The 144,179-nt window shown below is 36.1% G+C and overlaps 3 protein-coding genes and 1 long non-coding RNA gene across 4 annotated transcripts in view; 2 read left to right on the top strand and 2 right to left on the bottom strand.

Moving 5' to 3' along the window:
• The first annotated feature begins 1,791 nt into the window (after positions 1-1,791).
• LOC127833477 (uncharacterized) lies at positions 1,792-5,158 on the top strand. Its single transcript, XM_052358743.1, has 3 exons — positions 1,792-2,682; positions 3,367-3,521; positions 3,741-5,158. Exons 1-3 carry the CDS (start codon positions 1,983-1,985, stop codon positions 4,608-4,610), a joined length of 1,725 nt encoding a protein of 574 aa, XP_052214703.1. The 5' UTR covers positions 1,792-1,982; the 3' UTR covers positions 4,611-5,158.
• Positions 5,159-8,478: 3,320 nt separating this feature from the next.
• LOC127835885 (uncharacterized) lies at positions 8,479-11,871 on the top strand. The gene has a single exon (XM_052362309.1). It carries the CDS (start codon positions 8,479-8,481, stop codon positions 11,869-11,871), a length of 3,393 nt encoding a protein of 1,130 aa, XP_052218269.1.
• A 17,815-nt stretch (positions 11,872-29,686) lies between these two features.
• LOC127835884 (fibrillin-2-like) lies at positions 29,687-133,284 on the bottom strand. The gene is made up of 93 exons (XM_052362308.1): positions 133,186-133,284; positions 122,025-122,304; positions 120,628-120,740; positions 119,870-119,940; positions 119,348-119,419; positions 118,650-118,849; positions 117,624-117,736; positions 117,176-117,243; positions 116,476-116,711; positions 115,576-115,691; positions 114,001-114,307; positions 113,603-113,715; positions 112,696-112,763; positions 111,756-111,914; positions 110,273-110,394; positions 109,244-109,356; positions 106,815-107,139; positions 105,818-105,931; positions 104,642-104,755; positions 103,960-104,109; positions 102,938-103,054; positions 102,548-102,661; positions 102,065-102,184; positions 101,191-101,304; positions 100,302-100,418; positions 99,629-99,742; positions 99,068-99,181; positions 97,709-97,837; positions 97,284-97,397; positions 96,684-96,800; positions 95,973-96,083; positions 95,353-95,469; positions 94,506-94,622; positions 93,925-94,044; positions 93,293-93,415; positions 91,908-92,021; positions 89,848-89,964; positions 87,805-87,924; positions 86,196-86,312; positions 85,551-85,664; positions 84,216-84,332; positions 83,941-84,069; positions 83,003-83,116; positions 82,144-82,260; positions 81,073-81,189; positions 79,456-79,572; positions 77,683-77,802; positions 77,032-77,148; positions 75,677-75,790; positions 75,071-75,190; positions 74,574-74,696; positions 73,967-74,083; positions 73,224-73,337; positions 70,306-70,425; positions 68,636-68,749; positions 68,167-68,280; positions 67,105-67,221; positions 66,344-66,457; positions 64,988-65,215; positions 64,286-64,402; positions 63,653-63,766; positions 62,982-63,212; positions 61,116-61,229; positions 60,062-60,175; positions 59,509-59,622; positions 59,107-59,226; positions 58,382-58,507; positions 57,134-57,247; positions 56,491-56,607; positions 55,343-55,570; positions 54,402-54,515; positions 53,831-53,950; positions 52,230-52,343; positions 51,043-51,156; positions 49,816-49,932; positions 47,862-47,979; positions 46,542-46,687; positions 45,454-45,480; positions 44,298-44,413; positions 43,562-43,632; positions 42,707-42,986; positions 42,295-42,365; positions 41,237-41,525; positions 40,241-40,311; positions 39,536-39,732; positions 38,221-38,339; positions 37,474-37,556; positions 36,027-36,138; positions 35,579-35,714; positions 34,826-34,941; positions 34,104-34,168; positions 33,653-33,879; positions 29,687-31,081 (listed from the first exon to the last, which is right to left on the bottom strand). Exons 1-93 carry the CDS (start codon positions 133,282-133,284, stop codon positions 30,927-30,929), a joined length of 12,123 nt encoding a protein of 4,040 aa, XP_052218268.1. The 3' UTR covers positions 29,687-30,926.
• Positions 133,285-138,661: 5,377 nt separating this feature from the next.
• Positions 138,662-144,179, bottom strand: part of LOC127833479 (uncharacterized) — a 13,378-nt gene continuing 7,860 nt past the window's right edge. The window contains exon 2 of the long non-coding RNA XR_008027435.1: positions 138,662-139,365. This is a non-coding gene — a long non-coding RNA (uncharacterized LOC127833479). The remainder of the gene's footprint in view (positions 139,366-144,179) is intronic.

Raw genomic sequence — 144,179 nt, 5'->3', positions numbered from 1 at the left:
AAGTGACGTCCCACGGGGTCACTTTTCATCAAAGACGGTGTTTATATACACAGGGGTGGTGTCAATTAGTTACATAGCTGGGTCATTACAATGGCACGTGTAATGTATATGATTGATGTTGAATCACTAGTCACAATTTTGATGGGTTGGTACTCAAGACAATATCCCTTTTGCCAAAAAACAAAGCAAATTAAATTTAATTGCGTCAAAATGCAATAATATGCGGCTATTGAAATATCTCGTCATATTTAGAAATGCTTAACAATGAACAAATTTGACCATAGACATTGTTTTTTTTCTCATCGTTTTAGGAATGGGGCCGGGTCCCTTTGGATTGGGAAAATTCGAGGCGTCTTGACTAAAATTAGGAAAATTAGTGTTGTTGTTGTTTAGCTGAAAAAAATGCTTCAAACATGAGGATACAAGTCAAGGTGCCCGTACCACGTGACTTTTTCGGCTACGTGTGGGACAATCGGATGTCAACAAACCATTGCTTCAGGTAACGTTTTTGATAATGTCTTCATTAATTCAAAACCATTTTCAAAAAAACAAAGACGAGAGCCCGGTCATTGTCAAAATACACAACTGTGTAAAGTTTGCGCAAAATAAATTTAGTATTTTTTCCAAAAAGTGCAACCGCAAATGGTACGCCATAAATGTGTATTCATACTATTGCCTTCGAGGTACTTATCCGATGTTTGACGGAAAGGGCCTAGAATGTGCGATTGTGGGTCAAGTTCCCCAGGGGTACTACGTCCCCGTACCACCAATTTATTTTCCGAATCAAAACTTTTTCGTACGCAATTTGTTTTCGTACCCAATTTCTGTTTTGTTGCCAATTTTTTTTCGTACCCAATTTTTTTTCGAACCCATTTTGTTCTCGTACCCCAATTTGTTACGTACTCTTAATTTTTTTTCGTAACCAAATTATTATTTTTTTGGCATAATTTGTTCGTTGCCAAATTTTCGTACCAACACTTTTTTCGTACCCTTATACACAATTGTGATTATGTAGATCAACTTAAATTGATGCTTTTATATCCATTCTCTTCAAAAGCATCGTCACACCAGTACTATCAGTACTTTGATTATACTAAATTGTTAAACCGTTTGAACTTTATTATGTGCGATGACTGGATACACTAGAGACTCATTTAAACGTGATAGTAATTTGTGGATTGCATATTAAAGAGACATTTTCACACATTTTGGCATGTATTGAAGTTTGTAATTTAATGCTTTATATTAATAAACGTAAATATTGGATCTAAAAAGCTCATAAACAAGAATTAAATTAAAGAAAGAAAAAAGTAGGTCTCAACTGGGCTCGAACCACTGAAACCTGGAGTACAAGTCTAACGCTTAGACCACTCGGCTATCCGTTCTCATACCCTGGTTGATGTATTTTATACCGTATATAAGAAATCCTTGTAGTATAACAAAATATAACGACAACAGAACTCTCCAAATTATTCATTCGTTTCGCGATGCAAAGCATTATAATTTTCAGGTGTTTAAATTGTCAAATATGCCTATAATGGATATTTTAGAGCAAGATAAATGTTCAGAATAACTGTTCCTCACAAATATCAAATCTACAACGAAAATTTGCAAATCTGAAAAATAATGTAAATTTACCAAAACGTGAAAATGTCCTTTTAAGGCCTGTCACAATCACTTTCATTTATAGAGATTACGAAGTTTCTATCCAATACCAAACAGGGTGTCCTACTTCAAGCTATCAGTTGTCCGATCAAGAAATTCGCCTCTACAGTCCACCAATGTTATGACATTATAAAAACGCTGGCTGATATCAAACTGATTATTAACTACGTAAAACATCTACGAATGCGTTTATTATTAGTTCACAACATAAGTCAGTACTATGAAAATTCAGTCGCTTAAAATTAACGAATTATTCGATTGGCTTTGAATAATTTATATTCATATATAAAAATAATAGTTAAGTCTTATTGCTAAAGATGACGGGTATCAGAGGAAAACTTTACATATTTGAAATGGACGTATTTCCGCGATACAAATACACAGTAGATCGCGTGGAAAGATTGATTCAAAGAGGACATTTGTTGAAGTCAGACGTGTTTTTTAAACAAAGCTTTGGAAATGTCAGACTTGTACTTCATTGTGACGGCCAAGAAAGTGAGTGTACACATTTTCTCAAAACTGTGAAAAATCAATTTGAAGGTCTAAGCAGTAGAGCCAAACACGAAAATGTATCTAAATTGGAACCTACTGTTAGTGTTTGTCATACGCAATGTTACAGAAAACATCCTAGAGAACACGCCGAAAGGATGTTTTCAGAGCTGGTTTTATTAACAGATGGTACTTCAACGACAATTAATAACTTTAAAGCAGAACACACAGATTTAAAAATCATAATTTCATCATCTGAAGACATAAAAAGAAGCATTAATCTTTTGTTGGAGCGATATGTTTGCTCGATAATTGGACAGATGGTAGACACTGCGATGAATGACAAGAATGCAATAGATAAAGTTCGCCGGACAAAACCCATGCCAGAACAATCTCACAGTCAGCTAGTGGTACGGAAGACTGCTACTGTGAGGAGAGTCGAGAATATTTTTGGCGATCACGAGCGAAATACACTACTATCGATCAAACGAAATTCATCTGAGTTAGACAGTGGATTTGCAGGATCAGGTATGATGTTAACTGTTGAATCATTATCAACACGTAATGGCGAAGTTACAAAAATAGATGGCCCTGTAAGCACTGAGTTATAACTGCAAACAAAAATTGTTTTGTAATCAAACGTTTAATAGTAATTACTAACTGATACGTTTCAAATCCCAATAGTTTAACTTTTCTTGTTATTAAACTTGAGCATCTAAGTTGTATTTCTATAATTTAATCAGTTATTTTAATATACATGTTCATAGATTAACAACGTTAACGTTTTCAAGACATTGTCATAGATTAAACACATGTTTTGTCATATTCAAAAGCTACACCGTTTAAATACCGCAAAGGATGAAGTAAAATATCCAAATTTTATCGTTAAGCGTATTCATCATTCAGCGTTTTTTCGGCTTTCCACCGCAAAATTCGTGAATTAGTTACTCGTCGTTAAAAGCACATTTTTGTAAATATTCCAGCGTGATGAGGATACTCGCGTGTGTCTGGTTTGATTCTCGATGAAGGCATTTTCCCACATATTTACATTACTCTTATTTTATATTATTCCACATTTGAATTTTGTCTGTATCCTACATGACTCCCTTTTTCGAAAATATGGAAACCTGTTAATGACGCCTTTAATTGAACACTGAACAGTGATCAGATATACGCAATATCGTTTACACATATTTATGTATACATTTACAGGAAAAAGGTTTAAAACCTCTTCAACGGCTGAAGAAGACAGACACAATATGGATATATTAATGTTAGATATTAAGGCGTTGTTTGAGAGAAGCGATGTTCCAAAGTCAGAATGGCCACGCTTTCAGTACACAAAGACACCGGAATTGAATCCTAAGGTATAATTTTACGTTTTGTATTTAGATCTAACTTAGATATGTCATAAACACCCCAGATAATTGTCTTTTTGAGTTTATTTATTTATTGTTGATAAATATTTCATTTTAGCAGTACTATATACGTTTTACGGTTACCAATAAACTTGCTAACACATGTATTGATTTGTGTTATACCCGTAACACTCGGCCAGTTGATATAACACTTGTAATGCATTGCAGATTGTTAAAACTCTCTACAAACTAGACCCCAGTGTTGTCGGATGTGGATATCAGCATGATGTTCTTGAAATAATATTAAACAGAGAAATAAACAAAACACTTGATGGTAAAATAATACAGACATTGACAAAGAACAACATTGTGAAATATCATCTCAACTATGGCCCATGTCCTTATACGCCGTTAGCGGGAATACAGGTTGGCACTCCCATTGGAAGGTGTGGACTTACTGCTACTTTAGGAGGATTTGCAGAGCATGGGATAGCCAAGTATGCATTAACGGCTCGTCACTTTATAGACCAGCAAGATGGCAGGATATACTATATTAATGAAAATGGATATTCTGAATGTATTGCCGTAAAAACGCCCCCAGCTAGACGTGAGAGGGACGGGCTTGATATTGCTGCATTAACAATATTGCCCCAAGTCGAAATTAATGACATGCATTTCAAAGACTCCAGAGGTATACCAGCAGAGTCCGTGCTGTTCCGCTTCCAAGAAACACAAGAACAAGAAGTGCGACGTTTATTGCAAGGAGAGCTAGTTTTCGCATGGACGGCAAACTCACCTGTATCCCCGAGCGTTGGAAGGGTTGTCGTGCCCCGATTCGAAAGACCATTTGGAAAATATAAATATGTTGTCATTGTAAATGACCACGCTGGAATGTTAAGACAGGAAGCATTCGGTAAACCCGGAGATAGTGGGGCTATCGTATGCATCGACGACAAAGACGGGAATGGCGTCCACGTTATCTCAATGTTCATGGGGAAATATGATGGTCAAGATACCACTCGCTTCTTGACTCTGCCACTGCAACAAGGTTTACAACAGATAAACAGGGAACTGGGAATCCATATGAAACTTTGTTAAAACGAACAGTAAAAGATGTATGAAATGCAATATACTCTTTTTTGTTCCATCTTACAAACTGTTACAACTGTATGCCATGCCAAGATTGACAAATGCATTTTCTTATTTATATTTTCAGGTTTTGGTTATGTATTTTTTTGTAATAGACGACTGATTTATCAAATTGAATTTTTTTCGAGTTAATGTTTGACCTCTAGAGATGTCATACTATAAATATAGCGTTTCCATTTATAAAAAAATCTTTAAAAATGCCACCGAACATAATAGTCTGTTCTTACCGATTATTTTGCTGTGTAACACATAATAAAAATACAATAAAATCATGCGCGATTGGAAATCGTATAATAGTTCCCATACTTTCCTTTCTTATTGTATGAGTGATGATTGGCGTTCTTTATTCATTTACTAATATGCTATTGTTGTATATATTTTTTTCTTGTATTAAACGTATGATCTCATTACGAAGTACAGTATGTGTACCGTCTACTGTTAACTGTGTTTATTATATAATACTACCTTCATATGATTAAACTATATGACAAATGTGACGAAGCGTTTGGAAAACTGAGCCAACGTGGCACATCAATAACAGTATCATTATTGTCACTGATGGCTGCGTGACGTTGTTCGACAGTATCGATAGATCGGTGGCCAATACTACTAGTATAATACGCGTCGACATGCCAATGATAAAGGCGCCTTTTAAACAGCACATCATTTGAAATTGAATTTTAGTTCTATAAATGTTTTATTTTGAAATCCGTAATGCATATTTTTAACCATTAAAGTTTTTGCTTAAACTGACAATAATTCATAGCATCAATATTTTTTTACTTTTAATTGATCTTTTATATCGCATATCGACAATATATTGACAATTTAATGGAATTTACTCTTTAAAATATTCAATTACATCGCCTTTTTAATTGGAGTACTATATCTTCCATTTTTTAAGATTTTAAGTAATTCATATTTATGATAGTGACGTAAATATTTCCATATGCGCATACATCGATGCGAGACATCGACAAGGCCTTTTGAATACGGATGTGATGAAAAATGACACTCGTATTACGAATATTCATTTATAAGTATGACATCCTGAATACTTCTTCTATTTCTATACGATGAATAAATAAAAGTTAATGATGCAAAATGTATAGCTCTTTATATACGTGTCATAATATTCAGCTGAAAGAACTAATTAAATAATTTAAGTTGTGTAAAATTCACAGTCAGACGTATAAATACTGTTCACTTGCACACAATTAGGTGATATATAGTACATATCAATGCTGAAAAAAAATTAATTAATGTTAAAGGGTGTTTCGCAAATCATTCTGTGAAACTGATATTTTTGTACGGTGAAATAGCGCGATGTTCGGTTTCCATTTAACCACAGTGAGCCATATTATAGGTATTGTATATGTTATAAAATGCTTATCAACCACAGTGACAACGGGGGAATGCTTTAACGTGTAAACATGTAAAAAGTACTCATTACATTATTGTACAAGTATGCATACTTTGACAGTTGAAATGAAACAATTAACACTCTGTAAGCTGAGGTATAAGAAAACAATGTGGGTAGACAACGAGTTAAATTATTGCGACGTCAACCTTTGTGGTGTGCCTATTGGCAATTTAAAATTATGGCGGACAAATAGTTTATAATATAGTATAATATAATTTCAACCCGATCGTTTTCTTGTCATTTCAATAAAACATTGTATACCCCATTTATACTCGCAATCGTAAATATATATTAATATAAAGTATTTTAGATCAAACAAGTACCTTCATATTTGTGCTTGACCGTAGCATTGTTGCGGCAAAGCTTGAACCAATGTTGGGCTTAATGTCGTGTTGTTGGTATCGTTTGTTCTATATAGGCAACTGGTAACTTGCCATTATTAAAGAGCAGACGCAACATGACGATTTATATTTGTAGTTACAGTATTTCCTGCCAAAAAGCTCACATATTCACACGTCGTTTATTTACAATCGTATGTCTGAGATCAATCGAACAGTGTTAATTTAAGACATATATTCTATATGATGTATTACACCACATCCGTTTTTATCTTTGAACGTCTGCATAACATAAAAACAAAACTATTAGATGCCGTAGGATTTCAAAGCTATGTAAATTATTCCTCCATAAAAGAATATTGTTAAAACATGTTTTATCAAGTTGTGTAATCGCGCTTTTAAACAATATCAGCAATAGTGGTAATACAAATTGCAACCTCTCTGTGATACCTGATTTGATCATGTTTTATAACAAGTTTAAATGAGCCGACCTGAATGTATGTGACATAGTGTTGCTAAGCACGCCAATTTCAACGAACTTGTATTTTCCCTTAATGGAAGTTTTTTCTGCAAATACCTGCATGTATCATCGTAAAATAGCATAAATTCGCTTTCGAAATGTAATATGAGTGGGCAACATGTCACATTCTTACGCGTTGTCACGTCACTCAATTTATAAATTATATGTAAACGCTTTTTGCATTGAGATATTTGTTCAAGAATGTCTTTCGAACACTTTATCTATAAGAGGATTGTGTTGGTGAGCGTCATTGAACGTGAATATTATCTATCAGGTAGCAATAGTTATCATAAACCCTCTTTCGTCAATACAAGGAAAAAAATACTTGAATCCTTAACGAATTTACATTTCAGATCATGTACTTAAAAATGAAAATAACGTGTCACAAAACACTTAAAAGTCGTTGAAAATAAACTAAACAGTGATTAATGCTTAGAATGACTGATACGTTATGGCGCATGTAGAACTTGTTCAATCATTGTTGAATGGACTGAGATATTATAGTGCTTTTCTCCGTTCATCTTCGATTTCAGTGATTTCAATGAAATTATGATAAGATAAACGATATCCATGGGTCTAATAAATTGACAAAAAGTATTTTAAATAGACATGTGTGATGCCATTTAGTAACATAATGCGCCATTACCAAGGAACTAATGATGTTTATGATTTTGTTGACGCGCTGGTCAGTTTTGTTAGCTTTTATTCATATATATGAGGTAAACATTCACATGAAACAACTTCATATCCTTATGTCAACTGCATGTAGTAAAATATTCCTATAGATACAAAGTTTTCATTCAGTAACTTCAAATAAGATAAACATATTGTGCTGAAATGTTATGTGAAGGTAGGTGGCAGGCTTTTCTAGTGAAGGTTTGCTTTTATGCCATTTGGGTCATTGTCATTGTAACTAAACATTTATGAATGGTTTCGGCTCAGAAATTTTGAGTTTCGATAGAGGTAGCATCATGTATTTTATGTGTGTATGTAATCTAGCATTCAGAACTTGCTTCACACTTAAATAAAGTTTGACTGAATTGATTGGAAAACATGTGAAAATTTGGTTTATTGGCATGTTCTCGTTTGTTGCATTTGTTGTTTTCATTTATAAATTGTATACATATACTTCATAACTATATCATATATTGAACTTCAAATTTGTCTTTGATGTCATTGTATCAGGGGCTGATTTCTTCATTATACTATTGGTTACCAGTGACTTTCAGGAATAGGCTGAATGACAACCGAGAAAGACCGGTGACGCTGGATAGACAGCTGACATCTAGGAATAGACTAGTGTTCGGTGTGCAGCGGGTTGGCAGCTCGCTGTACTGTCTCTGTGAAGAGACAACCATCAGAATTGCTACATATGACAGACAGAAACAATACCCCCAGGGCCTTCCGAGAGGGGGGGAGGATGAAGGGCCCAATAGGACGGATTCAGCGGAAACGACACGGCGAGAATTAAGGACTTTGACTAGGGATCAAACGGTCGTATGTCAGTGTGGGAAAGTTTGTAAAAACTATCGAGGGATGAAGATCCATCAAGGGAAGAGCGGTTGTCGGTTGGAGGGAAAGCCGAAGCATCGTGCAGGTGTTCCTGGTGAAACGAGGGAGATAGCCAGTCTGGTTGCCAACCACAGTACTGGTGGTCTCTCAGCTCCGGTTTTTGCTGTAACTGATGACAATTCTGAAGCTGAGGTGACTCAATCACTTGATGAGCTTTTTGGAGAGCAGGGGACCATACCAAGTATGACCCCTACAGAGCAGGGAGATGGAAGTGCAGAAGAATCACCATTGCATCCAAGCCCAGAAGAACTTGCCTTCCCAGATTCTTGGTGCACACCACCCGCTGCAGGAAGGAAAAAGGACAAGACCGTCCTTAGCAGGGAGAGAACACAACCGACTTCTGAAGAAAGAAGATCCAAGATCGCCTGGCCAGCTATGAACAACAGTGGATGGTCATCGTTTGATGAGGATTTGGACCAAGTACTTCAGACAGCATTGACAGGATCAGTCGATAGGAAGCTTAAAGCATTACCTTCGATCACCTACGCCTTAGGGAAGGAGAGATTTGGACTGGAGCAGAAAGCAAACCTCTCGAGACCGCCGCAGGTTCCAAACAGAAGACTCTGTGAAATAAAAAAGCTCCGAGCAGAACTGCGATCCCTAAGGAAACGCTACAAACAGTCAAGCGAGGTTGAGAAGAAGGGAATAGTTAAACTAAGAGAAGAGGTTAGATCAAGGCTGAGGACACTAACAAACGCAGAGAGGCTCAGGCGGAAAAGGAGGGATAGAGCAAAGAAGAGAAAAGTCTTCGTTAGTGACCCCTACAGGTTCACAAAGAACTTGCTAAGTGGAGAGAAGTCTGGGAAACTTGAAAGCAGTCAAGAGGATGTAGAAACCTTTATGAGGGAGGCGCACTCCGACCCACTAAGAGAGAAACCCCTTGGAGAGTGCAGTAGAATCCTACCGGTCAATGACCCAGACTGTCCATTGAACATGAAAGAACCCACTTGGAAGGAGATCAACGAAGTGGTCAAGAAAGCTCGCTCTTGCTCTGCACCAGGCCCAAGTGGCATACCATACAAGGTTTACAAGAAATGTCCAAAACTTCTCCGAAGACTGTGGTCACTCCTGCGAACTGTTTGGCGAAAAGGTACTGTTCCGTCATGTTGGCAAAGTGCAGAAGGATGTCTGGCACCGAAGGAGAAGAACTCCAAGACCATCAACCAGTTTCGCACCATCTCGTTGTTGAGTGTGGAAGGGAAGATTTTCTTTTCAATCCTAGCTAAGCGATTGACGACATACATGTTGGAGAATGAGTATGTGGATATCTCTGTGCAGAAAGGTGGGATCCCAGGATTCTCAGGGTGTGTTGAGCACACCAGCGCACTCACTCAGCTACTTCATGAAGCTAGAATCGACCACAAAAACCTCACAGTGGTATGGCTAGACCTTGCCAACGCATACGGCTCAATTCCACACAAGCTTATTGAGACAGCTCTTCGACACTACCACATTCCAGACAGTGCAAGAAATCTCATTATGAACTACTTCAACGGTATCAACTTGAGATTCTCTAGCAACACGTTCACTACAAATTGGTTACAACTGGAGAAGGGGATTGTTACGGGATGTACTATCTCGGTGATACTGTTCGTGATGGGCATGAATATGATCATCAAGGCAGCGGAGAGAGAGTCAAGAGGGCCCAAAACAAACACAGGAATTCGTCTACCATCCAACAGGGGATTTATGGATGACATGACTGTCACCACTGAAACCCACATACAGGCTAGATGGATTCTGGCGGCCCTTGATGAAACAGCAACGTGGGCAAGAATGAGGTTCAAGCCGGGGAAGTCGAGAAGCTTAGTGGTTAGGAAGGGAAAGGTGACAAGCCAGTTCAAACTGTGTATCCAGGGAGAAGAGATTCCCTCCCTAGAGGACAAATCGATTAAATGCCTAGGGAAATGGTTTGATTCCTCACTGAGAGACACGCATTGCCAGGACATGTTCAAACAGCAGGTAGCTGAGGGTTTGCAGAGAATAGACAAGTCGGAACTCCCAGGGAAGTTCAAAGCATGGGTCTTTCAACACGGTCTCCTGCCAAGAGTGATGTGGCCACTCATGGTCAATGATGTCCCTATCAGCACCGTCGAGAAGCTAGAGCAGAAGATCAGCAAGCACCTGAGAAAGTGGTTAGGCCTACCGCCATCCTTCACCAACATTGGACTGTATGGCCGATCAACAAAGCTCCAGATGCCAATCAGCTCTCTAGTAGAGGAGTTTAAAGTAGCAAAAGCACGTCTTATGCTAACCCTCAGAGACTCTGAAGATGGGAAAGTCAGCAATGCAGGAATTCAGGTTAGGACAGGGAGAAAGTGGTCAGTGAGCAAAGCTGTAGACTCTGCAGAGAGCAGTCTAAAGCACAAGGATGTTGTGGGATCTATCAACGTGGGAAGAGAAGGACTTGGCACCAGACAGACTCAAAGGTGGGAAAAAGCAGGGAAAAGAGAAAGGAGAGACCTGGTGCAGAGAGAAATCAGAAACGCAGAAGAGCAAGCTAGGTCAGCCAGGTCGGTCCAGCTTGGACCGCAAGGGGATTGGACGAAGTGGAGTACACCAGAGAGGAAGCTCACGTGGCAAGAACTGTGGACATATGAACCACTTCAGCTAAGTTTCCTCCTGCGGGCAGTATACGACATGCTTCCAACCCCCGCAAATCTTCATCGATGGAAGCTGACAGAAGACCCCACTTGTTCTTTGTGTGGGAGTATAGGAACGTTGCGGCACATTCTGTCATCGTGTCCAACAGCCCTTGCACAAGGGCGCTACAGGTGGCGCCATGACCAAGTTCTAAGAATGTTGGCCGACGCCCTAGAAAGAGAGCGGAAGAGGGATAGACCCCGGAAGAAATTAGGACCCCAATTCATCAGCTTCGTCAAGGAGGGTACAACAAAGCCCACCGCCACAATCAGTTCCAGATCATGTATTCTGCAAGATGCAAACGACTGGGAGATGCGCGCAGACCTAAGGAAGAAACTAGTTTTTCCCGAGGAAGTAGCCCATACAACTCTCAGACCCGACATAGTGTTATGGTCAAAGGCGGCAAAGCGGGTGATCCTTGTAGAGCTAACTGTGCCATGGGAGGAGAGGATCGAGGAGGCCTATGAGCTGAAGAAAGCCAAATACCAGGATCTGGCAGATGTATGCAGAGAAAGAGGCTGGAAGACATGGATCTTTCCAGTGGAAGTTGGATGCAGAGGATTTCCATCACAGTCGGTGTGGAAGATGTTTGGAGCACTGGGCGCAGAAGGAAGAGTCAGGAAGACTACAATCCACGCCCTGGGCAAGGCAGCTGAACAGGCATCAAGTTGGCTCTGGTTAAGACGCAGCGAACCAAATTGGCAGCCATCGTAGACGAGGTAGTGATTGGCCATCACTACCTGCCCCGCCACCTTGAGGTTGTACCGAGCATAATGGGGCGAAACAACCTATTACAGGTGGAGCTTGGCTGATGACGTCTACGTTCAGCAGTTTAAACTGTATTATCACATTAAAGCGAAAGAAAGGTTTAATGAGACAGGTATTGTTATAATCCAGATAAGTCGAACAGGGAAATAACGCCATTTATTATACCACTTGTGCACAAATATATTGGCGACGCTGACGTGATATTTTTTATTGTTATCGGATACCCCATCTACTTTGGGAAAATAAGCGTTCTGTTTACATATTTTGGATTAAAACGTTACATGCCCTCAGTCCTGAAAGAATAAGACAACAGGACGTGACGTAAAGGACTCAGCGTCGACACACAATGAGAAGAACATGCCTACCGCGTGATTAAGTATAATTTGGTGCACGCTGTGACTTACCTGTGTCGTCTATAAATCTCGGTGCTATGGAAACACAGGAAACACATGTTAAAACTTCTCCAAGGTAAAAAAGAGGGACTGTTAGTGTTTTCCGTGACGAAAGTGATTTGTAAAACATGTGTTATAACATGATCACAATCAGTAAATTGTCTTATAGATATGACTACAACATATCTTCGCTGTTGTTCTCAAACCTCGTACCTAAAAAATGCCAACTTTTCAGGAGAGAGAAAAAACCGTCACATTTTTATAACGATGTTTTAGAAAGTGAAATTCTGTATATAAAAAAACACACAAACAAATAAAGCTGCAAAATACGGTATAAGCCGTAGACGCGTAAGTCATAATGTTAAGTCATACTGATATTCAGAAATGGTAGCTACAATATTTCGTCACCACAGTTTTGTCATTTCTATGAGATACGACAATTAATCCTGATAGGAAAACCTCATGCTGCAAATATAAAAACGTTTTTTGTCAAATTTGTCCAAACGAATTGGTTTACCTATATGTGATATGACGTGGCAATAATCGCTAAGACTTTTCGCCCGACAAAAAAAAAACAAACAAATAAGCTACAACATTTCGTCATGTGGCTTTTTCAAGGGTTCTGATTGGCGTAGAGGTCCGAGATATAGCCCAAAACACGCGAGATACTTCATATATTTCGAAAAGACGGGGGAAAATGGAAATTTTGGAACTACGAGGTTTGAGAACGACATAATTATAAGAACCGGTATATATAAAATATACCTTTTGATTAAGCTATCTAAGATTCTTAAATGGCTGAGGGACAAAATTAAATATCGAACGTTTACGTTCTTTTATTAGATGTTATGCGCAAATCCTGCCATTTAGAATAAGAAAAATAAACCGTTCAACTCTATCTCAGTATTACATAATACCGATTATCTATGCATCGCTGTTCAAAGCGTCTTCTAACACGAGTTAAATTATTACTAGTCTTCAAGGTTTTCGCTTCGTTGCAAACGAAGGCCTCTACCATAAATAGAAATTCAGTATTAAAACTGGTTTCCCAACCATTAAAGCTTCATGTGTATGATGTTTCGCAGTAAAACATCATATTGAGGTTGTCATAAGTCAAGGACACAATTTCATTATGAAATTCACACGGGCAATTACTGTAAAATTTTGAAAAAATAAAGAGTTACGGCTTTTGTTTACTGCACTTCCCATAATTGATATATGTCTTTTTAATGTCAGGTGTATACCTCTTTATAGTTTGCAAGCTATTCCCCTAATGAGATGTTGCAACATTAAAAGTGTCAAATGATACCTCTTATATTTTTGAAGATATTCTACCACAAAAGTCAAGTACAAAAATAAGCAAACTACAATAACTTCAAAAGAGAGGAGCAACATCCACTGATGAGATCTACCGCTTGCGAAGATTCAAGTTAATAATTTAAGACAAAAAAAAAAACAATTACTCTTAAATATGAGAGATAGAGTATATTGTCTGTAGCAATAAACACCTCGTCAAAATATCTAAGTAAAACAAAAACAAAGGGTGCTTTCTCTATACAAACGGGAGCAAGAGTTGTGGTTCTTGTTCAATACACAACTTTCAGTGAGATCTTCCTACCTATAAATTGTCAAGTTGATACCACTAATAGTTTTCCGAGATATGCTACAAACCAAATTTAAGTTCTAAAATTAACACTTGGCTTTAACCCCAAAATAGGGGAGAAAGAGTCACGGTATACTTCCACAGTAAACCCCAATAAGATCCACCTATGCATCAAGTTTCAAGTAAATATGTCTTATAGTTTCGTGATATGCTGCAGAGCAATTTTGAGTACACAAATTAGCATAAGGGCAATAACTCTAAATATATATTAGCAAAAGCTATGTTTAATCTGAACTACACATCCCTTTAATAATATATACCAACCAATGAAGTCTCACGATGATATACATCATAGTTTTGAGATATGATCTAGACAAAAGTTTAGCACAAACATTAACAAAATGCAAAAATTCTAAAATATAGAGGAGAAAGAAGTGTGGTCATTGCGCACAGCACTGCCCCTTTAATGGAATCTACCTTACCATGAAGTCTCAAGTTGATACCTGTTATCATTTGTATGTATGCCACTAACACGAAATACGACGTCCGGAAGACGACGGACAACGGCCCGTATTAACCAACCAGTTCTAAAACTTAAGTCTAAGAATAAAGAGTGTTCTCAAATTTGGAATATTCTAGAATTACCTTAATTTAATTTTGAGTCAAACTTGGCATTGATCCATTCTATCTACATCAGTTTTCTTGTTGAACATTTTGTTACTGACATACTTATCTGTTGAAGCCTGTTCATATTCTAACGTAGAACGTTTTTTTATTAGTTCTAAGTCGATTCGTTATTTTTACGTCGTACAATGGATCGGTAAATACGAATACGAAACCAGTATATTCCCTTACAAGTTCGCTGTGCATGGGATTGTACTATAACGTACCTCTTTCATGTGTGCTCGGCTAACACATTATATAATGTTTAATTGAACAAACTTATACTTTGAATGTTTTATAAATAACTAATAGGTATGTGTTTCAAATAAAATAGGCTTTTTTATTAATATACACTTCGTAACATCAAATATTGGTAAATCAAACATAAAAATCATCAATTAATTTAAATATTTATAGGTCAATAAGTAACCAAAACATATGTACATAGACCATATTTATATTTTGACAAACATCATTGGATGTTAATGCATAGAAAAAAGATAAAACGTCAAAAATATATTCATCTTTGTTTTTATAAAAACTAGTACACAGTACTTTTCAAAGCATTAAGGCAGTTCTGTATTGTATTCACTGCAATGTCTTTTTGTAATGTCTTTCTTCAGTAAACATTTTATTTGCTTTCACTTTGTCGTCTCTAATACACCCAGGTCATTCGATCATTTCCATGACTACGGGTTGACGCACACGCTCTTACTCGCATCGAACACCTTTGGCGAGCTGCACTTGGACGCGATACCGGATCCCTGGTAGCAGATGAAGTAGCTCGCTTTATACCAATGGGTTGAATTTATCGTAACTTTTGTGATACATTTGTTTGATGCATCTTGTTAAACACGTTTTATGCTTTATATTTCACACGTTTCACGTTTCAAGAGCGTCTATGTTTTATAATGTGAAATAGGTCTAAAGTAAGCATGGTCTAAGTAATAATTATTTGTTTATAGCCGCTTATACATGAAGCAAAATTCATACCCGAAAGCTTGCGGATAAACCAAACTAACAATCAGCAAGATGTTACGAGCGGATCAATCCGTTTTTCAATTTTTCGACATCAGAACAGAAATATTAAACGGAAATTAAAGCTATTTACCAAACACTTGTTTTTCATACTGGTTATGGATATTGCTCGAGTAATATCATGTGCAAACATACACTGACTGTGGTATACATCATTTTGGAGTGTTTCAAGCGTCAAGTGTGATATCAGCTTAAAACGATCGGTCCATTAATTAAATTTAACAAACATGTAATACTAAATAAAGCGTTAAAGTACGGTTTTAATCTAATTTGTGTATGATCAAAATAATAGTCCTGCTGTTAAAAATAATAAATGTAAAATAAGAGGAATCTTACACTGTAAAAATCATCCATCTCTGACGCCGGGTTTATTCACAGTTATCGTTCAAACTAGTATGACAATATATTTAGTAAAATATTTTATAAGTAAATTTAATCTGATGCATATTCCAATAAACGAAAACTAATAGTCTCTTTATAATATGTTTACTCTAGTTGTTGTTACTCAACAATAACTCAATATTATCTATTTAAACTTGTATACGAATCACTAAAATAAACAAATAAATGAATAAATAAATGCCGTAACTTTCATTATCTTATATGTAAGCTTCTCTTAATGCCGGAAAATTAAAGCGGTAGTAATATCTTTTGATAAAAGCCAACGGTTCTTACCATATGGTATTGTCTTGATAAATGAAAGTAAAAGACAGGTTTTATGATTGTTTTAAACATTTGACCATTAACAAAGAACAATAACTCTGGAATACTTAAGACAGAGTTATGATATCAGCCTACGTAGACAGTATATCAGCCTATGTAAATTTCCCTTCAAAAATAATATAATAATGGTCGAATGTAGCAAAAATAACACAAACTAGTTTGCACTGAAAAAGAAGTATGCATCATGATCTTCACAATTTCTCTCAATATCTGCATCTCATATATGAAGTTTCATTTATATAAATTGTATAATGAACGAGTAATTTTTTGCACAATGAAACTTCATAAAAAGGCAAATCCGCGAAGACAAGCATTGTACGAACACGTAAGTGCTTTTGTTGTTAAAGCAGTGCAAATCTGGAATAAGTCTATTAACAATGGATGTAAAAATACGGACTTTGTATTGAGTCAGTGCAAATTACCCTCTGAATAGGACGGATTCATTAACCAATTAACGTTTCAATACGTTGTGCCAAAATGTATGAGAATTTAAGTTCAGCAAATGAGTTCATTTTTGTATCTCCTATTTGCTTCATTTCAATAGCACATTGACTCAAAAGCTCGTGTTTAAGCTACTTTTATATCGTTACAGAGACTTGTAAAATCTTTATTAAGCCTTGACTGAGAATAAATTATTGAAGCTGTCATATACACAATGTTATTTAAATTATTGTCTAAAGTAAATCGAAATATGCGACACGATAGGCTTTACTCCATTCATATAACATAGTCCATCTGACGAATTGATATTTCGCCAAATTAGTGTGTTTACACATCAATAGGTTATGCAATAGACAACTTCGAGAATAGTCAGCATGTGGACAGTTTGCTGAGTTTTCCCAATTTACATCCAATGAAACATTCCTGACTATCTTACATTAAGATCGTGCGGTTTCAGAAAATATGTTCTTAACATTGGCATTGTAAATGCTATGAAACCTATTATGGTTCCTTTTATCAATGTATCAATGTTGTATGTTTAGCAATCCAAATCTTAAAATCATATTACAATGATGTCAAAGTGCATTACGTTAACGTAAACATCAATGGGGTATTAAGTAAGAAAAAGTGATGGTTGGCGTAGACATCTTATTAACAATTATCAACTTCCTGACGAAACTTCCTATCTTGTACATAATATATTGTTCAATATTAATCTCAATATATAAACTTGCAGTTTTATTTTACTGTCATGCATATACATCAGTGAAAAACAAAATGTTTGGTGCATATATCATTAAAGTGGTAAACAAATATATACCTGGTTTCATAAATGTTTTTGAGCCGAACACGTTTATATATTTTAGATAACAATGACTTTGACCCAAAAAGTCCGATGCAAACCTTCACTAGATCTGCCTGTCCCCTACCTACACATATTATTTCAGCATAATATCTTCAACTTATCTGAAGTTATTGAATGCAAACTTTTTATCCGTAGAAATATTTTACTATATGCAAAAGACCAAGAGATGTGAAGTTGTTGCACGTAAATGTTAACCTGACATTTATATGTATGAAAGGGGCTTAATTATGCTAAATACAATTTCATAATTATAGGCCTTTGTCAGTGAACTCACATGATGATCCCAACGACATGTTTAAAGTTTCAATTTAGTATCTGTATGAGTATTGAGTAACAAAGGTATTTTCATAAAACCATGTCACCTGAAATTCACATTGCATGCTAACCTTAAAGTACTTTTAAAAGTACAAAAAGGTACACAGTCCTGCTAAAAAGCTGGTCACAGTTATATCACTTGATCGATGCATGTTCAGAAAGATCCAAACATGAAACTTTTAAATCAAAATATGTGGTAAATACAGAGATGTGGAGTAATTGCACACAACCATTCAGCAGAATGTTATTGTTAGCATAAAGAGGCATAGTTTTTCTTAATTGCAGGCCAGCATTTGGTTCGGTTCTTCATGGTTCGATTTTATGACGCATATATTTCAGTTTGACAGAAGCAAATTGTTCTTCCCATCGAGAAGGGTTTCTTCTCTTCGTCAGTTTGACACAACAAAACCCTTAAAAGCGCGTCAAAAATCCTACACATCATTAGTTCCATGGTGATGGTGCAATTATGCTACTAAATGACATCACATATGTCTATTTATAACACTTTCTGTATATTTATTGGACCCCATGGACATCGTTTATCTTTTCACAATTTCACTTTAATCGAAGTTTAAAAGAGAAAAGCACAATAACACCTCTTTTCACATATTTGCCTTAAGTAGACTATTTTCAAACAAATGGTTTAACTGCTTTGCTCGTTTGAGCGGATAAAAGTATATGACAAAGTTTGGTGTAAATAACAAACCTCAAAGAATACATGGACCAGTTATAATATTTGAAATACATATACACTGTATGCAACTCAAACAACTGTCGAAAATGAAATTGTCCACCCCAATAAATTCCTATACGTGAAATGGTCCCGATGAAAAAAACACGTATTATGGTATTTAAATATGTTTCCAAAGTTTATCAAAATGGTGGTTCGTATTAGTTGGATGGTTATACTCTATCTAACTGGCATTAAATGTTAACGATCACAGCTACATAAGCGTTAATTACTAGCTTGTTTTTCAAATAATTGTTAAATGCTTTCATTACTTGTTTATACCATAAACCTGAAGGCAGAAAAGGTCCCATTTATTGAAATGGAAGCAAATTAAGAGGACGATTATCACATTCAGTAAAAAATGTATACTTGACTTTTACATCTAATTATATGCAATCCAAGAAGCTGTCGAAATTTTATTCACTTTTTTGTTAGCCGGATTTTTTTCGAAAAAATCTCGGCTTATAGATTGATGTTGTCGGGCGGGCGGGGGGGCGGGCGGGCGGGCGGGGTGGCGGCGTGCTCGAAAATGTTAAAGTTCTTATTTCATGGTATAACTTTGGTATGCTTGGACCTAGAGTCTTCAAACTTGACATGAAGGTTGGCCAGGATTAACAGATGACCACTGGTCATTTCAAGGTCATTCATTTGAAGGTCAAGGTCACTGTGACCTTCAATATAAAAAATGTTAAAGTTGTTATAACTTTGGTATGCTTGGACCTAGAGTCTTGAAACTTGACATGAAGGTTGGCCATAACTAGTTAGTAACCACTGGTCATTTCAAGGTCATTCATTTGAAGGTCAAGGTCACTGTGACCTTGAATGTGAAAATGTTAAAGTTCTTATTTCATGGTATAACTTTGGTATGCTTGGACCTAGAGTCTTCAAACTTGACATGAAGGTTGGCCAGGATTAACAGATGACCACTGGTCATTTCAAGGTCATTCATTTGAAGGTGAAGGTCACTGTGACCTTCAATATAAAAATGTTAAAGTTGTTATAACTTTGGTATGCTTGGACCTAGAGTCTTGAAACTTGACATGAAGGTTGGCCAGAACTAGTAAGTAACCACTGGACATTTCAAGGTCATTCATTTGAAGGTCAAGGTCACTGTGACCTTGAATGTAAAAATGTCAAAGTTGTTATAACTTTGGTATGCTTGGACCTAGAGTCTTGAAACTTGACATGAAGGTTGGCCAGAACTAGTAAGTAACCACTGGACATTTCAAGGTCATTCATTTGAAGGTCAAGGTCACTGTGACCTTGAATGTAAAAATGTTAAAGTTCTTATTTCATGTTATAACTTTGGTATGCTTGTACCTAGAGTCTTCAAACTTGAAATAAAGATTGGCCAGTACTAGAAGATGACCACTGGTCATTTCAATGTCATTCATTTGAAGGTCAAGGTCACTGTGACCTTAAATGTTAAAATGTTAAAATTGTTATAACTTTGGTATGCTTGGACATAGAGTCTTCAAACTTGACATGAAGGTTTGCAAGCACACTTAGATGACCACTGGTCATTTCAAGGTCATTCATTCTAAGGTCAAGGTCACTGTGACCTTGAATGTAAAAATGTTAAAGTTCTTATAACTTTGGTAGGTAAAAATGTTAAAGTTCTTATTCCATGTTATAACTTTGGTATGCTTGAACAATATTTCAGTAATTTAAGTATTGCATTGACAAAAACACGAAAGGTACTTTCCTGTCATTTAAATCAAAAATCCGGCTTCAATGCGGTCATCTCCGACCGCGGAACTCTTGTTTATATTAAGTTAATTGCCATTTCTTAACAATCAGACAATCAGACGTATACAATGTTTTTAGCACTATTGAAGAAATTAAAATGTATGTACGAAATGCCTTTAAAATTGTAAGAAGGCATGCTCAAAACAACAAGAATACCAAGATAATTTGCTCACTGACTTATCAGTCCCCATACCGTAATAACGTGTTTTAATTAGTATTGCAAATATTTTAACAATATAACAATTATGTAACAAATAAAACGTGGAGTTAAGTAACTATTTAGCGAGCCTTGTGATGTACTTACTTAACAAAAAGTTTTTTGTTTTTTCAAATTGTCCGCTTCAAAATGTATAAAAACGTATATGTTAGCTAAACAATAAGTACATGTTTCAAGATAAAAGTAATACTCATGATTATGTCTCCGATATTTTGTCATAATGTTTTGTTTTATTTAGAAAAGTCTTCGCCTAAAGCCAATCATTTTTAGCTGTATTGACAACATACTGCTTTTATGATATCTTGATCATATCTGGTACCTTGATCTAAGGCCATACATGTTTAGCTCTATTGAGCACATACTGCTTTTGTGATATTTTGATCATGCCCGGTGCCTTTATCTAATACCAATTATGTATAGCTCTATTGGGCACATACTGCTTTTAAGATATTTTGATCATGCCCGGTGCCTTTATCTAATACCATTCATGTATAGCTCTATTGGGCACATACTGCTTTTATGATATTTTGATCATGCCCGGTGCCTTTATCTAATACCATTCATGTTAAGCTCTATTGGGCACATACTGCTTTTATGATATTTTGATCATGTCTGGTGCCTTTATCTAATACCATTCATGTTAAGCTCTATTGGGCACATACTGCTTTTATGATATTTTGATCATGTCTGGTACCTTTATCTAATACCATTCATGTTTAGCTCTATTGGGCACATACTGCTTTTATTATATTTTGATCATGTCTGGTGCCTTTATCTAATACCATTCATGTTTAGCTCTATTGGGCACATACTGCTTTTATGATATTTTGATCATGTCTGGTACCTTTATCTAATACCATTCATGTTAAGCTCTATTGGGCACATACTGCTTTTATGATATTTTGATCATATCTGGTACCTTTATCTAAGGCCATTCATGTTTAGCTCTATTGAGAACATATTGCTTTTATGATATTTTGATCATGTCTGGTACCTTTATCTAATACCATTAATGTTTAGCTCTATTGGGCACATACTGCTTTTATGATATTTTGATCATATCTGGTACCTTTATCTAATACCATTCATGTTTAGCTCTATTGGGCACATACTGCTTTTATTATATTTTGATCATGTCTGATACCTTTATCTAATACCATTCATGTTTAGCTCTATTGGGCACATACTGCTTTTATGATATTTTGATCATGTCTGGTGCCTTTATCTAATACCATTCATGTTTAGCTCTATTGGGCACATACTGCTTTTATTATACCTTGATCATGTCTGGTACCTTTATCTAAGGTCATTCATGTTAAGCTCTATTGAGTACAAAGTGATTTTATGATACCTTGATAATGTCTGGTGCGTCAGTCTGTGCATGCCTGTGCTATAAACTTTTTATTCCAACAACTTCTCCTCTTGAAACGCTGTGCTTGCCATACAAATTGCAAATAATGATACCCCGTGGTACACATATGCAGCTCACAGAAGCCAAAATTAGATTCTTTGTAAGGATTTGATATCAAGTGTGTAACCTTTTATAGTATTCCTTTTCTTAGTTTCTTTCTAATCATGTCTTTGTGGTCAAAACAAACCACGCCACTGAAGTCGCAAGACGTATATAGACTAATATTGTAAGTTTTAAAATATTATTCTTTTAAACTGCAAGGGTTGGAAGTTTAATATTTTGTGTGCGAAATCGTAAAGTGATGCTCTTCTAAGTTATAATTAACCAAGGTCACTGATACACTTTATGGTATAACTGTTTCTGTAGGTGTGTTTGGTAATGGTTTATTTAATGATTTTTTTTAAATAAACAATAATGTTTTACAATGCGTATGTTCTACCTTTAACTTCAATATAAAACTTAATTTCGCCGCGCTAAAATGGCCTCTGCAATATTTAGTTTTCCACCTTATAATTTTAGACCGATGTCATTTGACTAATAGTTTTTAAATTCTATTAAAATCTATGGTAAAACATTTTAAAATATAAAGAATGAACGCTTTCGGTCAACCACTACATTATCTCTGCAAAAATAGCGTACAGCTAAAGTGTAGAGAACTTTAACACTAACTGTTTCAAAACGACAAACATGTCCATTACTAATAATCATTAGCCAGGGGACTTTGGGGTTTAACGTTGAATATCATGCTAAATATCACGTTGTATGTTTCATGAAACTATTTTCCTAGTAAATATTGTAGTACTGAAAGACTTTCATTAATATTTTCACAATAATCTTGTTGTTGTTTTTTCTGTACAAACTATGCTCAAACTATGCTCTTGTGTTCCCTTTTTATTACTTTCATTTAACAGATGTTTGTGATGGTTTCTTTATCAACTCAATTCTTTATGTATTGTTTTAGTTTCATCATTTACATTGTGCATGTTCACAAAATATCTGCAGGAACAAGTAATGATGTGATTTACGTTCAAAAAAAGAGTAAACCTGTTATATAAATACCCTACTTAAAGGTCTGGGATAATTCATCAAATTTAAGACCATTCAAGAGTTATATTTCAGAAGGCAATTTACAGGTCATTGTTTTGGTTGAAGTTTTAAGCCTCCATAATAAAGTTTGATGATTAACTGTTAAAACTATTTAGGTTAATGGGTGGATAGGTAACAATGTCAAAAAAATGGTTAATTCATATTCCATAATTCAAAAATGGGTCAGGAAATTTTGATGGTATTTAGCTTCATGAGGATTATATGCCCTAAAATATCGCCGCAATGATGGATGATTATACAATACAAAATGTTCAATTTTGAGGGCGGACAAGTTTATTTTGAGCCATTTTTACTTTAGGTCTTAAGTCAGAATTGCATCACGCAATCTGGCAGTTACTCAAACATGACTAAGATGTATTGCTTACAATTATTGCCATCAATTAAAATGATGATCCAATAGAGTTACTTAGAATACAAGGCTTTACCAACATTTTATGAGACATGGCCCACAATTTAGAAGTGCTTCAGGTGATCTAGCTGATAAACAACCTTGCAAGGAAAGTATGCCCACAAATAATATCATGATGACCCAATTTAAACATTTTAAAATATAGAGGCCAAAACACTTCTCAATTTCAGGGTCATAATTTAGAACCGTTTTAAGAAATCGGACTGTTAATCAAACTTAGCTAAAATGTCATGCAAACGAACATTGTCATCAAGTTCGACAAGAACAAGCTAAATTTTGCCTTTATTATTAAAGCCCATAATTCGGAAGTTCCTCGTGCGATCTGGATTGTTATCGTAATGTCCATAATTAGCATATTATGCTAAGAAATACAAATAACAAACGGTGTTAAAGGCCCTATGTCACAGACCTGAGACATGTTAAAAGTTAACCTGTATGTGCAGATTGGGAGATGTCTGTGTAATAACGGAGGTTTTAAAGGAGACTTTTCTCAGTTTGACACAGAGTTGATATGATCTGAGACAGTATCAGAACAAATCAAAGGTTTAAGTTAAACATATTGAAACATAATGACTTAAAGGGGCCTTTTCACAGATTTTGGCATTTTTTAACTTATTCATTAAATGCTTTATATTGACAAATGTAAACATTGGATCGTAAAAGCTCCAGTAAAAAATCAAGAATAAAATTAAAAAAAGGAAAAGAACATTGCCCGGAGCAGGTTTCGAACCAGTAACCCCTGGAGTCCTGCCCGAGTCCTGAAGTAAAAACGCTTTAGCCTACTGAGCTATTCCGCCAAGTACACATACTTCACGTATTTTATACCTTATATAAGCAATCTTCGTAGTTATACAAAATTTAACGACAAAAACAGAACTCTCCAAATTATTCAATCGTTTCGCGTTGCAACGCTTTATAATTTTTAGGTTTTATAATCGTCAAAAGATGCATATAATGGCTATATTAAAGCATGGTAAATGTTCAGTATTACTGTTTCCTCACAAATATCATAACTAACACGAAAATTTGCGAATCTGAAACATCTTTTTTCAATTTTGTCAATTTACCAAAGCGTGAAAAGATCCCTTTAAAGTTTTAAAGTAAAAATTATGGCGGGCTGTCGCGATTCTGAAACTTAAAGGTACAAACTGTTATGTGAAGACTTCGTGATGTTTGTAAAACCACATTTTATTATAATGGATTTATCTCCTGCTTGCGCAGCTGAAGTTTCCCTTTATACGGAATCCTGATAGTGCCATCTATAATCTCGCCCTTCTTTCATCAAGGGCGACACTAGACACACGAAGCGATACACTATATTTTTCGCGAAAGTCGCCTCGACGCACGATATTTTTCGCGACAGTCGCGGAGAAGCACGATATTTTGCGTGACAGTCGCGGCGACACACGATATATTTAATACGATATATCGCCCTTGTGTAGGTAGACCAAAAGGCGATATATCGTGTTAAATACATCGCGAAAAATATCGTGTGTCGAGGCGACTGTTGCGAAAAATATAGTGCGTCGCAGCGACTGTCGCGAAAAATATCGTGTATCGCTTTGTGTGTCGTGTCTCGCGTTCAAAGGACGACACATATGTGTTAATGTAGCAGTTTCATGTGAGATTGTTTAAGTTATAAACTATATAAGTAAATATTAATCTCATCACCCTGGGGCGCGACCAGTTTTCAACCCAGGATCATAATTTGATAAAACTAATAGAAGACCAGAAGAGGCAGTGGAACCAAATATTAAACTCCAAAGACTTGTCTTCGGTCTTATACCAGGTTGTACATTTATATTCGATAACTTCCAGACGACAAATGAAATCACTTATTATTGGCATGTTTTAAATTTCATCAAGAGATAGCACAACTCAGTGCGCTGTTTTATAATTCAGAGAAATGTGTCTTAGTAAACTGTTTCATGGGAATGCACTATAAAGAAATTCGGCGGTAAATCTATGATGTTTAATGTTCATGCAAAAGTTAACTAGGTGCGATCATAATTTAGACAGGCTTGAAAACGGCATTCACCCTTTCAAATTCACGATGTTTGACTTATGGCAATCGCTCTCCCTTATATCAGTACAAATTATGTGATTTGGTGGATTTGTAAAGTCAATTTAAGTAAATTATTATATTTAAATATGTTTCTGTATAACAAACTTTCGCAGATGCCATTTTTGTTGTGCAATTATAGAAATATATTATAACACATAACGCAGAATACCGTGTGCACCAAAGCACACGCACTATTTTAGAAAAAGGCTGCTATCATATTATATTTGCAACAAAATAGAAATCAAAATGTCAATCGCACAGACATACCCAGTTACTTTTCTGTAGTATGTATTGTCCATTACACGTTACTTTGTGCATTACCGGTAGATGTTTTGTTCATTTTCAAGTGTATTTAAACGGATTGTAAAAATAGTCCAACCCGTAACCCATATTCTTATTTCCATGTTTGTATCCGCCACGAATTGAATAACATTTATTATAATAAAAGCATTGCGTCTGTTCCTGTTTTTAAAATCGACAACCATATTATGTTATTCAAGACGTTTTACTCTGATTTACTTGTGTTATATGATATAACCAAGTCTCTGAAGCATTGCTGTTTGCATATCAACTATGCTGGATAATCTTGGATTTATTGATCGGGTATAGTACATTGTAAGTATGTGCAGGTTTAGTTGACAGGACCAAATTGAGGGTTTATATGTTTACTTGCACAGGTGGTTAGCGTGTGCCTATGATAAGAATTAATGAAAACATCTTTTTAAATGATGAATAATCACATTATAACTAAAAATCTACTTTTCTAAAAAAACATTTTCACTATCAAATATATATATATAACAAGGTATCCAACTCAAAATCTACCTAAAACAGGGTGCATCGCTTTTAAAAACCATAACTTCATCAATTGCGCAGCGATGTTCATTATCTCGGACTTATTCAACGCAGAAATGAATTTCCTTTCTGGAAATGTATCTGTCGTGCAATTCTTTTACAAATGCTGTGTCAATTTTTAAGAAATAACCCGATACACAACTCGCATGACCCACTTGACACCGATCGGACAGGCTCGAAGACTGAAATTTTCACGAAGTATAGGGCATTTTCTGGGATGTTAACTTGGTCGAGCCAATTGTATATCGCGTTATTTCATAAAATTTGACCCAGCATGTGTAGACATATAACAAGATATATACATTTCCATTTGAATAAAGCCGGGTTCATGAAAATCGCTGCAAAATTGATGAAGTAATGGCTGTTCAAAACGATGCACCCGTTTTCTGATTAGTTTGAGTTGGATACATATATATATATATATATATATATATATATATATATATATATATATATATATATATATATATATATATATATATATATTTGATAGTGAATTTTTTTTTAGAAAAGCTGAATTTTCGTTATAATATGATTATTTATCATTCAAAAAGATGTTTTAACTTTTTATTATCATAGCCACACGCTAACCACCTTTGTTTACTTGTAGCACTTTGATATGTTTACCACATGTTATGTCATTCGAAACCGTTGTTTATGCTGTCAATGAAGTACAAAGTAAAGGTTAAATTATTTATGTGCTCATGTCAAAAAAGCAATACAGTGAACTCACAGAATCGTGAAATATTGGATAAATAAACAGGCAGTTTACAGTACATATATATACTTATTTACAATTACAAATAAAATTACAGCAGCAATAATTAAATTCAGACGAACCGTAAATTGCACACAAAAAAAATGTGAAACAAACGTCGCATATATATAGATATTGTCATGGAGCAACGGTACAACCACATTGAAAAATCGAACACTCAATAAAAAGGAAGGATTCAATACAAATGTATATAAAGGCTTGGATTTCGAGTTGAATAATAAATAGATGGCTCTATATCTTCATGTCTTCGGCTAATCTGAAAGTAACAAAAAAATACTAATTCTAAATAAGCAAACATAATTTAAAGTTTAATTATATAAATTCCATAAAACAATTCAACGTATTAATAAATAAGATGTCGATCTACTTATTGCAACACAGCCGTTTTTTAAAAGCAAGTCATGATATATTAACACGGAAAAGTATTTATTTTATATTATATAAATCAACTGAAGAATTGTATTCATGTAATATACAATATTAAGTAAAGAATGCACATCAAAAGGGTTCAAAAGGAAAAGAAGAACGTGTCTGCCAGACCAAGAGAAATGTTGATTTTAGATCTATTTCACGACCTGAAGAGTTGAAGTAGAAAATAACAACGAATTACATACTTGTGTAATAGCCCTTTTTCAAAGTAAGAGTCGTTCATAAGTGTCTTGAATATGTTAAAGTGTTCATTTCTACCCAGACAGGTTGTGAGAAAACATGTTCTAGTACTTCATTGTGATAGATTTAGTGAACATAACGGTAAAACAGTCAGCATGAATAAGAGATTTTAGAAGTATGGCATTATTGCTTTCACCTACATACCAATGTTCAAGAAAGTACTAGATGAAATATATTTAAGAGATAAGTTTTCTGCTTAGATATTCTGTATTAAAACTCAACATGCAGTCAGTCCTGAAAGAATTATACAGCATGACGTGACGTGACTAAATCATGTCGTCACACAATGAGAAAAAATGCGTATCACGTGATTAAGGTGCACGCTTTGACTTACCTGTAAATCGCGGTGCTATGGAAACACAGGAAAGTCATGTTAAAACTTCTCCAAGGTAAAAAAGAGGGACTGTTAGTGTTTGCCGTGAAGAAAGTGATAAGTAAAACATGTGTGATAACATCACTCAGTTAAATGTCTGCTAGATATGACTACAACATATATGAATCGTAATTAGTACCGGTATATACGAATTATACTTTTTGACTAAGCTACCTTAAATGTTAAATGTCTGACGGCAAGTCATTGAATATCAAACATACACGTTTTATTATTAGATGTTATATAACAAACTTGCCATTAAAGAATTAGAAAAATAAAACTTTAAAATCTATCTCAGTTTGCACAATAAAGAATATCTATACATCGCTAAAGCGTCTTCTTTCATGAGTTGAATAAATAATATAACTCAATGTATTTGCCTCGTTGCAAACGAATGCTCGACCCTACCATAACGATAAATGGCACTTTGGTATCGTACATCCACCACACGCCATCGCCACCCCATTCCCGTGCTTCGCTTTGTCAAAGGGGATAGCAAATTCAGTTTAACGAACTGTTTCCCAACAATGAAAGTTTCATGTCTATGGTCGTTCGCATTAAAACATCATATTAGACACAATTTCATGATGAAATTCTCATGGGCAATTAATGTGAAGTTTTGAACAAAAAGTTACGGCTATTGTGTACTGCACTGCCAATAATTGTTAAATGTCTATTTCATGTCAGGTTATGGCTCCTTGTAATTTTGAAAATAGGCAACCATCAAAGGACAATACTCTTAAACTATGGCAGCAATAGATGTGTTCTGTGAAATGCACGCCCCATCAAAGAGATCTGCCTGGCAATAAGGTCTCAATTTCATAGCTCCTTGAGTTTTCAAGATTTGATTTGCACAAACTTTTTATTTTAACTCCAATAACAAGGAGACAAGTTTTTAATTTATTGTGCTATGTCCCTAATAAGATCGTGAAACATATCAAGTTTCCAATGGATACCTCTTTTATTATTGTAGATATTCTAAGGTCAAAAGTAAAGTTAAAAAATAAGCAAACTGCAATAACTCTAAACAGAAAAGAGCAACAGAAATAGCACGTCTCTTGAATTAGAGCTACCGCTTGCAAAGATTCAGGTTAATAATGTAAGACAAACAACTAACAATTAATCTTAATGCATTACTCTTAAAAAGATGATATAGAGTATCTTGTCTGAAGCAATAAACACCTCGTCACAATATATAAGTAAAACATAAACAAAGCGTGCTCACTCTTTACAAACGGGAGCAAGAGTTGTGGTTCTTGTGCAATACACACCTTTCAGTGATATCTACCTACCTTTAAATTTTCTAATTGATACCACTAATAGTTTTTCCAAGATATGCTATAATCAAAATTTAAGTTCTAAAATGAACCCTTGGCTTAAACCCAAGAATATGGGAGAAAAAATCACGGTATACTTTTACAGCAATCCCCAATAAGATATATCTATGCATCAAGTTTCAAGTTAATATGTCTAATAGTTTCGTGATATGCTGCAGAGCAATTGTAGTACACAAATTAGCATAAGGGCAATAACTTTAAATATAGATCAGCAATATTTATGTTTAATCTGAACTACACATCCCTAACATAATATCTACCTACCAGTGAAGTCTCAAGATGATATACATAATAGTTTTGAGATATTCTCTGGAAAAAGGATAAGTACACAAATTAACAAAAGGCAAACATTTTTTTTTAAATAGCGGAGAAAGAATTGCGGTCATTGCGCACAGCACTGCCCCCTTATGGAACCTGCATACCCATAACGTGTCTAGTTGATACCTATTATCATTTTTTATGTATGCCACTAACAAGAAATGCGACGTCCGGACGACGACGGACAACATGACTGTATTAACCGAACAGTTCTAAAACTGAAGTCTAAGAATAACGAGTTTTCTCAAATTTGGAATTTTCTAGAATAACCTTAATTTTGAGTCAAATTTGGCATTGATCATTTCTATCTACATCATTAAGAACATTTTGTTACTGACATAATCATCAGTTGAAGCCTGTTCATATTCAAACGTAGGACGTATTTTTATTAGCTCTAATTATACTAGTTATTCTTTATCCTAACAATGGGTCGGTAAATACGGACCCTGACATCAGTATATTCTCTTACAAGTTCGTTGTGCATGGGATTTTAATATAGCGTACCTCTTTCATGCGTACTCGGCTATCAAATTATATGATGTTCAATTGAACAAACTTATTCTTTGAATGTTTCATAAATAATTACTAGGTATTGCTGTCAATTTTATTAAATTACACTTCATAACATCAAATATTGGTAAATCAAACATAAAAATCATCAATTAATTTATATATTTATAGGTCAATAAGTAAACGAAACATATGTACACAGACAATATTAAGATTTTGACATAAATCCTTGAATGTGAAATCATTGAAAAAACATAAAACGTCAAAAATATATTCGTCTTTTTTTATAAAAACTAGTACACAGTACTTTTCAAAGCATTAAGGCAGTTCTGTATTGTATTCACTGCAATGTAATGTCTTTCTTCAGTAATCATTTTATTTGCTTTCACTTTGTCGTCTCTAATACACCCAGGTCATTCGATCATTTCCATGACTACGGGTTGACGCACACGCTCTTACTCGCATCGAACACCTTTGGCGAGCTGCACTTGGAACCGATACCGGATCCCTGGTAGCAGATGAAGTAGCTCGCTTTGTCATTGGGGTCAGGAAGGGTAACGCCGGACTTGTCCGGAGCGCATGGGTTGGCTTAAAGATACAATCATTTCAACGTCGGTTACTTCAATTTCATCCAACGCCTCATTTATACCAATGTGTTACATTCCAACGGTTAACGCTTATGTTTCAACCTTCTCCTGGTCTGTCATACATGCAGTAAGCCACCGTTCGGCAGAGGTTTTAGAAACGTTTATGGACTGTTTTCTACGTTGTCTGGACACCTTCCCCATGCGCTGTGTGATTTGCATTGTTGTACATGTTGCAACCAAACATTCAGCCGCAAATCTAACCAATTTACAAGTCCAAACGCATTTGAAAGCCACCAGGAGCAAAAGTACCATACACATTTTTATTAACATGCTTTCCATTTCCCTCCTCGATGATCATTTAAAACGGTGACAGTCTCTCAAATATAACCAAGACATGAAAAATGTTAAGCGATGAGGTGACCCTACATATTTTACAGTAAAAACCTGCTATGCAATTAGCAAAATGTGAATGCATTAATATAATCCAGTGTCATTTGTATATTTAGACACATCGACTTCTCGACTTATCAAATACGCGATTGTTTTCACACGTGAACGTGTACGACTTCCCGAGAGAGCAAACGATGAACTTTTTCTCGTCTGTTGGGTCGGGATAATACACATTGCTCTTGTTTGGTTGGCATGGGTCGGCTGCAAAAAACATTATACGTTTTTGGAGCGCTTACGTCATAATGCGCGCATGCGTACTTGAAGTTTTTACGTTACAACTCGCGCATGCGTACCAAAAGCTCTTCTCCCCATGCACAGCCATTCAGCGAGCCGCATGACAATACAGTCTAATATAATTCGCAATAACGCGTGCGTAAAACGTGACACAAATAATAACGCAAGCATACGTTTGTATTTTTCTGTTCTTTGTTGTTATGGTACATTGGATAAACGAATCAATTAAGTAGGTAACTTTGGTTAAATGTGTTATAATTGATAAGTATACAGTCATATGCGAATTTTACGGATTTACACAAGCAAGCCTACTGATTTCATCATATTATTTGAGTACAATGGTATAATTTTCACGGTTTAAAGTCCCATTAGTTATTACTTGTATGATACGAAACCATTGCGTTATTAGAATTGTTATTTTTTAATTTCTCTTACATTTCGATTTAAATCTTGTAATGCTTTGTTTGAACTCGTTTCTTTTTGTAGCACAACCCCTTTGAGATTTTATGCAACACCACACAAACACATGCATGCTTCATAGGGCCGACGTGTTTAGATTGCGTTTGTTTTACATTAAACTTCAATTGAGAATGTATGTGTAAACTATCATATGTTATTAATTGTTGTTGTTTTAAAATCGCTGTTCAGCAAAGGTTAGACTCTTTTTTTCAATATTTGTTTATCCTGCAAAATGCATTTCTTTAAATGTGTTTGTTTTCCTTACTGTAACATTGTATTATTACTTCTTAAACAAAAAAATGTATTCCCTGGAAAGTTAGTAGCGTTTGACTGATTAAAAATTAATATTTTGTTATAACATTTTAATGAATACCTGGATGCATGCTTTTGAAACGGCTTAGTAATACTTGGAAGATGGGTTTAAACGCACTACTCTACACTTCTCATGCAGTTAGTAACAAATAATTCATGCAACACACATTATATACGGAAATACCAGGAAACAAAACATTAGGTAAAACACTTTTGGGCTTCAAAGGAGTTTCCTTTCCACTTATATTGTTAAGAAATATGTGTAATCTTTTAACCGACGTGACCTAGTTATGTTCAGGAAAAATGCTAAGCCTCAATAAACACATTTAACCTTTAACTTGGGTTCATCGGAAGCCTCATGGTCTTATCGAGTTTCTATGAACATTAAAATTCACTATTTTTGATTCCTTAGTCACTATAATAGTAATTAAACGAAAATACACTATAAATAATTCTTATCATCTTGGTATTTCCATATTTCGCATTAAATTAATGTAAAACATCAGTATATTATTAATTATTAAGTAGAACAGTGGATGGGTGGACAAAGAATGGTTAATTTTAATTTGTTTATTTATTTTTGCTCTTTATACCTTTTAAATGGTGACCAAATATTACGGGAACGTAAAAACAATCAATAAACTCACCGATGTATATGTTCGTTTTTTTTCAATGACGGTCATTGACAAAATTAGTTACCAAAGAGCCTGTAGACCGTAATTACTAGTAAAAGAAACGTTACGTTGATTCTTTTTGGCAGTTAAACAGTATTAAAATAAAAACAATCAATAACGTATTTTATCACATGCTATATTTCTTTTTAATCTGCTTAAATCACAAAGAATAATTATAATGTGTGTATTGGGATCGTTTCCATTTTCCTAGACTGACCAATCGCAAGGCTAAATGACGTGGTCAACGTAAAAACGTAATGGCAATTAACAATATTTACCATTATTCAGTAGGTTTGCGTAATATTATCATATCGCATGTGATAAAAAAACATCGTTGATTAATAGAGGTTCGGGTCCACAACAGCTTTAAAGAAATAAGTAGTGCAGTTTATTGATTCAGTTCCAAAACGTTTAGTAAGATTAAGACTCAGAATGTAACATACCTAATGGCGACGTGGTTGATCCGCTGACCACCGCATCTGCCTGTAGCGAGTCTTCGGCCACGAATAGTGGCCCAACCACGAGGGCTATCCTATTGTTGATCGCCTCGCGGTGAGCGTTCTCAATAATAATGTCGATAATCTTGTTTCGCAGCGCGGGGTCGTTGGCTTTGTCACCGCGGAAGGTAAGGATGAAGTCCACGTGCTGGGTTCCACGTCCAGGTTCCGTGCTGAATACGAACGTGGTGTTTTATTTCAATTAAGACGATATTTTAGTCCAGTATTATAAACATTCTCAATGTTCAGCTCAACTCAGACATCGAGATTTGAGTTTTCACTCAGCTCACAAACAATCTTAAATTTTAGCTTTTAAAATACGCACATATTCTTACCCAAACTCATAAACACCCCATCGTCATTATTATTATTAAATAATAATTAGCATTATACTTACTAAAATCGTTTGACTCCACAATTAAGGTACTCAAGCTCTGCACGATTTTTGTATTGACCGTCAAGCTAAAAATAATAATATATAAGGATAAAATTTGAGTATACAGCGATGTTTATATTAACAGTTCTACAATGACATATACAATATAAATTCAAACAGTAATAACAATTGATAATCTATTTCGGAAAAAAATGAAGATTGATTCAACTATTCGTGCATGGTCAGTTAAATGAATTATTAAACTTTATGCATATTTCATTTTCGTCATATATATTGTACAATTGATCCCGACATTTTTGTTTCAATACTCAATTCTGAATAAACGTTTATCAGCTCGGAAATTTCATCACCATTCAAATATATATTGGTATATTTGGTCAAGTTTTAGGCATTGTTCAAAAAGCATACTTTGAAGGCAAAGCAAACGACATACACATGTTTCCTTTATGCACCTCACATTTGGAAAACGGAGTTCAGCGCATGTGTGTAAAGTAATGTCCATATTGGCCTTTGCAGTCCGCACAGGCTTATCATTGACGACACCTTCCGCGTAAATGGATTTTGGCTTAGAATAACAAGACTTCAATAATGCAAAAATACCATTAAATTGACGTCCCTGATTAGCCTGAACAAGCTAATCTTGACGACACTTTACGCACATGCATTAAACTGCATGTTCCCAGAGTGTGACTCATATTAATGGGTTTATGGGGTATACTTACGTAGGTACAGAACCTCGACGCTAACGACTGGAATTGGGCGGATGAGGTATCTGCTAACGCGGACGTCATTGTGAAGTTCATAAGGCGGAACGTGAATGGCTCCTCGTGATTTTTGACTGAAAATGATAAATATACAAATTAATTGCAAAGAATTTTAAAACAATACATGCACAGTGACATGGTAAACAGCTTACACTGCCATATATTGGTTTTGCTATGACTTAAAATATACACTAAATCATGCTATATTTATGGAAAAGTTGACATGGATAGCTATTTAATCGTCGTAAATATATATGTATAATATAGTTAATCCTTTATTATTCATAGCTAGTTGATTGTTGTTATTAGCGAGAACGCTATAAAACCATCAGGTTTCGACGTCGTGGAAATCACAGGTGGTTAGCGTGTGGCTATGATATCAATTGGTAAAAACATTATTTTGAATATAAAAACATATCAAATCAAACCAAAACATCAACGTTTCTGAAAAAATCACTAAAAAATATATGTACAATATATATTAAATATTGAAAAAAAAATATCAGAGAAGTTGATTTTTCGTTGAATTTGATTATTTTTCATTCAAAACGATGTTTTTCCTTTTTAATACCATAGCCACGCGCTAACCACCAGTGGTGGAAATCATGTCAATCAAGTAATCAGAGATTTTAATTAATATTCTGTTACTCATTATTACGACGTCGACATATAAAACCTTCATGTAAGCGCTATGTAGATAACGCTACATACTATCAGGTGTCGGCGTCGTGGCAATCAGGTTGATCAGGTAGTCTGAGATGTTGATCTTGATCTCGTCCCACTTCTGCTCGTTGATGAGCCACTGTTGGCCGATGAGGAACCACTTGCTGGAGCCAATGTCGTACACCTGCAGAGTAGAGTTGTTTCGTTAAAATTTGGGAACCGATGGAGAAAAAAAATTCCCAAATCGGTCTAGGTTTTAAGATTTCAAAAACAATTGAATAAATCTCCGTATGTAGTTAATCTCCCACCCATCTCTATATGTTCAACCTTGGTAAATATGATATTCAAGCACTGTGATTCTCAATTTTAAAATATTAAAGCATACAAAATACAAAAACACAACACTAATTTTCGAATTTTAGCCATAACAACGCAATTATTCCAATTCAAAAGGACGCAGTCCTATTCAACAAAAAGTTGTGAAAAAAATACAGACCTCGATGTTGGCGGTGATCATGTCGTCTATTTCTTGCTTAATCAGCGGCTCGGTGCCGTTAAACACAAGCGAGTATGTGAACGACACGGGTGCCTCTGGGTCGAAGTTACGCCTAAAAGGAGACAGCAGATGCGGGCATAAGATTCCCAAACGCTAGCCTATCATCTTATTACCACATTATATGAGAATTTATAGTGAGTATACCAGTAATGTCACATTAATAAGCCTCGTTTGAGAGAAAACTGGGCCTCATGCATGTGCGTTAAGTGTCCCTTCCAGATTAACCTGTGAAGTCCGTACAAGCTAATCATGGACGACAATTTCAACTTTCATTTAATTTTTCGTGAGATCTCTTTTTAATAAAAAAAAACAGTGAAGGAGGAACGTGTCGGCACTGATCAACGTGTGCGGACTGCATGAATTCCAATATTCTCAGAAAGGGGCTTACAATGCTAAACCCATTTATGCCTAGTGGACTCTGCAATCCTTCTTAATTGGATCAATTTATTTCCAAAATTAGGGATGTCTAGTATATTTATTTCTATATTTAGAATATTTCTTAAAGAAATTTCTTTAAGCAAACAGTGAACACCCTGATGAGACGCCACATCATGCCGCGTTTCATCTGGGTCTACGCTGTTTGCATAGTCCTTTTTCTAGACGCTAGGCATAAATGGGCTTAATAAATACTGAAAGGCCTAGTTAAAGGAACTAATGATCTCAACATGATTCAGTCCACATTAGCATACAGAACTCTTAATCTTGTGCCTTTCATCTTCCATCATTTTTTTCACAGCTGACAATAAATGTCTGCACTATTTTAATCACAGCTGCATATTGATCTCTGATAAAGTCACTTGCACAGTGACTAGAGTTAGGTGCCTGTTCACTTTAGTACAATATCATCAAATCGAGATTCAACATTCAACGAGGCCTTAAACAAACATTATGATATCAACTCTTTTTTTAAATCCATTTCTATATACATTTCAGGAATATGTGAACTTTATTCCGGATAATGGCCCCGTTTAAATTTTGGCTACTCATCATAATAACGGTACAAGGACGGCTGTAATCATAATTACGGTTTTCATATGGCTTTCGTTTTCTAGCGGGCTAGATATATTGTGCCACCCTCAAGGAAACGGGTTTTAATGCATATGTGTTAAGTGTTGTCCCGCATGAGCCTGTGAAGTCCGCGCAGGCTAGTCAGGGACGACAGTTTCAACCTAGACTGGATTTTCGTTGACAAGAGACTTGTTCTCAAAAAAAAGTTCCATAAAGTAGGAAAGCGTCCTTCTTGATTATCCTGCGTGGACTTATCTGTGGCGACACTTTAAGTATTTGCATTAAGTCCCGTTTTCCTAGAACTAGGCTTATTTAATGAAATACATGAGAAACCAGTCAAATACTGCTTGTTTGTTTTCCATAAAACAGCGACACTTACTGGAAATTGTCAATGAAGCAGCGGTAATAGCGTTCCTTGTTGGGATTGCCAGCGATAGGGGCAGCTTTGAACACTCTGTCCATCTGGAAAATAGATTAGAAACACGTTTAATTTAAGCCTATTCATTTTAGCTTGATTGCATTAGAATCAAACTTTTTATTAAAAAAAGGTGTTGAGTCCGTTTCCTGGGTAGAACCAGTACTCGGTGTCTTCTGGAGGAAATCTTATGAAACCTCTCACAGTTGGGATCGGATCCGTGAACTTCCGGTTGCTAGGCGGACACCATATCCACTACGTCACGGCGACTCTTCATGATTTATTATTCGAGGGATAGTATTGACGTAAGGTTTTCTTTCCTGTATTAAAGGTACGTTATTTGTTCTTTAAATATTTATATTTTTAAGCAGATTATAAACATTTTTTTAAGTCTATTGATAGAATATCAGACATAAAAATGAAAAGATAGCCAACATGCAGTGAACAACTAACATAATATGGGTGTACATAATAAACTTGAGCCGCGCTCAGGTAAATGGGGGCTTAAGTCATGTGCAAAAAGTGTCGTCCAAGATAAGCCTTTGCAGTCGGCACAGACTAACCAAGGAAACACTTTCCGCTAAGAGTTTATTTTTGTTGCGACGAGACTTCCTTTAAACAAATAATTCTATAAAAGCGGGAAGTGTCGTTTACGCATATCAATTAAGCCCATTTTCCACAGAGCCAGACTCTATCATTTTGAATGTATACCTCGTTACAGAAAGCAGCTTCAATTTCCTTGAATTTCGGTGAGTTACTGTCCCACAGTCTCTCCTCATCACGCCAAGGATAGCCGTACATCTTCTGAGTGCTGTTGTACAACCAGGCGTCTAAAAAGGGGACCACCAAACCATAGTTAGTATTGGAATAACTGGCACAGAAAATGTGCATGTCGCAAACATTACGTGATGTATCAAATGTTGTTGTTGTGTGAAATATTTGCAACTGGAACTGAAAAATGGCATGTCCAAAACATTACGTGGTGTGATGTTGTTGCTGTTGTGTTAAATATGTGCATAATTAAGATTCAACAAGCAAATTCATTGAACTGATATCCCACGCCAATATGCTTCTGGACACAAAAAGTATTATATTTGACAAACAAGCATCTTTTAAGAACCAAAGGGCCATAACTCCGTTATTAACAGATGGTGTACAATGCCATTTGGCGTGCATCATCCTCTTATCCATATACATACTCAAACCAAGTTTCAATGAAATCCGCCCAAGTACTCCAAATATATAGCCTTGGACACACAAAAAAAGCATTTCTTTAATATACAAAGGGCCATAACTCTGTTATTAACAGATGGTGTACACTGCCATTTGGCGTGCATCATCCTCTTATCCATATACATACTCATACCAAGTTTCAAAGAAATCCGCCGAAGCACTTCAAAGATATGGCTCTGGACGGACAGAAAGACGGACGGAAAGACGGAAGGCAGACGGACAACGCCAAAACAATATCCCTCCGCCTATGGCGGGGGATAGTAACACACTTTATATACAAGGTTGACCTGTAAAACGGAAAAACATGAATGTTTCGTCGAGCAGATGGCCGTGATATTACAGTTACGGATACAAATTTACAAACAACAAGATGTTTTCACAACGTTATCATTCAATGCAAGTTATTTTAAAACAGATTCATACATGATAAAGTTACAGATTGTCCAGTAAATGTGAGTCTCGTACATTAAGCTAGGGTCACAGGTGTTGGCGCGGTATGCGCTCTTAACACTTTAGCCAATTTTTTGGCAAAGTATATTTTTATAAGGACAGAAGGACGAACACTTGCTTAACGTCGCTCATCTTTTGTTTGTAAAAACAATTATGATGTCACAAAAGGAACAAAGGGCATATACGTGTATACAAAAATACTATAAAAAGATTAAATTAAATAACATTTACTGCATGGATCATTGATATTTATATTACATGAATGTAAAATTTAGAATCTGCACTCATTACAAGTACAATACAAACAAACATGTTAAAAAAAAGTTAGGCAAATAACATTTACCGAACGGAATATTATAGTGGTACAGCAGCAGATCGGCATAATAGACCAGCAGATCTCCAATAAGATGACCAACGACTTGGTTATAACGGTATCTAGGCGTGTCTTCGAAAATCACCGTGGCCGCCAATTGCTGCATGGCCGGTATGGAAACCCGACCGCTGAACTCCAGCAGGATCTCGATGCTGACTGGGCTCTTACTGTACATAGGAAGGCAGTAATAACCCATTTATGCCTAGCGTCTAGAAAAAATAGCATTGGCAAACAGCGTAGACCCAGATGAGACGCCGCATGATGCGGCGTCTCATGAGGGTCTGCGCTGTTTGCTTAAATGAATTTCTGTAACAAATATTATAAATATAGAAATAAATATACTAGACATTCCTAATTTTGGAAATAAATTGATCCATTTTAGAAGAATTGGAGAGTCAACTGCTAGGCATAAATGGTTTAATATTAGAACTTGAAATGTTGATATATTGACATAAAGGAATTTTACAAGAAGGAATGTAAAATACCATATGGATCTCTGTTGCTATACATAATAAGGCAAACTCAATTGGAACTGGAAATGCCTATATATGAATTGTAGGACTTTAGAACAAGGAAATTTGTCATTTATTTTGGGTCCTACAGGATGCGATTTCCATAAAATAATATAGTTTTAAACACATACAGTGACGTTATTTCACATCAGAATCGACTTACCCAAACTGTACAACCTTGCATTTATCGTATTGAGTGAATAAATCGGGTCTTGCGCGCAACAATCGGTTGATCTGCAAAGAAAATACTTAATATACATACACACAATTACACATGTACAATCATCATACAGGTTTATGAAAATTCGTCGTCAAACAGGCGACATCGGGTAATCGTGTTTCAAGATGAAATAGTACAGTACAAGAAATGCAGCAGCAAAATGTCTAAATCATGATGGCATTGCCAATGTTATTAATGTGATGTGTTTAAATTTATGAACATTTGTGACAGCAAGCAAAAAGATCCAAGTCAGAATAGACACGTGATGACAAGAAAGCTTCAGGTCATATTATTTTGATAGTTTGTTACTTTTTGAAAAGTCAGGACAGCAAAGGGGAGCGCAACAAACAGCGGGGACGATGTCAGTTATTATAATATGAGTCGCGTTCTGAGAAAACTGGGCATAATGCATGTGTGTAAAGTGTCGTCCCAGATTAGCCTGTGCAATCCCCAGAGGCTAACCAGGGACGACACTTTCTGCCTTAATTGGTTTTTTGCTAAGAAGAGACTTCATTTAAACGAAAAAAATGTCAAAAAGCGGAAAGTGTCGTCCCTGATTAGCCTGTGAGGACTGCATAGGCTAATCAGGGACGACACTTTACGCACATGCATTATGCCCAGTTTTCCCAGAACACGTCTCATATGTTTATGAGCCTCACTCTGGGAAATCAGGATAACGTGCAATTGCGTAAAGTGTCGTCATCAAATTAGCATGTAAAAATCCACATGGCTAATCAATGAGGACACTTTTCACTTTCAAGATTTTCGGTATAAAGAAAATCACTTCTAGAGGAAAGTCCAGTCTAGCCTGAAAGTGTTGTCCCTGATTAGCCTGTGTGGGCTGCACTTGCAAATCTGGGACAACACTTTACGTGCATGCAATTAGCCACGTTTTCCCAGAGCGTGGCTCAATTCTATGTAATACATCCGAGAGCTTACGTCAGAGCAGAACCGCTCAGCATGCAGTCTGAATTTTGGTGAGTTGGAAGACGCCAGATCCTCCGTCCATGTCAGATTGAGGACTCGGAACTTCAGCGGAACTTCTGTAAAGTCCGTGAAGTTCTGGTAGTAGATGAGCAGGTCTCCGAGTCGGTAACCAAGCCAACGGTCATAGCGTTCCTTGGGCAGCTCCTTAAGCAAAATGTTGTTGTATTCCTCGAGAAGTTGTGCTGGGTTCTTCTCGCCCTCGAATGTAATCTCGTAGTTCACGTGAGGTTCAGTGCCGTTGCTAAGAGAGGACAGATAGATATGAGCCTAGCTTTGATAAAATGGGGTTTAATACTTGTGGGTTCCCAGATTAGCCAGTGCAGTCGGCTTAATGCATGTGCGTAAAGTGTCGTACCAGATAAGCCTGTGCAGTCCGCATAGGCTTATCAGGGAAGACACTTTCTGCTTTTATTTATTTTTGTTTCAAAGAAGTCTCTTCTACACTAAAGTGAAGTTAATGCGGAAAGTGTCGTCCATGATAAGCCTGTGTGAGCTGCACAGGCTAAGCTTAGATGACACTTAACAAACATGCATTTAGCCCAGTTTTCCCAAAACGAGGTTATTAAAGTCATTTGTTTATGCAATCTATAAAGTCTAGACACATTCAGTAAGGACTTCTCAATATAGCATCAACAGGAGGCCGAGGAAATTCAAACAATTAACTAAATCAAGAATGTACATCTTTTCAATAGGTAAAATATTGATGCTCTTACGTTAAAATGTTATTGCAAACTGAGATAATACTTTTCATAATTGCTAATAATGAAACATTTAATAAAATAATTCATTAATATTAATTCAAACTAAACTATGAGCTTTAGTAAAAAATGAATTGTTACTTCAAAATAAAACACAAACAAATTGATGGGTATTTACATCGCGTGCTCACGACGATCACGGAGCGTATATTGACTCTTCTAGAGTCCGTGCGACATCATTCTTTTATTGAACTTCTATCTTCATAGATAATATAGCCAATAATGTATTGTATATTTGTAAAGACAACTTACGTAAAGAATTTCAGTTTACAGTCAACGTAGTTCTGGAATTTATCTGGGTGGTTCTTTATAATTCTATCGACCTGAAATTCAGACACACATAATTACAATACCGTTATTGACAAACAAGCAAAACAATCTACAATATTTGTTCTATTATTTTTTTAAATAAATCACTTACTTAAACGATTGAATCAAATTCATAAATCATTAAATCATTAAAACTTCTTCTTCACAGTTCAGAGCATGAAAAATGGCACAACTTTAGAATGACTTAGTTTACATGTTCATTTATTTGTATATGATAAAGGTTATTAAATAAAAAAATTAACTTGCAGGTTTTGCTATAGTAGAGGAATATAAATTATATATATAACATAATACAGATGCAAACACAAATTGTATAATACAAAACAAATCATACATCAGCGCACAGAAGTTCTTCAGCCGTCTGATACTCCAAGCTTCTATTATTTTGGAACGCAGGCAATGACGTGAAGTTGAGCAGCTGTTTATCCAGCGTTATTTTCGTGGACTTGTAGTCATCCAGATAGAAGAGTATGTCCCCTATCACAATGCCCAGGTAGTCGCCATAGATCTGGCGTGGGAATGACTCCATTATCAGGGCCTTGGCGTTCTCCTCCGTACCGGCTGGAACTTTGCCCTTGAATTTCAGCTCCCACTCCATGCGCGTCGGGTTGTCCCTGAAGTTGCCGCGAAAATAAATATTGAGGTTGACTAGGTAATGTGCGGCATTTTACACAGAATAATGTCTTTTGAAGGATGTATGCGGGGTGTTTAGCCTTTGTAAGTTGTAGTTTCAATGTCCTCATGAATCTGTGTATTTAATAAGTTCATAAGCATGCTAAATAAATCTGTAGCTTTTTATATGGCAGACGTGACCAGGCAGCTGGAATGTGAAGCAGACAGCTTTTTATTTTGCAGTTAGCTTTTAAAAAACATATAGGCTGTGTTAAGGGGTTTACTGCATGTGTTCAAAGTGTTGTCCCAGATTTGCCTGTGCAGTCCGCACAGGCTTATCAGGGACGACACTATCCGCCTAAACTGAATTTTTGCTACAAGGAAATTTGTTTAAACGAAAATACCATAAAAGAGGAAAGTGTCATCCCTGATTAGCCAGTGTGGACTGCACAAGCTAATCTGGGACAAAACTCTATGCACATGAAGTAAACCCAATTTTCACACAGAACGGCAATATTATTAGTGATATTTGAAAGGAATATTAACTTCAATACATATTCAGTTGCTGTTAACCTACTTGAAAGAGTTGATTACACAGTCTTGGTAGTCAGGGAAACGAGATCTGTGGGTGGCCATCAACTGATTTATCTGAAATACAAGCACAACTAAAGCCATGAACACCGGTTAGAGGACAACAAAAGAACTAAGTGGCAAGTCAGCGAAGATGTCTGACATTATGATGTCATAAATTGTTGAAGAACTTAGAACACATTTACTTTAACACCCTTAATGTTACAAGTTTGCATTTTCTATATAAAAAAGTAAGAATTTTTGTATTGGTTAGTATTCACAAGTTTGAGAGGATAAAGGAAGTACCATGATATCTTTGTACAGTAGACAAAAGGTAAACAGACGGTTTTTGATTTCTCAGAAAACTCAGTCTCAAATAGGAAATGACTTTCTGAACCAAGGGCAAATTTCAACTAAGAATCAACTATTCCAGTACGTTTTTAAAAGGTATGTTTTATTATAGATAGCTACTGAACAGTCAAACCCAATACTCCTTATGTCTTAAATATTCTAGTCAACAGTAACAGGCTACGCTCACTTGTTTAAAAAATATCGATCTTAAATATTACAAGCTTTAAACAAAACAATACATGCAATTAACAGCATAAATACCATTTACTTTTAAATAGAAAAAGAAATAAATTAAATAATGAATCTAGATATTAGCAACATAATCCATGTATTCCTAAAACAGCCTTAAGATTTTTTAGCAAAATGGGCCCAATCTTCCTTTAAGAACTTACATCTTTACAGAAGAGTGAAGCATGTCTCTGGAACTTGAGGGATGTATTGGAGGCAAGGTCTGGGGCGTAGGTGAGATTCAGTGTTGGGAAAGACAGCTTGGAGGCCGTAAAGATACCTGCGCAATGGAAATAAAAACATTTAAGTGCCTGTCCATATTAACCAAACATTTCTTAATCTTAATAAGTCTAATAGTAAAGAATAATCTTAAAATTAGAATATTCAATAATTCATTGAATCTTTAGTCAAACTTGACATTAACCACGTCTATTAACATCATCAACATCTCCATGAAAAACATTTGGGCCGTGCTCTGTTAAAAGAGGTATTAATGCATGTGAATAAAGTATCGTCCAAGATTAGCCTGTACAGTCAGCACAGGCTAATCAGGGATGACACTTTCCACTTTTATGGTATTTTATGTTTAAAGAAAGTCTTTTCTTAGCAAAAATCCAGTTTAGGTGGAAAGTGTCGTCTCTGAATAGCCTGTGCAAACTGCACAGGCTAATCTGGGACGACACTTAAAGCATATGCAGTAAAGCCTTTTTAACAGAACACAGCCTACTTATTAAATTACATAATAAACGGTCTGTATTTATCTTGGTTCTAAGTATATTTGTTTTTCTTATTTAGTCTAAGATTGGGTTGATTTGATGAATATTGGTCCTGCTGAATAGTGAACTTCACGTAGAATAGGAACATTGATAAGGATACACACATAATATTTGTTATAACAATAATTAGTTATAACTTGATGCAATGTAAATGGCATATTCGCATAAAATTAAGATGATTGTGTTTCTTTGATTTTTGTTTTAATTTTTCAAAATCTTCAATGAGTTTGGTTTGTTTTCAAGTAATTATCTTGCGTTTATTATAAGACATCAGACTCTTTATTAAGCTATTTTAGCACAGCCTTAAAAAAGCGCATGAAATTTACTTAATTTGGTTGTACTTTTTTTAGTATTTTTGATAGCAAAATTAACCTTCCAGATTAATCTAGTACATCTATGAATACACAACACATAAGGCGCAGTGATATGATGTGATCTTAGATGAGACCTTTAGTTGTGACCTTAGATGTGACCTTAGATGTGACCATATAACCTCACTGTACCCATCTCACAGCGGTCATACAATGTCACCCTATTACCGTACCAATCTCGCATAGGCGTCCAGTGTAATTCCGGAAGACAGACGCACACAAAAGATCCAAGGTTGTTGATACATGTGGCACCATTGAGACACGGGTTCAGACTGCATTCATTGATGTCTGTCAAAAGAGTGGTGACATATTTGTTCATTATCAGTGATTTCAACAAACACAAAGGCAAAATCAGTTGCATAAGCAAAAAATAGAAAAATCACAACAAGATTAATTATGGTGGGTGATCAATGTCCTGAAAATTAAACAGAATATTTCAAATAATACTGTGGGCAGATATCATATTGAACTATATCCATACAGATATCAACATGCAAGTCTGCACAGGCTATTCAGGGAAAACATTTAAGCTACCACCTTAACTGGATTTTTGTTTAGAAGATACTTCTTTTAACCAAAAATTCCATAAAAGCTGACAGTGCCATCCCTGATTAGCCTGAGTGGACAGGCTTATCTGGGACAACACTTTACTCTTTAACCCATAAGAAGCAAAGTTAAAATGGCTTTTGCAACCAGCATAAAACTAGAACAGCCTGCGAGTAACTCGCAGTCTGTTCAGGTTTTATGCTGTTTGCTGCTCATCAGTATCTAAGGGTTGGAAATGAAGCCTTTTAAACCTAAATCTAGTATGAAAGGTCTTAAATTAAATTTAACTTTCTAAGGGACAACAAACGCATAAAAATACGCATCAAAGAAGGAAAGGGTTAACACACATGCATTAAGCCCAGTTTTCAGAGAGCAAGGCTCATATGCAATTGTTAACCCTTTGCATGCTGGGATATTTGTCGTCTGCTAAATTGATACCTTTGCATGCTGGGATATTTGTCGTCTGCTAAATTGAATACCTTTGCATGCTGGGATATTTGTCGTCTGCTAAATTGGTGTCTGCTGCTGAAATTCTACGATCATCATTTTCTTCACTTTTTTTCAAAGAACACTATCAGAATAGCACATAGTTTGGCATCCTGATGAGACGCCACCTTTTGTGGCGTCTCATCTGGATCCATACTGTTTTCAAAGGCCTTTCAAATTCGGTTCCAGCGTTAAAAGGATTAAGGTGTATACATTGATCTTCTCTTACCAGCTGAACAGAAGGGTCCAGTAAATCCCGGGGGACACAGGCACTTGTAGCCGCCAATCTCGTTCACGCATGTACCGCCGTTCTCACACCGAGACAGGCCCGTTAGACATTCATTCACATCTGTGAGGGACATTAATACATGAAGTCTTTGTAATTCGTGCATGATCTTGAAACTGATTTATTCTTTGGGCTTTGTGAGCTATATGTGTGGTATATGATGTTGTACCATTGCAGTGATTTTCTTTGCCCAAAATAACAGCTTCTTACAAGATGCTTCCCAATGGCAAAAAGTAAAATATTTTTCCCAAAAATTCCCCAAAAAGATGCTGAACTTTTCCAAACATAAATAATTGGTTTATTGAGTCTAATATACAGGAGTAAATAGCTTATTTTTAATCATATTAATAATGATTGATTGTTCCCATCGTCATGGTTTATCACACTTATATCCCAATCCAAAAGGCACATGCTGTAAAATAGGAAGCCAAAAAAATCACTGCCTTGTTACTTAGCTTAAGTCCTACAGTGTACCATGGGTATCAGTATGATTATTACTTTGTTTGATGGCTTGTGGACATGTTTATTATTATTATTTTGTTTGATGGCTTGTGGACATGTTTATTATTATTATTTTGTTTGTTGGTTTGTGGACTTGTTTATTATTATTATTTTGTTTGTTGGTTTGAGGACATGTTTATTATTTTGTTTATTATTTTCTGAATGGGGTATATAGGTACAAAATATCAAAACTTCTGTTTTTCTCTATATTCCCCATTTATGTTCATGAATTATGCACAACTGACTCAAAGCAAAACCTATTTTTAGCAAATAAGGACTTAAAAACTTATTTGTATTCATAAAATTTTATTGATCAATGATTATAAATATATACTTTCTAGGAATATATTTAAGAAATTTAAAGACACAATGACTTGCTTTTAATAAAATATTAATTAAGTAAAGAACTTACAATTAATACTAGTTGATTCTATCGCAAGTATAAAATATATGTGTGGGTAGCTTATTATTATCATCATTAAAAGTAGATGTTTTTTATAGATTTTACTGAAGATTAATTTATTTTTGTTGGAATGAAATTTCGTGGCTTAATAAAATCTAGCATTTTTGTTTGACCACAAATTCAAGGATCTTTTAATAATGTAAGATAAAAGACTTCAGACATGAATGATTGTTGGACGTTTGATATTGCGGTAGATAATCCACACAAATCAACAAAATGAAGTTATTTCAATGACTTTTAAATATGTTCATTAAAAGTCTTATTAACTGTGTTAATAGTGTAAGTAGCTTCATAAGTACCGATTTCGCAAAACTTTCCAGGTCCATTCTGGCGGGCAGTTACACAGGAAGGATCCCTGGGTGTTGATACAGGTTCCTCCGTTCTTACAGATGCCGAGTTCCAGGCACTCGTCAATGTCTGTGATAGAGATAAACATGTATGCACAGTGCATGCTCATATGCACCTTATTCTAGGAAAATGAGGCTTAATGCATGAGGGTAAAGGGTTGTCCCACATCGGCCGGTGCAGTCTGCACAGGCAAATCAGAGACCACAATTTCCGCCTAGACTGGATTTTCTTTTAAAAGAGACCTCTGTTTTACTAAAAAAAAATAGGAGCTTAAAGCCTTCTCACTGATAAGACTATGAAGACTGCGCAGGGCAGACTGGGACAACAATTTACAAAATACATTTTTTTAAATATATACAATACATTGGAACAGTACATGACACAGGCACAAATGATATGGAAAATTATGTCAATTCAGTTATTCACTTATCAAGTTTTATATTAAAATTCAAACACCAGCCACACTTTAGTCTTATTTCACACTTTCTGTAGCCCAGCTACCATACAAGTCAGCCACAATTCAAGCTTACTTCTATGGTATACCTTTAAATTGGAAACTTAGAAGAACGTTTTTTTAGGATAGGAGCAGCATCATTCGAAAATGCCCTATGCAATAGGGCAGTGTAGTCAGGAGCTATGATTAGACCATGTGGGCAGTGTAGTCAGGAGCTACGATTAGACCATGTGAGCAGTGTAGTCAGGAGCTACGATTAGACCATGTGGGCAGTGTAGTCAGGAGCTATGATTAGACCATGTGAGCAGTGTAGTCAGGAGCTACGTTTAGACCATGTGGGCAGTGTAGTCAGGAGCTACGATTAGACCATGTGGGCAGTGTAGTCAGGAGCTACGATTAGACCATGTGGGCAGTGTAGTCAGGAGCTACGATATTGGGCAGTGTAGTCAGGAGCTACGATATTGGGCAGTGTAGTCAGGAGCTACAATTAGACCATGTGGGCAGTGTAGTCAGGAGCTACGATATTGGGCAGTGTAGTCAGGAGCTTCGATATTGGGCAGTGTAGTCAGGAGCTACGATTAGACCATGTGGGCAGTGTAGTCAGGAGCTATGATTAGACCATGTGGGCAGTGTAGTCAGAAGCTACGATTAGACCATGTTGGCAGTGTAGTCAGGAGCTACGATTAGACCATGTGGGCAGTGTAGTCAGGAGCTACGATTAGACCATGTGAGCAGTGTAGTCAGGAGCTACGTTTAGACCATGTGGGCAGTGTAGTCAGGAGCTACGATTAGACCATGTGGGCAGTGTAGTCAGGAGCTACGATTAGACCATGTGGGCAGTGTAGTCAGGAGCTACGATATTGGGCAGTGTAGTCAGGAGCTACGATATTGGGCAGTGTAGTCAGGAGCTACAATTAGACCATGTGGGCAGTGTAGTCAGGAGCTACGATATTGGGCAGTGTAGTCAGGAGCTACGATATTGGGCAGTGTAGTCAGGAGCTACGATTAGACCATGTGGGCAGTGTAGTCAGGAGCTATGATTAGACCATGTGGGCAGTGTAGTCAGAAGCTACGATTAGACCATGTTGGCAGTGTAGTCAGGAGCTACGATTAGACCATGTGGGCAGTGTAGTCAGGAGCTACGATTAGACCATGAAACCAGGAATTAAATGTATAGCAGACAGTGTAGCTTCTGACCATGCTATACTATTGCACAGGCTTGTCTTGACCTAAGCTTGCTGCATGTGGCATAAGAGCCATTTTCGCATGACACAGATCATACAAACCTATTATATGTTACACAAAATCAAAAATATGAAAATTAAATTGTAAGTTATGGAAGCCAGAACTACATCTACCTAGAGATGAAAAGAGTAAATTGTTAGTAACAAGAATAGACAATACATTTCAACCACATTTTACTAATTTTCAACATGTGAATTAAAAAATACCTTTCTCACAGTTGGCCCCAGTTCTACCTTCGATACACTGGCAGGTGTATGATCCCATGGTATTGGTGCAGGTGCCGCCGAATAGACACGGGTTGTTTGTGAGGCATTCGTTTATATCTGAAACCCAGACAAACTTATATAGCTTACGAAATATATCATTCTTTTATCTGTGAATATATGGTTTAATTTATGTCCATAAATTGTCACAACAGATTTGCTTGTGAAGTCCACACGGGCTAATCAGGTACACATCATTCCACATTAACTCAATTAATTGCCAAGAAGAGACATCCTTAAAAACAAAAAATACAAAATACAGAAAGTGTGGAGGTGTAAATGGCTGAAATGTAACACTTTGAACATGAGGAGGTGTAAACGGCTGAAATGTAACACTTTGAACATGAGTAGTAAAATTAAATTAACATTTAAATAAATCAAGTGTAAAATATAAAACCACTACATCAGATAAAGAAATGTTAATCACTTACAGCAGTTTTACAATCAAAACCAAACATAATCATTCTTAGAAGTCTTCCCCCAAATATACCTGTCCTTTTGGAATAACAAGCATGTCCTAAATAATGTGCAGTTAATAAGCCATTAGAACTTAATAAGCCGAATAAGTCCTACTGCTTTGAGTTTTTTTCAAACAAATTTGAGACAACTTAATAAAAAATTTGAGCTTTGTTTGGATGACACACTTTATTTTCCCATTAGGCAAACATTATTTGCATTCATGTCATTTTGTACCATGTACAGAGTATAGTAACCCAAACATACTTAATTCTGGCTACACTTTAGATTTTTCTCAATATTTGAATTTACGTTAAACTACTATGCTCACATGGTGTTTCATAAAAGCTTTTTGAGTTTTGAGCTTGACTTAAAACTGAGTTCAAGGATGAACATGTTCGTATTCTCTGAGCTGACATTCTCAATCACAGCTAAGTGGACAATCAAATCCAAACACCTGAGTTGAATATGTCCTTCATACTGATCCCTTGTTTAACCATTTCCCCTATAAGAAGCGAAGTGAAAATGGCTTTTGCAACCAGCATAAAACCAGAACAGCCTGCGAGTAACTCAGTATCTAAGGGTTGCAAATGAAGCCTTTAAAAGTTGAATCTATTGAAAAATATCTTGAGTTAAATTTAACTTTATAATTGAATATTTATGCGTGAAAATATGTATCTAAGTTGTAACACAAATTGTACGAGTCCTGTGTACCAATATCGCAGTTGAGGCCGGTGTATCCCGCTGGACACTGGCACTGGTAGGATCCTGCATTATTGATGCACACGGCACCGTTCAGACAAGGGTTTATCTCACATTCATTATTGTCTGAAAAATGGAGATAACATTGTAAGATGCATACAGGAGATAACAATGTAACAGGCCATTTAAGATATTTTTGGCAGTGAAGCATATTACAAGTCAATATCCATAGACAAGAATAGACCTTCAATACTGGCTATCATGTGCATCGGAGAAGGGAACTTGTAATTTAGTAGTAAAGAATTAGCATTAATACACCTTAATAATCATTATTAATAATTTCAAAAGTTAAATAAAGATTTATCATCGGTTCTTAACGATTCAAAACAATGTGTGTATTACAAGTGATAAAGAAGTTTTGAGGAAGAAAAAACACATTGCCTATTTTTTTTGTGCAGTGCATTTAATCACATATTCATATTGTAGAAACAAAGTTAACATATGTTATGTCTTTTGTTTGTAGATACCAGAAATAGTTTACATAATTTAATTCTTATATAAATGAGTGTATTTTTGTTTTTTTAAGATAAAGACTTTTGTAGGAGTGCCTTGATTCACATTTCCTTTGGTTCTAATGGAAATATATGCAAAAAGAGAACAGATTATTTAAGGAGATAACAAACAGTTAGATTAGGCTGGAGTTTTATCGATACCTGCTCAGAAGATAAGCTTAATTGGCTTTATGAAACCTGTTTGCTGCTCATCAGTATCTAAGGTTTGGAAATAAAGCCTTTGAAACTTGAATCTAGTAAGAAAGGTCTTAAATTCAATTTAATTTTCTGAAGAACTACACACGAGTCAAAGGGTGTAGCTGAGTGGTAAAGGGTTAATAAACAAGACTATTGCCTAGCAATATAAGTCACCTACCGGTGAAACTCCACCATTTTCAGATTTTTTTATTGTATATATATATATATATATATATTTGTTGCCATAGCAACCAGAATTCTTGATGTAGGAACAAAATGAAATGACCTGCATAATGCCCATACTGCCATCTGTCCATGTTTCAAGTTTTATGAAAAAATATGAAGAAGTAATCGAAGGATCCAGAAAAGTGTGACAGACTGACTGACAGACTGACAGACAGAGCGTAAACCATAATTCCCCTCCCGTGAAACAATAAAGCTGTTTTATACCGTATTCACAGTTCGCGCCTGTCCATCCCTTGGGGCACGTGCACTTGTAAGAGCCCTGTGTGTTAGAACAGGTGCCCCCGTTAAGACACGGGTTCTGGAGGCACTCGTTGATATCTGCAGATAAAAAATGCAGCTTGAACATACATTCTTAAGACTACCAGTAACCTGGTCACATTTTCATCAATCCATTCTTAGACTTATTAATAAAGAATAAACTTAGCACCAATAAAGTCCAGGATTTGAATATTTACAGGCCACCATTTGCAATTAGGTCATTTACAAAATGTTCTAGATGAAGATGGAGAAGGTTTATGCCAATGTTAATATCATGAAATGGTACATGTCATATTATATCAAGATAACTAGAAATACGTAATATTCTTTTCCGGCTCAGAAGCAAAGTAAAAATGGCTATGTGCAACCAGCATAAAACAAGAACAGCCTGCGAGTAACTCGCAGTCTGTTCAGGTTTAATGCTGTTTGCTTAGGTTTGGAAACAAAGCATTTATAGTACGAATCTTAGCAATTTAAATTGATTTTCTAAGGGAATACAAATAGGATAAAGTGGTGTCTGAGTAACGAATGGCAAATGACTATAAAACCAATCATAAACAAGAAATATCTTTAAAAAGATATACAGCGTTGATGTTGTAATATTTGCGACCAGTTAAAGGAGATGGAATGAAGCAACCATGTATTTTAATGAAGGTAGTGAGTGATAAAAGATAATATATTTTAATGTATTAACAAATAAAAATGAAGAACAAGACGAGGTGAAATTGTATGTTTTATTGTCAATAAGTATTGTAATGACTAGGTTTTCATAATTGAACGAGTAATACATTAGTTTCAATAGGAAAAGAAAACATATTCGCCACTGAAAAACTATGTACATAATGTTGGAATGAAATAATAGATAATGTGTTATAATGTGTACAGATGTTAGTAGAATGTAAACATATAAGACTCAATATTGCAAACATCATAGTGATATGAATTTTTTGCAGAAAAACAGAACTTTACATAAAAAATGAACAAAACAAAGTACAAAGAAAACTATTTACACTAATAAACGCAAATATGGATTATAAAAAATCAAAACAGATATATTTCCAACACCTATATATTTCCTTAGGATCGCTTTGTCGATAGTGGTAAACAACTGCGTACCGGTAAAGTGCAATCTAGCCTGTTTTTGTAGTGGCCGCTAAGGCATGTAAACAATAGATTCTTTTAATTGTACAGACATGTGATTAATGCTATACTGCTTCGTAAACTAAGGAGAAACATTTCGCTGTAATGTTAAGAGGATGTTTTGTATCATGACAGTTTTAAATTTATTGTTATTTACATGTAATTTACAATATATTCATATTTCATTTTCAGTTCAAATGATATGCATCCAATGTTTTAGTCTGGAAACCAGACTACCAATGTTTAGGGTGATTTTTGAATTATTAGCAAATGAACAATTTGGGTTTATTCATTTCGGATCTATCATGAATGAAGGTCATCTAAGGTCAAAAGTGACGTTAACAGCTACGCCGAACAAATGCATATATCAGAAACGCAATACCAATAATACAAGCACACTAACGTACCCTCAGTGCAGTTCTTGCCAGTCCAGCCAGGGGCACACTGACAGGTGTAGCTCCCTATGGAGTTGTAACACTGGCCCTTGTTCTGACAGATGCCTGGGAACTCAATGCACTCGTTCACGTCTACATGTGGAGCAACGAAAACTTTGATACACTAGTAGTATGTAATGTGTGAGGCAAACATGATATTTTGAGGGAAAGGTTTAAAATGATTGAACCAACTGGACAGCATTTTTTTAATAAGACCTGAATCTTTAACTTCATAAATGAAGCATGAAAAATATAAATTAACCTAAATAAAAGACATTATAAAGTACATTAATCTTTGTCATACCGGTAATTGAAAGCTTAAAATGTGTATATACTATTTTTTCTTAGAACATAGACTTATAAAAGTAGGATGGCTCAATTAAATTGATATTCATTTTTGGATCAACGTACATGTAACTGTAAATACAAATTAGAACTAGATTCATATGAACTGAAGGAAAAAATGCATATCAGCCCACAAACAGCATCAAAATTCATAATTATATGATATTACCATAAGATGATTGGTTTAAAAAGTACATACCAATAGCACACGTGTCTCCCGTGTAACCAGGTGCACACTCACACCTGTATTTGCCAATCTCATTTATACACGTGCCACCGTTCAAGCATGTCACTGTCAGGCATTCATCAATATCTGAAAGTAAAGTGATTGAGATTTTAAAGTATAAATATGCTCTGTTAATGGGGCTTTAATTAATATGTGTAAAGTGTCATCCCAGATAAGCCAGTGAAGTCTGCACAGCTCATCAGGAACGACACTTTACGCTTTGATGATAATTTTTATTTAAAGAAAGTCTTTTCTAAGCAAAAGTCCAGTTTAGGCGGAAAGTGTTGTCCCTGATTAGCCTGTGCAGACTGCACAGGCTAGTCTACACACACAAATCTGGGACAGCAGTTTACACACATGCATTAAAGCCCCTTTTCACACAGCATGGCTCATATATATATATATATATTAATCATTATTTGAAAGAAAAGTGGTCATGTGATCATGGTGTTTCACATTGTTATGGGATTACAGGAGCCAATCAAACACAGACACTCATAATGATCTTTAACATGGTAAGCTGTTATATTATTTAAATCTTTAAAAAAAGGAATGTCCTTTGGCTAATTGAACTTGTCAGAATGTCATAATCTTTATTCTATCTCAAAGCGCATATACAGCCCATATCTTCAAGACCAGTTAACAAACATTTATAAAAAGAGTATAAAATATTGAAATATGTTTTTTTGTTTAAAACTATTAATTATATTTTGATTTAATTGAAAGCCAATGGCTAATTGAAAAGCTCTTGAGTCAAGTTTCTAGGTAGAACCAGTACTTGGTGTCTTTGGGGAGATTTAAAGAATGCTGCCACCGAGGGAATCAAACCTGCAGCCTCCCTGTGCTAGATGGACATGTTATGCACTACGCCAACCTTTTGTATTGCAATAAAACATCCGCCGCGCACAAATTACCAATGTTGCACAGCTCTCCGGTCCACCCAGGGGTACATATACACTTGTACGAGCCTGGTGTGTTGAAGCAGGTGCCCCCATTCTCACAGCGCACATCAATGCACTCATTGATGTCCATCGAGCAAGTGGGTCCTGTCCATCCACGTGCACACTGACACGTGTAGGAGCCCTCTGTGTTCAGACACGTGGCCTCATTCTGGCAAGGCTGCTGCAGACACTCGTTCACATCTGAATAGGAAATACCAAAATGCACATATTGTTTAATCAACTCTCTTTTTTTCCCATTTGTAGCATCACATAAACCCAGCCCTATAAAACGTGAAACATTCCATTATGTTTGTCTTTAAATAGAAACTTGTTCTGTTTTGATCCCCACTCTCTTCTTATTGACTATAATTTAAAACAAGAAATCATCGGAGACAGGCGATGCTCCCCAAATTTTTTTTTTGTCACAAAATTGCACTATATATTCAGATAAAAGGAAACGTCTTGAGGGGCATAACTTTGGACAAAATAATACGATTGATGGTTTAGCAACTTTAAAATTTCAAAGACTATAACTCTGTAAATAAATCATCTAACCAGAACCCACAAATAACATGCGCATCTCCTCAAGGTAGTTAAGCTTCGCATAAAGCTACATTGAATTCCAGTCAGTAGTTGGGGAGAAATAGCCCGGACAAGAATTGCTCTATATGTACAGTTTATAGAAAATTTCAAAGGGCCTTAACTCTGTGAAAAATCATCTAACCATAACCCGCTGATAATATGCACATCTCCTGTTGGTAGTGAAGCTTCCAATAAAGTTTCATTGAAAATAAATTTTGGGGGAGCATACAAATGAAAAACAACAGCTGCAATGCACTGCTCTCAGTTGCAAATTAATATAAAGGATAAAGCAAATTCATTGAATTGATGTCCCCTGCAAGTTTCTAAATTTTGTGACAAACTTACCGACAGACTGACTGACGGATGGAATGACAGGGGACAGACAGAATGACAGAATGCCAATTCTAAATCTCTTTGCCTTTGACGGGGGATAAAAAGCCCTTGTAATTGTGCTTCAACCACAAATGAAATCATCACACAAATAATACACAATAAGTTTTTAGAAAAAGCAGAAGTGAATGTCCTGTAATGCATCTTACCGATTTCACAGTTCTTTCCAGTCCAGCCTCGAGCACACTGGCAGGAGTATGTGCCTGCTCCATTGTAGCAGATGCCATTATGGAGGCAAGGGGCAGACAGTCTGCATTCGTCGATGTCTAAAACAGACATCATACATTGTAATCTACACAAATGACACATGTCTTAATTGAAAATCAATAATATTATCAAAAACACATGCAAATTATTTGAGCATACACATTTGTTTACAATTGACATATATATTTAAGCATTTAATGTTAACTAACATTAATAACTTCATCCCAAAATTAACAGCTGAAAGCTTAACTGGGCGTTAAAATGTAATTTTCATTATAATTGTAGCATGTAACTTAAAATTACAAGTTTGGGACGTAACTTTTTTTTTTAATTTATTGCTTTGGCAACAACCACTTACAGGTCCTCATAGGGTAGTGGATATGGTGTTCATCTAAAGTCCTGGACTAAAAAGATTCAATCCCCAAAGTGGGAGCCTTCTTTACATTTCCCCCCCCCCCCCCAAAAAAAAAACACCAAGTACTGGTTATACCCAGCAAAAACAGACTCAAGAACATTTCACTAAGCCTTAGGCTTTTAATGCAATCAAGCTCAAATAAAACGGTTTTAATTTAAAGCACTACGCACCAATCTGACAGTTGGTTCCCTCCCAACCCTCAGCACATATACACTTGAAGGTTCCAGGAAGATTCTCGCAAGTGGCTCCATTCTGGCACGGGAACCGATCACACTCATTCACATCTGCAATGGAGTTGAATTATAATGACAGACATCTTTAGATCCTTAAAATAAAACCTGAAAAACCTATTAAAGTACTGTAAAATCCTCATCATTAGAGAGACATAAATTTTCATGAATTTCGTGAGTTGACTGATGCAAATTACGTATATCTTTTGCAAAAATCTTAAATCCACAAATTTACGTGTCCACAAAAAAGCATTTTTTTTTAAACCACGAAATTTCATGCTGATAAGTATCTTGATTTGACAGTATCATAACAAACAAAAAGCGAGTGAGTATAGCATCAAACGCTAAGTATTGTTACAACCAAACTAGTGAAAAAAATTGTTCACCCTTAACCACTCAAAAACGCACTATGAAGCCTTTATAGTTCTTTAGAAAACCAAATTAAAAATAAGACCTTTCTAACTAGATTCAAGTTTTTAAGCCCTCATTTGCCACACTAAGTTGCTGATGAGCAGATAAACAGCATAAAACCTGAACAGACTGTGAGCTTGCATATATTGCCATAACAACTTTGCTTTGGAGAGGAAAAGGGTTAAAGGCAAAGTGATTGCACATCTTTCACATTTCTTGCCACTCACCTATTTCACATATCTTGCAACACAACTATTTCACATTTTTTTGCCACTCACCTATTTCACATATCTTGCCACTCACCTATTCCACATATCTTGCCACTCTCAAATTTCACATATCTTGCCACTCACCTATTTCACATATCTTGCCACTCACCTATTTCACATATCTTGCAACTCACCTATTTCACATATCTTGCAACTCACCTATTTCACATTTCTTGTCACTCAACTATTTCTCATTTCTTGACACTCAACTTTTTCAAATTTCTTGCCACTCACCTATTTAAAATTTCTTGCCACTGACCTATTTCAAATTTCTTGTCACTCACCTATTTCAAAGTTCTTACCACTCACCTATTTCACATATCTTGTCACTCAAATATTTCACATTTCTTGACACTCAACTACTTCAAATTTCTTGTGACTCACCTATTTCAAATTTCTTGCCACTAACCTATTTCAATTTTTTTGCCACTCATCTATTTCAAATTTCTTGCCAATCCCCTATTTCAGTTTCTTGTCACTTACCTATTTCAAATTTCTTGCCACTCACCTATTTCACATATCTTGCCACTCCAGCCATTCATGCACTGGCATATAAACGAGCCCTTGGTGTTGATACACTGGCCCTCATGGAGACACACGTCCTCAGTGGTATTGGACATACACTCGTTGAGGTCTGAAATGGCAGGCAGATGATTATAAAGTGGCACGTTTTCCATATTTGTTTTATGATATAAAATCAAATGTCAATCATAGCTATACATGTATATAAAATAATACATTACTTTCAAAAGCTGTCTCACTTTTGTTCCCAATTTTTATTACACAATAGGTCAAATTGAAAATATACATTTTTTAACACTTCAGTCGCTATAATTTTTCCCAATCCTTATGAAACTTGGTCAATATATTTGTGTCAATAATAACTCAGGTGAATTAAAAAAAACACTGTGGGATCAAAACTAGGGCAATGCTCATTAATTTATACACAGTGTTCATGTTGATATCTGAAACAAATTACATGAACAAAGTTGCTTATGATTCTATTTTACTCATAACTAACAGAGTTTTTGTTGATATCTAAGAGGCATAACTAAATTGTTTGCAACATTATTCAAACCTTAATTTACAATGTGCTTGTTAATATCTGATTGGTAGGAAGGAAGACATAATCCAGTTGCAGAGCATTTAAATTATTCCTAAAACATTAAATGATCAGTTTATAATAAATTTATGACAAAACTTCATGATTATGATAAAATAATTTGTGCATACCTATTTCACAAATGGCTCCAGTCCAACCAGCGAAGCAGTCGACACATTCAAATCCTCCAATCAGATTGTTGCACTTTCCACCGTTCATGCAGCGCATTTCTAAGCGGCACTCGTCTTTATCTGGAATATATATTTATGTAAAACTCACTTATAGTTTACTGATATGGTTCTCATTGAACTGTTTTGACTTTAATTGAAATCACTTGCATTACTGCCTAATTGAATAAGTTACAAGTAAACTTAATTGTGTTTTTTTCTCAACTGCATGGACATTTATTGTTGTTGTTTCTTTTCAGTAAAAAAAGTAGTACAACATCCTTTCATAAATTAACGAAAAACTAAAAAGCCTGTTTCTGCTAAACTAAATATTCCAATGGTGATAATTGCTATGGTTTTATCAACCTTGCGTGCAGGTGGGTCCCTCCCAGAACTCGTTGCATTGACACCGGAACGAGCCGTCAGTGTTGAAACAGATGCCACCATTTGCACAAGGGTTATTTTCGCATTCGTTGGTGTCTAAATGTAAAGAAAAAATGGTGTTATACAGTTACAAATTATTTAGCATGATATGTAGGGCATTGGAATCCATTTATCTTGACGTCCGTTGACAATGGCATATTATGTCTAAATAAAAGTGCAACACAAGTTATTAATGTATTACTGCTAATATGTTCAAATCAAACCCGGCAATATAACCAAAGTATACAATACCTGTTTTCATAATATAGTTTTAAAAATCCATAATTGGAACTAAAAACTACTTCGGTCCTTTGCAATTTAACAAAACAAACTGGATCATATTTATATCCAAATAATTTTATGACTCTTTGTACACAGTATTGATATAAATTTAAAAAAATGACCAGGCAAACTCTTACTAGCAATTAGCATGCATAGAACCAAATGCACACATGACCTGCAGGTAATAATGGTACTAACCAAAGGATATACTCACCATTTCTACAGTCGAGCCCTGTTCTGCCAGGTGGGCACTCGCACCTGAACAAACCAATCGTGTTGATGCATGTACCGCCATAGAGACATGGTCCCAGCACACATTCGTCCACATCTGACGATGAAAACACGTTTTTACATCAAGCAAATACTTATCAGTCAATGTATTGAAATATAATGAAGAGATAGTTTAGCCACTTGTACATTGTTATAATGTTATTAATTATTGTGTTGTAATATAGAAAAACAACAATTTATGGAATTAAACTTGAGTTGTCTTATAAAAGATCACATAGTAAGGTTAATTACATAAATTGTACATTCAATTTAAAACATATTATTAAAATGATTGGGTGAATTTATATATTTTCAGGTGACTGATTTCATCATTTCATAATTGCTCGTTCATGAATAACTGTTGTATTTATGATAAACTATTTTGTCCTTCACTGTATGTCATCATGGTGGCTATACCTGACAAAGGGAAAAAGCAAAACAATCAAGAACTGTGGACTCACTAATATTCACAGAGTTCTAAATGTTTGAGCCTTTAAAACTTCCACTTTTGCATTACTTTATGACTCTCACAAATGTTAAACACGTTATTCAAGGGACTCATTGAAATCATATGACTGCAAGCTTAATTAAGACCATGCAAATATAACCACAATCTCTAAAAAAAGCCAAACAATCAACCCTCAAATTTAAGGGATGCTAAAGTACACTTGATTGTGTTCTTGGTTAGATGTGAGTGTTTTTTTTGTGTTAAACTTGCGGCCTTTATGCATCCCTATTCAAAATGTCAAAAAGAGTGTATTATTCCCAAATGATTTCCTAAAATTCACAAAAGAGGGTTTCCAAAAAAGACTCCTTATTTAGATAAAATGCATCATATAGGTAATTGAAACACTTTTTAATTATTTTAAACTTCCTGCATTTGATAGCAAACCTTAAAATATACCAAAATTTTTCAATTTAAGTATAAATGATGCAATTCTTGGCAAGGAACAGGTCCCACACCTTGATTCCCAAAATGGGGAACCATTTTTAGCTACCTTCGCCACAGTTGACGCCTTTGTAGCCTACAGTACAGCGACACCTGTAGGATCCCTGAGTGTTATCACACGTAGCACCGTTCAGACATGGTGTTGTCAAACATTCGTTGATATCTGCAATATTTACTTCTCAGTTAGTGCATGATATCACCAAGTTAAATCCATTAAACATTACATGATGGGGGTTTTGAACTTCTACATTGATGGCCTTTGGGGACTGTTAATTTAATTATTGTTTTGTTGAACAGGTTTTGTGTTTCATGATGTTTTTCCCAAAAATATATGGCTTAGCAGCAAAATGAAACTTCACTCTTATTTAAACAGATATTGATAACATTTCCATTCAAAATCAAACTGTGGATGCTGAGCTTAATAACCCAACTAAATAAATGGCCAAATGAGTTAAATGAGTGTTGCTTGTCTGTATGTGATATGGGTAAGGGATATCCTTGTGACCTGTGTAAGGGGCTTGATGGATTTAGGGGTAAATCTGTCCTTTAGAAGAGCTATTAAACAGTCTTTCATTAATTTTAGTATGAAGTGCAAGCTAAACATGGATTTAAAAGAAGTTTTTTCCGACTAAAGATTATGTTATAAAAATTATATCCTATATTCTAAACCAAAGGTCAGGTTCTTATAACCAAGATACTATTTAAAACTAAAAATCATGTCCCCAATCTTCAGACCATGCATTTGAACTTAAGATCCTATATTTTACTCATGTCAGAAAACTCAATCAGATCATATATTAACCCATTTATGCCTAGCGTCTAGAAAAAAGGCCTTGGCAAACAGCGTAGACCCAGATGAGACGCCGCATGATGCGGTGTCTCATCAGGGTCTACGCTGTTTGCTTAAAGGAATTTCTGTAAAAAATATTCTAAATATAGAAACAAGAAACCGTCGGAGACGGGTGATGCTCCCCAAAAATTTTTTTGTCACAATACTGCACTATATATTCAGATAAAAGGAAACGTCTTGAGGGGCATAACTTTGTACAAAATAATACGATGGATGGTTTAGCAACTTTTCAAAATTTCAAAGGGCCATAACTCTCTAAATAAATCATCTAACCAGAACCCACAAATAACATGCGCATCTCCTCAAGGTAGTTAAGCTTCCCATAAAGCTTAATTGAATTCCAGTCAGTAGTTGGGGGGACAAGAATTGCACTATATGTACAGTTAATGGAAAATTTCAAAGGGCCATAACTCTGTGAAAAATCATCCGACCAGAACCCGCTGATAATATGCACATCTCTTCTTGGTAGTGAAGCTTCCAATAAAGTTTCATTGAATTCCGGTCATTAGTTGCTGAGAAATAGACCGGACAAAAAATGTGCACGGACAGAAGGACACATGGACAGACGAAGTGGCGACTATATGATCCCCCCAAAAATTTTGGGGGAGCATAATAAATATACTAGACATCCCTAATTTTGGAAATAAATTGATCCAATTTAGAAGGATGGGAGAGTCCACTAGGCATAAATGGGTTAAACTTAAGATCACGTCCTCAATCTTAAGATCCTACTTTAAACTTAAGACCATGTCCTAAAACTTATACATGTATCAAACTTAAGATCCTATACTTGTATTAAACTTAAGATCCTACATGTATACATGTATCAAACTTAAGATCCTACATGTATACATGTATCAAACTTAAGATCCTATACATGTACCAAACTTAAGATCCTATACATGTAACAAACTTAAGATTCTATTTTAAACTTAAGATCATGACCTCAAACTTGAGATTCTATTTGAAACTATAGATTGTGTTCTCACTAATAAGGCAGGTAAATTATATTACCTATCATTAACTGTAATGAAAGGATCCTATAGCTAAAGAGCATGTGCTCACCAATTAGGCATGTGGGGCCAGTCCAGCCTGCGGGACAGACACAACTGTATGAGCCGTCAGTATTCTCGCAGGTACCTCCATTGTAGCACGGTTTTCGGTCGCACTCGTTGATATCCAGCTCGCATGTGTCGCCATGCCAACCCATGGGGCACTCACAGATGAAGGAGCCTATCACGTTGCGGCATGTTCCACCATTCCTGCATATGTCTACCTGTAGGCATTCATTGACATCTGGAATGAAAACAAATTTTTACTTTAATATTCAATTGAATAAAAAAATGGATTTAACAAAAACAATATTACAACAAATTGTTCAAGTGAAAATAATGTTTTTATATGAGCACAAGAAAATAACAAATAAATAATGTACCACAAACTATGATTGTTCTCTTTTAAGTTGACAACCATTTGTTAACTTTAAAACTGGATCTATGTGGGAAATTAGGATAGAAAATTTCATCATTTAACAAATGTTGAGGCTGGCTTCATTGATGATTTATCTATTTACTGTTTAATTCAAAAATCGGGAAAGGTTTATTACAGTGAAACAGAGAAAACGTTTGTAACTTGATTAGCAAACACGTAACCAAGAATTGCTTTGTGGATAAAACTCCCCTCATGTACAAATGTTTGAACTTTGACTTCTGTCTAAAATGGCAAAGTTTACTCACCAATCTGACAAATATCGCCGCTCCAGTTGTCGGGACAGTCGCACTTGTAAGAGCCGTTCAGGTTGGTACACCTGCCGCCATGGAGACACTCAACACGCGCACACTCATTCACGTCTGCAAATATACATTTGAGCCTCGTTCTGGAAAAACTGGGTTTAATGCATGTGTGTAATATGCTGTATTCAATCATTTATGTTAGAAAAGAAATAAAACGCATCACAAAAAGTATGCGATGTCTGCAGGATTCGAACCTGCGCGGGAAGATCCCAAAAGATTTCAAGTTATAGCCTTTACCATTCGGCCGTGACAACTTCACATCAATAGAAGCTTAAATTAGATATTCATAAGTAAACAGGTAAAAAGGCTCTTCGATCTTTGAAGAAATCGCGAAATCGTATTTTTCAGATGATATTTGGATCAAAGTCAATATTTATTGTGAAAATACTGTATTATAAAGGAATTACGTAAACATATATCAAAATTCGAAATTGAAAAAAATAAAATTCATCTCTCCGAAATAACCGATCATCGCAATAATCGTAAAATTAATCACGGGAAATCATTACAGGTGCGCTACCTTAAGTAGTTTTTATAGAAAAAACTTCTTATTTTGATCACTACATTGTAACGTACCCGCAGTGCAGTCAATACCAGTCCACGCTGGCTGACAGATACATCGGTAGGAGCCAAACAGGTTCTGGCATGTCCCTCCATTCTTGCATATCTCGGCAACCAGACACTCGTTAATGTCTGCAAATGAATACCGTTATCAAATAGTCTACTGACACGGTGAAAGTCCATATATTTTAATGATTTGTTTTCTTGCATAATTATGAGTCCTCTCATTATTTGTAAATATTTGGAAACTTCACAACTAATTTTGTTGTTCAAATTTGAAGAAAAAATCGCAAATATCTGACAGAATAATCTGCAAAGATCTGAAACATGCACTGTAATCTTTCTATCTGGAAACAAATGCTTAAGTGAAAGAATCAAAGAAAAAGATGTTAAATATGTAAATTGTTTATTTTGAAGACATTTCCAATCTGACTGTAAACCACATTGATTTTTCCAATTTGACTGGTAAAAAACACTCCAACTTGCACTTGATTGACCATTGTCTGGCCAGGTACTACTTAAAATTACCACTGACACTCTTAAGTACACTATAAATTACCAGGAGTACAGAAAAAATCTTAAAAAGTACCCCTGAGAATGGCTGGATGCATTTAAGCATATCTTCTGTACCCAGGGTACATTATAGTGTTCTTAAGACTACCCGAGGTACTTTTAAGAAATACCTGAGCCAACAATGACCACTCGATCCGTACGTACCTTTGTCGCAGATCGAGCCCGTCCATCCCTCCGCACACACGCACCGGAAGGAGCCAATGGTGTTCTCACAGCGACCTCCATTTAGGCATGGTCCCCGACTGCACTCATTCTCATCTATCTTACACAGGGGACCGGTCCAGCCTGGCGCGCACTCACACACAAACCCGCCCACAGTGTTCCTGCATGTGGCCCCGTGACTGCATGGATTGTTGGAGCATTCGTCAGTGTCTGAAACATGGGAAAAATTTGAGATCTCCCGTCTGTTCCCTCAGGAGAAGCAGTATTGGTGTCTTTGAGGGAGATCTAAAGAACGCTCCCACAGTGTGGATCAAACCCATGACCTCCAGAACACTAAGCAAACACCATACCTACAACGCCACCCCAAAGGTGGGCAGAGTTCAGAGATGATACCTGACTGCATGTTTACCATGTATTACTCCTATATATTTAATAATTGTATTTTAATATTTTATGTCAATGCATGCGGCCCAGTGACTACATGGGCTGTTGAAGCAGTCGTCTGTGTTTGAAATAATTCAGGAACCATACTAAACGGTTCATCTCTAAGTTCTATAATTCTGATATATTTAATCATTTAATGTTTATAACTGTGTTTGATTCTAAAAGTTGTTAAATCTAAACATATTAATTTAAGCCTAATTGCATCAAAAGCTTAAAGATTATTGTAAAACTCTTGAGAACATTTCATGAGTAGAACCAGTACTTGGTTTCTTTTCGGAAGATCTAAAGAAAACTGGCTCAAACTCATGACCTCCCAGTTGCTAGACAGACACTATATCCATGGCAACCTCTTAAAGATGGGCATAGTTTAGAGATGATACCAGACTGTTCACCAATTAGTTCTTATATTCCTATATATTTAATATTTTTATGTTTATATTTTATGTTTTTGCATGTGACCCCATGACTACACTAATTGTTGAAGCATTTGTCAGTGTCTGAAATGTAGTGAATATGGTCACTTTCATCCGCCTTGCTGTAAAGCTAGCTTTTAATTGATGCGTTTTAAGAGAACTGAATGCATTTTCAAGTTAAGCTATGGATACTTCCTGGATGGGTGACCACAAGATTCATCAAAAAGATGGGCATAGTTCAAGGATGATACTCCACTGTTCACCACTAAGTCAAATTCCCCACTGAGGGAGTGTACACACAAATATTCAAGAGACACAAAGTTCTGGTACTACCTAGGGAAATGACTTTAAGTGTCTCAATAAGCCTTAATTAGGCTTGAGAATAAATTAAGGGAAAAAGTTTTACTCTATCTATATATTGGTTCAATCAATGCGATAATGTTGTGACAGTTCTGCCCAGATAACACAATCAATGCCATACCGTTGTCACAGTTCTTTCCGGACCACTGGTCTCCACAGATGCACTCATAACTTCCAGGATTGTCCACACAGGTTCCATTATTCCTACACGGGCTCCTTAGGCATTCATTAATATCTATAAATAGAACAGAATACACATCTATAAATAGAACATAATACACATCTATAAATAGAACAGAATACACATCTATAAATAGAACAAAAAAAAGTTATTTAATCATAATACGATGTTTTCCTGTGGCTTTCGTTGGATATTAGATGTTTATAGATTAATATACCAGAATGTAAAACCTTAAACTCTGTATTCGAACAGTCCAACTTTTTGTTTTTCCTGGAACATGTGGAATATTTCCCTTTTGATTTAACAAACATGCCAATTAAAGGTTATCTACACTACAGTAAACATTTCAAGTGAAATAAAATTCAGCTAATTCCAAGACAACTGTAAATAAAAAGTAAATATTACAAATTTGAAAAAAAGAAATGTTTGCCATTCTTCTTCATGCTTTACCCAAATAAAATGCAGTTTGTACAAGACATAACATGAAGGATTTGAATGCTGGAAAAATTAAAATGTTCCACGCTCTAAAAAAAATCAAGTCTAGGCAGAACATGTTTTCTCTGATTAGCCTGTGCACACTGCACAGGCTATTTTGGGACGATACTTTAAGAACATGAATCAAGTCCAGTTGTTCAAAAACAAGCCTCAATTAAGATGGAACATATGTCATTCCTGTTTTTATCCAGCTACATGGTACATACTCAGTTCACATTGGGGGCCTTCATATCCTGCCGGACAGAGACATCTATAGGAACCAATAGTGTTCACACACGTAGCAGAATTGAGACATGGATTTTTGATTTTGCATTCGTCTTCATCTGAAACAAATGAAATGACAAATTTTTATTTGGATTTGTTTTTCTTTAAAAATAGGCTTCATAAAGATAACATACAATAACTTAATAATAGCATATCAAAGTTTCTAATTTTATAACCAAAAGTCCACATGTGATTATGCAGATGCAGACAATACTAAACTATTACATTAGTTTATGTTTGATGTTTTTATATATATTCTACACTAGTGAAAAATGACGAATCGAGGAACCAAATTTCTCCAAAAAACATGGCCAAGTGCAACGCTTTATGCCTCTCATTTATTTAGAAAATATTTTAAAATATATATCTAATCTGGTACTTAAAGCACATGAATTAAGCCATGTTTTCCCATCATTAATTACTGAAATCAACTAAAAATTTAGATTAATTATTATGCATCCTCATATTTTTTAGCCTTTTTAGATTTGTCAAAGAAAGTTAACTCTTTCAGTGCTGGAACCGAACTTTGAAGGCCTTTGCAAACAGCTTGGATCCAGATGAGACGCCACAGAAGGTGGCATCTCATCAGGATCCAAACTGTTTGCTATTCTTATAGTATTCTTTAAAAAAATAGAAGAAAATGCTAATTTTAGAAATTCAGCAGACAACATTTTAGCAACAACAAATTTCCCAGCATGCAAAGGGTTAAGTAAAACGTGACAAAGATGCCTACCGATCCCACAGAATTCTCCCGTTAAGAAAGTTAACTCTTTCAGTGCTGGAACCGACTTTTGAAGGCCTTTGCAAACAGTTTGGATCCAGATGAGACGCCACAGAACGTGGCGTCTCATCAGGATGCAATCTGTTTGCTATTCTGATTGTATTCTTTGAAAAAAATCAAAGAAAATGCTAATTTTAGAAATTCAGCAGACGACATTTTAGCAGACAACAAATTTCCCAGCATGCAAAGGGTTAAGTAAAACGTGACCATTGAAGATGCTTACCAATCCCACAGAATTCTCCCGTCCACCCATCCATACACTGACAGCGATACGTGCCAGCCACATTCACACAGGTGGCGTTGTTCAGACATTCTATAGCCAGACACAGATTGACGTCTGAAAAGAGTGGCAATAAATTGATGTCTGCAAAAAGGGCAATAAATTGATGTCTACAAAAAGGGCAATAAATTGATGTCTACAAACAGGGCACTTAATGGACATCTGCAAAAAGGGCAATAACATAACATGTGCAAAAAGCAAAATAAATTACGTCTTCAAAAAGGACAATCATAACATTGCAACAATAGAATTTCTTAAAAGGGAGCATTTTAAAATAACTGAACAAGTGCATGTTAAAAATGATGCCGCTTGACAATTTTGAATAGTACTCAATTGGAAATTCCAATTGGTGACTTCCTCCAGAAGAAAACTCACCTCTGGCTTACAAAATATACAATGAAACAACACATACCATTCTCGCAATATTTTCCAGTCCACCCCTTGGGGCACTTGCACTCAAAGGAGCCTGGCAACTCCATGCACGTGCCATTGTTCTTACAAGTCACTGTAAGACACTCGGGAACATCTGATATTGAAAAGAAATTGAGTTTTATTATTGTTTATTTACCGTATTTAACCCTTTCAGTGCGGGAACTGAATTTTGAAGGCCTTTGCAAACAGTTTGGATCCAGATGAGACGCCACAGAATGTGGCGTCTCATCAGGATCCAAACTGTTTGCTATTCTGTTAGTATTCTTTGAAAAAAAATCGAAGAAAATGCTAATTTTAGAAATTCAGCAGACGACATTTTAGCAGAAGACAAATTTCCCAGCCTTCAAAGGGTTAATCACAATAAACAGTATTTCAGTCATATTACTGTAGTCAGTTAGCCTATACATATGTTATTCTGGTTAAGCATTATGCTAGTTACTGACAACAAACCAATTTCAATTAAAGATAGGACGTTAGAGAATGGACATTCTTTTAAATAACTTCATTAGAAAGCCCCACACAAGTTGGGATTTGGAAATGTGTGAACCACTTTCAAAGTATTTTGCTCTACTGAACTATATCTATCTGTTGAACATACCTAAATTTTACATAAAAGTACTAAAAACTGCTGTGCGTCAATCAGAAGTTGCGGAAGATTGACCATAAGAAGCGTGTAGTGCATTGACAAAAACAAGATTGTGTAGCACAATGACACAAGATTGTGAAGTATAATTACACGCAATTGTGTTGTCTGCATGTTATTACTCACTACTGTGTAGCACAAAGATTCATGATTTGGTAGAAAAATGACCCAAGATTGTGTAGTGCAATGACCCAATATTGTGTAGTACAATGGTCAAAGATTGTGTAGTACAATGACACAAGATTGGGTAGTACAATGACCCAATATTGTGTAGTGCAATGACCCAAGATTGTGTAGTGCAATGACCCAATATTGTGTAGTGCAATGACCCAATATTGTGTAGTGCAATGACCCAAGGTTGTGTAATACTATTTCCCAATATTGTGTAGTGCAATGAACAAAGTTGTGTAGTACAATGACCCAAGATTGTGTAGTACAATGACCCATGATTGTGTAGTACAATGACCCAATATTGTGTAGTACAATGACCCAAGATTGTGTAATACAATGACTCAATATTGTATTGTACACTACAAAAGATTATGTAGTACAAAACCCAATTATGTGTAGCACAATAACCCAAGATTGTGTAGTACAATAACCCAAGATTGTGTAGTACAATGACCCAATATTGTGTAGTACAATGACCCAATATTGTGAATTACAGTGACCCAAGATTGTGTAGTACAATGACCCAAGATTGTGTAATACAATGACCCAAAATTGTGTAGTACAATGACCCAAGATTGTGTAATACAATGACCCAAGATTGTGTAGTGCAATGACCCAAGATTTTGTAGTACAAGGACCCAAGATTGTGTAGCAATATCCAAGGTTGTGTAGTACAATGAAAAAAGAACATGTCGTACAAAAAAATACATTTGTAGTACAATAACATAAGATTGGATAGTACAATTACACATAATTGTGTAATTCACTCACACAGTAGGTAGTGTTATGATAATTACAATTGTGCAGTAGACTGTTTTGAGACCAGGTCCCCTTACCAATGTCGCAGATGTCACCTCTCCATCCATTTGTACAGTTACATTTGTACGATCCTTGTAGTTCAATACACACTCCATGACCAGTGCACGGTTCTCGCATCATTGTGCACTCTGGCTGGTCTGTGTACAGAGAAAAATACTATTAGCCTTATTCTGCTGGGAAAACTGGACTGAATACATGTGCGTAAAGTGTTGTTTCAGCTTAGCCAGGGCAGTCTGCTTTTAACCCTTTGCATGCTGGGAAATTTGTCTTCTGCTAAAATGTCTTCTGCTGAATTTCTAAAATTAGCATTTTCTTCGATTTTTTTCAAAGAACACTATCAGAATAGCAAACAGTTTGGATCCTGATGAGACGCCACGTTCTGTGGCGTCTCATCTGGATCCAAACTGTTTGCAAAGGCCTTTAAGATTCGGTTCCAGCACTTAAAGGGTTAAAAGAAACTATGAAATCACTCTTTCAAACTGGTTTCCTCTAGTTAAAATGTATTTTAGATAAAATCACAGTTAAAATGTGTTCCATGTTTTGCTGTTCAAGGGGGTTTGTAACACTATTTCTATATGGTCATCACTATTTTAGTAACATGAGATGCATTGTCACGGGCAAAATACATTTAGGACAGGAATGACGCACATTCGACCATATCTTGCGGTCAATAAAATATTAATTATACACGAACTGCTTATGTAAACAGCTTATATAAACAGGTTAAATAAGCCTATATAGTAAGAAATAATTTAACGACCAAAAAGTGATGGACATTGTTATATCCCGTTTATAGTTATATTTTTTTATGGTTATGAGTTTGTGTCAAAGTGATGGATAACGCTGTTTACTCCCTAAAACAAGTAGGTCAGCACCAAGGTCACCATTTTTGTATAAAACGGACCGTGTTGAAACCTCTATTCGAGCCATTCAAGCCAAGTGGTTTTGAACTAGCACAGTAAACATCCCAATTTAGCGGCTTCACGGGATAGTGCGAGATAGGCGGACATTGGGACATTTGTTTTTTCTGGACGGATTATATTTTGTGTTGGAGTATCTTGTTTATTTCTTTACTGATTATTTCTTGTCTCAATTTCTTAAAGAAGAATTACAATACAAATAAGAATAGAATACATTTACAATACAATATTTAATCAAGAATAAAAGTTGTTATATGCTACAAAAAGACTTGTTGCCTTATTATGCAAACTGATGAATAATCTACGAATCTGGGACATTTAAGTCAAATCAAAAAATTACACAACGCAACTTAAAACGAACTTTGGGAAACAATAGATTATCATTTTAGACGCCGTGACGCAATATAGTCACAAAGATAATCATTTTTGGCGCCATGACGTAGGATACGCATAAGGTGCCACATAATCATTTTTGGCGTTGTGACACAGGATATCTAAAAGTTTACATAATCATTTTTGGCGCCGTGACGTAGGATACTCATAAGGTGCCACAGGGTTTGAAAAGAAAGAAATGTGACCAAACTGTAATAATACTACCTAAATCGCCATTTTTAAAGCTGAATTTAATTTATTTTAGTTGAAACAGTTGTTAAAAATATGTAATCAATAATTGCAGTTATTTTTCAAACCCATATTCCATAATTGCTGTTCTTGTAAAAATACACAATATATCATTGCAGTAAATGTTCTTCGCCTAAATATTTTCTCATGTTAAAATACGTAATCCATAATTGCAGATCTTCTCAACAAACAATATTCCATCATTTAGCAGCAGTTCTTGTTATAAACATTCATATTCTGTCATTGTAATTTATTATAAAATACATATTCCATTATAGCAGTTCATGTTTAACCCTATACCACTCATGTATGCACTTTGACACGTTTGTAGTCCCTGAGAAAATCAAGATGAAATTTAAGTCCTTTCTTACAAGATTAAACTTTCAAAACGTTCATTTCCAAACCAAAGATACTGATGAGCAGCAAACAGCATAAAACCAAAACAGACTGCCAGTAACTGTAAGGCTGTTCTGTTTTTATGTTGGTTGCATATAGCTATTGACACTTTGCATATGTGCGGGTAAGGGTAAACAAGACTATTGCCAAGCAATATATGTCTCCTACCGGCTCCACCATTGTCACAATTTTTTATATTTATTTGTTGCCATAGCAACCAGAATTTTTTACATAGGAACAAAATGAAATGACGTGCATAATGTCCATATTGCCATCTATCCATGTTTCAAGTTTCATGAAAAAATATGAAGAACTTTTAAAGTTATCGCAGGATCCAGAAAACCACCATTTTCATCAGTATTTCTAGTCTATTTGTTGCCATAGCAACCAAAATTTTTTACATAGGAACAAAATAAAATGACGTGCATAATGTCCATATTGCAATCTATCCATGTTTCAAGTTTCATGAAAAAATATTAAGAACTTTTAAAGTTATCGCAGGATCCAGAAAACCACCATTTTCATCAGTATTTCTAGTCTATTTGTTGCCATAGCAACCAAAATTTTTTACATAGGAACAAAATAAAATGACGTGCATAATGTCAATATTGCAATCTATCCATGCTTCAAGTTTCATCAAAAAATACTAAGAACTTTTAAAGTTATCGCAGGATCCAGAAAACCACCATTTTCATCAGTATTTCTAGTCTATTTGTTGCCATAGCAACCAGAATTTTTTACATAGGAACAAAATGAAATGACGTGCATACTTTCCATATTGCAATCTATCCATTTTTCAAGTTTCATGAAAAATATTAAGAACTTTTGAAGTTATGGCAGGATCCAGAAAAGTGTGACAGACTCACAGACAGACAGACAGACAGACACACAGAGCGAAAACCATAAGTCCCCTCTGGTGAAACCGGTAGGGGACAAAAAATCTTTTTCTATAATTGCAGTTCCTGTTTAAAATACATATTTCATGGTGATTGCTCTACCTGTGGTGCACAGGTTCCCAGTCCAGCCGGGGTCACAGGTGCAGTAGAAGGAGCCAAAGGTGTTGGTGCATGTGCCGTTGTTCTTGCAGGGGAAGTCAAGGCATTCGTTCTTGTCTGGAGCAGAACATCACAACTTATCAACGTGTATTTCAAGCCACGTTCTGGGAAAACTGGGCTTAATCCATGTGCGTAATGTGTCATCCCAGATTAGCGTGTGCAGTCCACACAGTCTAATCAGGGACGACATTTTCCACTTTTATATAATATTTTGTTTCAAGGAAGTCTTTTTTAAACAGGCCTTCAGTTTAGGCAAAAAGGTTTGTCCCTGATTAGCCTGTGTGGACCTCAATCTGAGACAACATTTTTCACACATGGTCCAAACCAAGTTTTCCAAGAAAGAGGTTCTATTAATCAAACATGAGAATCTGTAGTTAGTTATTTAATGCAAAGTTATTATAAATTATGGATCGATTAAATTATACAAAAAAAATAAATAATACAAAAGGCAAGCTTGATTAAAGCTACCACGCAATAAGTGATAGATTTATTGATAAAACAATTTATGAGTGTAAAGATATAGTGATATAAAATATTACAACATTAATTGTTGTACTATGCAAGTGCTCCTTTGATTCTATTCAATTTGATATCATTACATGTTTGTAAATAGTTTAGCTTTGTCTGAAAAAAAACACTATCAAATAAAACAAAGAATGATAAAATGGTCCATATAATTATTGCACCTATTTCGCACGTTACACCCTCAAGGCCGGCGGGACAAATACATTCGAAGGAACCCTCTAGGTTTACACAGCGAGCTTGGTTCTTGCATGGCCGGTACTGAACACACTCATTTACGTCTGAAAGCAATACAATTCATTTAACAATCAAATTGATTATCATTTTATAATTATTAAAGCTTATATACCTCTTTAATTAAACTGGAAGCATGGATAAATTCATTTATCACTATATGATCCGGGATGGATATTAACGGTTGCCCGCTCCCCGAGTGTGACTATTTTTTACTCAGTGAAATTAAATTTCAAACACAGGTAGTCTATACGGGCGAATAGCTATTTGAAAAAGCTGCTTCTTAAAAGTCAATACATTGTGAGGTATTCATCAATACTTTTACTGCTCTGGTGTGAAAAGGCCACAGCCAATTAAATTGCCTCTTACAAAACATCAAATACAAATAAAGTGAATCAGCCAACCACATCAGATATATACTGCATAATTTCTTTCCAAAATGGCTGCACATGCTTCCTAACAAAACAAAAGTCATGAAGATCCAGATTAAAAATAATGTTGCCACTGAGATGCAGTTACAAACAATGTTAGATGTACCGTATTGGCACTTGTCGCCTGTCCATGCATCAGGGCACTTGCAAGTATACACCCCGGAGTTGTTTGCCGTCTCCGCGCAGTAACCACCGTGTAGACACTCAATACGCAGACAAGGTTCAACGTCTGCAGAGTCAAATAAAAAAGTAAGATAAATGACCTACTACACACGTCAAACACATTCCATTCTAAAATTCATCTGCAGTATTTCTTAAACCCTTTCCTACTCAGAGTGAAAATGGCTTTGTGCAACCAGCATAAAACCAGAACAGCTTTCAAGTGACTTGCAAAGACCTTCATGTTTTTTGCTGTTTGATTCTCATAAGTATCTTGAGTTGCATATGAAGCTTTTAAAACTTGAATCTATTCAGAAAAGTCTTTAACTTAATTTGATTTTGAGGGACTACAAACTGGCCAAAAAATACACATCTGAGGGGTAAAGGGTTAAACTGTGGTGGGTGGAGCAGAGACTGCTATATGAAGACTGCATGTGTACGTACCTTTCTCGCAGTGTTGGCCTCCCCAACCCTTGGTGCAGTTGCACTGGTAGCTGCCCTGCAGGTTCATGCAAATGCCGCCATGCTCACAGATCTGTGTATTCACAAGGCACTCGTTTGTATCTGAAAAGAGATACGTTATGCATCATTCTGGGACAAGTGGGCTAAATGAACGTGTGAAAAGCGTCATCTCAGATTAATCAGGGATGACACTTTTCGTTTTGAAGACATTTTTCATTTAAAGGAAATTCCTCTTAACAAAAATTCTGTCATTAGGCAGAAAGTGTCGTCCCTTATAAGGTCTGCACAGGCTAATCTGAGAGCACTTTGCGCACATGCATAAAGCCCAGCTTTCTCAGAACAAGGCTAATATGCATTAAACCCCATTTTCCAAGAGCAAGACTCATATGTTTCATTGCAGTCTGATTATAATAGTTAGTATTAAAATTACATACTAGTATTACAGAGACATTTAGTTACTTTATATTAAGATACTCAATCTGAAACATACCAGTGGCAATATTTCATTGGTTAAATCAGATGTTGTGAACGTATATGTTTAATAGGGCACCATTTCTAACATGAAACAAAGAAAACTGAGAGAGGTACCATTTCTACACACAGGTCCATGCCAGCCTGGCTTGCACTCGCATGTGAAGGAGCCCAGACTGTTGAAACAGATACCCCCATTGAAACATGGGGAGAATTCACACTCATTGATGTCTGAAAACATACAGAAAACATGGACAGATGGTAAAAATTGTATACACATGTGTACAGCTATACAGATATATTATACAAATGATGTTATCAATGTTAAAATCAACAAACAATTCAAATGCCATAATTTTATAATGCTAGCAATTATGCTGAAATAGAGGACATTTGTATGAAATATATCCAAACAAGATATTCAAACAAGCTTTATACCATGCCAGACTAAGACAAATGTTTTAAATGTTTGCTTATTGATATGCATCAATCAAAAGAGTTTCTAACACTATCCAGCAAAAATTTACCAAAAGCATCTATATCTGCAAAGCGTTTCAACTACCATGCAAGTTTTAAGGCTTGCTGGTGAAAATGGTACATGTAATAGATCAGCTTTTGTTTCTAGATGTCCCTGGATTCCAAACCAACGGCAAGCACATTCTTATTTTTAGTTTTTCCTTGTTGTTATAATTACTTACAACTATTCCAAACATTACAGTTTTCTTTGTAAATTCATTCCATATTTCCCACAACTATGGATATCTATGTAAAAGTCCTTTTGATGTGAAATAGATGACCCTTGCTCTTGAAAAACATGGCGTAGTGTAATTGCGTAAAGTGTCATCATAGATTAGCGTATGTAGGCTGATCAGGGAAGACACTTTCTGCTTTTATGGAATTTGTCATTTAAAGGAAAACAAAACCATTCAAAGAGGAAAGTGTTGTCCCAGTGAAGACTGAACCAGTCAAGGAGGAAAGTGTTGTCCCAGTGAAGACTGAACCAGTCAAGGAGGAAAGTGTTGTCCCAGTGAAGATTGGACCAGTCAAGGAGGAAAGTGTTGTCCCAGTGAAGACTGAACCAGTCAATGAGGAAAGTGTTGTTCCAGTGAAGACTGAACCAGTCAAGGAGGAAAGTGTTGTCCCAATGAAGATTGGACCAGTCAAGGAGGAAAGTGTTGTCCCAGTGAAGACTGAACCAGTCAAGGAGGAAAGTGTTGTCCCAGTGAAGATTGGACCAGTCAAGGAGGAAAGTGTTGTCCCAGTGAAGACTGAACCAGTCAATGAGGAAAGTGTTGTTCCAGTGAAGACTGAACCAGTCAAGGAGGAAAGAGTTGTCCCAATGAAGACTGAACCAGTCAAGGAGGAAAGTGTTGTCCCAGTGAAGACTGCACAGGCTAGTCTTAGATCACACTTTACGCACATGCATGAAGACATGTTTTCCCAGAGCCAGGCTTCAAAACTTGATCACCCACCTGTATTACAGTTCTTGCCGGACCATCCGAGGGGACACTGGCAGGTATAGCCTCCAGGCTGATTGGTGCAGGTACCACCGTTATTACACGGCCGCAGCTCCGCACATTCATCCTTGTCTGTAATGGTAAAGCATCATAAGTTAACATGAATTGCACATGATAAAACACATGAGTAGAAAAACAATCAATATCTTAGCCTCGTTCTTTGAAAACTTAGTGCATTAATGTAAAGGGTCATCTCACTAAAACTGGTCAGTCAAAATTCTTTTTGTTACGTTCATATACACATTTAAGTAATAAAACTGAGAACATTTTAGCAAGCATCACTCAGTAGTTAAAGGGACACAAACAAATTCCACAAAAAATGGGACCATAATACTGCAAAACTAGTCAAAGTTAAAATCCATTTCTCTGCAATAATCTACATATTATGGTCACTCATCTGTGAATGTTGGGGAGAGAGTCTGAAGTTTGGACTATCTTCATAAAAGAGATAGTATATTATGAGTGATTTTTTTTTAAATGCATGTCATAGATTAAATTGATATTGTAACTTAAGATTTTTTGTGAGTTTTGGCCCTGAGAATTAACTGGTATTCAAAAGTATTGTAGACATCGTACACTTGATATTAAACATAACAAGACGCTCACCTTCAGTACACTGCAGCCCAATCCACTCAAAGGGGCACCTGCATACGTAGGAACCATAGGAGTTGTAGCAGGTACCTCCATTCTGACATACTGATGGTGTCTGGTCACACTCGTTCACATCTGACAAACCAACAATATCATGGAAATATTGAGCATTTGAGCCTTGCTGTGGGAAAATGGGGCTTAATGCATGTATGTGAAGTGTTGTACGAGACTAGCTGGTGTGGTCCACACAGGATAATAAGGGACATCACCTTATGGTTAAACTTGATTTTTGCTAAATTGACAGTTCCTTTGAACAAAAAATACTCTTAAAGCGGAAGGTATCATCCCTGATAAGCCTGTGATAATTGCAATGGCAATTCTGGGACAAAACTTTAAGACATGCATTAGATCCTTTTTTTGCATTTTGGCATTTAACATGAAACTTCATTTTTTAATACAGAAATGTTAAGCTGGTACACCGCTTTCAAACTTAACCTTTTCCTGCTCAGAGGTAATGTAACAAGAGCACCGCATAACGGGTGCCATGCTCGGCTGCGGTTTCAGTTTTGAATAAATGAAAGCTTGTCATACATTTTTTTTTAGAGGTCACAGTGACCTTGTCCTTTGACCTAGTGACCCAAAAAAGGGTGTGGCATGTAGAACTCATCAAGGTGCAGCTACATATGAAGTTTCAAAGTTGTAGGTTGAAGCACTTCGATTTTAGAGCAAATGTTCAAAACGTTAACAAAATGTTAAGGTTTTAGCACGACGCAGACGGCGGACGACAAGCTGGCTATGACAATACCTCAGGTTTTCTCTAAAACAGCCGAGTTAAAAATGGCAATATGCAACCAGCATAAAACCAGAACAGCCTGCAAGTAACTCGCTGTCTGTTCAGGTTTTATGCTGTTTGCTGCTAAACAGTACCTTATGGTTGGAAATAAAGCCTTAAATTTGAATCTTATCAGAAAGTTCCTAGCTTACATTTAATTGTCTAAGGGACTACAACTTTGTCAAAGTGCATACCTGAGTGGTAAGGGTTTTATCTTCACTATGTTAACCTAATTAATGACTAATTACCTTTCTCATAGACTGTTTCAGTCCAAGCCTGGGGCAGACCCTAACTCATGACTACGTACCTTTCTCACAGACTGTTCCAGTCCAAGCCTGGGGCAGACACTAACTCATGACTACTAACCTTTCTCACAGACTGTTCCAGTCCAAGCCTGGGACAGAACCTAACTCATGACTACGTACCTTTCTCACAGACTGTTTCAGTCCAAGCCTGGGGCAGACCCTAACTCATGACTACGTACCTTTCTCACAGACTGTTCCAGTCCAAGCCTGGGGCAGACCCTAACTCATGACTACGTACCTTTCTCACAGACTGTTCCAGTCCAAGCCTGGGGCAGACCCTAACTCATGACTACATACCTTTCTCACAGACTGTTCCAGTCCAAGCCTGGGGCAGACCCTAACTCATGACTACATACCTTTCTCACAGACTGTTTCAGTCCAAGCCTGGGGCAGACCCTAACTCATGACTACGTACCTTTCTTACAGACTGTTTCAGTCCAAGCCTGGGGCAGACCCTAACTCATGACTACGTACCTTTCTCACAGACTGTTCCAGTCCAAGCCTGGGGCAGACCCTAACTCATGACTACGTACCTTTCTCACAGACTGTTCCAGTCCTGGCCTGGGGCAAACACTAACTCATGACTACGTACCTTTCTCACAGACTGTTTCAGTCCAAGCCTGGGGCAGAACCTAACTCATGACAACGTACCTTTCTCACAGACTGTTCCAGTCCAAGCCTGGGGGCAGAAGCAACGGAAACCACCGATGGTGTTGGTGCATGTGCCACCATGGAGACATGGGTTGGTCAGGTTGCATTCATTGAAGTCTTAAAACAGTGTATACAATGTGACATGGTCAATGTGACAGGTTGCACAGATTAAAATCTTCAATAAGTATGCAATGTGGATTCTTAATTAAATACAAAGTAATTGATGTGTACTTATTTTGCAAATTAAAGCAGTTCTCCTAAAATGATGTGGCTTTTAAACAACAACACAAAATTACGAAAATAATGTTATCACATAAGAATTTATACACTACAGACCAGCCATCAAAAATGCTACTTTTTACTGCTTTCAGTTTTACAAACAAGCACTAATGTTAATTTTATTAATACATTAGCTGAAAAATAATTTTCATTCAGAATCATATGCCAAGAATCTACAAAAACAAAAAACAATCCAAATACTACAAGGTGGTCTTCTACTTTGACTAAGTACATGTATATACATACAGAGTCCGAAAAATAAAAGTGTGTGCGTTATTATCATGTGAGTTGTAAAGTAGGGCCATATCACTGCACACACACATAACATGTGTACTTTTAGTTTTAGACCCATTTATTTCAGGTCAATTTCATCAAAGGCCTAGGGCCAGGGCTCCAGATAATTTTTCGGGCTGCTGAGGGGGGTATTTCACCCCCTGTTTTTTTTAAAGATGGGGGTATTTTACCCCTTAAAAAATTGTTGTGGGGGTATTTAAAAATTTAGTTTAAACCTATTTATTTTAGCTTGATTGCATCGAAAGCCTAAGGCTTATATAAATGCTCTCGAGTCCCTTTCCTGGGCCTAGAACCAGTACTTGGTGTCTTTGGGGGAGATCTAAAGAACGCTCCCACGGTGGGGATCGAACCCGTGACCCTCCAGGCGCTAGGCGGACACCATATCCATTACACCACGGCGACCTTAAAATTTAAAAATTTGAAAGGGTAATGAGAGGTACCGGCTTAAAAACAACCCCAAACACAAGCTTTCTTTCTCGAATCAATGCAATTAACAATCAATTTACCAAAAATAAAACAGTGATGGCAGTGGTGATGAAGCTATAAATTCATCTCTTTCAACGTTAATAATTCACACTACTAGGGGCTGAGACTATGAGTATTTTTCCCAATTTGTTGTCCATTTTGGCTTCAGTTTTGATGCCATATTTGTTTATGAATGGTACTGATTGGAATAGTCCAGTTCCGTGTTTTTCATGACGCATTTTAAAAGAGTTTAATGTGTAACCAAAATTTTCAGGACGTATCAGTACGATCTGGAAATATTTTGAAATTGTTTTTCGGGAACTCTGATGCGTATTTACGCAAATACGCCCCTTATCTGGAGCCCTGCCTAGGGCTACTTGAAGTACTAAAGGGGGAAATCTAAAGAACGCTCCCACAGTGGGGATCAAATTCGTGATCTCCTAATTGCTTTGTGAACACCATATCAACTACGCAACAGCCACCTTCAATGATTAACTGTCAATGACTGCCTATGATTATCACGTGAGTTGTTCAGTAAGCCCACATCACTGTCTATACATATAACAAGAGTAATCTTACCATCACTGCATGTCTTGCCGGTCCATTGTGGGGGACACAGACACTGGTAGCCCCCTCGTACATTGATACACTGGCCATCATTCATACACGGGTTGTTTGTGATACACTCGTCAATGTCTGGTGGACAGAAACATGCAGCATAAGAGAGTATTTTTGTGATTTTCTCATCCATGTCTGGAGTACAGGAACTTTGCATCATTGGTGAGTGTTTTTTTCATTATCAGCATGTTCATAGTTATTGAGTTAAATGATCAAGCAATTCATTTTTTTCACCGTATAAGGAACATGCTGTTTCAGAAGCAACTGCCACAAAACATGTGACAAGGAACAGCAGGATCATAAATTACTACCAACACCAAATACATTTTCTACATGAAGAATTGAATAGCTTCAGTCACAGCTAATAACAAATAACAGTAAAAGCACATGAAATTTAGCCAATGCAAGGTATATTTTGATAATAAATACATGAAATTAAACTGTAAGAAATCTGAGTAGAAAAAATTATAATTTATAAGATGCAGGGATTATATATTGATTTATATTTGAAGTGTACTTCCACGTTGTTAACACTGTGGCTGGTGTGCAACCTATGATTAACAATGTATTGATAGGATTGTAACCTTCTCTTTCATAACAGAAGATGAATGATTCTTCAACAGGGTTTGAAATGACGCAGATCATTGATTTGTAAGCGCAATTTTAAACATCATTCCACCCCCTCCTCCAGCATCGGTATGTTTTACAGCAAATTTTACTGTGATTTTCCTTTTTTACTTTCTTTAGTTTAATTTGTTTTTTTTATTGTATTTTATTTTCAATGTATTAAGGACTTCCTTAACATAATGTGTCGTGTGGATATTATATTTCATACCATATTGAGTACTTGCATATGATTTTTGTTATCCATATTCTCAAGACGCTGTTGTTTGTCCAACTTCATCGGATAATTTTGCCAATTTTAGTTATTATTTCAATAATTGCCTACAAATTTGACAATAAATAAATTGTCCCGAAAATGGACTAGAACATTTTGGTGAGAAAAAAGATACAAAACTCCTTTGTTCATACCAAGGTGGCAGTTGTCTCCCTTCCATTCAGAAGGACAGTTGCAGACGTAACCTCCCGCAGTGTTGATGCACTGACTGCCGTGCTGGCAGGGGGCGTACAGTACACACTCATCCACATCTACAATAACGCAACATATGTGCTTAATTATAACAGGGACCTATACGAATAAGAGGAATACAAATACTATACAAATATGTAGCAGCGCCGTATATAAAATGAAAACATTGGGAAATTTGACAAATTAACCGCAATAAAATAAAGTTTGACATTTCTAGAGTTATATCGCGCGCCGGATATATCGCGCTCGTGATCTTTGGACCCCACCAACCGCGATATATCGGCGTTGCAGTGTAGTAAAGAACAAAACACCTAAAATATACTTGCTATTGATATCATTTAGAAGCATTATCGATGCAGTTATTGTTCAGTTAACTGAGATTATCAAATCTCGCACACCTGTTTTTTGAGCATGCTGTAAAGTTATATCGCCTGGTTGTACATCCCTTGGTTTGTATATAGGTCCCTGATTATAGAGGAGATATTTGTTTGATTACATGTTTATCAGCAAGTAAAGTTGATAAGATTCTTCTGTGCTATGGTTGTATGTGTTGATGTTAGGCCACTTCTGAAGTGTGTAATGCCATTGTTTATGTTCATCTATATCCAAACAATAATTTTTTAACTTCCTGGGCACATTTGCACCGTGTAGAAAAGAACAAATTCTAGTTGAAAGTTCAATTTGACGATTTTGTTATGTCAGCAAGTAATATCATCAGTGAACTGAATTCTAATGATTTTAAATTAAGCAATCTAAAACTATCAATGAGCATCCAATGAGTACTAAGCCAGTGGCCCCTACCCTGGAGGCACATGGGTCCAGTCCACTGGGGTTTACACTGGCACTGGTAGGACCCCTCCGTGTTCACACACACACCACCGTTAGCACAGGGCTCCATGAGGCACTCGTTCACATCTGAGGGAGGACAATTAGATATGAGCCGCAATCTGGGATAAAGGGGCTTATTGCATGTGCGTCAAGTGTTGTCCCAGATAAGCCTGTGCATGTGCGTCAAGTGTTGTCCCAGATAAGCCTGTGCATGTGCGTCAAGTGTTGTCCCAGATAAGCCTGTGCAGTGGCTTATTGCATGTGCGTCAAATGTTGTCCCAGATAAGCCTGTGCCTTTTAGGTATTTTTTATTTAAAGAAGCTCTTCTTAGAGAAAATCCAGTTTAGGCGGAAAGTGTAGTAATTGATTAGCCTATGCAGACTACACAGCTGCACAGGATAATCTGAGATGACACTTTCCAAACATGCACAGGCTAATCTGAGATGACACTTTCCAAACATGCACAGGCTAATCTGAGATGACACTTTCCAAACAGGCACAGGCTAATCTGAGATGACACTTTCCAAACATGCATTAAGCCCAGTTTTCTCAGATCATGGCTCTTATACATTCTGTGCAAACAGATAAATGCAATAAAGTTGTGCAATTTGTATTATACTTTTATTAAACATATCTCAAGTTAGGCCCTTTTTCTCTTGCTTATTTGCAAAACATGATTTCTAACAGCTTGTTGTGTATAACAACATGCAGTTTAGGGGTTATTCTTTTGTAACTTTCCCTTACAAGTTTTTTTAGTCCACTGGTAAGGATGTAAAAAGAGTAAGGTGAGAAGCCATACAGAATTGACCAATTGTTAATTTATTTAATTTAGATGAAATAAAATTTCGTGAAATATTAGTGAAAATCTATTTATTTTTGCATGATTGAATAGAAAGCCTTAGGCTGCGTACCAAGTTCACAGTTGAGTCCAGTCCAGCCTGCCTTACACTGGCATATGTAGGAGCCTATGGTGTTGGTACATGTGCCACCATTGAAGCACGGCACGCCAGGTACTTCGCCTATTGTACACTCATTCACATCTGCAACACAAAGATTAACAAATGTTTTATTCGAAAAATACAGTCCAAAAAATTCTGCTTTAACATTTTTTACTTAAGCATTCAATGGGAACTTATGTGAGTCACATGTATTAATTTGATAAAAGTTCTTCACTAGAAGCCATTACCCTGATCGCAGTCTTTTCCCATCCATCCAGTCTTGCATTCACACCTGTAAGTGCCATAGATGTCAATACACCGTGCTGCGTTTTTACAGGGCATGATCACTTCACACTCATTGATGTCTGAAAAATAATGAGGCATGTGATTTTAACAAGGCAAATATTTATAAAGGTATACAATATAACACAAAATGCAAGAACAAATTGAAGAACAAGATGTGTTTGTGAAACACTATGTCCCCGTATATGGCGTTTGACCTTGAAGGATGACCTTGACCTTTACCCTTCACCACTCAAAATGTGCAGCTCCATGAGATACACATGCATGTCAATTATAAAATTGCTAGCTTCAATATTGCAGAAGTGACATTACATGAGCAATTTTGACCCATATATTTGACCTTGAAGGATGACCTTGACCTTTCACCACTCAAAATGTGCAGCTCCATGAGATACACATGCATGCCAAATATCAAGTTGCTATCTTCAATATTGCAAAAGTACTCATAAAATGAGCGATTTTGGCCACATATATTTGACCTCTGACCTTGAAGGATGACCTTGACCTTTCACCATTCAAAATGTGCAGCTCCATGAGATACACATGCATGCCAAATATCAAGTTGCTATCTTGAATATTGAAATATTGCAAAAGTGTACATGAAATGAGCGATTCTGACCCATATATTTGACCTTTGACCTTGAAGGATGACCTTGACCTTGACCTTTTACCACTCAAAATGTGCAGCTACATGAGATACATATGCATGCCAAATATCAAGTTGCTATCTTCAATATTGCAAAAGTTATTGCACATGTTAAAGTTGGCGCAAACCAACAGACCAACCAACCAACAGACAGGGCAAAAACAATATGTCCCCCACTACTATAGTGGGAGACATAAAAATGTGGAGAAAAGACTTAATTTCATAAGGCCTTATGAAATACCACTATTGGTGAGATAAAAAAAATCAGCACAAAAACCAGTACACATTCTGAATGAACAAAAATCTATGCGTGAAAAACCCTTTAGCCCCCAATTGGTGCTGGAGATGCCATTTCTACAACAAGGTCAAAGTAAAGGTCAGGAAATATGGGTAGATAGATCAAGGTCATATGCAGCAACTGTGTACCTAAGACATATAGCAAGCAGTGTTGACGCTAGACAAAACAGTAAAATGCACTTAACCTGTAACATATTGATGGTTTGAATTATTTTAAATTAGGTGAAGATTAAAGCAAGGTTGGATGATATGAGTGGATTCTTGGTCCAGACATGCTAGCATTGAATGTAATACATGCAACAGCTAGAGGATAATGTTTCATAATACAAAAACTTACTTCGTTCACACAGTGGTCCATCAAAGCCCTTTAGACATTGACAGATGAATGATCCGGCTGTGTTCTCACAGGTGGCGTTGTTGACACATCGGTTGAAGTCACACTCGTTGACGTCTGAAAATCAAAACAATGTTAGACAACTCAAACACTAAAGACCATGTAGATTGTGCAGGTAGTGATAATGCTGGTGCAAAAAAAAAATATATAAAGGTTGAGACCATGATGACAATAATAATGATGATGATGACTACAATAACAATGATGCAGCTTCTGTTTCTCCTGTTATAATGATGATGAAATTGATGATTATGTAGGTGATTTGGTGATGCCAATGATCATTCACAGATAATTAATATGAATTGAAGATCACAATGGCTTTGTATGATAGATGATGAACTAAAACCATTGATGAATTGGCATTTATATAGTGTTTATATATATAACAATTTGAAGTAGTCTTTTATATAAGCCTGGTTCTGAGAAAACTTGTCTTAATGCATGTGCATAAAGTGTCCTCCCAGATTAGCCTGTGCAGTCTGTACAGACTGCACATGTGCAGGCTTATCTTGAATGACATGCATGCAAATTAAGCACAGTTCTCCCAGAACAAGGCTCGTATAACTATGTTTCCATGGTAATTCTCACCTGTTTCACAGTTTTGTCCGGTTCTTCCAGCGGGACAATCACACCGGAAACCGCCTGGGAAGTTCACACAAGTGCCTCCAAACTGACACGCCCCTGGCTTTTCACATTCGTTATTGTCTAAATGAACAAACAGTTACTATTTTTATCAATAATGATCATTGGTAATGAAATTACATCCCTTCTAATGGGTTCTTTTGGATCTTAATCAGACCTATTCATTTGCCTCAATTCAGACATTGATAATGACTTGGCAGGCCTTGTTTTTAAGGTACATAATTGTATTCACAAACACAGTCACAGACTTAATTACAAAAAAGGGCCCTTGAAATATTAAGTATGCATTTCAAAAGATGCCATGTACAATTTTCTTCAGTTTCTCAGTTATAAATCATGCTCAAGATTAAACAATCCATCTTTAACTTTAACAAGCATTGATGAATAAACAAAACATTCAATTTGTTTCTTATAAAACAGAAATAAGTCTTTAAGTCATCCAGTTTCACATATTTTTGTCAAATTACAGATTGAGTTCACGTGAATCCAGGCCAAACAATGCAGTCATTAACCCTTCACCACTTAGATACATATTATGATGCATTTGTAGTCCCTTAGAAAGTTAAATTTAATTTAAGACCTTTCTTACTAGATAACTAGTTTATAAGGCTTCATTTGTAACCCTCAGATACTGATGAGCAGCAAACAGCATAAAACCTGAACAGATTGCGAGTTACTTGCAGGCTGTTCTGGTTTAATGTTGGTTGCAAAAGCCATTTTCACTTCGCTTCTTATGGGGAAAAGGGTTAAAATAGTACTTAAATGAGCCGAATGTTCTGGAGATCTAGGCTGAATGCATGTACGTAAAGTGTCCTCCCAGATTAGCCTGTGCAGTCAACACAGGCTTATCTGGGACGACACTTTTTGCTTTTTATGGTATTTCAGATTTAAAGGAAGTCTCTCCTTAACAAACATACAGTCTAGGCATAAAGTGTCGACCCTGACTGGCCTGTGTAGATTTAACAGGCTAACCAGAGACGACACTTAACGTACATGCATAAAGCCTTAGAGTTTTCCAATAGTGAGGCTTATATGAAGTGATTCAAATTAGCACAGTGTTGTTTGTTTTTCAACATTTTGAGAACTGGGACGGGTCCCTTTTGATCAGGAAAAATTGTGCTATTTTGACTTAAATTGGGAAATCAATTTCAATATTACATTTATTTAGGTTCAACTTATAGAGCTTGATGGGAGATGAATTAACCCTTTGCATGCTGGGAAATTTGTCGTCTGCTAAAATGTCATCTGCTCAATTCCTAAAAATAGCATTTTCTTCATTTTTTTTCAAAGAATACTATCCGAATAGCAAACAGTTTGGATCCAGATGAGACGCCACGTTCTGTGGCGTCTCATCTGGATCCAAACTGTTTGCAAAGGCCTTCAAAATTCGGTTCCCGCACTGAAAGAGTTAAATGTTGAGAGTCTTGTTTTAATTGAGAAAACCTCAATTGGAAAATTGTAGGTACTATTTTTGTAAAAAATATACTGTGTTCCATTGGGAATGGGGCATTTAACAGGCCCAAAATTTGAAAGAAAAAAACACTAGAGCATGTACCTGTGGTACAATACTGGCCGGTCCAGCCTGGCTTACATATACAGCTGTAAGAGCCGTCCTTATTCTCGCAGGTCCCTCCATTCTGACACGGGTCACTGATACCCACACACTCATTGTAATCTGCAAAGATTTGAATGATGCTCAAATGATGCTCAACCTCAACCAATATATTCATAATAGTTATATAAAAAAATGTACTTGTTAAAATCTAACATGTATCTTTTATTGCATAATTAAAAACAATAAAATTATAACTTAACATGAAAAGAAATATTTTTGCTCTGTTTCAGCTAAAAAGAGATTTCTGTCATGTTGAGATGATTTGAAAACACCATTTTCGTCATCAGTAGATTTGTAAACAGTACTTAATTTTGTAAACTTGACCAAAAGATGAAAAAAATATTTTTGTCATTTTATCATGAGATTTAAAATTGTACTTTTGTAATTACAACCCAATTTAAAAAGCACTTATGTCATAATAACCAGATTTGAAAAAGTACTTCTGTCATTACAACTAGGTTTGAAACAATAACAATAAGGCAGTGTTCATAGAACATGAGTCATAATACAGCTGACTAGCTTAGTTCCCAGAGAAGTTCCTTAACCCTTTGCATGCTGGGAAATTTGTAGTCTGCTAAAATATCGTCTGCTGAATTTCTAAAATTAGCATTTTCTTCGAATTTTTTCAATGAATACTATCAAAATAGCAATCGGTTTGGATCCTGATGAGACGCCACGTTCTGTGGCGTCTCATCTGGATCCAAACTGTTTGCACATGCCTTCAAAATTCGGTTCCCGCACTGAAAGGGTTAACTTAAGTATGCTAAGGTCTTAATAATATAAGGGCTACATATACACTTGTGTGATGTTATGATCAAACAAGTTAAAGCTGCACATTTCATATGAGTCATTGTTTTAAGCTTTTAGGCAAGAGAAATACAAATGTCAATAAAAGTCATGTTCAAAGGGTATTATCATTTTGCAAAATATAGCTCTAGACAGGCAAAGTATGTTGGTAGTCCCCTTGTTTTGCTTCATACCAATGGTACAGTTTGTTCCCAGTTGTGCTACACACCAATTGTATAGTTGGTTCCCTGTTTTGCAACATACAAATGGTAGAGTTGGTTTCCTGTTTTGATACACACCAATGGACCAGTTGGTTGCCTGTTGTGCTACATGCCAATGGTACAGTTGGTTCCCTGTTTTGCTACATACCAAATGTACAGTTGTTTCCCTGTTTTGCTACATTCCAATTGTACAGTTTGTTCACTGTTGTGCTACATACCAATTGTACAGTTGGTTCCCTGTTGTGCTACACACCAATGGTACAGTTGGTTCCCTGTTTTGCGACATACCAATGGTACAGTTGGTTCACTGTTGTGCTACATACAAATTGTACAGTTATTTCCCTGTTGTGCTACATTCCAATGGTACAGTTGGTTCCCTGTTGTGCTACATACCAAATGTTCAGTTGGTTCCCTGTTGTGCTACATACCAATGGTACAGATGGTTCCCTGTTTTGCTACATACCAATGGTACAGTTTGCTCCGTTTTGCTACATACCAACAGTACAGTTGGTTCCCTGTTTTGCTACATACCAATGGTACAGTTAGTTCCCTGTTTTGCTACATACCAATGGTACAGTTTGTTCCATGTTTTGCTACATACCAAATGTACAGTTTGTTCCCTGTTGTGCTACATACCAATGGTAAAGTTGTTTCCCTGTTTTGCTACATGCCAATGGTACAGTTGGTTCCCTTTTTTGCTACATACCAATGGCACAGTTGGTTCCCTCCCTGTTTTGCTACATACCAACAATACAGTTGGTTCCCTCCCTGTTTTGCTACATACCAATTGTACAGTTGGTTCCCTCCCTGTTTTGCTACATACCAATGATACAGTTGGTTGCCCTCCCTGTTTTGCTACATGCCAATGGTACAGTTGGTTCCCTGTTTTGCTACATACCAATGGTACAGTTGGTTCCCTCCATGTTTTGCTACAAACCAATGATACAGTTGGTTCCCTCCCTGTTTTGCTACATACCAATGGTACAGTTGGTTCCAGTCCATCCAGTGACACATCTGCAGGTGTAGGATCCAGGGGAGTCTATGCAGCTGCCGCCGTTCTTACATGGACTGTAGACGGTACACTCATCTATATCTGCTCATTTGAAAAAAAAGGAATATTTTTAGAGCTCGGCTGTATCACATCCACGGTTTGTTGTTGTTGCTGTTTTTTATTTAATGTATAAGGTTTTTTAAATCATACACGTTTGTATCTGCCTAAGTTGTCTGAGTTACCGTAATTACTCTATGTTTTCGGACACTCTAAGTTTTCGGACACCCCTATTTTTAGTAAAAATAATTATTTTTCGTGACTCTTAATTTTCGGACACACGAGTTTTCGTCCATAATTAATGTCTCTTAGTTTTCGGACAGTATATTTCACAGCGCTATTTTACACAATTTCTATCCTGTTTTTGATATCTAATGACACTTCGATCATGGGGTTTTACAACCAGATAAACATCATAAAACATGGCAGGTGCATGCCTGAGGGCAACGGACCATTGCATTTGCGTAATTGTGTAAATAACCTTGTAAACCGGTATAAAAACCATGGTTTCACCCGATAGCATAAGCGTTATGACAATTGCCAGGGGTAGCGCCAATTAACAGTTAAATTATCTACCGCAATGGTACTACCACTTCTCAGTAAAATAACTATGACAAATACTAAACGCTTCAAAGTGTGATGCACCCTATTACAAGTTTTATGAACAATGGAAGGTGTTAGACAACAACTGTCGGAAAGGAAAAAACAAAGAATTTATAGTTTGAATTTTGTATTGCGTTAATTACAGGTTCATACTAGCGAGTATCGGAACATACATGCTAATCTTTGAACTCGTTGGTCAAAGTACAACCTTGTAGTAACTTTCTGTCAAATAAATTAAGCATTTAAAATTATTTAAAATGCAGTGCAAACATATATAACTGCAATTTATACATTACAGCATGGTATTTTACAAGCGCCTGCTATTACCGGTAGTCGTTGATACAATTGAGGCTATTTTCAGACACTTCAATTTTCGACTCTAAGTTTTCTGACACCTCTATTTTGTGAATATTTTTTTTATCTAAGTTTTCGGACACGAAAAGAATTAATTATTTTTAAGTGTCCGAAAACATAGAGTTATTACGGTAATTTTGTTTTTGGCATTTAAAATGTTTCACAAATAACACATATTTTTAATATGCGGTTATTCTAAGCGTTAGAATGATTCCATTTTATTATACATTGTATTTGTTTGTATGAATGGTTTAATCATAGCATATGTTGAATGTGGAGTGTTTTACTTATCTGCAGGTGTTCAATGGGGTTTAATGCATGTGCATAAAGTGATGTCCAAGGTTAGCCTGTGAAGTCTGCGCAGGCTAATCAGGAACAACACTTGAAGCCTAAAATGGAGTTGTCAGTAATAGAGACTTCCTTGGAAAAAAAATCAATCTAAGCGGAACCCTGATAAGCCAGTACGGACTGAATAAGGCCGGTTTTCTCAAAGCGAGGCTCAATTTAACCCATGCATGCTGGGAAATTTGTCGTCTGCTAAAAAGTTGTCTGCTGAATTTCTAAAATTAGCATTTTCTTCCTTTTTTTCAAAGAATACTATCAGAATAGCAAACAGTTTGGATCCTGATGAGACGCCACGTTTTGTGGCGTCTCATCTGGATCCAAACTGTTTGCAAAGGCCTTCAAAATCTCCACTCTCAAACTTTCCCATTGGATAATTTGATGCAACTGCCACTATGACAACAAAACAACTTAATTTAAGGTTGCAGTGGTGTAATGAATATGGTGTTCACATTTCAATAGGAGGTCCGCATAACTATACCAAATATTAGCAGGTCTTTGTGAAGACACAGTGTAAAGGTAACTCAATGAATAGTGTCAATACAAACCCAAAATGTTTTATAAAATCAGGTTAAACGTAAAAAACATGAAAAACTACATGACACTGGGATTTGAATGCTGAATTGCCGGTACAATATATCTTAAAAACAAATTAAGTATCGTTGTCTGGTTTCAAATTTTGTACGTACTTGTTCTGCAGTTAGGTCCAGACCAGTTCGGTGGACAGTAGCATGTGTAGGAGCCAATCAAGTTGACACAACGTCCTCCGTTAGTGCATACATTCTTGTCACATTCGTTCTCATCTGAAACAGACAAGATGAACGTGAGAGAAAAATTAGCCTTGATCTAGGAAAATGAGGCATAATACATTTGTGCAGTGTTATTCATGATTAGCCTGTGCAGTCTGGGTGACACTCCGTGATTAGCCTGTGCAGTCTGGGTGACACTCTGTGATTAGCCTGTGCAGTCTGGGTGAGTGTTATCCGTGATTAGCCTGTGCAGTCTGGGTGACACTGTACACTTATTTTTAAAGCCAAATTTTCCCAGAACAAGGCTTAAATAATTCTTTGAAGTTAGTACATCTGGTGGGGCGGTGGTCGAGTGGTAACACTCTGGTCTACCATTCCACAGGTCCCTGGTTCAATTCCCGGCCGGGGCAGTGGAAATTTCAGAAATGCTTCAAGTGTTTCCCACCCAACTAGAGATGTACTGGTATGAAACCCAGGTAATTCTCACGTGTATCGGTGCTATACACTGAGCACGTAAAAGAACCAAGTTATCTATTTGCAAAGAGCAAGGGTATCACACCCAGATTCCTTGTATCCCAATACTGTCTCGTCTGCTTACTGTCTCTTCAGCAAAACCAAAGGACCCCATTGGAAATAAGTGTTTGCACTTTCATGGGTTATCCTTGACCGCAAGGTCAAAATAAATACATACATACATACATACATCATGGGAATTCAGAGTAATGAACTATGAATGATAACACATCACATTTTCTATAGGCCTTTAGTTAAAATGTCACCTGAATCAAGTTTACTCCAGAATATAATACTCATATTCAACATTGATTAAGTTTGTATGGTACAAGGTTGTGACTTTTTTTGTTGTAAAATACTTTAAGTATAACAAAATTAGATTTATATATGAATGTATGTTGAATGTACGAAAATTATATGTATGTACCCAGTAGCTGTACATGAAATACTTTGTTTATAAAATTCTTAATAATATATGAAAAGTTTTGTATGTATATATGTATGCATGTATTTTTCTATGTATGTATGTAATATTATATGGAAAAAATGAAATATTGCAGCAGAAAAAAGAAAGAAAAAAAGTTTAGTACAATACTTTTAATTGTATAGTGAATTGTAAATCTGCCACCCAATGAACAAATGGGTCTTTTGCCATATGCGGCTCAAGGCCAGCCTTACATGACAGATTTCACCCAATGGTCACATACTAAATGAATTTATGTTAAATACTGCATTGTGATAGGTCAAAATGTTAGTGAAAGGTGACATACCATCTGATAACAGGTTATACACCACTATAAAAGATTACATACCTTCTGTACAACCAGGTCCAGTCCAGCCGGGCGCACAGAAGCACTTGTAAGAACCATCGGTGTTGGCGCAGGATGCACCATTGGCACAGGGGTTTAACACAGCATTGGCACATTCGTCCACATCTGTATGGATTGAGTCAACATTGACTTGAATACTTATAGTTTAATTCCTTATAAATGAAATTAATATACTCAACAAAACATGAGGCATATGTTAAGAGTGGGTCAAAACTTTGAACTTTAAAAAAATACTTGTATAAGTATTATGTTGTTGGTTTCTATAAATATATCATTTCTATTCATGTTCAACAATTTTTATTTATTTGTCATTATTTAGTTAGTAAAATTATACTTAAATCAAGACATGACACCATTAACTGTTGTCCAGTTTAAAGTTGTCCAAAACAGATAAGTCATCATCGTCCTGATCATGGTCTATTAACATTTTAATTCTCTTTTTTTTAAACTGCACAAAAAACTATAATGTCAATTGTTTTTATAGTTCTTATTAAACACAGACTCAGCAAAAAACTAATTGTTCACATGTTTACGCATGAAGTGAGACACATAAGTCATTTGCATAGGGATGTTTAATCAAATTTCAACACAATAGGCGCCACACTAATACCAACCTTTTTCACACATGGGGCCTGTTCTCCCCTCCGGACATATGCAGTTGTAGCCACCAATAGTGTTGATACACTGGCCGCTATAGAGACAGGCTCCGGTAATTGTCTGACACTCATTCTTGTCTAAGGCAAACAATCAGAGTTAATAAATAAACAGATGGCAAAATCAAGTTAAGCAAATCACATACATATTCTGCAAACACATACACAAAATTCCTCTTGCAATTTTTTGTATAATTCGGAATTGTGCCTAATATAAATTGATCAGCACAGACACCCGGCTCCCATGATAACAGACTGATTCCTGTTTTATTTATTTTCATCAATTTATAGGAAAGAATGATTGATGTGTTCATTATTTTGCTTAAAGATATTTTGCTCAAACTGTTAAAATAACACTGTTGCCTTACTAATTTAACACCGACTTTTCATTACAAAGGCTTAAATGCTTTAACACTATTATATTTATGTTGCTGATATGGTATATTTAAACAATCTTAACATAATTTAAATACAAATAATAATGTGCAGCATTTTATTTTATTTTCAATAAATTTCATGGCCTGGCACAGTTGTGACCTCACCTTCTTTGCATGTAGGACCCATCCACTGGTTCGGGCACTTACACACGTAGTTACCGTCGCTACCATCTACACATGTGGCATTGTTGAAACATGGATTCAGCGCGCACACATTGCTCTCTGAAGTCAAAAAATAAATGTGAGAACAGAGTTGAATTTCAAATATGTGGTAATGGTACAGCAAATTTATTAATTAGTTAATTAATATCAATTGGTAATTCCATGCAAACTGTTTAAAAAGACTGAATGTGAGAACACAGTTGAATTAAAACTATTGATTAATGTTCATGGCAAAGCAATTAAATCAAATTAAAAATGAATAAATATTTTGCAAGAGCATAGAAAGACAACTCGTTGATAGAGCAGTTCTCTCCCTGCAGATTTTTGTAAGAGCCAAGAAAGACAACTCACTGATGGAGCAGTTCTCTCCCTGCAGATTTTATAAGAGCCAAGAAAGACAATTATCTGATGGAGCAATTCTCTCCCTTCATATTTTGTAAGAGCCTTGAAAGACAACCCACTGATGGAACAGTTCTCTCCCTTCAGCTTTGTCAGAACATAGAAAGACAACTCACGGATGGAGCAGTTCTCTCCCTGCAGATTTTGTAAGAACCAAGAAAGACAACTCACTGATGGAGCAGTTCTCTCCCTGCATATTTTGTAAGAGCCAAGAAAGACATCTCACTGATGGAGCAGTTCTCTCCCTGCAGATTTTGTAAGAGCCAAGAAAAACAACTAACTGATGGAGCAGTTCTCTCCCTGCAGATTTTGTAAGAGCCAAGAAAGACAACTCAATGATGGAGCAGTTCTCTCCCTTCAGATTTTGTCAGAGCCAAGAAAGACAACTCACTGATGGAGCAGTTTTCTCCCTTCCATCCAGGTGGACATGTGCAAAGGTAGCCCCCGTTGGTGTTGCTGCATGAGCCTCCATTCTGACATGGCACCCCGGTTACACATTCGTTCACATCTGAAGATTCATATAAGATCAAAATCCTGCATTTATGTTTTAATATAGAGCAAGGCAAGTCTTTATTTAAACAAAGTTTCAAGATAGTAAACATTATTGGTGTAAATCTTTAATGGAAACACAGACTTGATGTATAAATTTACAATTTGAAGATAAATGAATAAGTTATCTCAATTGGCGAATTCTTAAAGGATATTATTCTGTCAATTGCAAATCTTGAAATATATACAGTAAATATTAAATTAATGAAGTGACAGAAATTTAAAGGTACTTCATGTAATAAATTATTTTGTAGGTAAATTACCTAAGGACATAACATAAATAATAATTATTATTAAGAATCCATGTATTAAACTGTGTGTTAATTCGGAAAACGACTGAACAACACTTATGCTTAAGAGCTACTAAATATCAATGTTGTTGTTACAAAAATAAGCAAAGAATAGACTGCCCTGTAAATCACATGATTCTAAGACATACCAGTTCTCGTTATCTACACATACCATTTCTACAGTAGGGCCCAGTCCATCCTGGCGGGCAATCACACGGCTTATCAGGCAGACCCAGGCACTTGCCCCCATTGTCACAGGTTATTGACAGGCACAGGTCAACAACTGCAAGCAGAGTTAGTCATTTTTATTTTATTGGTTCAAACAGTATTTAGTTTTAAACATATTTTATTTAAGCTTCATTCCTGGGTGGAACCAATATTTGATGTCTTTTGGGGAGATTAAAAGAACACTCCCACATTTGGGAAGGAAATTTATTACAGCACTTCAGTCATTTCATGGCAATCAGTTAACTTAATGCATGCTCTTCTCAGGCAAACTGGTTTACCATTACAAAGGACTCATACTTATCCCAGTAACTGAGTTGTTTTTTGAGTCAGTGATAGAGAAAGATGGCCATAGAAATAGCAGGGTAAGTTAATTAGAGGAATGGCTAATAATGCTGCAAACAAATATTTTCATTTTTCTTGGAAAATAAATTTTTTTTTTGGAAAAATTTGCTAAATGCATGTCCCTGATTAGCAGGGCAGAAACTTTCCACTTTTATGGAAATAAAAAAATTCAAAGGAAGTCTTGTATCAACAAAAATCCAGTTAAGGCCGATATCATCATTCCTGATTAGCCTGTACAGACTTCAAAGGCTAATCTAAAAACAACACTTTACCCAGTAATGCAAGATTTCTGAGAACGAGAAACTTGACTTACAAGTTCCACAGTTGTCTCCAGACCAGCCGTTCAGACAGCGACAGAAGAAGCCACCCACTGTGTTCACACAAGTGCCGTCATTGAGGCATGGGCTGAAGTCCACACACTCATTGATATCTGAATATGTAAGCATAGTCATAAAGGTGAACCTCTCCTTTCTCAGTAGCAAAGTGAAAATGGCTATATGCAACCAGTGTAAAACCAGAACAGCCTGCAAGTAACTCGCAGTCTGTTAACCCTTTCAGTGCGGGAACCGAATTTTGAAGGTCTTTGCAAACAGTTTGGATCCAGATGAGACGCCACAGAACATGGCGTCTCATCAGGATCCAAACTGTTTGCTATTCTGATAATATTCTTTGAAAAAAATTAAAGAAAATGCTAATTTTAGAAATTCAGCAGACGACATTTTAGCAGACAACAAATTTCCCAGCATGCAGTCTGTTAAGGTTTTGTGCTGTAAGCTGCTCATCAGAAATAAAGGGTGTCGGCATTTCTTATCTTGAAATTTCAAATATTTATTGCACAATAATAACAATGTTACTTATGGTTACATTTCCAATTTATCATTTGAATGTTGGGTTGAAACTATTGGTTACTCACCTCTCCCACAATCAGAGCCAGTGAACCCTGGAGGACATGTGCAGTAATAGTTGCCAGGGATGTTAATACAGGTACCGCCATTAGCGCACGGCTTAAAGCTACACTCATTGATATCTGAAAATGAAAACAACACACAAGCATGTACAAAAAGTTGTCTTCTTTAATCCTATAATTAATTTTAACTCTTAGTCGCCTTCTTAAAACCTAAATTTAATGTTTTCTTTCAGTTGTCTTTTTACATCCTATACTCAATTTGTACTTTTCACCTTAGTAATTATTTGTTTGCACAATATTTGTTCTAAAACAGAAAATACAATACTAGGCCCAGGTAAATGTTGATTGAGAAAATGTTTACCTGCTTGGCTTTAAAGAGATGTAAATATGATTTGCGGAAGAAAACAAACTGCACAGGCTTATCTGCTCACCAGTTGTGCAATTGATGCCGGTCCATCCCGCGGGACACACGCAGTAGTACAGCCCATAGGAGTTCATGCACGAGCCCTCATTCTGACATGGGTTGGGCAGCCCCCCCTTAGAGTCACACTCATCAATATCTGCAGCAGATGAAACATATCAGTGAAGTTTGATCAATATCTGCAGCAGATGAAACATATCAGTGAAGTTTGATCAATATCTGCAGCAGATGAAACATATCAGAGAAGTTTGATCAATAACTGCAGCAGGTGAAACATATCAGTGAAGTTTGATCAATATCTGCAGCAGATGAAACATATCAGTGAAGTTTGATCAGTATCTGTAGCAGATGAAACATATCAGTGAAGTTTTATCAATATCTGCAGCAGATGAAACATATCAGTAAAGTTTGATCAATATCTGCAGCAGATGAAACATATCAGTGAAGTTTGATCAGCATCCGCAGCAGATGAAATATATTAGTGAAGTTTTATCAATGTCTGCAGCAGATGAAACATATCAGTGAAGTTTGATCTATGTCTGCATCAGATGAAACATATCAGTGAAGTTTGATCAATATCTGCAGCAGATGAAACATATCAGTGAAGTTTGATCAATGTCTGCACCAGATGTAACATATCAGTGAAGTTTGATCAATATCTGCAGCAGATGAAACATATTAGTGAAGTTTTATCAATATCTGCAGCAGATGAAACATATCAGTGAAGTTTGATCAATATCTGCAGCATATGAAACATATCAGTGAAGTTTGATCAATATCTGCAGCAGATGAAACATATCAGTGAAGTTTTATCAATATCTGCAGCAGATGAAACATATCAGTGAAGTTTGATCAATATCTGCAGCAGATGAAACATATCAATGAAGTTTGATCAATATCTGCAGCAGATGAAACATATCAGTGACGTTTGATCTATATCTGCAGCAGATAAAAACTGATTCATAAGAAGTTCTTTACTGACTTACTTACGATATTTGCGGACTTAATAATGTTCTTTGCTGACTTACTCACATTCTTTGCTGACCAAATCACATTCTTTGCTTACTAACTCACATTCTTTATTGAATGTTTTCACTGTGTGTATGCTGTTTGCTGCTCTTCAGTAATTAAGGTTTGGAAATGAAACCTTTAAAACTAGTATGCAAAAAAAAAAATGGGGGTATGAAAAAAAAATTGGGTACTAAAAAAAAATTGGGCATGAAAAATTTTGGGTACACATTTTTTCCGGGTACTATTAAGTTAGATTTATCTTTTTCTGGGTAAATTTAGTTACATTTCTAAGGGAATACAAACGTCGCAAAGTGCACATCTGAATGGTAAAGCGTTTACGCATTTCCAAAGCACTGACCTGTCCTGCAGTCAATGCCTGAGAATCCTGCAGGGCAGTTACAGTAGTAGGATCCAAGAGTGTTGATGCACGTGGCTCCATTGCCACATGGGAAACGATCACACTCATTGTTGTCTGTGCAAAAAGAAAAACAAAATGTGACCATCTGAGGCTGTAGTTTTCTGTGTCTCTCAACAAGCTTCAAACTTTCAAGTTCAACAGATAAGAAAACATGCAAAAAGAAACTTTTAGGACAGCAAAAGGCATCAACATCACTACGAAATTAACACTGAACTCGTAAATTATTGACATATCAGGAATTCCAACTAAGGCAAGTTGGCATTAACAACAAGCTGTATTACGACCAGTTAATCACTGGAGATGAAATAATACATAAGTCAATTGTATTTCTGAGATGGTGCTAATAAGGACCGGATGTTCTTTCAAAATGCTCATGAAAACTATAGAGTGAGTAAGGTTTATGTATTAGTTTTCACAAAATTTTGATTTATTTTTAAAAAATTCAATGAAGTGTGTTTCAGCAAAGGGAACAAGCAGACATTTGCATCTATATGTTTCTACCTATTTCACATGTGGCCCCAGTGAACCCTAGGGGACATTTGCATCTATAGGATCCCAGTAACTCCTCACATGTGGCCCCGTTCATACACGGTCTGGCTGCACACTCTTCAATGTCTGCAGAATAGAGATCGGCTGTCTTATGACTGCATTTATCAACATTTACATTCAGAAATCTTTGAAAATTTTAAAGATATTTTTAAGGATGTTCTTATTAGATGAGTTGCCAACCTTTAAATTAGAGTCTAAGATTAATTTTTTAATAATCAAATAAATATGATTAAAAAAGGGCCCGTTTATTACAAAATTTGATTGAGGAAACCTAAAATGATTTCTTTAATTCATTAACAATTACTAAGCCTCTAGCTGGTTTATGTACAGGAATTGAGGCAAATTCAAATGATTCCATTATCAACAAGTTTAATGAAAGAGAAGTTTGCAGCATAATCATTATCAACAAGTTTACCGATTGAGCAGTTTGCAGTGTAACCATTATCAACAAGTTTACCGATTTAGCAGTTCGCAATGTAACCATTATCAACAAGTTTACAAATTGAGCAGATTGCAGTGTAACAATTATCAACAAGTTTATCGATTGAGCAGTTTGCAGTGTAACCATTTTCAACAAGTTTACCGATTGAGCAGTTTGCGGTGTAACCATTATCAACAAGTTTACCGATTGAGCAGTTTGCACCAGTCCATCCTTTGGGACACAGGCACCTGTAGTCTCCCATCCTGTTGATGCAGGTGGCTCCGTTCTTGCAGGGGCTGAACACCTGGCACTCATCAATGTCTGTAACAAAGCAATGCTTGAAATATATTTCACTATACATACCTTTTATATACTCAATAACTTATCAAAAGACATTAAACATTTACACCTTGACTATAGTCTCAAGGGTTCAGATGCAACCCAGTTATTAAATCGGCATAGCACTCTTCACTAAAGGGACTTTTTCACATACTTTTTATTCTTAAAAAATGTCATCAAATATGCTTGCTAAAAAGTCTATAATGTTTTGAATAGTCTAACTCATAATAATTGCAAGACAAAAATTTGAATTTAAAATATTGCCTTTGCTTCAATTTAACCAAGGGCCTCTGAAGCAAAAGCGTATGCACTACCATTGCGTCATATACTCCTTAGTATATAAGGCTATTAAAAAAAGGCTTTATTATTTTACTGATTTCAAAAAATGATCATCCACTAATGAAGGAATATTTTTAAATATTTCTTGACAGGTCAGTGTTACATGCCTGTTTAAACATAATGTGTACATCTTAGAAAATTGTAATTTCACCAAAGTGTGAACAAGTTCATTTAAGAATATTGCCAACAGCACGTCATGTAAGTCAGTGAAAAACCGTTGTTATAATCTTCCATCAACACGTTAACATCCAAATCACTTCAATAAGCATTTTACATACCTTGCAGTTGAGCCATGAAATGCTCCAGACATTGAATAAAACAAATGAGAAATGACACAAAAACCCATCAATACATGAATATATATTGTTCCTTTTGCCATTATAACACACCAAACTTCCTTGACAAATGTAGGTACCTTTCTCGCATTTCAGTCCAGAAAATCCTTGGGGACAGATACACTCGTATGATCCTGGCTTCTCCACGCAGCGCCCTTCGTTCTGACATGGGTTGGTTTCACATTCACGAATATCTGAAAATGTAGTCATGGTAACGTTAAATGATAAAGAATAATGCACATGTAATGATTATGAACCCAAAGCAATATGAAATAAGTTCACATTCTATGTTTTTGATGTACAACAAAATACAACTGAACCTTAGGTCATAGGTAAGCAAATAAATTTTTAAGACTCATTTGTTAGGCAAAGCTGAACAAAGATTACACAAAGAAGCTTTATACATTACTTTGTATACATTATTAATTTATTTTAAGATAGGAATTAAAAGATGGAATGAATTACATCTGCTAATTTGATGGCTTATATAAATGTCATAAATCTTGTTTTGTTGTGATACATGGTGCAAAGCCACAAATGCGTGTGCCAACCAGCCAATTATGTCAACTATGTGCAAAAACACACTGTTTTTTCACCTATGATACACTTTTATTTACCTAAAAAACCAGGACAATTTTGATGACTTGATAAACAAGTATTTTTATGAGGAGATGAAACAAGCCATGCCTAATCAGGGCTTAATAAGCATTTGCAGTCCCCACAGGCTAATCAGGGACGAGACGTTCCGCTTTAATGGCATTTTTTGTTTAAAGGAAGTCTCTTTTAAATGAAAATCCAATTTAAGCAGAAGGTGTTGTCCCTGATTAGCCTGTGGGGATTGCAAAGTCTGTATACTCTGGGACAACACTTAACGCACATGCATTTAGCCCCATTACCCCAAAGGTAGGCTCAAATATATTTAAGCCTCCATTGACAAACTGTTTCTATACTTACCCGTTTCACAGTTGGTTCCAGTCCATCCAGCCAGGCACCTGCAAATGTAGCCGCCCACCAGGTTGAAGCACGCTGCACCATTTAGACAGATATCTGGTGTCTCCTGGCATTCGTTTACGTCTACAAATGAGAGATGTGTTGAAGGAGTATAGCGTTTGTTTATTATTTAATGGTCATCCTACATAATCAAAGCTTTTATTTGAACCCCCTTGCCCAATCTAAGATATTGGCATAAATTCCATGTGTCCCAATTTCAGCAGTCCAGTCCCGCTTTTGGGCAGTTTGTCCTGACGTTCCAATATGACAAATTGTGTCCAAACATTCTTAAAAACAAGGAAAGTTCCATAAGCTCTTCTTCTTCTTGCAGGTAACGATGTTGTTGTTCACGCCTTATCAGGTATTTTTTGTCAAATTATCATATTGTTCTCCTGCATACTGTTTACGTCAAGCGCGGCTCTTATACTATTTCATTGCCTGTGTTACCTTTCTCGCAGTATGTGCCCCTCCATTGTGGTGGACATGAGCACATGAAGGAGCCCATTGTGTTGAAGCAGGTGCCCTCGTGCTGGCACGGGTTGAATTGACATTCATTGATATCTGCCGGATAGAGATAAAAGGTGTTGAAAATGAAAAATATGTCTGCATATCCATATTGCATTACCATATGTCTATGTGTTGATTAGACTTTGAAAAGCACAATCACTGTATACATTATTCATATTTTTATCCAATACTTAGTTGCTCATTATTCAAAATGTATACATGTTTGACAAAACATTTTATAACAGTAAATCCAATTTAAAATTTGTCAAAGCTTTGTTATTTGAAAGGGATGTCCTAAAGCTGCCTCATATAATGTTCATATTCCTATACCTATTTCGCAGTTCTCGCCCGTCCATCCGTTCTCACAGAGGCAGTAGTAGGCTGCAGGTGTGTCCACACAGGTACCGTTGTTCAGGCAGATCCCTTTCTCCTGGCACTCGTATACGTCTGCAACACAACAGCAGATTAGTTTAAAGTCTAAAATTATATATCTTTACTCAACTGCATCCAAAACCTAAGGCTTATTAAAACGGTCCTGAGTCTGTTTCCTGGGTAGAACCAGGACTTGGTGTCATTGGGGGGAGATCCAAAGATTGCTCCAACAGTGGGATTGAATCTGTGGCCTCCCAGTTGCTAGATGGACACCTTATTCACTACACCCCGGCAACATGTCAGTGGTTTTATAAATTAGCCGCCCTTTGGGAAAATCAGCCTCAACTCATAAGATCTTTGTGTCTTTAAAGCTTAGTTTCAACAGTTTGCACAGTCTAAGCATGGATGACAATTTCCCCTTTATTGGAGAATTCCTTAAATCGAACAATTTCATAAACTTGTTTTGATCAGCATCAAACAATACACTTGGCCCAGAATTATTATTATAACAACCAAAAGGCATTCTAATTGGTCAATAGTGTAGCCTGTCATTTCACGATTAATATCTTGAATGTTGACAGTGTCAAGTTCAGCTTTCTCCCTGCAAATGTACTTACTCACCTCACAGATCTCCCTGCAATAGTACTTACTCTCCTCACAGATCTCCCTGCAAATGTACTTACTCTCCTCACAGATCTCCCTGCAAATGTACTTACTCTCCTCACAGATCTCCCTGCAAATGTACTTACTCTCCTCACAGATCTCCCTGCAAATGTACTTACTCTCCTCACAGATCTCCCTGCAAATGTACTTACTCTCCTCACAGATCTCCCTGCAATAGTACCTACTCTCCTCGCAGATCTCCCTGCAAATGTACTTACTCTCCTCACAGATCTCCCTGCAATAGTACCTACTCTACTCGCAGATCTACCTGCAAATGTACTTACTCTCCTCACAGATCCCCCTGCAAATGTACTTACTCTCCTCACAGATCTCCCTGCAATAGTACTTACTCTCCTCACAGATCTTGCCGGTGCGCCCCTGTGGGCAGATACAGAAGAAGTCTCCATTGGTGTTCTGGCACACACCGTTGTACAGGCACGGGTTGCGAATGGAGCACTCGTTGATATCTGAAAGCCAGAACAAAATTGTCCTCTTTTTAGTCCAAGTAATGCATAAAATTGAAATTTGACCGCACTTTCTACAGGAAATTTCAGCCAAAAAAGGGTGATGTTCTTTTAGATTGCAAGAATATAAATAAGGAAATGATTTAATTACATTGTACAGCAGTCAATCTCAGGTTAAATGATTCAATAAAAAACAAGTTGACTGCCAAATGTATTGAATACTTATAACTGATATAATATAAATATGATAATTGAAATTAGCATTTTTTGTCAATTACTTTTCAATAAAACAGCATATTTGACTGTTTATTAGTAAATTATTACTATCTGCCATTTAACTTTGTAAATAATTTGAAGCTACACGATCATAGCCAGGAAATGAGGGCCCTCAGTGAGGTTTTCTATTTCTAAATTGGTCCCCAGTCCAGACAGTAGGATTTAATGCATGAGTTTAAAGTATCCTCCCATATTCGCCTGTGGAGTCTGCACAGGCTAATCAGGGACCACAGTTTCTGCTTGTATGGTGGTTGCCTACCTATCTCACAGTGGACCCCAGTCCATCCTGTAGGACACCTGCAATAGAAGTTGCCTGGCCGGTTCTCGCACACACCACCGTTCTTACAGCGGGGAACCGTGCATTCATCAATATCTGAAACATCCAGGAAATAAATTTATGTACTGAAAAAACAAATGTAGGCAACTGTGGTTTTAATGTTTATTTAAAACCTTGTATGCACTTTTTACTGGTGTTCATTAATAACAATTCTGAGTAAACTGAACTTAAATCAATGTGTAAATTGTCGTCCCAGATTAGCCTGTGTATTTTGCACAATCTAATCAGTGTCAACACTTTATCCCTAGTCTGGATTTTTGTTTAAAACAGAGTTTCTTAAAACCAAAAACTGCATAAAAGGGGAAAGTGTCGTACCTGATTATCCTGTGTGGAATACAGATAGGATAATATGGGATTACACTTATCGTCTATTCATTAAACCCTGTTTTCTCAGAGCATGGTTCAAACGCATACAAAGTTTAAAACAAACAATTTGACCACAGTAGGCGATAGGGTTTGTTTTAGTCTGTTTTGTACAGAAGACATGGACTTTTTCTGAGAAAATTTAGGGAACTAGCACAAAATTAAGGGGCCATGGATTCAGCAACAATGCTTAATAATATCTTTACATAATTTTTACATTTAATTCGACTAAAGGTTTCTGCTTCTTTGGGTACCCACTCTATGAGAGTTATTTTATGTCCTTTATGTCATTGGTAACTTCCACTGCAACACATTGTACAAATTTATTTTACAGTTAATGTATAACATCCTTTTCTTAAATTAGAAAACAGTTTTTAGACAAATTTACACAATAAAAATTTAAAACAAAAATATCAACACGAAGTATGTAGTTTGAATGGACTGTGTCTTACATATTTCACCACCATCATCACTGACAGCTATGTCACAATTTGGTCCAGTCCATGGACTGTGTCTTTCATATTTCACCACAAACATCACTCATCTATGTCACACTTTGGTCCAGTCCATGGACTGTGTCTGTCATATTTCATCACAAACATCACTCACCTATTTCAGGATTTAATGAAGTCAATGGACTGTTTCATATTTAACCACCAACATCACTCAGCAATGTCACAATTTGGTCTAGTCCATGGACTGTGTCTGACATATTTCACCACAAACATCACTTACCTATGTCACAATTGGGTCCAGTCCATCCAGCTGGGCACTGACAGATATATCCGCCACTGACATCCAAGCAGATGCCTCCATTAGCACAGGGTCGTGTCAGACACGGCTTGTAGGCTGTAGACAGGTATAATATATATGAGCATATGGGAAAATAGGACTTAATGCATGTGTGTGTAAAGTCCCAGATTAGCCTGTGCAATCTGCACAGGCTTATCAGGGAAGACACTTTTAGCTTTTATGGAATTTTTTGTTTAAAGAAGATCTCTTCTAAAGGAAAATCTAGTGTATATGGAGAGTGTGGGCTGCACATTCTAATCTGGGATGATATGATAAGCCCAGTTTTCCCAGAACAACGCTAATATGTTACAATTGAATAAAATAACAGCATTACATCAAATAGTACATCCAAATAATTCAACAATATTAATGAAAACCATAACAAACTTGTCTTCTACCCTGATATTATAAGATACAAAAGTTGTTCACATTGACAACTATGAATCCAATTATCAACATTGCAGTTCAAGGAATTTGATCTTTCATGGCAATAAATATGGGATAAAGAATCCTACACAAATTAATTAGACTTGTAACAACTTTTTGGGAAACACATTCAAAAACTATAAAAGGACAGTTTTTTCATGGTAAAGACATGTAAAGTAGTAAAACTGATTAAAACTTGAATTAAAAAATATGTATAACATTATTTATTTAGAAAACAAAATTAACATGTCACAAAACAGTGGTAAGTAACAAATTATATAATAATATTACAATAAATATTTAGCCCTTCCCCACTCAAGGTGTAGTAGCTATTTGTAACTTGAAGTTTTTTTCTGGTTGTATGCTGTTTGCTGCTCATCAGTAACTTAGGGTTGCAAATGAAGACTTTAAAACTTGAATCTATTAGGAAAAGTGTTTAGTTTTCTAAGGGACTTAAAATGGGTCAAATGCATATCTGGCAGAGCGGTAACGGGTTAAACAATACAGCACATACTCAGAGAAGTGGACGGTGTCCCATCGGTCGGTGTGGGTCTAAATGTCGACATGTCTCGCGTATAGTTGACAGGTTGTAGAGCCACGTTGCAACTTCCGCTGAGCAGCATCAGGTCACCAACCTCAAACATATCGGTGCCCTGGATGGTGTGATGCGGCGCATGGCGCTCCAATTCCTCTACCACCGCCGCCTTCAGCGTGTCTGTGAGAAGCTCGCCGAATATCACGCGGAAGTTGATGCCGACTGGACTCATACGGTACTTGACGATGTAGCAGACGTCGTAGTAAGTCGGTCCCAGCTTGCCAAGCTTGTAGTATGCAGCAACCTTAAAATTAAAAAAAAATCCACAAGATTAATTATCAATGCCTTTACAGATTAAAGTTTACATGTTTTAATTGAGTCTTGCTCTAGGGAAACAGGGCTGAACACGTGTTCCTAAAGTGTCAATCCCAGGTTAGCTTAACATGTGTGCCTAAAGTGTCATCACAGGTAAGCTTAACACGTGTTCCTAAAGTGTCATCACAGGTAAGCTTAACACGTGTGTGCCTAAAGTGTCATCACAGGTAAGCTTAACACGTGTGTGCCTAAAGTGTCATCACAGGTAAGCTTAACACGTGTATGCCTAAAGTGTCATCACAGGTAAGCTTAACACATGTATGCCTAAAGTGTCATCCCAGGTAAGGTTTCACATGTGTGCCTTAAGTGTCATCCCAGGTAAAGTTTCACATGTGTGCCTTAAGTGTCATCCCAGGTAAGGTTTCTTGCCTAAATTTTTGCTAAGAAGAGACTTATACTCTAAACCAAAAATACAATAAAACTGGTAAGTGTTGTCCCTACTTAGCCTGTGCAGAGTGCACAGACTTATCTAGGACGGCACTTTATGCACATGCTTTTAGCCTTGTTTTAACAGGACAAGGCTCATTTCAAAATGATTAATGCTCCATGCGATTTCAAATTTATATTAGCATATTTAAAACAAGAAATATCTTTTAAAAGATATACAGCGTTGATTTTGTAATTTTTGCGACCGGTGAAAGGAGATGGAATGAAGCGACCATGTATTTTAATGAAGGTAGTGAGTGATTATAAGATAATATATTTTAATGTATTAACAAATAAAAATGAAGAACAAGAAGAGGTGAAATTGTATGCTTTATTGTCAATAAGTATTGTAATGACTAGGTCTTCATAATTGAAACCTAGTTAATATTAATAATAATTAATAATTTCATAATTTTTGCTGCTACATGTATACATTGTATGTCTTATATTGAATAAAAAAAAAAGGTTTTAATAATTGAACGAGTAATACATTAGTTTCAATAGCAAAAGAAAACATATTCGCCACTGAAAAACTATGAACATAATGTTGGAATGAAATAAAAGATAATGTGTTATAATGTGTACAGATGTTAGTAGAATGTAAACATAAAAGACTCAATATTGCAAGCATCATAGTGACATGAATTTTTTGCAGAAAAACAGAACTTTATATCAAAATGAACGAAACAAAGTACAAACAAACATATTTACACTAATAAACGCAAATATGGATTATAATATATCAAAACAGATATATTTCCAACACCTATATATTTCCTTAGTATCGCAGGCTACCGCCCAAAACCCCCGCTTTGTCGATAGTGGTAAACAACTGTGTACCGCTAAAGTGCAATCTAGCCTGTTTTTGTAGTGTTTAGTGTGGCCGCTAAGGCATGTAAACAATAAATTCTTTTAATTGTACAGACATGTGATTAATGCTATACTGCTTCGTAAACTAAGGAGAAACGTTTCGATGTAATGTTTAGAGGATGTTTTGTATCATGACAGTTTTTAATTTATTGTAATTAAACATGTAATTTACAATATATTCATATTTCATTTTCAGTTCAAATGATATGCATCCAATGTTTCAGTCTGGGAACCACACTACCAATGTTTACGGTGATTTTTGTGTTATTAGCCAATATGAACAATTCGGGTTTATTCATTTCGGATCTATCAGAATGAAGGTCATCTAAGGTCAAAAGTGACGTTAAACAGCTACGCAGAAAAAAACTCTGCTAAAGAATCATAAGGTACCACAGTAGCTCAAGCTGATTATATGCATGTTACCATTTATCACGGGAATATAGAGTAAATTGTTATAAATTAACTGATGATATCCAGTTAGGCCATGTATGAAGAAATCTTTAACTTATAAAACCATATTTCCATAAATTCAAAACATTTCTAAGATAAAAAACATGTTCAAATTTGAGTTTGAGCATAACTTGAAATTTGTGTACACAACACAAGTATGGGGATGTTTACAATTTTAAGCAATAAAATTCCCAATAACAGTTTTTCTTTTTTTAATAACAGCTGTTTAGATATATTTTCTTATGTCAAGAGAAAACAAAAAATATAAAGCAATCAAATGTTCTTACATCTTCGCAGAATTTCCCTTGTTGCTGAACGAATCCATTTCCATTCCTATCATCAATGTTGAAGTTGAAGGTCTTGTTGTACATTTGGCAAGTGATGTCAGCCAATGTGGCAGCTAGTAGAGACAACACACAGACTTGTTATCAAAGAGGTTCACATAACATATATGATATTTCACTCACAATACAACAGATAAGTTTAAGGAGTACATCTTTTTCACAACAAAACACTTTCTGTAACACAGAAAAAGTTTTTTGCAACCAGTCTAAAAATAATAACACAGTGAGACAATCTCTTTACTAAATGAATTTTTATGACATGCACATTTTTTGTGACATAGGTACATTTGCACAGTGGCCCATACTGAATATACAGTAGGCCTTGCCCACCCATACACATGACTTAAAGGTCACAGTATCGGCCTAAAAACCAGAAGGTTACATGTGTGATCCCCACTATTGGAGAGTTCTTTACCCCCAAAGACACCAAGTACTGTTTTTTCCCAGGAAATGAACTTGAGAGCATTTCAATCAGCCTTTGGTTTAGACTAAGCACACCACTTACAGTAAACAGTGGGTAACATGACTTACAGTGCACGGATGGTCACATGACTTACAGTGCACGGATGGTCACATGAATTACAGTAAACAGTGGTCACATGACTTACAAGTACACAGTGGGTCACATGACTTACAGTAAACAGAAGGTCACATGACTTAAGTACACAATGGGTCACATGACTTACAGTACACAGTGGGTCAAATGACTTACAGTACACAGTGGGTCACATGACTTACAGTACACAGTGGGTCACATGACTTACAGTAAACAGTGGTCACATGACTTACAGTACACAGTGGGTCACATGACTTACAGTACACAATGGGCCACATGACTTACAGTACACAGTGGGTCACATGACTTACAGTACACAGTGGGTCACATGACTTACAGTACACAGTAGGTCACATGACTTACAGTACACAATTGGTCACATGACTAAACAATAAACAGTAGGTCACATGACTTACAGTACACAGTGGGTCCCACAGTGCTGCTGATATCAATGGTTCTGGATGGGCTGATGACAGGAGTTGCGGTCCCTGTGAAGTTTGTCACCGAAACTGTCAGTCCGGCCTGGTTCCAGATCAGTCTGCAGAGAAAAGCGGTTTAAACTTGTAAGAAACTATAATTCTGGGAATTCATTTGAGCCACACTCTGACAAGGGGTCTTAATGCATGTGCTATTCTGGAACTACATTGAAAGCACATGCATTAAGCCTTATTTTCCCAGAGGCGGGCTCATTTATTTTTGCTGAAACTAAATTTTGTTGATTTTTTAAATCTGGAATTTGTTTTAATTTATATTTTAGAATTGTGTTATGCTTGAAACTTGGACTGGAAGTTTCATTGGACATTTGATATCTTGCTTAAGAGGACCACAACAATTAATGTTCAAGAATTGATATTAGTTTTACAGTATATTATTCAGGGACAGTAATGAAGTTACAGTGAATAAGATAATGCAGTGTTGTAGAAAATGCAATGTCACCAATGCAATAACGGGGTTGTCAGTTTAATGAAAACACAAAAAGCTTTTTCAAAATCTTTCCAAAGAAAATAATTACTTGATGTTCTGAGGAGAGTGTTTCTAAAAAACGGTAGTAAGCATGAAGCATTCAATGCAATGAAATTAAAATTAATAGGTTTCAACTTAATATTAATAAATTTTGCTATAAATCTATAAAAATGTATCAGAAAGTATAAATCAAAATGTAAAGACATGTATAGCAAGTTAAAAGGATTTTAGATATTAACTTACTGTTTTAACACTTAACAAAACATGGAGATGAATTGATTGAAAACATTGTATTGAAAGAAAAACAGAAAAGAATATTAACTAACTTAAAAAACAACATCGTATTGGTTTCCCAAAAGTCACAATAAAGTATTGAAAAACTATGTTATCAGTGTTAAGATTTATACATATAAATACATATTGTAACCAAAGTATTAAGCCAAAAATAAGGGTGATAACTGATAAATGGATGGACACTCAGATGAACCAAAAGGGGTAAAAACAATGTGTCATCCTTAAGCTGTGGGGGGGACATAATTAAATGAGTCTCACTGCAGGAAAAAGGGCAAAATGCAAGTTTGTAAAGGGTCATCCCAGATAAACCTGTGCAGTCCAGACAGGCTTATCAGGGACCACACTTTCAACTAACATTTGATTGCCATTTTAAATAGATCTCCAATAAATAAAAAAACTCATAAAAGCCCAAAGTATTGTACCCAATGAGACTGCACAGGCTAATCTGGGAGGCACTCAACTTCTACTTCTACTACATGATTGCCACTATCAACTAATTGATCATACTGCCATATTAGGGTATGCGCGAGAAAAAAAGAGAGAAAGGTCAATGCACATGCAACAAGCACAGCGTTCCCAGAACGTGGCTCAATTCAATCGATGCTCTATGACTGGTCTTTTATCCCAATGAGTATCACTTACCTCAGATCTCCAACGTCCAGGACCTCATAGTTGCCCAGTTTTTCATGAGGTGCTGAGTTTGCGATGATCTCCGTGATGTTGCTCGTAAGATACTCCCCTAGAGGCGCCGCATAGGTCAGACGGAACGAAAGGCCGTTGTGGGGACCATCATGGGCTGGGCTACAATGTATCATAGTTTAATACACAGAATGTTTCCTAACAAAGTAAATGGCCTTTTACCATTGATAAAATATTATTGAGGGCATGAATGCTCTTTTCTAGTTACATTTTATATGCTTTTTCTAGTTACCTGTTATATGCTTTTCTTGATATCTGTTATAAGCTTTCTTTTTACCTGTTATATGCTTTTCTAATTGCATGTATAACTCTTTTCTAATTACCTGGGGGCCGTTTCATAAACGATCGTACGACAATTTTAACTGAGGAGAGAATTTTGCAATCTTAATAAGTAGACGAACTAGCCATGCTCGTCAAATATATATGGCGCTTGAGACGCCAATGAAATTAATTAAGTACTGAAAAATTACAATCATATGATATGGACTTTAACAAGTATGTATCTTCGAAAAATGTATCGTATCGTAAATGTGTACTGCGATGTTTATTGAAACGGTCCCCTGTTAAATGGTTTTCTAGTAACCTTATCTATGTTTTTCAAATTACCTGTTATAAACTTAACTAATTACAGTATACTTGTAATATGCTTATACTTGTAAAATGCATTTATATTGATCTGTTATATACATGCAAATAACAATATGCCACATTTCCAAAATATAAGAATTGTAATTTTGTGGCGAATTTCTGTCATTTTATAATTGTAAATGGGTACAGCTTTTGAGTCTTATTCGATATTAGCATTCTTAGATATAGCTGAAAATGAACATTTTATTTTCATTATTACAGCATTTGTACTAAGATAAGCAAACAAATAACCAACCGAAACTGTTCAATCTTGCAGTCGAGGTAAATCTGTCGCATGTGACTGTTCTTGAAGAATCTGTCAATCTGAACAAAAAATAATAATCTTCAACTAAACAAATAAGGAAATGTCAATTTTCATAACTTCTATATTAAGCCATAATTGTCATTACCGGGTTACCTGTTTCCTAGTCGACATTTATAAGTATTTACTGATGCTTGTTTTACAATGTCCGTTGAACCTCACTAATATCATTGATCCAACTTTACAATAGCATCAATGTCCGTTGAACCTCACTAATATCATTGATCCAACTTTACAATAGCATACAGTGATTTTGTAAGCTACAAGCCATTACCAGACAAGTGTGACACTCTTAACTGAACAAATACGTCAGCACTTATATTAACACAAATGATTGTCATGTGTTTGGATTTCAACCATTTCACAACCGTCCACTTTTCTTGTGTCAGCTGGTTTATTAGCCATTAGCGCGCATGCTTGTAATACTAGTATGCAAGCTACTGACAACTACCCTATGCAAACCAAAGGTAGAGAGAGAATGGAGGTAGTAATAATTTCATGAGCCGGGTCGGAGAATCAAAAATGAACCGGGTTGATTATGAGTCCAGGGCTCATATTTACAAAGTACCTTAGGACAATCTTTACTTAAGTCGCACTTTAGTGGCACTTAAAGGAAAATTTCAGATCAAGTTTTATGTAAAACATTTGGTGTGTTCAGATTAAAAATTTACTTTTTTATAATATAAGCATGTAAAACTACCTAAAAATAACATAGCCAAAGACTTAAGTCATTTCATGTATTGAAGGATTTCCATTGGATTTTACAACAATGAGATTGGTGAAAATTAGCCCAGGACTCTACCGACTAAACTTCAGCCAACCCGATAAAAAAACGACTCACGTCTGCACAGAAGCGTGACTGCAGCCTCAGGAAGTATGGTGACGTCTTGTCATCCAGGTCAGTTGTGTACGTGAAGCCATACAGCTGTGCCTGAACAAACGCATTTGTAGAGTCTGAAAACATAGAGACCATGGTTTATCTTCCCAGGCAGTTGCCGTTGAGTAGTGTATGTAGTGTCCATCTAGCACAGGCTAATCAGGGACAACAATATTAAACTTAACTGCATTTTTTTATAATAAGAAACTTCGTAGACAAAAAATGCAAAAGGGGAAACTGTCGTCGCTGATAAGCCTGTGCGGACTGCACAGGCTAATAAAGGGGGGCACTTTACTCACATGAATTAAACCCCGTTTTCAAAGAGCAAGGCTAAAAATAATTTTCTACAAAAATAAACCTACTGTACACAATGACGGTCAAGGAGCTGGTTCCAAAGCCTGCGGTGGGAGGTATGAAGCTGTAGGAAGTGAACACTGTGGCAAACGACATCTGGGACCGTGAGTCGGTGGAAGGGTACAGGGACGCAGTGGGGGTCTGGTACGGCGTGTATGTCACAACAAACTCCCCATCAGCAAGGATCACTAGGATGTCGCCGACGAGGTACGTCTTAAGGGGTCCGTCCGGGTCGTTGGGGAAGAGGAACTCGGGCGCATGGATCATGATGATGTTCTTGAGAACTTCCGGCTGATGGATGAAGGGGTCACTAACCTTAAGAAGGGCCCGTAGGGATGAGAACCGCTTGCCAGGGCCCGGGGGACTGTGTGTGGGGTTGGAAATAAAATCAGTTTATGGATCATGCTTATAAAATAATTATTTCTTCAGGGATTGAATCTAAACTTGAGGTAAAACAATCAGAGTTTTTGCAAACAAGTGTGTGTTTAGCAGCGCAATATTGTGAGGGCACCTGATATATGGACCATTCTTAGATATAACATGCAATACCAATTCTAGTTAGAGGACATATTTCAGGGTCGAGTGTGAAATAATGTATCTGATAAAGACGTTCTACATAAGTAATACACAACATCACCATGCTAAATACGTGTAAGGATCCTTAATATGTATGGTTTTCCTAAAATTTACCTAATCGTCCAACAATTGATGGAAGTGCTCAACTGCATTAAGCATAGCGTTTCATATCACTTTATATTTCAAATACTTATACAGACAAAAAGTTGTGATCATCTTGTCCTCTAAGAAATTACCCTTAAGTAGTTATTAATTATTGCAAAACTTACTAAAATCCGATGATATCGCAGTTATGGAAATAATCCCTCCAGGAACTTTGTCTTATTTGTCTTTCCAACTGCAAAAGTAAAACTTAGTGAGTTAAGATTTTTTCACCATATTCAAACACATTTTAGTCATAAAATGGTGGGAACTTTTAAGAATGAAGTCCATCGGTTAAGACTTAACTTCTAAAAATGTTTAAGTTCTGAGATTGAACAAACAGTATTGTGTATTAAGAAAAGTAGAAAAACATAGGTGTGTAAGATAAAATATATGTATATATTATATATATATATAAATATATATACGCCTGGCTCTGGGAAAATCATGCTTGATGTATGAGCGTAAACTATCATCCTAGATTACACCAGGCAGTCCGCATGGGCTAGTAAACTATCATCCTAGATTACACCAGGCGGTCCGCATAGGCCTTGATGTATGAGCGTAAACTATCATCCTAGATTACACCAGGCAGTCCGCATAGGCCTTGATGTATGAGCGTAAACTATCATCCTAGATTACACCAGGCGGTCCGCATAGGCCAATCAGGGACATCACTCTCTGCTTCCTTCATTAAAAGGAAGTTTCTTCTTAGCGAAAATCCAGGCGGATTGTGTCGTCATTGATTAGTCAGTGTTGACTACCCAGGCTAATCTGGGATGACACTTAATTCACGTGCATTAAGTCCTGTTTTCCCAGAATGAGACGCATATGTCTTATATATAACCCTCATTATGGGGACTCACATCTTTGCAGAACCTCTGTGCATAGTCCTGATAGAGGACCGTACGCCTGTCCCCCAGGGCTGGCTGGTATGTGAGGTTGTACGCGTACAGCATCATGTCAATGTAGGGGGCAGAGCCTGGTCGGGGGAGATATTACACAATCAAGAAAATAGTTACCATGAGTAAAGGTATGAGAATAGTCTATCAGATAATGACTTTCACAGAATGCTGTCTATTATGGTGAGTAAAATGTTTCGCATGTTCTTGATGGTAATGTAAAAAAATAAATTAGAATAAAAATAAACATAATGAGCAAACATTGTATTAGACCAGTAACTCTAAGATATGAAGAAGTGCCAATATCAAATATGTCTTGCTAAAACGGCGTATAATGCATCAGACATATTTTTGTAAAAGACGAGCACACATTATAGGTATATTACATTATTAACCCTTTCCCACTCAGAAGGAAAGCGAAAATGGCTATAGACAACCAGCATAAAACCAGAACAGCCTGCAAGAAACTCGCAGCCTGTTCAGGTTTCATGCTGTTTACTGCTCATTTGTATCTCAAAATCTTAGAGTTTGAAATTAAGCGTTTGAAATTTGAATCGATTAAGAAAGGTGTTTAATATAATTAGATTAGCAAATGTTCTACAAAATAGTCAAAATGCGTATATGAGCTGTGAAGGGATGAACTGCACGCAATGCATTAAACACATTTATTAAAAAATACTACCACGCACACACATAGGTTAGTCCAACTTGTTGACGCTTTAAAATATAAAGCTACTTTTTATATTGGTATTATTTGAAGAATTCAGCCTATATAAAAAGTATCTCTTAATTCTGTGCGCGTCTTATAAATAAGACTAACTCATAGGTATAAAACATAATTAACTATCGTCAATAACATCAAACCAGAAGGTGTCGTCGGTGTTGGCATTATGTTCGGGTTCACGGGTATCGGCAGCACGGTTATCTTGCCATCCCCGTCTGCGGGGGTGATCAGAAGCGTGCCAAGCATCTTGCGACGCCGACCCTCCACTGTGACATTTCGTGCACGATCCATAATGAGTCTCGCGAGATAGAGTTGGAGTTCCTCTGTCGAGTCTCCAGAAAACCGAACATGGGCTATGGCAACATCGGGCCTCGCACTGGATAAAATTGACGGAAGTTTTTATAAATTATTTATTTGTTTATCAATTCTTCGTATCTTATTTTGATTTGTTTATGAACACTTGATCATGAAAATAATGTCACTCACTACCAGAATATGTTGCTTGCAAGTTTATATTAAAGGTTTCATAAACCACATACATTGTACTAAAATAAATAATATGGGCCGTGCTCTGTGAAAAGCGGTTGCATAAAGTGTTGTTCCAGATTAGCCAGTGCAGTCCGCACAGGCTTATCAGGGACAACATTTTATTCTTGAGAGATATTTTCTGTTTGAAGAAAGTTTCTTCTCAACAAAAATCCTGTTTAGGCTGAAAGTGTCCACCCTGCATGATAAGCCAGCGCGCACTGCACAGGCTAATCTGGAATGACACTTTACGCACATGCGTTGAATCCCCATTTCACAGAGCACGGCCCAAAAAATATGTTGAGAGCTACTTACCCGAAACCAAACACCTCACAGCTGTCATATCGATCTCGGAGGTAGCTTTCAAGAATGATTCGCTCAATCTACAACAAAATGGATGTGGAACAAATTCTTAACAGAAAAGACAAATTATGTAAATTCCTTTTTTCATAAAATTATACTATGTAAAATAATTTTTAATGGTATGTGACACAATGTTAGAAGAATAGGTGACATTGAGCCTACACAGTTTCAACAAAGGTATTGAATAAGATATCACATAAAGAAACAAATAAAAGTTTTTGCTTCTTGTTGGTTTTTCAGTGCTGACAAGTGCCCCATTCTTACATTTTTCTTAAGTGGACTACCACAACTACCACCCCTACTTAGAATTCCTAAAGGACCTTGACCAAATTTCAACGAGTATTTAAACAAATAGCCCAATTATCAGGAGCTCTGAATGAATGTGTATATATGTGCTTACGTCGTCACAGAATGGGTTTGCGAGGTCCAGGAAAGCCCTAGAGTTGCGGTCCCTGAGGATCCCCGAGTAGGAGAGGTTGTACACCCACACCGTCAAGTTTGCTACAACACCAACTGAAAACACAGCCATATGTTATTTGAGCCTACATCTGGGAACACTTAACTTTACCCTTTGTATGCTGGGAAATTTGTCATCTGCAAAAGTGTCGTCTGCTGAATTTCTAAAATTAGCATTTTCTTTAAATTTTTTCAAAGAATACTATCAGAATAGCAAACAGTTTGGATCCTGATGAGACGCCACGTTATGTGGCGTCTCATCTGGATCCAAACTGTTTGCAAAGGCCTTCAAAATTCGGTTCCAGCACTGAAAGAGTTAATGTATGTGCGTAACGTGTTGTCCACATTCAAACTTGGCGTTTCAGGGACTAAACATTCCGTTTTTATGTAATTTTTCGTTTAAAGGATTCCCTTTTAATGGAAAATCAAGTTTAGTTGGCAAGTGTCATCACTGATTAGCCTGTGAAGACTGCACAGGCTTATCTGAGACGACGCTTTATGCACGTGCAATTAGTCCAGTTTGTCTAGAACGAGGCTCATGTGTGTACAGTTGTTACGAAAACCAGGAAACAATTCATCTTTAAGCACATACATCAAATGTATATGCCCTTATGCTAGTATACTGAACACAACTCTAAGAGTTCCTTTAAAAGGCCACACAATAGCATGACAAAAACTTATTTACTTATAAAAGTAATTCTATCGATCTTTAACTCAAGACAAATCAGCGAATCTCATGTTTGAAGAGTTGTTAAACAATTTATGCCTAGCGTCTAGAAAAAAGGCATTGGCAAATAGCGTAGTCTGTGCTGTTTGCTTAAAGGAATTTCGGTAAGAAATATTTGAAATAGAGAAATAAATATACTAGACATCCCTAATTTTGGAAATAAATTGATCCTATTTAGAAGGATGGGAGAGTCCACCAGGCATAAATGGGTTAAACAATTCACTTCATATCGCTTTTGTATACCTGGTTTCTCAGGAATGGGGGTGAGTATTCCAGTGTTTTTCGGCTCCATTCCCACAAGAATCTTGTCAAGGAACAAGGCCTGGTAACCTGCTCCATCTGTCCTTATGGTGTTGGCCTTCAGGATGGCTGGGATGTCGAAGGATAGGCCCTTGTGTTCACCACGAAACTGCAGGTCGAAATTTAGCTTCACCGCCCCTTCTCTTATTTTTGTTGCAAAACATAATTAAAATGGTAGTTTTTCGTCCATGCATTTGTCAAACCCACAAACTAGCACTACCTATAGGTATCTGGTCACGTGTAATCAGCTAGTTTAGGCAATATTGTCACAAGGTATTCAGTCCAATATAACAAGAATTACTTAATTTGCTTTAGCATATTATTTTTTTTCGAATAACAAAAAGTAATTAATATATTATTGGCGTTAACAAGAAAACTAGTTTTAACTTTGATTAGGGTTTGGCAAAATACTAAACTTCCTTAGCTCTAAATGACATATTCAGAATTCAAACTTTTCATTGTTGCATTTTTCTGAAAATATCAAATTTTTATTCAATAGTTGAGTAAGACTGGAATATGGAAATTAATACTGTTTTGAATTCTAATTTGAGTCATCGTATTACTAATGGTAGCAATTGTTTTATGCTTGCTTCATTAAATTATATTCATCATGAAAGATATATTGTCCTACTCTAACTTACGCTATGTATTCCTTTAGCCCTGTTTTATTATAAATGCCTGCACATTCGCACACAATGGGTTCCTTGGTTGGTCTGAAAACGGGAGTAAATGTACACGTTATTGAGTATAAGCCTCATTTCATGAAAACAGGGTTTAATGCATGTGCGTAAAGTGTCGTCCCAGATTAACCTGTGCAATCAGCAGGTCAGGGATGACACTTTCCGTCTAAACTGGATTTGTGTTTAGTACAGACTTCATAATACAGATCAGTTCCATATTGAAAGCGTAAAGTGTCGTCCCTCATGAGCCTGTACAGACTGCCAAAGCAAATCTGGGACGAAACTGTACGCTCGTGCATTAAGCCCAGTTTTTTCCAGAACGAGGTTCTTATGTGTAATAGTTCAATATTGAATGTTAATTATTTGGCAGTGGAGCCAATACAAAATTAGCCTAATAAATTACAGTGGAACCATTACCACACGAGCTTAAGAAAACAAAGTCAGCATATTAAAACGAAGTTTTAAACGAAGCATACTACTTACTTCATCCTTGTTACTTTGCACCCAAGGTAAGCCTCATTATATTTGGTACTTGATTTAAAGTACCTGTCCATCTACAACACAATAAAAACCTGATATTTGTATTATTCAATTAACCCTTTGCATGCTGGGAAATTTGTCGTCTGCTAAAATGTCGTCTGCAGAATTTCTAAAATTAGCATTTTCTTCGATTTTTTTCAAAGAATACTATCAGAATAGCAAACAGTTTGGATCCTGATGAGACGCCACGTTCTGTGGCGTCTCATCTGGATCCAAACTGTTTGCAAAGGCCTTTAAAATTCAGCTCCAGCGCTTTAAGGGTTAATGCGGTGTCCTATACTCATGGACATACATGTATAGGCTGTATTCTCCAAGATAGTCAATATCAACGGACTCCCAAAGCCTTCGATAATGTGTTGCTCGGACTCCAACCTTTGGGTTATAAAGCTGAGAGTTGCGCAACGTTTTATATAAGAAGACGGCATCTACGGCATCTACTGGAATAGTTGGATTATATAATTTGAAAGTAAATCTGGTTTTGCAGACAGAAACTATGTTTCTATGAGAGTATTTTTAAAATCCTGCCTTATATTTATACCAATGCCAAATACGGATAAAGTTACGCAAAATTCGGGACCCAGCCGTATTGTCAATCCGTCCAAATATCTGTAAATGTTTCTTGATAGATCTTTCATCCGTCTTATAATCGAAGAAGTGCGGTAAATCATGCGCGAAACGCTCTTTATCGAGACAGTACGCACCTGTTCACAGAAGGGGTTGGCTACGTTCAAGAACTCCTTCGACGACATGTTCGCCATGTTGTGATGATACGGCACGTTGTGTAACGTGACGTCGGTAGGGGCAGTTGACGTGTCTACAACAACAAAAAAGTGCTGTAAACGTTTACACTTAAGATTACATGTCCATTCTTTTTTCTTTTCCTTTTGGGGATATAACATATGTAGGACATGTAGTAGAGTTCAAACAGTATATATTTAAAACCCGAAATAGATCCTTTTTCAGTTTAATTCGTATATATATTCACTTAATGTTATTTATAAATTACGCACTTGATTGAAAGTTTTGAAATGATACATTTTGAGTCAATTAATACTTTTAATAATGAACCATACATTATTTTACAAACATTTTGTTTATGTACATGTGCATCTGTGATTTTTAAGAATTCATTACTTACGATATCTGGCAGCGTCAGCAGCTTTAAAGAAAAACAGAAAAGAAAATTATACAATCGTCCATATACTATACAGTTGTTGCATGGTTGTTATATTTGTTGTTAACATGCATGTTGAAATTGTTCTTGTTGCTGTGTTTTGTTTTGTTTTCCTGTAAATACTGCGGTTGCATGTGCTTTTTAGAAACAGACTATTCCACCTGTTTTCCTCTTAAACTTTTTTTATTACAAACGAAATGAATATTAGATTTTTCATAATATATATTTTTATGATTTTAATCTTATTATGTACTCACTTATTACATTTTGTTACAACCAGACATTAAATAATACTGTAATATTTAACAATTATTGAATAAAAATGATAACATAAACATGCATGTCGTTATAATTGTTCTTATTATCATTAAATGTATTTAGAAATCGCTATGAAGAAATGTATTGTTTCAAAGTGTAAAATATATATGTTATTTCAAACTGTGTGTGCATATTATATATGTATGTTTTAATGAACAAAACATTATACAGTGCGTGTTCTGGTACATTTTTAGAAAATAGCATGTGCTGATTAATGTCGCTTAGTTGTTTTGTCCATTATAAACTAGCTGATACTTCGATATTACACAAGTAGCGCTTAACGCTTGAAGAAAACATAAGAAAAATATGTTGCTCAAACGGTCCCGGATATATTTTACAGTATTATATCGTTACTGCAAAGGCATAAAGTTGTGTCTAACATTTACGTCTTCTAATATTTGAGATTTTTTTTACTAAGAATGGAATTCTAAAGTTTTACAAAGAACTATTTTGTGAAATTCATGTAAGCAGCGAAACGCGTGACATTTAAGTACATTTAAAATGATGTGATAACACACTAAATTGATATGCATAACATATTCATGATAATTAGTAGTTAAGGACACGTATATAATAACCACGTGGTACATTATATCCCCCACTTACATGCGTGTAAAAGGTAGTACACGAGTAGCCCAATTCCGAACGCTAACAGCAGCGCCCCCAATATCAGCAGTATGATAAGCCCGCACGTGCGTGCCTTCCTCGCGCGCGACGACTTTGCGGAATTCAAGGAATGCGTTGAGCTGTTGTTTTGGAGACCAGCAGCGTCTGTATAATCGTAGCTGGTGGACTTGTGGCCGCCCCACGTGCCATACCCACCGCCGCCGCCGACGTATCCGGCCCCACCGCCGCCATACTCGCCGCTGTTGTAGCGCCGTGGAACCTGGTGGAGGAAAGATGTTATACGTGTGTATACGTGATTTTATATCCCGATGTTCCACATTATTCTTTCCCCTTATATGTAGGTCAGTGCTTGATTTTTTAAGTTTTTATTCACTGAAGACTAAACTAAACATACATTTTCTGTCTTTATTGTTAAAATTCACAAAAATGGCAGAAAACATTATCAACATGAAATGACGTCATTAATATTTTTAAAATGACATGACTGTATTGCTCATTAAAACTCAAAGAAGCATACATGTTAAAAACATAATAACTTGACTTAATCTGATTCAATGTGAGGCTGATAAGACATATATCTGTAGATGAATAATACATGAACATGCGTGGTAAAAATCGACATATCTATGACAATTTACAAGCGCATTAATACTGATTAACTGATTAACCTAATGTATGTATCGCACTGATTGGGAAACCAGTGAACTCAAAAGTCACCAATGGGATTCGAATAGTATTCAATAGTGATTCGAATAGTATTCAATGGGATTCGAATTATATTCAATGGGATTCGCATAGTTTTCGATGGATTCCTTGGAATGCTATTTAGACAACATGTAATGAAACGCAAAACACGCCTGCACAGTCACATGCAAATACCATGCTCCTGTTTATTAAGAACAAACAACACACGAATATTATTGCAATTTTTGGACATAACAGTCTATCATTTTATTATTACACCCATGTAATCAAAATGTGCCTGTCATACCGATACAAGGAAGTGGGCTTCATACTATTTAAACTTGAGTGAAAATTAATAATCGTTACTAGACAACTTATCATATAGACTTTTTACGTACACACGTTGCATTTTGAAACCAAAGGTGATAAACAACGTTTCGCAAATCCTTGATCATATGAATGAGTTACGTACAAAGTGACATTTTGCAAGCGATGGTGGCAAACAACATGGCCAAATTCTATCCATCAACATTATGGCAGATCTCATCATAAACTTTCTAAACGAAAATGAATGAGAAAAGCGTTGGAATATGTTCAAGTGTGTGATGCCTTTTTTCACCAAGTCACACATTTCACACGTCTGCGAAGCATAATATGAGCCGCGTTCTGAGAAGACTGGGCTTAATGCATGTGCGTAAAGTGTCATCCCAGATTAGCCTGTGCAATCCGCACAGGCTAATCAGGGACATCACTTTCCGCTTTTATGGTATTTTTAGTTTCAAGGAAGTGCCTCCTTACCGAAAATCAAGTTTAGGCGGGAAGTGTAGTCCCTGATTAGCCTGTGCGGACTGCACAGGCTAATCTGGGATGACACTTTACGCACATGCATAAAGCCCAGCTTTCTCAGAACAAGGCTAATATAGTATGGTCATGCTTGCCTAATTGTAAGGCGAAAACAATGCTGTTGTTTTTCCACCAAACCGAGATACACTAAATGTGATGCCGGACCTTAACTATTTGTGTTTTAAATTTTTCCAGATTGAGTTTTGGAAAAGTTGTGCAAATTTACATAAGTAAGCATTAAGTTTTGCGATCATTTTGTCTATATTAGATCATATTCGCTAAAATGCGCTAAAATCACTTTCTATAAAAAAAAATACCTATGGAAAGCATTTAATATTGATATTTAGGAGATTTCATTATAACAGGAAACGACAAAAACAGTTCAGATGACGTATTTATGATACTTTTTTAGTGAAAAAAAACAACCTTTCCCTGAATATTACGAATGCGGTTTGCTAAAATACATGGTATATCAGTCAACTGCTGCATCGGTTACCATCAGAACCTGTGCAGAAAAATGGGAAAAATAAGAATCAATATAAGGTATTAAATTTTGGAAATGGTTGTATAAAACTTGTTTTAACTTGGGTATTTTTTGTTTACATTTAACAGGTACATCTTCTATCGAATAGACGACCAAACGACTAGTGCAGTCAGAATTTATATAATTATAAATCAAATAGCGATTAATACTTATGATTTTTTCCGACAGACATATTCTTATGTGAGCCGTCCCTCGTTATACGATGACTAATTCGCCCTTTGAACTTGAATCGGGAACCAGGCAAGCAGCAGAAAATGAAACATGACATCATTACACGCCTAACCGAGTATGGTACAGGGCCTGTCAAGCTTTCTCTGTATCAACACATCCGTATGGAGGGTCATATATTAATGTTTAATATAAGAAAAATGGAAACGCTCGGGACTGGCATGTTGAATGATGTAAATATGGTGAAATGTGCAAAACCAACAGCTATGAAAAATTGTTTTTTGAAAGAAACTCTTCTGTAAAAAGAAAGCGATGGAAATTATTCTTTTTAGATTTAGAACTAACGGGACCTTAATTTGTTTTAAAGTCCAGTTAAAGAAAGCGTATACAATCTTGAACAGAGTGGAAAAGTACTTTTTTAGTTTTTAAATAATACAAACATCTTGTAATAGATGAGTTCCACATTCCCAATTTAGACGATTTTCACGGCGCAATTATTTATCAGTTAATCCAAAAGGAGCCTCGCGATGTGCATTTCTGTAGCAGTTACTGCTGTAGTTTTCAATCTACGTTTATTATTACAGATAATCACTAAATTTATTTATTTATAAACAACAGTATCCTTAATATTAAAGATAATAATATGGATGATGTGAATCAGTATATAAAGTAAATTATTTAGCTTTAAACAAACACAATTTGGTAGTTCTTTTGATACGTCATGGATGAAAGATGTAACGTTGTGAAGATTTCGTCTGCAGGGAAACTTGTCAAAGGGCAGTTTCTAATTGTTAGAGTTGGTAAAACAAAAAAAAAGAAAGAAAACAGAAAAGTAAGATGCGTTGGCTTTTAATTGCATATAGAATGTGTCGATACATTTACAAGTTTATGTGTATATATAAAACCGGGCGATTAATTTTACTGTATCAATGATTGACGATAAATCAATGGTTAAATTGAAAAGAAGTAAGATAACATGCGCATACATTCGAGTTATCGAATATCGGAGTTCAATCACACTCCAACACCTTCGCAAACAACCCAATATTTAAACATGGTCAATTCTCTATCACAATAGAAATCTTTTAAAACATAAAAGCTTTTTCTATCGTGGGATGATCCAGGTTCACACATGAGTCAGTCCTTTCGTTGACCATTTATCAAAAGACGTCACCCCACCTCAAGGGCAATACGTACAGTTATCTACACTAAAGGCATTGCGATGAAAACTGTACGATATTACAAGTAATGTTCGAAGTACTAGGTGTTGATAAACGGTGGCTAATTGCGATGTTTTAAGAGATAGTTGAAAGAAAACAAAACCTTATACCAACAACACGCAATCTTACATGTTAAAAAGACAATGCGTTTTATAGAAGAAAACAAAACGCACATGCCCATGCACACAACGTCGTGGCTTTAATGCATGAAAATGCTTATCATCATATGAGAAGTTTCAAACGAAAACCCAATCGAGAAATTAGAAAAACCCACAAAATCCTCCTCCCAATTTCTACGAACAAATCAAGCCGTTGGCAAGTGAGTCTGAAGGCAAAAAACGAAATATTGCAACTCTCCAGCGCTATTTTCAAGCCGGTGTGTTTGAAAATGTACTTAAGTGTTTTGATAAATGATCATCTGACAGATCTTCTACTCCGCCCATATGGACCACAGGTTTTCAACTGTCCCAATATCCTTTATAGATATAAAATGTCACAATATCCAGGGGTTAGTTATAAAGTTTCCACTGACTTGCCTAAAAGAGGGTATACATTCTTTTCATTTACTGTTATTTACGATACGTAAGATGTTTAACGATGGAAATTTTCACATGCTAAGCTGATTCAGCGATTATGATCAAGTGAAGCTAAATTGATCGAAAACTCAGCCTTACATACTTAAAAGAGAGTTTAGGGTTGGCACAAAAAGTTAGGGTCGTCCTGTTCGTGAAAACAAACAACTTGTTTACGCCTTTCATACGGCACTTGTTGGCTAGTGTTTTGACTCGTTGCATACTGTGGCTTCAATGACATGAAATAAATTAGCCGTGGATGCCGAAGTCATAATTCATACACAAATACCGATAATGGTATGGCCATTCATTAGAAAAAGTACATTTAACTTAATAAGATTGCATGACAAAGTGGCAAAGCAAAGAGAAGGACCGTTGCATTCATTTTTGTGGTGTTTATTTAGGGTTTCGTTACTCCCTTTTGCTTTCAAAGACGTTCAGATTTAAAAGGTGGTGCTCGTGTTTTTTTCTAAAGTGACGTTCATCACCATAAGTATGTTCTCTGCAAAATAATGATGAATTGTCAAATAAATTGAAGTTATATAATAATATTAGAGGCGCCCATTGTGTAAGGCCTCTTATGTGTCAGCATGTCGATAAGTATCTTGATTAAAAGTTGCTGTTTAAAACCAAACTAGTCTTCTGCTGACTTAACCCTTTACCAGTTAGATATGTTTTTTGACGCACGTGTAGTCCTTTAGAAAGTTAAATTTAATTGAAGACCTTTCTTACTATATTCAAGTTGTAAAGGCTTCATTTCCAACCATTAGATGCTAGTTAGCAGCAAGCAGCATAAAACCTGCACAGACTGCGAGTAACTCGCAGGCTGTTCTGGTTTTATGCTGTTTGCAAAAAGCCCTTTTCACTATGCTTCTGAGTGGGAAAGGGTTAACTTTTTGCCATTGATTTATATACAACTATATTATATGCGCATGTCGTACAAAATAAAATACAAAAGAGGCGCTTAAATGAAATGTTAACTTATACTGTTTGTATTATCCACGCAGAAAACTTTAATCCATTAAAGCCTACTGGACTCTCCCATCCTTCTAAATTGGATCAATTTATTTCCAAAATTAGGGAGGTCTAGTATATTTATTTCTATATTTAGAATATTTCTTACAGGAATTCCTTAAAGCAAACAGCGCAGACCTAGATGAGACGCCGCATCATGCAAAGGCCTTTTTTCTAGACGCTAGGCATCAATGGGTTAATACAGAACAGGACTGTGTTTGCAGCAAATGTGAAATTGAAATGAATACGAAGCCTCATAGGATATGTCTTTACAACATTTTAGAAATTATGTCAATACTTGTCAGTGTCTAAAATACTTTCAAACAAACTCGATTAGGATAAAAGTATACAATTAAAAGCTCAAATATGTAGCTTTTTACTGCGTATGTGTATATAATGTCTCATACGTGGTTTGTTTTGGACCGTTGCAAATGAAAAATGATTCAGTCTACATGTGATGTATTTCAAGAATAATTGTTGACATCTTTAATAAAAAACATTCCATTTAGCAATCAATAGTATATAGAATATTAATGTATATGAAAATGTGTTCATCAAATGGCATGGCTTTTTTTAATGCGGTGTTTATTCAATCCTGGGGTATTTGATGCCGTTCTCTGTTCAGATGAGACTAAACATATTGATTTGGATGGGTTGGTTTTGTACAACTATTTTATCATACATTGATCATCAAACAACAACGTTTACGCTGCTATCATACAATACACATAAACATCAAACTCGAACTCCCGCCCTCGGGCCTCAAGGTCACGATTATATCTGGTTTCATTACACCTGATCAGGTTTTATTATTGTTGGTCAAGTAAGCGTTGATGGCTAGAAACAGAAATACGGATTCAAAACTGACCATCACAAGAATGAAAAACAAAAGCGCGCAATAAAACAATATTGACGTTAACAAAGAATTTGTTATATCTCGGACATCAATGAAACCAAATTAAAAAAAATAAATAAGTGATACGTTTTTAAGTGTAAGTGATAACATACAAGTGTCACATAATGCCCAGGGGTTGAATGTAAGCTACTCACGAAAAATGCGTGGCACGAGTGATTGTCCGCATGTTGTTTTAAAAAATGCTCTAAAATGCAATAGTTTTTGTTTTGTAACGGCAAATTCCGATTGCGCCGGTAAGAATCAGATTTATAAATTATCTTGGCAAAAAAACATGAACTAAAACTTCATGCATTATGTTCCGTAAATTGAAAATGTTTTTAACTTCATTTCGAAGAAATATGTTTCTATTAATCAATACATGTTATATGTTAATTGAATAATTAATTTACACAAATCTACGATACGCATGGCAATCAACTTTAGCAAAAAAAATTTTTTTTGTAATCCCATAAGAAAACAAAAAACATATCCGTCAGCGTACATCTCGAACGATTAACCAATGTGTGTATTGGTCCTTAATGCAACCATGTCTGGTATAACATGCAAAATAAATTAAATAGATTAAAACAATATCCGCATATAACCTTGTTAATTGCCATTACACAAACGCTTTTTTAATACCTTTTTATAAAAATTGAATACGAAATGACTTTTCCCATTTATGACTAGCGTCTAGAAAAAAAGCCTTGGCAAACAGCGTAGACCCAGATGAGACGCCGCATGATGCGGCGTCTTATCAGGGTCTTCGCTGTTTGCTCAAAGGAATTTCTGTGAGAAATAGTTTAAATATAGAAATAAATATACTAGACACCCCTAATTTTGGAAATAAATTGATCCAATTTAGAAGGTTGGGAGAGTCCACTAGGCATAAATGGGTTAAATTGTTGAGTTGAGAATATCCACATATCTTTATATTAATTTTTTGTCAAGAGTTTTCCTTCACCGACAAAACGACTTCATAACAAACAAATGAAATCAGACAGGTTTATGAAGTAGAATTAATTAAATGACAAGGCTTAAAGATAAACAAATTATTGCACTACTTATTAATAAAGTATACACTTGATTGCAGAGACATTATTTACTGACAGCCTTCTAATTGGCAATTTATTGTCGGTTATTTTATGTTTGATGCTTATTCATAATATGAGCCGCGTTCTGCGAAAACCGGGCTTAATGCATGTGCGTAAAGTGACGTCCCGGATTACCTTGTGTAGTCTACACAAGATAATCTTAAACGACGCTTTACGCCAAAATTGGATTTTCGCTAAGAAGAGACTTCCTTTAAACGAAAAAAAAACATAAAAGAGGAAGTTTCTTCCATGATTAGACTGTGAGTACATGCATTAAGCCCAAATTTCCCAGAACGAGGCTCATTTAATACGGGATGTGGTTAGCGACACACAATATGCATTAGTCAGAATTGATCCTTCTGTTTAAAGGTAAAAACGTGCGTCCGTGTATTTTAATTCATATAATGCTTAACATCTTAATATTCTGAAACAGCCTTACTTTCACTTTCCAAGTTGGTTCTGGTTGAAATATTAATTATTTCAAACACAATTTGGCACATGTGTGCCGTGATTCGTTCTTTTTCACTTGATTCAGTTCAGAACTATATTGTGTGATGAATATTTAAAGAAGTGAAGGCTTGAGATATTGACATAATAACCTTTTCACTTAAAACTATTAATGTAATTCGATGATATAATTGACTGTAAATGAAATCCGAAAACTATTAATTTCATACGATGGTATAATAAACTGAAATTGGAACCATCGCAATCATTTGGTCACGGTGGTGTATAATTTTTCTGAGCCAGCTATGCAAGATACGTGGTATGGGGGTCTGAGCTCAAAATATCTTCCGCCCAAGACCTCTTTTATTTAAATTAACATGATAGTGATTGCAGTCGTGTTTAGACGAAAAAAAGATGCTCGAACCAACACATTAAAAAAAGTGAAGCATTTGAATTAATTTTATGTCAAAATAGCATTGTTGTTCACGATTCCTCTCGATTGGAGCACAATAAAAACAATTGTTCGAAAGTGTGACGAACTTTAAGGGGGGGGGGGGGGGTCCGAGTTTCGTGATAGTTTGTGACAGCGAGGATTGGAGGGTTAAAAATGGTCAAAAATAGGGTGACATACTTTATAGACGGCCCCTAATATGAAAGATATTCTCAACTTCAAAAAAGGTGTTCGATGACAGAAATCTTCCGAATCGCTGTGCAGCATCCCTTCATAATATGCAAATGTTTATGTAGCGAATATATGTAAATATTCATGTAACGATTATATGAGTCCCGCTCTGTAAAAAAAGGGTTTAATGCATATGCGTAATTTGTTGTCCCATATTAGCCTGTGCAGTGCGCACAGGCTAATCATTGACGACACTTTCCGCTTTTTTGATATTTTTTTTGTTTAATAAAGTCTCTTTAAAAAAAATCAGTTTAGGCGGAAAGTGTGGACTGTACAGGCTAATCTGGGACGACACTTTACGCACATGCATAAACACCCCTTTTCAAAGTGCACGGTCCATATGTAAATGTTCATTTAGGGAATATGTTTGGTTTTAGCAAACAATAATTTAGTGTCGGTCGGGTAATTTGGAAAAAAACGTTTTATCCCATATTACAACAGCACTTGTAGAACTGATTCTACCCTAAAATCTGACTCAAAAATAGATTATTGAAAAAGTACGTTTAAATCAGATTTCTTGAAAAGGGAATGTTTGCTATTTCATGGTGATTTGATGTCGGTTTTCTCTGCATGATTAGTCCTTTCGTTCAATAACAGACTTAGTGACCCAATTTTGCATTGCAGATAATATGTCATGGAACTAATGTATCTAACTATGATTCGAACCAAAGGTGATCGTTACACATTGTGCCCGAAAATGCAACGTTCTTGCGAAACCTTGTGGACACAAACACAACAGCTTCAGGTGAAAATAAAACCACAGTACTTCTACAAGGGGAAGACCTTCCGTACAATATAGACAGGATATTTACGTATTACGATTACAACGACAAGTACATTAAAGATGTTAACAATTTAATTGAACTTGTCTAACAAGCAATATCTTTGTAGACGTCTTCAGATATGTCGGCCGTGTTAATAGAGCCAATTGCTGACATACACATGTATATGCCTCATATTTCATTTGGTATGTAAGCTGTTGGTTATCTTGCAATGAACAACTGGTTTTGATGCGACGATGTAAGTATACGGCGTAAAAAGGTTGTTTGTTTTCACTTTTTTGACCGACCCAAATTTATTTCGCGCCAACTTCAGACATTTGGATTAACTTACTTTATTACTATTAAAGGGATCTTTTCACGCTTTGGTAAATTGACAAAATTGAAAAAGTTGTTTCAGATTCGTAAGTTTTCGTTTTAGTTATGATATTTGTGAGGAAACAGTAATACTGAACATTAACCATGCTCTAATATAGCCATTATATGCATCTTTTGACGATTTTAAAACCTAAAAATTATAAAGCGTTGCAACGCGAAACGATTGAATAATTTGGAGAGTTCTGTTTTTGTCGTTAAATTTTGTGAAACTACGAAGATTGCTTACATAAGGTATAAAATACGTCTAGAATGTGTATTCGGCGGAATAGCTCAGTAGGTTAAAGCGTTTTTACTTAAGGACTCTGGCAGGACTCCAGGGGTCACTGGTTCAAAACCTGCTCCGGGCAATGTTCTTTTCCTTTTTTAAAATTTTTTCTTGATTTTTTAATGGAGCTTTTACGATCCAATGTTTACATTTATCAATATAAAGCATTTAATGAATAAGTTAAAAAAATGCCAAAATCTGTGAAAAGGCCACTTTAAGTTTGTGGTCATGTTTGCTATATTGAATCATATTCACTGAATTAGATTTAAATTAATAAAAACTAAACTAAAGTTGTTTACGTGGAATAAAAGTAAAATGTATATGTTCTTTTATCAACTCCCAACGAAGTCGATTAGCGTGTGAAAAAGAGATTTAAAAAATTCCTTCAGCTCAGTGTATATTTTCATAAAATTGGGAGATCGCGAAAAATAACAAAAAAGAAAAATTTAGCCGATCTACCTAACTTATGTTTTAGGTGATAAGTGGTAAGAAATGACTTTTTGTGCCTTTACTTAAAGCTTGGGATAATAGTATACGACATTATTTGATTAAAGGAATGTATGCATATTGTGTATATATAGACATGTATAGTACTAATATTAATGCTGTTGGCTTGTCAATCGGAATTGTATATTTTAGCACTATACTCAGTTGGAAGAAACATTCATTACATATTTTGATAAGGCAAAAAACACACCATTACTTGGTACAACATTTTGCTATCGCCGATTACCCAAATGGAAAAATGTTTATGCAGTTGAAAGAAATAGTTTAATTAAATTGCATTGCATGAGTATTCCATTATTTGGAAATATCTCTCAACGATTCCTAAAGTTGTTTACGTGGAATAAAAGTAAATTTGTATATGTTCTTTTATCAACTCCCAACGAAGTCGAATGCATGTTACCAATTCTTGTTCCAATAATTCTTAGAGTTTGGTACACCGGCATTTCAGTAATTAATTATAATAGAAAGAAGCGTGTCATGGAAGCCATGGCATACCGGTTATTTTGGTTATCGTGTAATGGAAGCCATGGCATACCGGTTACTTTGGTTATCGTGTCATGGAAGCCATGGCATACCGTTTATTTTTGTCACCGTGTCATGGAAGCCATGGTGTACCGGTTATTTTGGTTGGTAGAAGGTAAAAATGAGGTTTACGAATAATGCCTGACAATGGTCGAAGTTGACGCGCCTGGTCCCGACCACGAATAACCTTAACCATAAACAATCCGGGGCCCGTATAATCTTATATCGTACGAATAAGTTAAATTACGACAGTAATTTCAGCTCACAAAAATATACATGTGTGATCAATATACTCTGAAAATACAGGACACATGCGAAAGATGCACGTTATGAGAATTGTTGGATACTTGAAATTGAAATGAACACATCACTGAAGCAAGAGCTAAGGGATTATTTTTCTTTAAAAATATGCATAATAAACTTAAAGTTGTCGGACGGTGATGGACAACATATTTTAGTTAAGATTGAGAAAGTACCTAGAAACTTGCCTTAAATGTTAAACAAGCGATCGTGCACTTATACTCACAGAGTTCGTTCCCCGCCAGTAGTCATTTCCGGCCCTGGAGGCCCGGGGAATAGTGTCACCCTTAAGATGGTCAACCCAGTCGGGCGTCCCGCGTGGCATAGTCTTTATCTTAGTGACGTCACTTAGAAGGGTAGAATTAATCCTGCATCACTCAATACGTCTATATAACATATCCCAGATAATCGTCGCACAATAGAATCCGTACGTGTCTTCCAGCTCGCAATTCAATTATAATATTAACAATTGATGCACTTGTTTTTGATTTTATGCCGGCGAAATCCCTTCAGTTCAGTTGTTGGAGAATATAAGACGTTAGCCGAACTAACACGTCGCCGGTTAATAATAACCTTAAGGCTCTTGCGCGCACGACGAGACGGGCGAAACTTTTAAACGACAAACCGCGGCACTTAATAATGAATGCCGTCGTCCAATGACATAAGTTAACAAGACTCTCTTTTCCTAGATGGGTCCATTTATAACGCACAGTCTCCCCTGTCAAATCAGACACTTATCAGCCAAAAGCCTCGCGGACTTCTTAACGACGTGCGCTCTGGGAAAACCGGTTGCACAATTATTTCCTGAAATAACAAAAAAAAAACAATGAAACAAAACAGTCTTATTTTCAATTAAGAATGAAACAACAATATAACTTTCAACGGTTTGTTTTATCGAATTTATGTTGTTGATAGACAAGATTCACTTAAACCCCTTGTACCTGTTCAAAAGCACATCATGTATAACAACTGCAGCGCGTTCGAAACGAATTTAAAGGCAAGCGTAAGTATTGTATACGTGCATTAATTGCGTCGACTAAGAGACAGAAGACCAGCGCCAGCAGCTATTGAACATTAATATCCTCGCTTAGACCAGCTCAGATTCACGCGCATGCGAATGTTATGGGAAAAAAATAATAAAATAAAATCACGACTTGCCGGAAACCGTTGGAAAACTGCCCATCTAAACTATCCTTAGTTGCCGAAGATGTAGATGAGTATGAAGATTATATTCACCAGTCTTTCCGTAGCATGAAATTATATAAATATATAAAAAGTCTCTATCCGAACATCGGCAAATCACAACTGATGTGTTACCGCGCGAAGAATAAAAATGATACAAAAAGAAAAAAACAAAACAAAATGCGCGACGCTCTTAAGGATTTTAACAGGGTTTGATGAACATGTTAGATAATGTCATCAGGCCGATGCCCGAGGGCTGGGCAGCATGCGATATCTTTATCATCTTCAAACATGACCAGAAGGCCTTTTGCTAAGTGTAAAGGTAATAAATTGCTTTCGCGGCGCGCTTGCCATATTTCGACGAGAGCGTGACGGGCTGGAAAAAGAGAGAGGCGGTCGCACTGGGCGTCGGCTATTCGATGGACCGCTTTACGTAAGTTAATAATTCCCTTATTGCCATAAACATTCCAAATAGCCTGTCAGATTAACCACTATAGGGGAAAGAGAAATTTATATAAGTTCCTAATTGCGCTAAAAACTACTACTACAATTTGAAAGTCGTCTTTTTTAATTAATCGTACATTTTAACATGTAAATAAAGCTATTTATGTTATTAATTGTGTTATATAAAATCATAGCGGCTGGTATTTATGATTTTTTATGTTATACTTTTGATCTGATTATATAGCATTGTCAAAAGCGGACTTCTGTATAACCCATGCAAAACGGGATTGCAATGTTTCTAAACAAAACGTGCGTGTGACAATGTTCATTTAACATCTTAATCCATTTATGCCTAGCGTCTAGAAAAACGGCCTTGGCAAACAGCGTAGACCCAGATGAGACGCCGCATGATGCGGCGTTTTATCAGGGTCTGCGCTGTTTGCTTATAGAAATTTCCGTAAGAAATAGTATAAATATAGAAATAATTATACTAGACATCCCTTATTTTGGAAATAAATTGATCCAATTTAGAAGGATGGGAGAGTCCACTAGGCATAAATGGGTTTAGAGTTGCGCGCCAGCAGATTGCACGTGATACTTGCATGTATACACGTTTACAGGTTCAGCGAAGACGAGCGGCTGCAGTAATTGATGAAGACCGACAAGCACCTTGACATTGAAAACAGTTATCAAACAATTACCGGCATGTTTGGCAAGCCTGTCGTTCACAATTAAATCACAATCAATGAAGACATGGTCGAACTCTCGTGTCAATATGACATTATGTACAACACGTTCAGATTTGCATGTCACCGTATATAATTACAAATGACAATAACATGTTAATAAAGCAGTACATACTTAAAAGGGTAATGTTATGTAATTAAAAAGGAAGACATATATTCATTAAAAATGCAATTTATTGTTTCATATTTGCGTTATTGTGTATATATACTATTAGATAAATAACTGACCGATGAATTAACTGACGGGAATTGAAATTAATTAGCGGTAAAAATATACACATGTTCGTACGGATGTGGCTGATTTCTGTCCTTAAATGTCTTTACCAAAACTTATTATGTCGTTTCCTCACATTAAGAGATATAACTTACTGATTTTTTTAGCGATATCCGCCCAGCAGTTGTTGCGTGGTTTAATCGTCATAATTTAAAGGGTCTTTTTCAGAGTTCTGTTGTTGTCGTTATATTTTAAACTACGAGGATTGCTTATATAAAGTATAAAATGCATTCTTCATTGTATGAGCACGGATGGCCGAGTTGTCTAAGTGGGAGATTTTTTACTCCTTGACTCCAGGGGTGACTGGTTCGAGCCCTGTTGAGGGTTACTTTTTTCTTTTTTTTAAATTTATTCTTGATTTTTTACTGAAGCTTTTCAGATCCAATATTTGCATTTATCAATATAAAGCATTTAATGACAAACTTCAATACATGCCAAAATCTGTGAAAAGGCCCCTTTATAGAGGTAAAATATTGTAAAGTGGAAAATGGCAAAGGGCTGTGATTCTGCAAAATTGCTTGATGTCAAAGTTCTTTACTCCACCATCAACTTAACATGAAGGACATGGTAATGTGAGAAATACACCAATCAGTTTAAAGGGATATTTATATGTATGCCGAAGCCGTAGGCTGAGGTCCATATACAGTTTTGGGCTGCCTGGCTGGTCACTATAATGCCATTGGGACCGAAGTGGAGTTTACTATTTCTTATATTACACCTAAGAGTTTTCTCTGTATCATGATGGTACAGTGTTGAACCGGCTTTCCGTACTTTTATTTTTCATGCAACTGAATGCGCAAACGGTGACGTATATATCGCGTGACGTAGTTTCTCTGACGAAACATTCCAGTTGGAGCTAAATTCTCTGGATGTTAAGGACATGTCGGACGTGGTGTTTTTTTAACAGTTATATAGGCCTAGTTATTTGTTTAAGGCATCGAACGAATGCAAAACGTATTCCAGATTGTGTGTTTATCATACATAATATAAACTTCGATCGGAATACAATAAAATAGTATGATTTAAAATAAGTTTCGATAAAGGGATTGAAGAATAGACAATGGAAGTGAATATCGTTTCGACTTTATTGCTATAAACATTGGATTAACGTTGGCATTGAGGTAAGCGTGTCGTTTTTTCTAAATTAAGTTGTTGTTGTTTTTACTCTTGTAAAAACTGAAATAGTGTCAATGCTGTTCAATAAAAGGCTTCATCACAGTGCACATTTAGTGGTGTGTAACCCCGAACGGTCCATAATACAAAAAATAGTGACCGGTCCATATACTTTTAGGTTTCTATATCGCATTTTACAGACTGAAACCGGTCATATAGATATAGAAGGACCAATATCTCTGAGATGTAATATATATTTAATTATTTAAGTAAACCGCACTTGAAGACGGATGTGCGAGACTATAAAATTCGTGCTTGTATGTTGTTTTCTGTTCACTCTGTTCGAGACAACCGTTGGTGTGGAGCACGCCTATCTGCCTTTTTCGTCTCCGAATAATGAAACAGCAACACTCATTGAAGGATATTTCAAACAAGGTTTTAAATACAGTTAAATTCTTGGATTTTTGTTACTAAAGTATGGTATTTTATTGTGACTATGTCATCTGAAATTTATCTTGAAGACGATGAACCTGAAACGTCGAGGTGTACTGTACATCTGCAAGCGCATTTAAAAAGCGTTGTTCACGTAATTAGCTTGGAAATGCATTATAACGGACAGTCTGTCGGCTATCGGACGATATGGCGCCGGCTGAAGGTTAATCATAATATGGATGTAAGCCAAAAATGATATTATGGAAATAATGAAGGCAATAGATCTAAACTGTGTTGAAATGAGAAAAGCACATCGACTTAAAGACGTTTCTCTTGTGCAAAAGGGCAAAACAACATTTGACATGTAGATGGTTATGATAAGATGAAGTCGTTTGGATTTTGTATACACGTAGCGATATATGGTTTTAGCAGGAATATGATCTGGTCAGAGGTTTCTGACACTAACAACGATCTCAAACTGATTGCCATATATTTTTGGATGCATTGAAGCGCATTGAAAAATCACCTCGCATACTGCGTTGCGATGCTGGAACAGAAAACAGTATTATATGCCTTCTACAACAATTCTTTTGGAATAAAGGGACCGACCCCTTTTCTGAGGACCGCAGCGTTATTGTTGGAAAAAGCACTTCTAACCTGCGCTTTGAAAGTTGGTGGGTACGCTTCGTTAACAAGAACTACAGTTGTGGATAAACTTTTTTAAGGATTTGCGCGATTCTGGTCGTTTCAACGAGCTCGAGCAGATACATAGTGAACATTTGAAATGTTGTTTTATTAACCTAATACAAACGCACCTGTATAGAATTGCTCAGCAGTGAAATGTACATTAAATTAGACGTCAACACGAATTCCGAAGCATATTACGGAAATCCTGAGATTATGTACTTTTTACCTGAAACGCTTGGCGCACTTGATTATGGCACGTTGGTTGACAAACGTGATGTAACCTGTTGTAAAGATATGTATTTAGTTCCCAAAAGAGAGTTTGATGAATTCAGTGAATTTGCTTTATTAATGAAAGTCTACCCACAATTGGAACTATAGGCAGAAAATATTATTATAAATGTTATGTATGAATCAATTTCTTTACATTTTCAATGATATTCAAATAAAAAAAAGATACAAATAAGCTGGAAATTAACTAAGCTTCAGAACGGATATAATTATAAAACCTCAAAGTTCAATGAAAATGATCTACACTGCATCAGAGTGTGCATAAATCAGCTGTAATAGTGAGCATTTACGTTTATAAATGAACTGCACTCATGTCATATCTTGAATCTTTTGCACTGCACCAGGTCATATCATTTTTTCATAAACATTTTGAATGTAAAGTCGATTTTTTCCACCAATACGATTTTTTGTTTAAGAAACCCGGGCGGATATGTTACTCGGGCACATTGGTTAATATAATTGTCGGTGCAAAAACTTTTCACTGGCATACCTTTAAAGAAATTTGTAAATAAAGTGCTAAATATGGGACAAATCGCTTCATCGTCGACTTTAATAGCATAATTTCAATAAATCCTGAATAATAATAACCAGGATTTTTCTACATACATGGTAATACCTCCTTTGCATACACCAAAATATATTTTAATTCAAAAATGCCTTTAAACAATTATAGAACTGGATATACTTAACCAACCGAAATTCTTCGAAATCTATCGGCAATTTTTCCTAGCACATCCAACTTTTCACAGCATATCGGGTTTCCGGGGGTGGTCATAATTTGTAAACTCTTACCGACATAATCATAAATAAATGTTTTAATTTGATGCAACGTTTAAGGCAAACATTATTTTCTAAATCGTTATCCTTCATTTTACGACACAACCAAATATAGAGCTTCCTAAAAAACTCTTAAATTTGCGAGTTCTACTTGACGTCGATGGCAAATTGTAGGGTTTGTTTTGTTTTACTTTCATTGTTGCTTTAATGCATTATTCTTCAAAATGCTTATATATTATTATAATATACATTATTCTTCAAAAGGCTTATATAAAATTATATATAACAATATTATAAGTATTATATTATTAAACAAGGGACAAAATTGTCACAAAACCAGGTTTTCATTGTGAAAAAAAATCTGATAAAGGGAGGAAACTCAAACTGAACTTTTGAAATGAACAAACAAAATTAACCCCCTTTGTAATTTTTTTTTTTTAAATCTATTTTTAGTCGTGGCGACCTTGACATTGGAGATATTGACGTGATTCTTTCGTGCGACACACCGTCCCATGATGGTGAACAAATGTGCCAGATTTTAAAATCTCACAATGAATGACATAGTTATGGCCAGGACAAGCTCATTTATGGCCATTTTTGACCTTTGAACTCAAAGTGTGACCTTGACCTTGGAGATATCGATGTAATTATTTCGCGCGACACACCGTCCCATGATGGTGAACAAATGTGCCAAATGATTTTAAAATCTCACAATGAATGACATAGTTATGGCCAGGACAAGCTCATTTATGGCCATTTCTGACCTTTGAACTCAAAGTGTGACCTTGACCTTGGAGATATCGACGTAATTATTTCGCGCGACACACTGTCCAATGATGGTGAACAAATGTGCCAAATGATTTTAAAATCTGACAATGAACGACATAGTTATGGCCCGGACAAGCTTGTTCCGCCCGCCCGCCAGCCAGCCCGCCAGCCCGCCCGCATTCGCCAATCTAATAACCAGTTTTTTCCTTCGGAAAACCTGGTTAACAACCAATGCTATAGTTTATGAATGTATTGATGTGCGAAGTATCAGATACAGAGATCATTGAAGAAAATGAAATAGCATTTGTATCATAATAGTACACAATATGCAGAACATTAAGTCATATATGTTTGTGGCACGTACAGTCACGTAATCTTCATTAAATACATTAACAATATGCACGTTGTCACAGGAATCAATTTCCAAAGAAATAATCCTTCGGCGCTGGTCGGACATACCGGCTGACGGATCGACGCAAGTATTGCAGGCGGTCTGCACTCAATCCAGCAGAGGGAACTGAGTGTGGACGCTCCACATTCTGGAACTGAAATGTCGTTTTTTTTCAGGATGTGCAATTCCTTCTCTTCTCCGTCGTGTTGGATTTTTGCAGTCACAATACCCGGCTCACTTTGGGTCAAACCTAAAGTACTGGTACTGTCTAAAAGGGATAACAAATACATTAATTTATGCAAATAAGCATTACAAAACACCTTAAAAAATTAAAGGGGCCTTTTCACAGATTTTGGCTTTTTCTAACTTATTCATTAAATGCTTTATATTGATAAATGTAAACATTGGATCGTAAAAGCTCCAGTAAAAAATAAAGAAAAAAAATAAAAAAAAGCAAAAGAACATTGCCCGGAGCAGGTTTCGAACCAGTGACTTCTGGAGTCCTGCCAGGATCCTGAAGTAAAAACGCTTTAGCCTACTGAGCTATTCCGCCGAGAACACATTTTGACGTATTTTATACCTTATATAAGCAATCTTCGTAGTTTCACAAAATTTAACGACAAAAACAGAACTCTCCAAATTATTGAATCGTTTCGCGTTGCAACGCTTTATAATTTTTAGGTTTTAAAATCGTCAAAAGATGCATATAATGGCTATATTAGAGCATGGTTAATGTTCAGTATTACTGTTTCCTCACAAATATCATAACTAAAACCAAAAATTACGAATCTGAAACAACTTTTTTCAATTTTGTCAATTCACCAAAGCGTGAAAAGATCCCTTTAATATCGACGAAAAGTGTTGGGTTAGAAACCGTAAGGACATCAATTGTTGAAGTTTAACTTTTGAACATTCAAGTCTGTAACACGTGCTTACATTATTCCTGTAACAGGTTCGAAGCACAATTCCAGGAAAGGCTTCCATTGCCGCCATGTCCAGGTCGGGTACGAGACTGCGCCATGTTGGTAACAGACGACTGGTTAACAAGCGCCGTTAGTTGTGCGAGAGTCTCACAGTCGTGGTTCCGGTATCTGTTTTTATGTGCGCAAATCCGGAATCCTCCAAACACCTTGCATGCCCTTTGACAGACAAAAATGTTTTGAAATAATTGTACAGATAATTATGTATTTGAAATGTCTTAATAAAATGCTAAATGTCTGTTTTTTGCTAAGAAGACACTTTCTTGAAACTCAAGGCAGATGTCACTTTACTTATGACATGTACCATAAGGGCTTGGGACCTCCTAGCTTTTATATAAGCAAAACACAAATGAATTAATCACTTTGTACTGCTCAATAAAATGTAGGCAGCATTAAGAAGCTTTTTTGTCATTGTTACTTTAGTTGATATTAACTGTGTTGTTGTTTATAGTCCAGAGCACAGTGCCAGATGATGTTATTAAGTCCAGATATTTTTTAACTGTGATGAATGCCCAGCTTTTTATGTTTATCTTGTTTAAAGTTTTCTTCTTCCCACGGCCCTTCAACTTAAGGGCATATTTCCACTTTTTATAATTTTCCGATTAATTAAAGGGACACCACGCATTTCCTTGTTTATCACCACCCGTATTCCTGTCCTCGAAACATTTATTACAGCTGCGGTTTGGGATCATCTTGTTGTACTGTCTCCGGAACTCCCCTGCCTGCTCAGCCTCCAGCTTCCTCTTCCTGTAGTGCTTTGTTGAGAACGGTAGGTAAAATTCCGCTGGGACACACAACTACTGACTACTACATACAAAACTGACAAATGCAAACACAGGACTACTACATACACCTGACTACTACATACAATTGACTACTACGTACAGCTGACTACTACTTACAAAACTGACAAATGCAAACACATGACTACTACATACAATTGAATACTACATACAACTGACTACTTCGTACAGCTGACTACTACTTATAACTGACTACTACACATAACTGACTACTACATACAACACTGACTACTTAAAACAAGTGACTACTACATACAACACTGACTACAGCACACTGCTGACTACTGCAAACAACTGACTACTACACACAACACTGAATACTTCGTACAACACTGACAACTACATACAACACTGAATACTACATACATCACTGACTACTGCATACAACTGACTACTACATACAACACTGGCTACTATATACAACTGACTACTTCATAGAACACTGACTACTACATACAACACTGAAAACTATATACAACTGACTACTACATACAGCACTGACAAATACAACAAAAAACCGTCGGAAACGGGTGATGCTCACCAAAAGTTTTTTTGTCACAATATTGCATTATATATTCAGATAAAAGGAAACGTCTTAAGGGGCATAACTTGGAACAAAATAATACGACGGATGGTTTAGCAACTTGAAAATTTCAAAGGGCCATAACTCTCTAAATAAATCATCTAACCAGAACCCACAAATAACATGCGCATCTCCTCAAGGTAGTTAAGCTTCCCATAAAGCTACAATAAATTCCAGTCAGTAGTTGGTGGGACAATAATTGCACTATATGTACAGTTTATAGAAAATTTCAAAGGGCCATAACTCTGTGAAAAATCATCCGAACATAACCGGCTGATAATATGCACATCTCCTGTTGGTAGTGAAGCTTCCCATAAAGTTTCATTGAATTCCGGTCATTAATTGCTGAGAAATAGCCCGAACAAAAATCGTGCACGGACGGACGGACACACACACGGACAGACGAAACGGCGACTATTTGCTCCCCCAAATTTGTTTAGGGGAGCATAAAAACATGACAACTACATAAATACTGACTACTATATACAATTGACTACTACAAACAACTGAATACTACATACAACTGACTACTACAGAAATACTGACTACTACATACAACTGACTACTACATAAATACTGGCTACTACTTACACCTGACTACTACATAAAAACTGACTACTACATACAACTGACTACAACATACAACTGACTACTACATAAATACTGACTACTACATACAACTGACTACTACATAAATAATGACTACTACTTACAACTGACTACTACATAAATAATGACTACTACATACAACTGACTATCACATAAATACTGGCTACAACATACTTCTGACCACTACATACAACTGACCACTACATAAATACTGACTACTACATAAATACTGACTACTACATAAATACTGACTACTACATAAATACTGACTACTACATACAACTGACTACTACATAAATACTGACTACTACATACAACTGACTACTACATAAATACTGACTACTACATAAATACTGGCTACTACATAAATACTGACTACTATATACAACTAACTACTACATACAACTGACTACTACATAAATACTGACTACTACATAAATACTGACTACTACATAAATACTGACTACTACTTACAACTGGCTACTACATAAATACTGACGACTACATACAACTGACTACTACATAAATACTGACTACTACATACAACTGACTACTACATAAATACTGACTACTACATAAATACTGACTACTACTTACAACTGACTACTACATACAACTGGCTACAACATAAATACTGACTACTACTTACAACTGACTACTACATAAATACTGACTACTATATACAACTGACTACTACATAAATAATGACAACTACATAAATAATGACTACTACATACAACTGACTAATAGATAAATACTTACTACTACTTACAACTGACTACTACATAAATACTGACTACTATACACAACTGACTACTACATAAATAATGACTACTACATAAATACTGACTTCTACATACAACTGACTACTACATAAATACTGACTACTACATACAACTGACTACTACATAAATATTGGCTACTACATACAACTGACCACTACATACAACTGACTACTACATAAATACTGACGACTACATCAATACTGACTACTACATAAAAACTTACTACTACATAAATACTGACTACTACATAAATACTGACTACTACATACAACTGACTACTACATAAATACTGACTACTACATAAATACTGGCTACTACATAAATACTGACTACTACTTACAACTGACTACTACATAAA

The sequence above is a fragment of the Dreissena polymorpha genome, chromosome 6 (genome assembly GCF_020536995.1).
Source record: "Dreissena polymorpha isolate Duluth1 chromosome 6, UMN_Dpol_1.0, whole genome shotgun sequence".
Taxonomy (NCBI): Eukaryota; Metazoa; Mollusca; class Bivalvia; order Myida; family Dreissenidae; genus Dreissena; species Dreissena polymorpha.
Note: the sequence above shows the minus strand (reverse complement) of the source record. Positions and strands in the feature narration are given on the sequence as shown.

Coding starts and splice junctions, on each gene's coding strand:
- LOC127835885 (XM_052362309.1), top strand. CDS start 8,479: ATGAAGATCCATCAAGGGAAGAGCGGTTGTCGGTTGGAGGGAAAGCCG.
- LOC127835884 (XM_052362308.1), bottom strand. CDS start 133,284: ATGCCACGCGGGACGCCCGACTGGGTTGACCATCTTAAGGGTGACACT. Junction 100,419..101,190: donor TGGACTGAAATGCGAGAAAG/GTACCTACATTT, acceptor GCTTTGTTACAG/ACATTGATGAGTGCCAGGTG. Junction 33,880..34,103: donor TGTGGAGTCAAACGATTTTA/GTAAGTATAATG, acceptor GTTCGTATTCAG/CACGGAACCTGGACGTGGAA.
- LOC127833477 (XM_052358743.1), top strand. CDS start 1,983: ATGACGGGTATCAGAGGAAAACTTTACATATTTGAAATGGACGTATTT. Junction 2,683..3,366: donor CAGTGGATTTGCAGGATCAG/GTATGATGTTAA, acceptor ATACATTTACAG/GAAAAAGGTTTAAAACCTCT. Junction 3,522..3,740: donor CACCGGAATTGAATCCTAAG/GTATAATTTTAC, acceptor AATGCATTGCAG/ATTGTTAAAACTCTCTACAA.